This window comes from Dromiciops gliroides, chromosome 2 (assembly GCF_019393635.1).
Source record: "Dromiciops gliroides isolate mDroGli1 chromosome 2, mDroGli1.pri, whole genome shotgun sequence".
Taxonomy (NCBI): domain Eukaryota; kingdom Metazoa; phylum Chordata; class Mammalia; order Microbiotheria; family Microbiotheriidae; genus Dromiciops; species Dromiciops gliroides.
In genome coordinates this window covers 47,537,366-47,650,266 of record NC_057862.1, presented here as the reverse complement: position 1 = coordinate 47,650,266, position 112,901 = coordinate 47,537,366, and the positions used below count along the sequence as shown (strand labels likewise).

At 43.1% G+C, this 112,901-nt stretch overlaps 2 protein-coding genes across 5 annotated transcripts; one reads left to right on the top strand and one right to left on the bottom strand.

Annotated features, from left to right (window-relative positions):
- Window positions 1-11,689: 11,689 nt before the first annotated feature.
- PML (PML nuclear body scaffold) lies at window positions 11,690-67,440 on the bottom strand. Of its 3 annotated transcripts, none has more exons than XM_043981755.1 (11): window positions 67,296-67,440; window positions 66,948-67,068; window positions 65,439-65,679; window positions 61,941-62,416; window positions 40,166-40,746; window positions 39,560-39,642; window positions 38,066-38,143; window positions 36,854-37,118; window positions 21,792-21,841; window positions 19,536-19,692; window positions 11,690-15,676 (listed from the first exon to the last, which is right to left on the bottom strand). In XM_043981755.1, exons 2-11 carry the CDS (start codon window positions 66,968-66,970, stop codon window positions 14,898-14,900), a joined length of 2,733 nt encoding a protein of 910 aa, XP_043837690.1. In that variant the 5' UTR covers window positions 66,971-67,068; window positions 67,296-67,440; the 3' UTR covers window positions 11,690-14,897. The 3 variants fall into 3 exon arrangements, with proteins under 3 accessions (XP_043837690.1, XP_043837691.1, XP_043837692.1); XM_043981756.1 differs by having other exon boundaries at window positions 67,309-67,434; XM_043981757.1 differs by lacking the exon at window positions 11,690-15,676 and adding an exon at window positions 16,073-16,132.
- A 4,144-nt stretch (window positions 67,441-71,584) lies between these two features.
- Window positions 71,585-96,869, top strand: STOML1 (stomatin like 1). Of its 2 annotated transcripts, none has more exons than XM_043988511.1 (8): window positions 71,585-71,724; window positions 71,835-72,178; window positions 83,348-83,454; window positions 84,862-85,011; window positions 86,871-87,074; window positions 89,697-89,886; window positions 92,575-92,802; window positions 95,913-96,869. In XM_043988511.1, exons 2-8 carry the CDS (start codon window positions 72,034-72,036, stop codon window positions 96,104-96,106), a joined length of 1,218 nt encoding a protein of 405 aa, XP_043844446.1. In that variant the 5' UTR covers window positions 71,585-71,724; window positions 71,835-72,033; the 3' UTR covers window positions 96,107-96,869. The 2 variants fall into 2 exon arrangements, with proteins under 2 accessions (XP_043844446.1, XP_043844445.1); XM_043988510.1 differs by having other exon boundaries at window positions 71,630-71,732.
- Window positions 96,870-112,901: the final 16,032 nt, after the last annotated feature.

The following is a 112,901-nucleotide window of genomic DNA, read 5'->3' as shown; positions in this document are numbered from 1 at the left end:
AAAAAAAAGGTGACAATGTCCCATTCAATAGCAGACAATAATCATATCCACCAAAGAGATACAGTTTCTACCATTTCCTTGCACAATTTGTATCGATCCCTAAGTCCAGACTCCTTAAGGTTAAGCCTTTTGAAATTTTGGATGCTGATGACCTGGTTCTGAATTGCTCCTATAAACCCCTGTTTCCATAAACAAATCTGCATGACTCAAACACTTGTTGGATGTCTCTTTGTCAATATGCTGCTAGCTGAGTCCACAAGCCCGTCATCCACTGTGGGCCTTTCAGTTCCACTTTTGGATTGTAGTCGTGCTCTAAGTTTCACCTGGAGATGAAGGAAATCTCACGGTCTGTTTACTTTGTTAGCCCTTTCGACTACTCGATGAGGAGGTGGCTGCTTGTTCCAAAAGTATTTCTGTAGCTTTTTCTCCCGTTTATTTTGGGCTCCGATAATGGTTTTCAATTGTCGTTCTCCTTTTTTTTTTTTTTTTTTTTTTGATGAGAAAGTGCTAATCTTTCTGTAACTTCTAAGGGTAGGGGGAGAGGGGGTGTCTACTTTTCATTAATATGGTGTGGGTTTTCCTTAGGATACTTTCCAAGTCTGGGATGGTCCACTTTGTAGTTCTGAAAGTAACTTTCTCCTTGATACCTTTATGCTCATTGTGCCTTGGGAGGAGAAGGCCAAGGCATGTCACCTTCATCTATTGGCTCAATTTGGCATTCGGAGTCAGGCTCAAAGATGTACTTTTCTATTTTTCCTGGTTTATATCAAGAACTGTATTCTTTTTGAGTATAAATGATATTCTGTTATCGTTGGAGATCTATCCTATGAGCTCAAGGAGTTGCTTGTCTCTTCTCATGGAGTCCTGTGGCTTAATGTCATCCGTGTTGTGGCTGTTATTACTGTTAAATATTTAATAATGATCTCCTTATTTTTTATTTTATTATTATTATTATTTTTGGTGAGGCAATTGGGGTTAAGTGACTTGCCCAGGGTCACACAGCTAGTAAGTGTTAAGTGTCTGAGGCCAGATTTGAACTCAGGTCCTCCTGAATCCAGGGCCGGTGCTCTATCCACTGTACCACCTAGCTGCCCCTAATGATCTCCTTATGATAACAAGGTGGGTAGAGGATTGGCCTTGGAAGCAGCAGGGTCTGAGGTCAAGTCCTGTCTTTCATGCCTCTTAAGTGTGTGACTGCTACAAGTCCCTAAACTTAGTCTCACAGTATTCAAAGCAATCCTAAGTATTAACATGCATTGGTGAAGAGAGTTTCTGCATCAGGGAATTCTCCCACATGGATTCGATGTGGGACCTGACAAAAGCAGCGATGGAATGTTGTTGCTGGACCTTATAGTTCATTTGGTGCAAGTCATTCATTTTAGAAATGGAGAATTGGAAGTGGGCAGAGTTTGCCCAAACTGGCACAGCTCTTGAGGGGAATCTGACCCTTCTCCCTCTTCTAGCTTCTGGAAGGTTGGCGTTTTCTTTCTCCCACTCACTGCCCAACATCTCCCATAACCCAGTTCAAGAGAAATGTGCCCTCCCCTCCCCCTTCCCTAGTGATCTCATTGGTTGGGGGAAACTAGATGAGTCAGCCAGGCTAGATGTGGGGAGTTCAGGAAAGGCTTCTATTAGGGATCCTATAAATCAAGCCGTGCTCAGACTCAAGAGATAGAGAGGGAAAGGTAGCTGTAAAGCATCCCTCCCTTCCCCCTCCCCACACCGCCCACCACTCTTCCATGCTAGGGCATTATGTCTGCAGTGTCCTTGGCTGAGAAGTGGGGGGGTGCCAGTCCTAGACCACCATCTTCCAGCAATGTCGCCTAGTCTGGAGCCCTTTGCTTGGTCTAGGGGTCCCATCATCTGTGGTCTGTGGCTTTTCCCTGGTGCTACCACGGATCTTTCCTTTGCCCTGTTACCACCTTCTATGGGCCCCAGCTCCCAGACCCCCCAGTCTACCAGATGTTATCCGGTCCTTCCTGTCCAAGATTAGTGCTTAATCATTCCCATTAAGGTAGAAGGATGGCAGTGAGCTCCGACATCAGAGGCCAGGGCAGCCTTGCCCATGCCTCTTCTCTCCTGTGACTGGAAGGGCTTTCTCTTCTGCCTCCTTGGAAACTCATCCTCGATGCTTACAGAAACTCCAGCCTCTCAAATCCAGGCCTCAGACTCTCTTCTTTCCCCCATTCTAACATAGCTTGTCACTTTTATACAATTGCTTAGGGCATGACTCTAGTCTCTAACATGGTGGCTTTGATTGATCCAAGAAGATGTACAGACTTTGTTCACACCCACTTCTGAGTGGTGGAGTTAATAGAAAAGTGTTTTCACCTGGTGCCAAGCACCAGCATGGGATGGGTTGGTTTCAAGCCCATGTGCACACATGAATTATTTCATTTGGCTTCGCAGCAACCATATAAGTGGGTACAACCTATCATCCCTGTTTACGGCTGAGGAAACTGGGGCTCAGAGAGGTTAAGTAATCTGCCCCTGGCTACACAGCTAGCTAGTGTCAGAGGCATCTGCTCTACTCGTTTTTAGTTCTGACCCTGTTATTAACTTGTGTGTAATATGAGATAAGTGCCCTGGCTTCTTTGGGGCCTGGTTACCCTCATCAAGTGTTTGAGGATCCCATGCCTGTGGATGAGAAAAGACCTTGGGAAGTGTGAGGCATTTATATGAATGAATGCTGGGGTATCATTACCACCACCACCACCACCACCACCATCATCATCCTCATCCACAGGATCACAATTATGGGGCTAGAAGAGATATTGTGGACCGTCAACTCCAGCCCCTTTGTTTCATGTAAAAGGAAACTAAGGAACAGGGAGTTAAGTGACTTGCCCAGGATCACACAGCTAGTAAGTGTCAGGATTTGAAATAAAATCTCTCTGATTTGAAATCTAGAACTCTATCCACCGTGCCACCTAGCTTAAATCTTTCTTCTTCATATTCTTGTTTCCATACTAACTTGATTTATCCTAGGATGCTGGTGCCCTTCCCCAACAGTATCACCTAGATGTGTTTCCCTAATGCCTTCCTCAAAGTTCCCCAGGAGCCTCCCGAATTGGGAAAAGAAGAGGAAGAGCAGATGGGAAGGGTGAACTTGAGAGTGGCCCATATGTAAGGCAGCCTCATTACAATAGCCCTTTATCTGCAGAGCCAGCTGGGGGCTTGACGGATTTATTTGTTTCTCCCAGAGACAAGTCTGTCCTGCCTGTTTGTGCTTCTAGCTCCCCCAAATGACCTTCCTTTCCCTGCAGGCTTGGTAAGATGTAGTGCTGGGGGCAGGGGATGCTGCTAATCATTCTGGCCTTAATGATTTGGGAGCTGTGACACCCATACAAGATGAGAGATAAAGGGAAGGGAAGCCCCACTTGTGAAATTCCTAACCAACGGGATGAGAGACAAGGTCAGAGAATAAAAGAGACAGGGAGAAGGAGACAGAGAAATATACCTAGAGAAGGAGAAAGAGGAGGGGGACATACAGAGAAACAAAAATAGAGAAGCAAAGAGAGTGAGGGAGACAGAGAGAGATATGCAGGGATTGGAGGGAGGAGGAGAGAAGCATGGAAGGAAGGGAGGGAGGGAGGGAGGGAGGAAGGAAGGAAGGAAGGAAGGAAAGAAGCAAGAAAGGAGGGAAGGAAGGAAGAAATAAAGGAAGGAAGGAAAGAAAGAAGGAAGAAAGGAGGGAAGGAAGGAAGGAAAGAAGGAAGGAAAGGGTGTATATAAAGAAAGTGGAAAATAAAAAGTAGAAAGAACTCAGGATGAGTAATTAGGGGAGCTCTACTCTTAATTTGTTATATGACCTTGGGTAAATTGATCATCCTCTCTGGACCTTCGTTTTCTTTATTGTAAAATGGGGAGATTGGACTCAGGAGTTCTGAACCTGGGGTCCATGAACTATTTTAAAATTGATAAGTGTATTTGAGTATAATTGATTTAATTTGGGGTCCTTTATATTTTATTTAATGCATTTAGAAACACTCCTCTGGGAAAGGATCCCTAGGATTCACCAAACTGCCAAAGGTCCCTTTAATTGGGTCCCTTCCTCACTCTCCTCACTCTCCCAATTGGATTCTCTGGTGCACACATCCAGCCTTTTCAGCACACAAATGATAATGCACCCATCTCTCTCCAGAGAGAGGGAACCTATTCCCCTCCAATCCCCATGCCCTCCATTTCATCAGAGGCAGGTAGGTAACAAATTGGATAGAGTGCTGGGCCTAGAGTCAGGAAGACTTGAGTTCAAATGGGTTTTCAAATACTTACCAGCTATGTGACCCTGGGCAAGTCACTTGACCTCTGTGTATCTATTTCTTCATAAGTAAAGTGGGAATAACAAAAGCACCCACCTCACATGGTTGTGATGTGGGTAAAATTAGATAATATTTGTAAAGAACTCCACAAACTTTCAGGCATTATATAAATGCCATCATCATCATCGTTGTTACTGATCATTTTAATTATTCAGGTTTTTTTATTACATCAAGCCAGAATGTTCCTCTCTTCAATTTCCTCCCATTGCTCCCATTTCTGCTCTCTGGGGCCAAAAAGAATAATATATTTTATCCTTCTCCTTTGTGACTGTACTCAAAATATTATAAAATCTCAGTTGTGTTTCTCCTGTCTTCCCTTCCTCAGGTTAAATATATCCCATTATTTACATGGTTTTGAGTTTGAGACCTTCATTACCCCCTTAAATCACTTAATCTCACTAAGCCTCAGTTTCCCCACCTGTACAATGGGATAATAACAGCTCTCACCTCCCAGGGTTGTCATATAGTCAAATGAGATAACATACAGGAAGTGTTTTGCAAATTTATTTATTTATTTATTTGTTTGTTTGTTTATTTATTTTGCAGGGCAGTGAGGGTTAAGTGACTTGCCCAGGGTCACACGGCTAGTAAGTGTCAAGTGTCTGAGGCTGGATTTGAACTCAGGTCCTCCTGAATGTTGGTGCTTTATCTACTGCGCCACCTAGCTGCCCCCTCCTAATTGCATTTTAATCTGGATGCAGTGGCTGGGCCCTGAGTTTGATTCCTCTATTCCATATCTTATCTCCCCATCCACAAGAATAACACGAGAGAGACTTTGTCAAATGTTTTGCTGAAATGCAACAGTCCGCTGCTCATTGGAGCAATCCCACTACTGATCAACGCAGAAACTCTGACTAGCTCCGTTTTTGGTGTGGGCTCATTCCCCTCTTCTTAGGTGTCCTGGTGGTCCTCTGCTCACAGGGGCTCAGAATATTGGTGCCACACTTACTGCTGACATCTGAATGCAGCTTGGAACTCCCTAACTCGAACGATCCACCAACCTAAACCTCGACCGGTAGCAGCAAAGATTGCAGGTATACGCCATCACTCCTGGTCTGGCACGGCCTATTCTAGAAGAAGCCATTTAGTACAACTCCTTCTATCTATAGATGAGGAAACAGGCTTAAAGATGAAATAAATTGTTCAAGATCACAGGGTTAGTGGCACATGGGACCAGGACTTAAATCTAGGTCTTGGGACTCCCAATTCAATACTTTTGTTACATATCCATGACCCTTGTTCTGAGAATTATTCATTCTGCCTTCCCTGGGCGATGCCATAGACTTTGGACCTTTTTTTTTAACCTTTCCCCTTTTAAAACTAGACGCAACCCTCTCCTTGGCAAGGATGGAGATAACCTGATTCATCTGAGGTATCAGTGACTGACAACCACTCCATATATTTCTTCTGGAAAACATAACATAAGTTGCCTTATTCCAAAAGAATGAAGCTACTTGGGAGTGTTTCAGACCCTTTAATGGACAGACCATTAAGGCTGATGTGGGGCTCCACATTCTGCCAGTATTGCTGCCTTTTGCCTCTGTTTCTGAAAGTCTACTATTATAGCTTCATTCTGCTTCTGCTGCCTGAAATTCCACCATTAGCTCATGAAGGGAGTGGGTAGGATGGTTTAAATATATATATATATATATATATATATATATATACACACACACACATACACATACACATATATACACACATACACATATACATACACGTATACATATATACACATACACATATATGCACGTACACACATATATACACATAAATATATACATACATATATGTACATATATACATATACATACACACATCTCTCTATTGATAGATAGATAGATAGATAGATAGATAGATAGATAGATAGATAGATAGATAGATAGATAGATACATAGATAGATACATAGATACATAGATACATAGATACATAGATAGATAGAAAACACCATTGTGAAAGGGTGGAAGGAGCCCTGGGCTTGAAGTCAGAGGACAAGTCTGACACTTATAGCATGGGTCACCTTGGATGATGGGGCTCTTCACCTTTTTGGCCTCAGTTTCTACATCTGTGGCATGAGGGTATTAGATGATTTCTAAGGCCTCTTCCAGTTTTAAGCTTATGATTATATAAGCCTATGATCTACTTAGAGAGAGGTGGTGAGGTGATACAGTTGATAGAATGCTGTGCCCAGACACAGGAAGACCTGAGTTCAAATCCAGCTTACTAGCTAGGTGACCTTTGTCAAGTCACTTGACCTCTGTCTGTCTCAGTTTTCTCAACTGGAAAATGGGGAGAATAATAATACCTACCTCCAAGGGTTGTTTTTGTTGCTGTTCAGTCACATCTGATTCTTCATGACCCTATGTACCATGGCATCCAATACCATTCATGGGGTTTTCTTGGCAAAGTTACTGGAGTGGTTTGCCATTTCCTTCTTCAGTAGATTAAGGCAAATAGAAGTTAAGTGACTTGCCCAGGGTCACACAGCTAGTGTCAGAGATCAGATTTGAACTCAGGGCTTCCTGACTCCAGGCTCAACATTTTATATACTATAGCCACCAAGGTTGTTAGTGAGGACCAACTGAGATAATATTTGTAAAGTGCTTAGCACAGTACCTGGCACATAGTAAGTCCTACATAAATGCTTATTCTCTACTTCAACTCTCTCAAAGAACAGATTTGGAAACTGAGACCCAAACTTATAAAGCTAAAGATGATCATTAAGGGTAAGATAATTTAATTAGAACCCAAACCCAAGTCCCTTGCCCTGTGGTTCCTTCATCTGCTCAGAACAGCCTTTTCTTCCTGCATAACCATGACTCCTACCTAGGTGAGAACAGCGGTTGAATTAAGTGACATCTAAAGGACTCTGAAAGAAGAGGCTGTACCTTGCCTCTTATCAATGGCTTGAATGGAAACATAGATAGTACACTCATCAAATTGGCAAGTGATGCCAAGCTGAGAGGAATAGCTGTAGCACAATGGTTGATAGGATCTAAAAGGATCTTTTTTTTTTTTTTTTAGGCAATGGGGGTTAAGTGACTTGCCCAGGGTCACACAGCTAGTAAGTGTTAAGTGTCTGAAGCGGATTTGAACTCAGGTACTCCTGAATCCAAGGCCGGTGCTTTATCCACTGCGCCACCTAGCTGCCCCCTAGTTTCTTTTCTTTCTTTCTTTCTTTTTTTTTTTTTAAAGGATTTTGACAGGCTGAAACAGTGGGCTGAATCTAAGAAGATGAACTTCTCTATGGATAAATGTAGTCATTCATTTGCGTACAAGAAATTCAATCTTTTCTTGTAGCAGAAGTCTATGTGCTGCAGTGGGGTTTCATGAGTGATGTGCCTAGCACTGGAGGCTCTGATTGAGGAGAGGAAAAGGGGAAGGTGTGGAGGGACAGAGAATGAAAAGGAGCCTCTTCTATGAGCCCAGAGATACTCAGACACAAATTCTCAGAATCAAAATAAAAGTCATGGATTCCAACTCTCTCCCATAGACCAAGAACCTGAGGTCCAGAGAGGGGACATATTTTTTGTCTCAGGTCCCATGGCCAGTTAAAACAGATCCAAGATGCCCAACTTCCAGGCAGTCATTCTTTTAACTAAACTCACTGGGACCTCAGAAGCCCTCTAGTCCATCCCATTTGTGAACAGAATTCTCCTTTATAATATTCCCCAATAAGTGGTCGCCTCACCTTTACTTGACCTCCAGTGAAGGGGCAATCTTCCTTAACCACAATCTGAACCCAAACCATCTCTTCTGTCCATCCTCTTCAGCCCATTGGCTACACATGCAGACACTTGGGTGACCTCCCAATTCTTCCTCCCATCTTGGCTAATCCAGCCAGAATTCCTGAGACTGGACACCCCTGTGACATAAACTGATGGTGCAACAGAGACCTCTTGTGGTAGAATTTGGGAAAGCACCCTAGTCAGACTTGCTACATCTGTCTCTCCTTTTAAAATTTTTGAACTCCAAGGCAAGTGCACTACGGTCTGGTCACGTAGCTCACTTTGTCCCACCACTGAATTCATGGTAGCCTTTTTTGTCTCCCTATATTTTCTCAATCAACAGATACTAATTGTATAAGTGCTATCACATAGCAGAGATCCACAGGTGTTAGATGAATATGTGCATAAGCCCACATATATGGTTGTGTGTGTGTATACACAAATATAATACATATATACACAAACCTGTCATTTTATGGGTGTAGTGAATGTTCAGTGAAGAAACCCTTTTACTAAAACAGATTAGCAACTTTTCTTCAACATTTAAGGAGTAGTCGGTAGGGTGTGGGGGGGGGAAGAACAAGAAGTCCTTAAGTCAAGGTTCTTGCCCAAGGTAACATAGCAAGGCTTCTTGACTCCAGGATGCCGAGCTGCCTCTCCAAAGAGTTAGGTTACCTATAGGAATAAAAAGCCTTCTGGGGGTAGGGACTAAGGTTCAGGGATCAGGCTATATTTGGTACATTAAAGTAGAATTAAATTGAAAGATGTTGTCAGGGATTAGAGTTGTGATAAGACCTTAGTTTAGTATAGAGTTAAGGATCATTATGGGTAAGATTTTTATCTAGGAATAGATAGAATAGCTTTTGGATTGGGGGTTAGACAGGATTATTCTAGAACCAGCTTGGAAATGGCTAATTGTTAAGTTTTCAATGTGAGCATTTCTATCTTAGAAATTGGCAAACTCTTGGGGCAGCTAGGTGGTGCAGTGGATAGGGCACCCGCCCTGGAGTCAGGAGTACCTGAGTTCAAATCCGGACTCGGACACTTAACACTTACTAGCTGTGTGACCCTGGGCAAGTCACTTAACCCCAATTGCCTCACTAAAAAAAAAAAAGAAAGAAAGAAATCCGCAAACCCTAGCATATCAGGGCTTGATTTATTGTTTGATTGATTATCTTGATTTAAGGAAGGTGTGGCTAAACTGTCACTAATGAAGATTAAACTTAAAAGTATTAGGAGTTGGGAGGCAGCTAGGTGACACAGTGGATAAAGCACTGACCCTGGATTCAGGAGGACTTGAGTTTAAATCTGGTCTCAGACACTTGACACTTACTAGCTGTGACCTTGGGCAAGTCACTTAACCCTCATTGCCCTTCCCAAAACAACAACAAAAAAAGTATTAGGAGTAAATTACCCTAACTCCTCCTCCACACACACACCAAGAAATATGGTTGTTAAATATTTACCAGCATGCTTCTGGGTAGAGGGCTGTTAATTTAGGGGGTCACTTAGGGAGAAGTCCTGAGACTATATTATAGAGTTTAGTTATCCTCACTAAAGCACGAAGCACACATTCATTAATCTAATAAGCATACATTGAGTACCTCCTTCATGAGAAGTAAAATGATTGTGGAAATGTAAAGAAAAACTTGGTCTTTGCCATCAGGAGATTATAGATATGTACATAAAAAACTGTAATACAAGACTATATGTACTCAGTATATATGAGGTATAAAATCATTTAACAGTTGATGAAAGGCACAGATTACCTTTATCAGGAGTAGGGGATATTTGGGATCTGTGAGATGGTTAACCTATTGAACAATAAATTGAGGATAAAAAAAAAAACTTGGCAGGCTAAAGTGTTCTCTCTATTAAGATTGAATATTGGGGCACCTAGGTAGCACAGGAGATATAACAGTCAGGAGAGCCTGAGTTCAACTCTAACTTCAGACAATTACTAGCTCTGTGACCCTGGGGCAAGTCATCTAAGCTTGTTTGCCTCAGTTCCTTATTTGAAAAATGAGCTGGAGAAGGAAATGGTAGACCACTGCAGTATCTTTGCCAAGAAAACCTCAAATGAGGTTATGGAGAGTCGACTGAAATAACTCAACGAAAATTGTTGAGACCTTTGTATTCTTCCCTGGTCAGACCACATTTGTTTTATAACAATAATTGGTAATATATTTTAAGAAGGACATTGACAAGTTGGTGAATGGCCACAGAAAGGTGATGTGGACACTTAACACTCACTAGTTGTGTGACCCTGGGCAAGTCACTTAACCCCAATTGCCTCACTAAAAAAAAAAAAAAAAAGAATAACGGGGTGCCATGGTCAGACACACTTTAAGAAAATCTTGAAGTGGAGAGACCAACCAGCAGGCTATTGCAACAATGCACTTTTTTTTTGGTTGTTGCTGATGAGGGCACATACAAGATGGTAGGGGCAGCTAGGTGGCGCAGTGGATAAAGCACTGGCCCTGAAGTCAGGAGTACCTGAGTTCAAATCCGGCCTCAGACACTTGACACTTACTTGCTGTGTCACCCCGGGCAAGTCACTTAACTCTCATCACCCCTCCAAACAAACAAAACAAAACCATACTAAGGTTATAGGTGTGAGTGCAGAGAAAGGGAAAATTTTGAAGGTAGAATTGACATGATTTGACAACATATGGAATATGTGGGATGAGTAGGAATGAAGAGCTGAAGATAACACCAAGGTGGAAAGAATTTGGTTGACTTGAAAGATGGTGTTGCCCTTGACTGCAACAGGAAAAGTTGGGAAGGGAAGGTCTTGAGGGAAAGGCTTGTTTTTGTTTGGGTGAGGGCCGGGATTTTAGTCTGTAAGGCTATTTCTTAGCTTCCAAGTAAAGGGGAGGCTCTTCTCCTACAGAGATCCATATATCCAGGGTGGGATGAAGACACCAGATTCTTTGAAATTCAGACTTCAAGTTCTTCTTCCATTCCTAGGGACCCTGTTGCTATGGTCTCCCATTGAAACCAGAGAGTCAGCAGCCTCTGCATGGCTGCTGAGATTCAGACACACCTTAAGCAGGCTTTGAAATCAGATTCCTTACATGGGAAGAAGGGGCTTATTGGGGAAATCTCTGAACACCAAGCTGAGTGTCGACTTTATTTGGTAAGCAGTGGGCAGCCAATGAAGGTTTTTGAGTCAGGGAGTGTCATCAGAATACTGCTTTAGGAAAATGACTAGCTTGGAGAGGGAGACACTACCTCTGTGTTGCAGGCAATAGGAGAACAAAGGCTAGAAATTGGTGGTGGGAGAGGAATGAAAGGCGCTCCATGGAACCAGATAAATTGTGGAGATAGACCCTATAGGCATGCATCTGTCTGAATGTGGGAGACACAGGAAAGGGAGGGGTCAAAGATGATTCTGGGGGCAGCTAGATGATGCAGTGGATAAAGCACCGGCCCTGGATTCAGGAGGACCTAAGTTCAAATCTGGATTCAGACACTTAACATTTTTCTAGCTGTGTGACCCTGGGCAAGTCACTTAACCCCAATTACCTCACCAAAAAAAAAAAAAAAAAGATTCTGCAGGTTCCAACTGGACGATGGTTGATACCAGTTCATCTGACCAGGTTCTTTCTGGGAAAGGAACTACACACACTCACTACAAGGGTTAAATCATTTAATGGTGATAATAGAACAAAGATACACATATATTGGAGCCCTGGGGCCCTAAGATTCCCAACTTTGGGATATATATCAGGCTTAGCTGACTGGGAGGACATCACACTGAACAGGATAAAAGCTGGCGTTGAATGACCTAATTCCACTACTAATTAGAACTTCACTAGAGGAAGAAGCATCCACCAGTACAGATCACTGACAGTGGCAATTGGTCAGTTCCCAAAGGCCCCCCCCGCCCCCCCACCCTCACCTTAGGCTGCATATTCCCCCAGGCCTACCCCATATTAACATGAAATGATCTGTAGGCCAATGAGGAGGGACAGACTCCTCCTCTTGGATCTGGACAGCCAGATGAGTACATGCACAAATGAACAAATCTTACTATAATGAACAATAGGATACAAGAACAATACAGGCACCAGCCGCTGCTAAGCATCAGTGCAGAAAGAAAACATAGACCATCCATCATTCCAAAGGAGAATTCACTGACTACTTCTTAACAGTTAAAGTCTATTCTTGGCTTGGGTAGATGACTTGGATCTTCCAAGACAAGCCTTCGCACTTTGTGGTCACTCTGAGGACCAGGGCAGTGGTGATCCCACTTATCAGGAGGAGGAGCTAGTCTATAGCATGGGAAGAGATGAGGATGTATTAGAGAGGGGACATCTCTCACTTATCATTAACTGAGCAAAGTCAATGGTCCATGAGCTCAGCTTTTAGGATGCATGGATTTATCTTAAGATGTGAAGGCAGAGAGAAAACAGCAAACCACTCTTTTGGCAGAAATATTGTCACATAGTATTTGCAGATCTGAAAACACAAAGTCCCAAGGTGACAATGGAATTACTAAATGTTGAAGTCCACACTGAATTAGGTCACTGAGAGGGAAAGAGGGCTCTTTGTCTTTCCTACAGAGAATGCTATATAGGAACTATGAGTCAAGCCCCAAATTGTTGATAAATAGCTTCTGTTTGTGAGGCAAGTGCCCTCTACCTTACAAAACAGCTATCTTTGTTCAAAGGTGCTTGTCAATTGGTCAAAGCTGAAACCTCTCTGAATAATTTGGAACCTATTTTAAATGTGCCAAGGAGCTCACAATTAAAACTATCCCTGGCATCCCAGGGCAGGCTCTTAGCTCATCTCTCCTCAGATTCTCACAGCTGCTACATTAAGTCAGAGATGGTAGGGCATTACTTTTATGCCCATTTACTCATAGAAAAACTGAGGCCCAAAAAGGTGAGCTGACTTGCCCAGTAGGACACAGCAAATTAATTCTAGATGGAGGCCCTGCAATGTCCACTCCCCTATATAAGAATACCATAGCAAATCCTTCTGCAAAAGGAAGTATCTTTTTGTCCAGTGAGTTACCGCCATGTCTATTTTTCTTGGACATCAATCCAGATGTCCACCTGATTTTCTAAAACTGAGATCCACTGGTGTAGTGACAATTGGAAATTAAGAGGGAAGCCCCTTGGACCTCACCTCCCATTTTAAGATGTCCATGATCAGACATGGAACTGAATTTCTTGTATCTCTAACCCATGTGAAGTCACTTAACTGAAGACCAAGGTGGGAACATATGCTACTTCAATCAAAGCTTGTTTCCCTGCTGTGTGTGGGTGGGGCGTCCTCATGTCTGTGTCTTTTATTCTGCATGCTAAAATCACCTGTCACTGGGACAAGAAAGCCAAAGGGAACTGGGACAGTAAGTGTGGGCCAGTAGCTGGATGGCCTCTGACCTTCACCCTGCTGCCAAAGAGATGGATAATGGTCAGGACCTTCTATATTTCTGCAACTGGGAAGCCCCAAAACAAAGGATCCATTTTGGGGGCAGGGATCCCTTCAACAGAATGGTGACTGAAGAGAGCCAGAGGTATCTGAAGAGCTAAACAGAACTATAAAACCACCCAACATTAGGGAGGGGAGGAGACCTCAGAGGGCTCTAGTTCAATCCCCTCATTTGAGAGCTGAAAGAATTTTGGCCCCTAAAGTAGAGGTGATCTGCCTAAAGTCACTCAGGAAGTAGCGCTAGAGTAGGCATAAGTACCCAATAACAGGATTCTTGGACCCATGGATTTCCAACATACCACACTGCCTCCCACGGCAGCTAGATGAGTGTGGGAGGAATTGGGGGCAAGGGAAATGGGAATTCTGAGGAGGAAGCTGGGGGAATATTACAAAGACAGGGCAGAGAGTCATGAGTGAAGAGCAGGAGGACATCAATCACTCAGTAACTTGTCTGTGACTTAATCGAGTTAATTCCTATGTAAATATGGAAGAGAAAGAGAAAAAGAAGAGCCAGGCACCTAAGTAAATGAAGAGCAGAAGCAGCTGAGCCTGGGGGACTTCGGGGTGGGGAGGGGAGCCACAACCATGCACAGGCAGCAATTCCAGTATGAAAGGCACTTGGAGTTACACCCAGGCAGGTGGCATTCGGGTATGGAATGTCTCAGGCAGTTGTCCAGAGCTCAGCGGAGTGAACAGCATCTGCAGTGGAGAGGGACAGGAAGCGCCACCAGAGAGAGCTAAGCAAGGGTCTATGTGCCCTAAGGAGCTGAGGAGGCCTGTTAGATGAAATCTGAGCTAGTGCGGAGGGAGGGAGGACTTTCCAAGGGAGACTGCTGACCTGTCCTTCTGATAGATACTCTTGGCCTTTCTGATAGATAATCTGGAGCGTGGACCTGGGCCTATATGGCAAGATGGTCTCCTGGTTTATTTTATTATGCTGGGACCTGAGGAGGGGGTGAGCTGGGGCTGAGAAGGTGAAGTTACCCTTCCTCCACCTCCTCTCTCTCTCTCTCTCTCTCTCTCTCTCTCTCTCTCTCTCTCTCTCTCTCTCTCTCTCTCTCTCTCTCTCTCACACACACACACACACACACACACACACACACACACACTCATTCCCAGAGGTCCTTTCTAGTCTGGTCCTATAAAGAGACACCTTTCAGGTGTCTCTGCCCTGTCTGCCAAAGAACCCTCCTTGACTAGGGGTTAGGAATGGGAACAACATCCAAATTAAATTGCACAGAAGCCTTTAGACCAAGCAGATATAGGAAAGCCCAGTTAGAAAGGGATCTGGGGACTAGAACATCGGACAGTAGAGTGAGACAGAAATGTGGCCCATGGAGCCCGGAGGAGCCTCATGGCCCCCCAGATCCATCTCCCTCCCATCCCCCAGGCCCACAGCAGAGCTCACTCTGCATTCTTGGTCTGGGGAAAGGCTTTTCCCACAGAAGCCCGGCGGGGACCCGAAGCCTGCTTTCTCTCTGGCTTGGGATTAGCCAGCAGGCTCTCGAGGTAGTTCCTAAGCCCCAGCAGGGAAGGGGGAGATGGAGAGCTTTGAGAGGCCAAGTAGTGGCTGTATTTCTTGAGTCCCCGCTCAGGATTGTCATGGAAGGCCGCCTGCAGCTCTGTGAGGCTGACATTGCGCAGGGCGAGGATCCTGGCCTGGGCCAGGGTCAGGACGCTCACACGCACCAGGGGCTGCAGGGAAGCAAAGCAATCCAGGTTAGAGAAGGGGAGCACTTTGCGGTTGATGCTCTGGCCCGGGTAGATATGCAGGATCTTGCAGAGGTCCCGCATGGCCCGGACCGAGGCCAGGGAGCTGTTGTCGTTCATGTTTCTTGCTAGGTAGGTATTGACCAGATCCTTCAGCTTGTAGCTGCTGGCTCTCGGCACTCTGTCACGGATCAAGGGCAGGATGTCCACGAAGCCCGAGATGGTCTCATGGAACTCCCCCTTTTTGGAGGAAGTCTCGAGAGCCTTAAAGAAGACAGCAATATTGGGGGACCAGAGCTTGTAGCCAACCAGGACGGGGTGGGAGGAAGCGCGGAGGTAGCAGAGGAAATTCTGCAGGCCGTCTTCCATGGCGACACCCCGGGAAAAGAGGCTGAAAAGGGCCTCCTCTTGCTGGATGATGATGCGGAAATTGTTCTCGCCATTTACAGCCGCCAGCTGGCTGATCTTCTTAGCTAGGGATGAGAGAGAGAGAGAATAAGAGAGGGGGGAAGAGACAGAGGGGTGGGGGGAGAGAGAGACAGAGACAGAGAAGAGACAGAAAGGAGAGAGACAGAGATGGAGAGACAGAGATAGAGGGAAAAAGGAGAAGGGAGAGAGACAGAGGAATGTAGAAGAGACAGAAGAGAGAGAGACAGAAAAGAGAGGGACAGAGAGAGAGACAGGGAGAGAGAGAAATGAGAGGGGAGAAAGACAGAAAGAGAAGAGGAGAGAAAGAGGGGAGAAACAGAGAAACAGGGAGAGGAGAGAGAGACAGAGAGAAAGAGGAGAGAAAAGAGGGACAAAAAGAGAAACAGGAGAAAGGGGAAAGTGACAGAAAGAGACAGAGACACAGGGAGGGGGGAGAGAGAAGGGGAGAGAGGAGACAGAGGGAAAGAGAAAGGGTTAGAGAGAGAAAGAAAGAGAGAGTGCTAGAGAGAGTGAGAAAGAGAGAGACACAGAGAGACAGAGAGAGAGACAGAGAGAGAGAGACAGAGAGAGAGAGAGAGAGAGAGAGAGAGAGGATCGGAATGCACAGGACATGGAGAGGCAAGGGAAGAAGGAGTAAGAAAGATCAGTGTGAACAGTGTCAGAGACATTGAAATAGTCGCTTGAGTTCCTATTCATATTTCTGGTCTTCAATACACAGCTCTCTCTTGGAACCCATGTACGTGAAGCCAAAAGTGAGACCCTTGGGTCATCACTTCTCTCAATCAGTCAATTAACCACCCGGTATTTTTTCTTCTCTAAAATTTTTTAAAAACTAATTTTTTTTCTGTCATCTTTCCCATCCCAACTCTCTTTACACACTGAAAAGGAAGGAAGGAAGGAAGGGAGGGAGGGAGGAAAGGAGGAAGGAGGAAAAGAGGGAGGGAGAAAGGGAGGGAGGAAGGGAGAAGGAAAGGAGGGAGGGAGAGAGGAAGGGGAGAAGGGAGGAAGGGAGGAAGGAAGGTGGAAGGTACGGATGGGGGTGGGGTGAGGAAGATGGTCATGTTAGTATTTATTAAGCACCTACTGAGTGTTCCACCTATATGAGCCAGTCTTGGAGGCAGGAAGACCTGTGTTTGAGTCCTGACTCAGCCCCCCTGTCCATGTGATCCTGGGCGGTCACTTAACTGCTCAGTACTCTAAGCGGCCATCTCTATCAGTTATAGAAAAGGTGCTGCCCTGCGCTTGTAGAAGGACTCTGCTCATCAGGGAGTACCCTTGGCCTGCACAATCCTGTGTCCAGCCTCTCCACCAGTCCCTGCCCTATGTATGATGCCCCTGATACTTTCTCTGATGAAAGTCATTTGAGGAACACTTCAGGGGAAGCTGTGCCACCACCATGCCTGGCACTGACCGGGTGCTTAATAAATATTTGTTAATTGAAGGAAAGAAGCAATTATTAAGGGCCTCTCATGTGCTAAGCCTGTGGTTATTATCCCCATTTTACAGTTGAGGAAAGCAAGGAGAACACCCATTAAGTGACTTGCCTAGGGTCACAGAGCTAGGAAGTGACTGAGGCAGTCAGGACTTGAACTCAGGTCCCTGACTCCAGACCAAGTGCTCTATCTACTGTGTCACTAGCTGTCTCTAAGTGACTGCTTTCTCTCCCTGACACCCTCCTCCCAAGGTTTGGGGGAGCCCCATCTCCTCTGCAATATCCACTTTCCTTCAGTGATACATTACAGACGTGTCCCCCAGGGGTTTCTTCTGACCATCCTGGAGCCTGATAACAAACCTGATTTTGCTCCCACACTGAGTTCCCTGCTTGAGGAAATATTAGCAACAACAACAACAACAACAATGAAAAAAAATTATTATTTGACATTTTGACAGCGCTTGTAGCTTTGCAAAGCACTTGATGAATATTATCTCATTGGATCCTCACAACATCTGCTGGCCTGGTAGATGCTGGTCAGATGAGACAATGTTCGTAAAAAGTGTTTAGCACATGGTAGGTATCATATAAGTGCTCATTCCCTTCCAGACTCAGAGCCGGAGACCAGGGCACTTACTTTAGAGTTTAGAGCTTAGAAAGAATGTTAAATTTTCTCCTCTTCAGTTTATCGTCATTGACAGAAATCTGTCTTTATATACCCATCTTTCCCCACTCCCACGATAGCCCATGGACACTTTAGGACCATGATAGTCTTTTTTTTTCCCGTGAGGCAATGAGGGTTAAGTGACTTGCCCAGGGTCACACGGCTAGTGTCAAGTGTCTGAGGCTGGATTTGAACTCAGGTCCTCCTGAATCCAGGACCGGTGCTTTATCCACTGTACCACCCACCTGCCCCAGGACCATGAGAGTCTTAACAGAGACCCTTGGGCTAGAGCTGGACAGGGCCATGGAGGCCATGCAGAAAGTCACATAAAATAATCAGAGGCAGTATTTGAACCCAGGCCTTGTGACTCTTTGAGCCAACACTCTTCCCACTGTCCCATACTGCTTGTGTCACTGAGTTGCCCATTCATTCAAGAAGCATTTAACAAGGGCCTGCTTAAACAGCATAATAGATATTAAATCCCCCATCTCCACACCTTTGTACAGGCTGCCTGGTAGACCTCACCTCTTAGAATCCTGCTTCCCTTAAAGTTTGACTCAAGAGGCACTTCCTACATGAGGCTGTTCTGGGCTCTCCTTGCCCTGAACTTCCCCAAGTTATTGGGGTCTTTCTAAACTATTTTGTGTTTGTTTTGTGTTGACTAATTTATTTACAAGTTATTTTCCACAAGAGAATGTAAAGTCTTAGAGGGCAAGGGGCTGTTTTATTTTTGTTTCCATAACCGCAATTCATATGTAGCATCATGACTGCCTGGATCACAACTTGTTGAATAAATGCCCATTTCCAGGCCACACTAGCCATTCAGTCTCCCTTTGGATATAGTGACAAGACCAGCATGGCAGTCCAAGTTCTGGGCACCACAGTTGGCCTTAATGGGAAGGAGACCGAGTTCCACTTGGTTTCCATATTGCCCCTCCAAGGTAAGGCATTATGGTGTTCAGATAGTTCAGTCAGGATCCTGGACTAAGGCCACAGAAATGAACCTTCAGGATTATACTTGGAGAATTTGGGATGAGGAGGGACTGGCTGACCCTCGTTTGGGTTCTATTTTCAGGAAAAGGTGCATTGAGCTGAAGTTTGGGCAACTGGCTTTGCCTCATGGTATTAACAACCACATAGTTCGGGGCAGCTAAAGCACCGGCCCTGGATTCAGGAGGACCTGAGTGCAAATCCAGCCTCAGATACTTGACATTACTAGCTGTGTGACCCTGGGCAAGTCACTTAACTCTCATTGCCCTGCAAAGAAACAAAAACAAAACAAACCAAAAAAAAACCAACCACCTAGTTCAAACATCTACATTTTTTCATATAAGGAAAATGGGGTCTCAAGATGGGGGGTGGATTGCCCAGCAGGCCCTGATTTGCTCTGCCCAAACTGATGGCTAGATTGGGTCCTGAGATCTTTAGGTGACCCTTGGTCAGAGATGCTACCACCTGGGATACTTCCTACCTGTATGTCCTTGGGGGCAATTGCTTAAATCTCTAGGCCTCAGTTTCCAGATGGGGACTGATTGGGTCCCTCCCGGTGTCTTAAAATCCCCTTTGTCCTATGAAAATGTTGACTTGTGCAATTTTCCTCAGGGCAGAAGTCCTGACTCCAATACCCAAATTAGCTTTGGGACCCTTGGGCCAAAGGGAAGTACAAATGACCATCTTCCAGGCCTAGTTTTTGGTTGCCTTTCCACATTTAGTGGTGACATACAGATCCCCATTTGGACTATCCACATCTCCTGGGACCCTGCAGATGAGGCCAGAAGGGAGAAGGGGATATTGATGGGAAACTCACTTTTGCTGTCAACCTTGAGGTCAAAGAACACCAAAGCTCTTTCTTCTTGATTATGTTCTCTGAAGTTTTCGCCGGGATGGCTGGGGGGAGGCCTCGTGATGCCTGGAAACTCTGTAAGATCTTCTGAGTCACTGCTGTCCCCTACATCACTAGAGGACTGAAACACAGAAACTGCTGTGATGATGATAGCCCAGAAAGGGATGCGTGCCCCTCTTTTCATTGCAGAGCAATGTGGGAGGGTGGGGGGTTATGGGCATAGAGTGTCACATACCTGGTTTGCCTTAGTTTTAACTGTTTCTCTTTGTTAAAGGGAAAGCTAGCTGTGTGCTGGGGGACAAGGGAGGGGTATATCTGGAAATGCTGATTGTCACATAAAAACGAAAGGTATTAACAAAATGAATCCATCAACATCCTGAATAGAGCTAGAACAAGGTACGTGGATAGGAGGAGCACAAAGGGCAAGAAGGTTACTTGTCTTCCTTATGAAGAAGAAGCTTGAGATGACTAAGGTTCTCCTCTGATGCCTCACTGGGGCACCAAGGAAACCTTGGATTCTCTTGGGCTGTAAGTCAAAAGACTACAAGGTATGTCAGGTTCTACCATGCTGGGAGAGGCTGACCATCCACCCATGGAGGGCCAGACTAGTTAACTTATAGAGAGGTTGATCACCTGAAGATCGATTACCAAGGAGTGATTCCATCAAAAAAAACCCTTTTCTTCTTCTCAGTACTCACAAACCATGCATTGTATAAGCTCTTGTTTCTCACCCCTCCTGGTTGGTGCTCAAATAGAAAAACAGCTTGTTACAGCTTCTTCCCCACCCAGAATATCTGTGTCGACTCCATGTCTGTTCTCCCTGGTCATCATGCATCTAGCTTTCATCAAGCTACCTAGCTCTGCCCCTTCCCCTGAGCTACCAAGCCCTGATATTGTACAGGGAGAGCTATGAGTATCAGCTCACAAGGGTCAGTTCCACTCCTTTATCTATCTATCTATCTATCTATCTATCTATCTATCTATCTATAGATAACTATTTATTTATTTATAGATTTTTTTTTGGTGAGGCAATTGGGGTTAAGTGACTTGCCCAGGGTCACACAGCTAGTAAGTGTCAAGTGTCTGAGGCTGGATTTGAACTCAGGTACTCCTGACTCTGGGGCTGGTGATCTATCCACTGTGCCAACTAGCTGCCCTCCCCCTCCTTTATTTTTATTTTTTCAATTTGTAGAAATCTATTTTCCTTCCCTCCCACCTCTCCTCTCTCCACCCCTGCCACTAGAAAAAAAGAAAAACAAAAACAAAATTCTCATAACATATGCAATCAAACAACAACAACAAAAAAATTCCCAATTTGACCATGTCCAAAAAGTATCTTGATCTGCCCCCTGGGTCCATCACCTCTGTCAGGAGAAAGGGAGCAGCTTCATCATGGATCCTCTGGAATTGTGGGTGGTCACTGCGCTGAGTTTTTAAGTCTTTCAAAGTTGTTTGTCTTTACAAAGTTGTTGTTACTGTATAAACTGTTGTCCTGGTTCTGCTCACTTAATCCTGCATCAGTTCACAGAGTTCTTTCCAGGTTTCTATGAAACCGGCCTTTTCATCATTTTTCATAGCACAATACTGTCCCATCACATGCACACACCATGAATCATTCCACTGTTCCCCAATGGACGAGCAATCCCTTAGTTTTCCATTCTCCGCAACCATGGGACCTGGCTCTTTTAAACAGACACAAGACCTGGGACCCTATTCACAAATTCCCTATTGCATGATAGGTAGTTACTGCAGGCAGCCTCCAACTCACAAAAAACTCAGCTATAAAAAAAATAGCCATCCCCTCCCCATCCCATCTATGTCCCAGAGAGTTCCCAGCCAATATGGCCATGGAAACTCTTTTGAAAAAAACCTGGAACTTTGAGGAAATTAAAAGCGGAGGAAAGGATATACCCGGGGAAACAAGGAACAACTTATAAGACCTGCCCCTAGGGCTGGGTAGCAGGCTCACTGTCTTGACACCTGCCCCTTCAGTGCTAGGCATAAGCACAGATGTTCAAGGAATCTTCTCAGTTCAACAGGGCGATCCTGACCCTCTGAGTATGGGGGGCGGGGTCCAGACGTGTTAGTGGAGGTTGTGAGTTCATGGCTAATATAGGGCTGATGGAATGATTCCTGACTCTCCTCCAGAAAGAGTACGAAGGATCCCAAAATAAGTGGAAAAAGGAAGAATAAAAGGGCCCACTTAGCCAGTTTGCTCACCTCACTCTCTTCGGACTCGTCAGAGCTGCTGATTACCACAACTGGATCATCTGAAAAATGGAAAGGGGAGTCAGTAAGCCCTGGGGATATGCTATGAGAACACAGTGCGGGTGTTGAGGGTGCCCAGTGAGTGGGCATGGAACAACATAGTGCAATACTATTGTGCTGTAATGGCAACTATGAGGGATGCAAAGAATTATGGGAACTGAGGTAGGACAGAGCAAGCAGGACCGGAATAATTTCCACAATGGCCACAGCTATGTAAAGGAAAACAACACCAAAAGACTTTCAGGACTGTAATCAATGCAGTGACCAACTATGATTTCAGAAGCTTGGATGGTTAAAGCATTACATGCCTCTTGCCTCTAAGCCAAGAGGTGGTAGACAATTGGTTCAGAATGGGACATACATCTTCAGGTGCAGTCAATGTGTTGATCCATTTTGCTTGACTGTATTTATTTGCTATGAGGGAGGGCTTTATGGGGGGGGGTGAACCACATATAAGTAACAGTGATGTTTTTAAAAATTAGTAAAATTATATAAGGGATCAGATTTCTACAGAAAGTTTATGAAGTTTACAAAGCATTTTCCTCACAGCAGCTCTATGGGGTATATGGTGTATATATATACAGCTAGTAAGTGTCAAGTTTCTGAGACTGGATTTGAATTCAGGTCCTCTTGACTCCAGGGCCAACACTCTATCTACTATGCCACCTAGCTGACCAATCTTCATCAGCAGTCCTTATTTGATTGCCTAGTCCCATTTTTCTGTATATGGTTTGATAGGTATATTCCCATTCTTATTTTCTTTTTTTCCTTGGCATTATTTCATGGAATGTTTCCCCTTGACTCTGGGCACACTGTAATCTGTGGACCTTAGAAAAGTCTCTGGGATCTATGGATAAAGTAATAGATTAGTAGCTACCTTCACTATGGCCAGGATTGTGACACAGTGAGGTGATGGCCACCAAGATGGGCTAAGGCAGAGCCAGGACAGCAAGCCTTGCAATCCTCTGCTATCATCCGAAGAGCTGTGGTTCATTGACACTCTGCCTGGGCTCATCTCCTATGGAGGGAAAACTCCTGCCACCTCTTACCCAATCACAGTGAGATTGAATCCCTGGTTGCTTATGTGTAAACTGCTTCCTTATCTCCCAGCCCCAAACTCTCTCTCTCTCTCTCTCATCTCAATCCATTTCCATCCTACCCCTCCCATGTCCCACACTGGCTCTGTTTGTCCTTCCATGGTGCCCTATGGAATTCTTGTTACATAATTAATACATTTCCTTTTATTTGGGAATATCTTTGTCTACTTCCTCTTTCATCTTCTAGAACTCGCAGAAACCTGGCTTGTCTCAGAAGATATTGCCTTCCTCCTCCCCATCCTTTTCAGTGCTGGTTGCATCTTTTGTATGCTCCAGGACACTAGACCTCAAGGAAGAGTCGAAATACATCTTTCTCCTGATTGCCATTTGCAGATTTTTCTTCTGTTGCTATCATTCAGTTATTTCTCTTTCTTTGAGGTTCACTCTGCCCAAATACATCCCCCAAACCAGATTTTTCTCTGTTTTCAAGCAATTCTCCACCCCAACCCCGACCTAATATAAGATAATTCTAAGTTATGTGTTGATGTTCCACCAAAAACCTCCTCTACTCCCATGACCTACTCTTACACTCCTCCATCCCAGAAATACACTGGGGATATCACAATTTTGCTCTTACTTAATCATCCACAAGTGTTCCATTTCCATGACCAAGAATTCTGAAATTCCTTTATTTGACCATAATTCCTTATTATTTCATCTCTCCTCTAAAACTTATTCTTTGTTCTCACCATCAACTCTAGTTTTTTCCATCCCTTAGGATTGTCCCACACTATCACTTCTACTCTGGCTTCACTTCCTTCCCTTTGGAATTTTGACAATATAGTTGACCAGTTTGTCATTATACCATTCTCTCCTCTTGGATCCCTTACCCCCTCATCCTATCAGTATTTATGCCATATCAAATTCTAGCCCTCAATTACTCCTACCATTAGCCTCTTTTGTTTCTACTCATGTGGTATTAATACAGAGCTGGAGGAAGTCACAGAACTGTACAGAACAGGTCCACCACAAATGTATGTAACCTGATCTCAACTGGGCTCTCACTACAGAAAGGTAATAATCCTTTTACTCCTCTCTGATTGATTCTCTATTACACTCATCATGGCTGTTAGTGCAAACTTTCTCTTCTCTCTTCTATTCTCCTAACCACATCTTTCCCTCCCCTCATAGCCTCATTGTTTAACATGGAAAATAAAGGCCATTAGATGGGTTCTTCTTGATCCCTTCTCAAATGCCCTTGAAAACATCCTCCAGTCTGTACTTCAATCTCATTGCCAAGGACAACTCCCCTCTCCCTACATGGACAATGGATCAAATCCCTAACCTTCTCTGGTAGACTGCCCTTATAATCAAGGCCTTTCCCTCCCCATCACTTCTGTCCACAAACACACCAGGTTTCCCCGTACTTGAAGAAGAATAATTGAATTGGTAGGGACCAAATAAGACCCTACCAACCCCTCAATCTATCATGATATATTTCACTTCCCTTTCTTTCTCAGCCAAACTCACTGAAAAAAAGTTACAACTCTCATTGCTTCCATTCCCTCTTCTCTTATTATCTTCTCAACTCTTTGCAATCTGGTTTCTGCTCTTATCATTCAACTGAAACTTCTCTCTAAAGTTATCAGTAATCTCTTAACACCAGATGGTAGATGGTGGAAAGGCAACATCACATAGTGGATAGTGGATAGTTTACCAGAGTCAGGAGGGACTGAGTTCAAATATTCCCTTGTTCACTGGCCAAGTCACTTACCCTTTCCATTCCTGAGTTTCCTCAATGATAAAATGGGGGAATGGGTATTGGAATCAATAGCCTCTAAGGTTTCTTCTAGCTCAACGTCTATTCTACCTTTTATGGTCTATTCTCAGCTACTGTTCTTCTTGACCTCTCTGCAGCATTTTATGCTGTTGACTACCCTTTTCCTCCTACTTCTTGGACCATTCCTTTTGAGTCTGACTTTGTTGAATCATCATCTACATTGAGCCCCCTAACTATGGATGTTCCTCAAGACACTATCTTGGGTTTTCTTTCTCTGGGTAACCTCCTCAGCAACTATGGTTTTAACTACCATCTCTCTACAGATGTCTCCCAGATCTATATACCCAGTTCCAAATTCTTTCTACCTCTGTCTCTCTCTGTCTCTGTCTCTCTCTCTCTCTCTAGCTTCAGCCTGACCAATCATCAAGCATTTATTAAGCACCTAGGGATACAACAACATGAACAAAATACTCCCTGCCCTCAAGAAGCTTATATATGAAGTAGACAAAAATGAACTTATATAAGTATATACACATATAAAACAAAGCCAATGTAGTTTGGGCAGGGAAGTAGTGTAGTGAATAAAACACTGGTCCTGGAGTCAGTTGAGATCTGAGTTCAAATCTGAGGACCCAAGATATAAAATTCACTTAGTGATAGATTTCTTGATTCATGGATAGTGAAAAAAAAAAGCTTGCTATTTTACAAATCAGTTCTCTTTTACTCAAGAAGGCTCTTGCAAAACAGGTGTGTGAAAAAGGGTGCTTCTTTATCAGAAGCTCAGGGCAAACAACTCCATTTTAATATAAAGATGACCATAGAGTTATGGTTATTATGCTCATATAAGATTCATATTTGATAATGATTCAGTTACACGTCTAAGATTAACTGACACATGAATTTCCCTGGAACAACATCATAGTTTGGTTACATACAGGTTTTTGACCTGGGACTATGTTCTTACTCTAAGTCACACAGTTATTTCTCATCCTAATGATTATAGTTTATATAAGATTAGCAGGGCAATATAGAGCAAAACACTTGAGGCATAGATTGTTGATCTTTTTCCTTTCAATTCCCCTCTTCAATCAGTTTCTCAGCTTATTGAGAATTGGATTCATTACAGGCTAAGCATAGCATATAGTTCTATAGAGAGCAGACCTCTATCGGCGAGGCAAAACCAGAAAGGGCACAAAATTCCAGAATTACCAAAATTACAGAAAGTTTTCTTCTGGAGCAATGGATGGGTGACTTGCAGCTCAGATGGCTCTGGATGATCTCAGGGACAAAAAGGCAGGATATGCAGTAACATGAGGGTTAGGAGGAAAATAGGAGAGGACTTGGGTTGTCAGAAAAAGGGTCATTACCAGGATACATGTTGTCAGGGTCATTAGAAAAATAATGATTTGGCTCCTTGGATAATCACCCAAGTTAAATCCAGTTAAAGAATAACCTCAGGTGAGACAGTAGTAAAATTAAATTGGTCAAGAGAGAAAAATAGGGAAACTTATTGTTATGCTCAAAGGTATAGCAGATAATAGAATAATATCCAGATTAAATGTAGGTGTTCCAAATGGTACATTATGATAGTCATGTAGGAAAGGCTAACTGAAAAAAAAAAAAAAAACCACGGAAAAACCACCTAGATGTTTTAATGGTAACTGTAAGTGACTCAATTTGTTTCTTTCAGAAAAAAATCTAGGAGAAACATAAACATAAAATTTAGTAACGAATGACCAAAGTATTAAATAAACTTATAATAGCAAGACAATTCATGAACAGTTGCAGTATGGAACTAAGCCGGCAAAAGAAAATGTATTTCTCGGAGCCTATATAAAATGTAGAGGAAAAGAAGACAAATGAAGTGAGCATGCCCCTAAAAATAAACACAATACGGGGCAGCTAGGTGGCGCAGTGGATAGAGCACCGGCCCTGGAGTCAGAAGTACCTGAGTTCAAATCCGGCCTCAGACACTTAACACTTACTAGCTATGTGACCCTGGGCAAGTCACTTAACCCCAATTGCCTCACTAAAAAAAAAAAAATAATAAAAAAAAATAAACACAATAATCTCAAAAGAAGTGTAAAAGTATGAAGCTTAAATCATGAAAAGAAAAAAAGTTGAAAACAAGAGGAAAATGCACCAATAAAAAAAACAGTTCGGACAAATCTTTGTTGTGTTACTGGTAAGTTGCTTAACCTTTCCTAGTGTAAGAAACATGAGGCTGAGTTATTGCCACCAGTGTGTCGAGAATTTTGAAGCTACAGTGTAACTGTATTGGGTTTGGGGCTAAAATATATATCAAAGATAATAATACAGATAATTTAAAATATACTTTTAAAATATACTGCCATGTGGAATCTCTCTGATATATTGGAAAATGATGTTAGAGAGGTAATTTCTCTATTGAGTTATTAAAGTGACTAAATTGATGTCATTTGGCTAAAGTAAGTTTAGTGGCTTATGAAATAGGCTAGTAAAAGATAGGGAGATTGTTCAAGAAAAACTAACAGATATCCATTGGGTTATATTCTCCTCTAACCTAGCTTCCTAAAGGGGAAAGCATTTCAAAATGTATTTCAAATTGTGCTTTCAAATTATTTTCAAATTTCAAAAGGTAATGATTTAAAACTGTAATGTCCAAGTTTAAATATAATTCAGTTAATTTTATTTTCAAATTTATTCAATACATATAATTTCAAATTTCATTTAAATTTCTCAACAGGTGGTACAGCTCCACATCAAGTGATTTTTTTGGTGAGGCAATTGGGGTTAAGTGACTTGCCCAGGGTCACACAGCTAGTAAACGTGAAGTGTCTGAGGCCAGATTTGAACTCAAGTCCTCCTGACTCCAGGGCCGGTGCTCTATCTACTGTGCCACCTAGCTGCCCCAACACATCAAGTGATTTTTAATTCAAATTTCATTATTTCAAAAGGGTTTCAAATCTCAAAAGGTAAATTTTTAAAAGGTGGTATACATGTCATCTCAAGTTCATATTTCATTTGAATTTCAGATTTTAAGTTTATAAATTTCACAATACCATTCCAATCAATAAACTTAGTAGTGAAAAATTTTAGATCAATTTAGAATATGAAAAACTTAGATGGATGTAATTTCCCCCAATTTCCCCCTTGGCTTAGGTAAGTCTCTTTATAAAGGGTCCCAATCATAGTTTAAGAGCCTTGGGGGTTGATAATGGTGTGTGGTAGCAGGGCTTTAACACCAAGATAGGGATAAACCTGAGTTAAGATTGAGTCTGTGAAATGAATCCCTCATCTAAATCAGTGAAGGCAGTAGTGGGGGGCAAATCTGGGGACAATTCCTTGAAGATTATCTGGGCAACAAATATATACATTCTCTATATGAGGAAAAGGCCTCAATCCATTTAATTAGCTAGTCTACAAGAAAAAGGCAGTGTTTAAATGCCTGATTTGCACATGTCAACATAGTCAGTTTGGAGATGTTCAAATGGGGTGTAGGTCAAGGGATGCTCTCCAAAAGCAACTTTCCTAAAAACAGGCTGGTTATAAGAATGACATGTGTGACAGGAAGCACATCAACAATTGACTACAGAGGAGATACCTGGGGCCACCCATATTTGGTTGATTGCATCCACCGTTACCAAAATGCCCCTACTTTGTTTGCTGAAAGGCAAGTTTAATGGTAAAATCTCTTAGTGGCTTACCAGTTTCAGTGGTCCATGCCTGTCCCATCTGTAGCCCAGATACCTATTTTGCATTGTACTTTTTCTCAGGGGACTCAGCTTCCTCACAGTTGTCTTTATTTCCAGATGACAGCATTTTCTAATGTCTAACAAGAACCACAAACCTCATCCTCTAAGAGAGAACAACAGTTGCTACTACTCAAGGGCATGGTGGTACTCCCAGTCGACAGCAGTTAGATGGCAGGTAGCAGGTGTCAAGGACAGTGGGACAAAGGGATGGTCTGAGCTACTGAATGAGTTCTTTGGGCACTGAACCCTTCTGCTCCCAGGCAAAGAGGAAAAAGGCTCAGAGTCGGTGCCAAGAGGAGAGATCTTTTAAGCTGTCTCCAGATGTTCAGATAGCAGAGGCAGAGCTTAAGAACAGTCTTTAGTTAGAGAATTAATGGTTTCAAAATTTCACCAGAGGATGGAATAAACTGTCCACAATAACTTGTAGCTCCAAGTATGGAGCTGGTTGGCGTGGGGTTTTTTCTTTGTCTTCCTTCAGGCTGTAGTGAGTCCCCTTCCAGGTGAATGTGAATAGGTACTAGGCAGATTCACTGATTGGAAAACTGAAAAAGGTTGGGCAGAATTTAATAGTAGTAAAGCAATTTAGCTGCATAAGGAATGGTGGAGACAATGGTATCCAGATTAGATACCTAGGAATAGCATAGGAATTAATAGCACTGACAGTTTACATAGAGAGCAATAGAGAGGTTGTAGTCAAAGGCTGACTTAGATGTTTTAGAGTCCCTTTATCAATCATAGATGGGTCAAATGAACAGTTCTTTACTAATTTAACTTTGGGGTTCTTTTATATGGAAAATGGTAATAATAACTAATGGTGATGATTTTATACAAGGTTCATTAAAAGATAAAACAATACCACTTTTGAGAATATCCAAATTATAATTTCAGCAGTAACAGATGGTAACTGTTTCACACAAAGATAATTAATTCTGCCAATTTAACAACAATGAATTTTTTTAAATGCCCAAATTATAATTTTAAAGCTACCGTGGTTTAGATGGAGGAGGATCACCTTTCATCTCAAGCAACAGGCATGGCTGATCTTAAAAGCCTTATATTATTAGAAAAATTAGCCCAGATCAATTCAGATGGGAGCTGTTCAGTAGTGGTACAAGTAACAGTAGTTGTTACAAATACAGAGAGAATAAGGTGAACAGCTAATAGTATCTCTAATTACACACTACAAATCTCTTTCAGTGATGTTAAGTATTTATTATGAACAGCAACGAGTGATGTGTTATTGTTAAAAGATAAAAAGTTAGTCATTTAGGGGCAGTTAGGTGGCTCAGTGGATAGAGCACTGGCTCTGGATTAAGGAGGACCTGAGTTCAAATCTGGACTCAGAAACTTAACACTTACTAGTTGTGTGACCCTGGGCAAGTCACTTAACTCCAATTGCCTCACCAAAAAATAAAAGTTAGTTATTTAGAAACAGGAAGTCCAAACCATCCTCCCCTCACTAATACCTACATACTTCATTCTGAGGGGTACTATTCTGTGAAGAAAACCCAATCTGTCTTGGGCTGGTTCTGATCCACTTGTTTCTGCAATTTCTAGCATTGTGACCTTTTTTTCACACAGTAAAAATAATCTAAGTTTTTGTCTTTGTCTGCTTTGGATTCAAGTACAGTTGTTATTGCAAGAGTCTCGGGGTCCTGGTTACTCAATTTCTTTTCTTTCTTGTTCTTATCCCTTTCAAAAATGTGCAGAGCTTTGACTTTGAACTCACTATTTCTACACAGGGCAATTATTCATGATAAACTCTCTGATTTCTGAGGACACCTGATTTACAAAAGCTGCATTAATGATTCTGGTATCCTTAGGGTTAATAGGGTCAAGTCCTAAATGACATTTAGCTCCTTTACAGAGATGATCTTTGCAGAATTGGTTAGGGGGGCTCTTTCTTTTTCTTTTTTTCTTTCTTTCTTTTTTTTTTTTGGTGAGGCAGTTGGGGTTAAGTGACTTGCCCAGAGTCACACAGCTAGTAAGTGTCAAGGGTCTGAGGCCAGATTTGAACTGGGGTCCTCCTGAATCCAGGGCCGGTGCTCTATCCACTGCACCACCTAGCTGCCCCAGCTCTTTTTTTTCTTCCCTAATTTCTTGAAACTTGCTAAAATTCCCCGTGAGAGCCTCTTTTGATTGAACCAGTCTATCCTTTTCTGCAGGGAGGTTAGGGTATAGATTTCCTTTAAGTTTAGGGGTCTGGGCCAGATTGTATTCAGGGCGAGATGGTGGGCAATCCCCTCAGCTTGACTGTCTCACTCACTGTTTCCTGTCTTAGTTCTATGGTTTGGGGCTGTGGAGAACTAAATGTGGCTTGCTTATTTTCAATGTCTTGAGGAGAAAGTTCACCTACTACTTGAGAAGAAAAATTACAAACTGATTTTAATAAATCTATGGCTTGGGTAGCTAATCCAAGCAGTTTTCTAACATTTAAATGAAAGATAGGTTCAGTTTCCTTGGACATTCTGCAACCACAACAGACCAAAGAGTTAACTATTGTGATCACAAAGCACCAGAGAAGGTTAAAAAAAGAGAAGGGAGTAAACAATTATTTGAAAAGGTGTATAGCTTAAATAACTAACCTAAATGTTTCTAAGTAGAAAAAATTAACTATTTCTAATGTATTCATGGCTTAAACAACTAATCTAAAAAGCTTCTTTTCTTTTTCTTTCTTTTTTTTTTTTTTTGGCAGGGCAATGAGGGTTAAGTGACTTTGCCCAGAGTCACAAAGCTAGTGTCATGTGTCTGAGGTTGGATTTGAACTCAGGTCCTCCAAGGCCGGTTCTCTATCCACTGCACCACCTAGCTACCCCTAAAAAGTTTCTTAATGTACAAAGTGTGATCACGAAGAACTGAGAAGAAAGAGAAAATAGGTTCACCACCTATTCTTTTGCACCAGTTTACAGTTTGAATAGCTGGTTAAAGAATGAAACAACATAGAAACAAGAACTTTAATGAGACCAAAACATACAGACATGCTACAGATGATAAACAAGGACCCATGTCTTGTCAAATCCTATTATGAAATCTTCCTTGCCATTTACCGACTCCCTACAGACAGCAAAACTGTTTTGAGCACTGGCTAAACTTGACACACACAGAGTAATCAATGAGGGTAAATTCCAGTTTTAAAACCCTATCTAAATAATACCCCATTTAACTAAGCTGCTGTCTATCTAAACTGAGTTTGTTGCTATCTACAATAACTGCAGTGCCTCTGAGCAACATTACAATGTTTCGTACTCTGTGGGATCTCCATGTTTATGTCCCTTTCACTACATAGAATTGCAAGTGTTTTGTTTTTGTTTTTTGCAGGGCAATGAGGGTTAAGTGACTTGCCCAGGGTCACACAGCTAGTACCTGTCAAGTGTCTGAGGTCGCATTTGAACTCAGGTACTCCTGAATCCAGGGCCGGTGCTTTATCCATTGTGCCACCTAGCCGCCCCGCAAGTGTTTTTTAAACCACGACCTTACCAACTACTGCTGTGGTTTAGAGTCTGGCTTCTAAAGCTAATCTTGCTATGCCTCTCACCTATAACAAAGACAGTCCTAACTAAACCCCTATTCCTAAGCAGTTGGTATAGCCAGAGGTATGACCAGGCAGCTTAGAGTACCTTGTAAGTATGGGTCCTAGCAGCTTGTTTCTTGGGCTGCTTGTAGATGACCTCAGCGGTTTTCCCCACATGGACTAAAGCCAACTTCTCTCTATCTCTTTACACAAACAAGTCAGATCTCCTCAACAGGACTTACTCAGGAATCCTAATCTAAAGGTTCATCTAAAGTCTAAAAATCTGGTACCAGTCAAATAAAGCAGATAGAAAAACATGGAACAAAAAGTGAAACATTTGATTATTTTTCTTTTGGGGAAATTTCATTTCTAATCAATTTGATATCTTAGTTTCCTATCTTGAAGATTTTCTTTTCCCTTTTGAAAGCCAAAAGAAAAGGCATAGGTGCATTATAGTCAAATCTCCAATTACAAACTTAGTCTCAAATTATTTATTTATCATCTATCTTTTATCTCTACAGCCTCCAATGTGACCAGAATTGGAAATAGAGAGACAAAAGAGGCACTCATCTTCTATGAGGAATTTTTGGGAAATTTTATTTTTTACAGCCTTATTCTTTTTGGTTGATCAAGCCAAAAGGAAAGACATAAGTGAAACACCTGTTGGCTATGGGTTAGCACAAAACTCGAATAGCACAAAACAAACGCTTATAGAAGCAGGCCCTTTAAGGAACGATAGACATGTCCTATTCTTAATTTCTGATAAAAAGGGAATAACATTTGCCCAGTTTCTGGCATTGCAAAATCTTTGTCCACACACTTTTAACTTTTTCCTCAAGTGGAAACCAGAGGGAGATCGAGATGAAAAATTTAGCAAGAGGCTTGCCTGAGCCCAGAGAAAAAGGGATTAGCTAGGGAGAAGAGTCCAGGTCCAGGGACCCTTGGAGAAGGAACCAGGTCTGCAGTCCCCTGAGCATTCACCAGAGGGTCCAAGGGGCTAGAGTCCAATCCCTGGCTTCATCGATCCCTTCTTTGGGTACCAATCTGCTTTTAAAAAAAGAAAGAAACTGGGCAATGGAATCAACCTTTATTAAGAGATACAAAATTCAGAGTTATTTGTAGTTTTCTTGATTCATAGATGGGGAATATAAGAAAGCTTGTTGTACAAATCAGTTCTCTTATACTCAAATAGGCTCTTGAGAACAATAGGGCACTTCATCAGAAGTTCAGGGTAAAAAACTTCATTTTAATAGAAAGATTAATATATAAGTATGGTTATTATGCTCACATAAGGTCTACACTTGATCATGACTCATTTACACTTCTAAGGTTAACTAACACAGGAATTAACCTGGGTTGACATCACAGTTTTGTTTTTTTTTTTACCCAGTTTTTTTTTTTAACCCAGGACTATGTTCTTACTTTAAATCAGTTATTTCTTATCCTCATGATTATAGCTGATAAAAGGCAATATAGAGCAAAGCACTGGAAGCACGGACTATTGATCTTTTTCCTTCCATTTATCACATCCTCCTTTAAATTAGGGTCATTTTGGAGACATCTCTCTCCTCTACCAGATGGGAAGCTCCCTGGGGGTGAATCACCTGGTCTTCATCTTGGCACCCCACACCATTAAGAATACCTAAGAGGTTGGGTGTTCCGTAGGTATCTTCTGATTTTTTTTTTTTTTTTTAGGCAATGGGGGTTAAATGACTTGCCTAGAGTCACACAGCTAGTAAGTGTCAAGTGTCTGAGGCCGGATTTGAACTCAGGTACTCCTGAATCCAGGGCCGGTGCTTTAACCACTGCGCCATCTAGCTGCCCCCGGTATCTTCTGATTTTGAATCTTGATTGAGAATTATACTTTTCTTTGAAAGTCACGCCCAGGTGTTAAACTTCAAAGTCCCTCCCAGCATCTAACCAATAAAAGGCCTTCGGTTAACATTTAGTGACTGACTGCTGTTAAACTATTTGTCACTGTGGCAGGAATTATGGTGTACCATCATGGGGAAGAAAGAGAAAGAGGCTACAGGTAGTGTCTGGTACCTTGCAAAGGACATTTCTTTGGGATGCTCCCAGATTTCCCCAAATAGCCAAAGGGATTAGTTCCTGATGCATGAGGTTTGCCAAAGAATGAATTACCAATGGTTAGATTTTATATACAGTCTTCATGTTAGCAAAGCATTTGACATGTGATATCTCATTTGATCCTCACAGCAACCCTGTGAGTTAAGTGCTATTATTATCCCCATTTTACAGATGAGAAAACCAGGGAGGAAAGAGGTTTAAATGCATCATACAGTTTCACACAGACAGTAAGCATCTGCAGTAAGATTTAAGTTAAGGTCTTCCTGACTCCACATGAAGTCCTCCAGCTACTGCACTCCTTAAGGTGCCTGGAATATCTTGGGTCAAGCCAGACATAAAAAAAGACTTCCTAACAATCAGAGCTGTCCAAACATGGACTGGGTTACCTCTCGTGAGATGCCCCTCACTAGAGCCCGATTGAGGATGGGAGGAGCAGCGTGGCAGTGGTATTTCTGAGATTTGGTCTTGGGTCTTTTTTTCTTCATCTCCTCATGGAAGGAAGTGGGTTATTCACAGGTGCCTATGTCAGATCCAGCCTAGGGGCCTGGTAGGCAGCAGCAGCAGGGGTGGAGACCAATTATTATTGTAAAGAAAAGCCACCTCTGGCTCCCTCTTTCTTCCGTCCCTGCTCCCCTGGCTTGGTCTCATGTGACATCTGAGAATGTCGCCATGTTCAAAGAAGGCTTGTAGGTGCAAATAGCTGAACTACACACTAAGAGTACAATGGTTCTGCTGGCTGGCTCCCATTCAAGCTGCGCAGTATGGGGAGCCAGAGTATCCGAGCATCCTCTGGGTAGGCTAGAAAGCAAAGATCACCAGAAACATGGGATGAGGGAGGTGGAGAGTGGTGAGAGATGTGCTGCTTGGCAGTCTGGGATTTCTGTTAGTGGGGCTGCCATGATCCCAGCCAACCGAGTTTGAAGCCTTTGGGTTATTTGATTCCTTCCTATTCCTCATGTCCCCTGAATAATGGACCATGGAGTTGTAGCTTTTTTACTTCCACGGGTCTTTTCAGTGCCTTTTGCCCAATTTCATTCTTGCTTTTAGTTAAGGTTCTTACCTCATTAGGCTTATTGCGAAGAGTCTTTCCATGTTTTGGCCTGAAAGGCATGGCTGCCCAAGCTGAGTGAAAGGATGGGGGGATAGGAGAAGAAGTGGAGACAAATGATTTCTTTCTCGAAGTCTGGAGAGGTGGATCACCTCACTGTGAACTGAAGAGCCACGCTCTTCTTGGAGGCAAGGAAAACAGGGTGGAGAAGCACCCTGACTCAGAAGGGGTAGAACAGAGGTCCCCACACATGGCAGGGCTCTCTGAGGAAGACCAATATCCGGATGTGTCTCCCTCTGGCCCTAGAAGACCACCTGGTAGAGAGCTTAGGTAGGAGACCTACCATCCACAGGGTGTCGGTGTCTGTTGTCCTACAGATTCTTGGCCTAAGGGGACAGATCTGTCCGTGCTTCAATCCGAGGAGGGGGACTAGAGAGAAGGGAGGGGGACTAGAAAGACCATGAACCCCTGAGGCACAGTAGCAAAGGCTGAACATCTGGTGCTTATCAAAGACTTCCATTCTACTCCATTGAGGAGAACTCCCTTAGAAGATCCGCCAGAGATAATGTCTATTGCCTTGAGGAGTGGGACCAGGGGTCCTTTCATTTTTCATTTTTCTCTTTTGATTTTTTTTTTTGCGGGGCAATGAGGGTTAAGTGACTTGCCCACGGTCACACAGCTAGTGAGTGTCAAGTGTCTGAGGCCGGATTTGAACTCAGGTCCTCCTGAATCCAGGGCCAGTGCTTTATCCACTGTGCCACCTAGCTGCCCTGCCCCCCCATTTTTCTCTTTTGAGATTGGGTCTCCCTATCTCTCCCCGCCTAGGGATGAAGTGGCCACTCATGGGCCCAACCTGTACTGATGAGAATCAAAGTTTTCCTGGCTCATCTTTCCAATGTGGGTCAGTTCACTCTTCTTAGGCAGCTCCTGGGGACTGTGGTACTTAGTGTGTTGCTGAACCTGCGGACCTCCTGTGGATCAGACAAGTGATCCACCAGCCTTCCAAGCATCAGGACCTGCTCATGTGGAACTCCAGACCTGGCTCAGAGAGCTTCCCTGAGCTTTTCCACATTTTCCCTCTCAGAACCACAAGTCAGCCCATGCGCATGGAACAGCTGATGGTCTTCATTTTACGTCCATGAACTTTATCACCCAAGGAGCTGGGGAGCTCCTGATGGAAGACAGTGAGGTAGCCTAGCACCTGAGCAGACAACTGGGAGTGGGGAAAGAAGCACCAAACTTGGGGGTCAGGAAACCTGGGTTTCAGTTTGGATTCTGACACTTGTCAGCTGTGACACCTTGGGCTAACTACATAACCTTTCTTTGACCCAAGTTTTCTCAGCTGTAAAAATGCAATTAAATGTAAGTGTGAAGATGTAAGAATTAGTGATGGTGATGACAATAGCTAAGAGTTAGGTAGCAGGTTGAGGTGAGTGAAACACTTTCAATATTATCTCATTCTATGCTCACAACAACTCTGTGAGGTATATGTGCTATTACCACTGCCATTTTATAGATGAGGAGGGTTAGGGTTAGGGAAATTAAGGGACTTACTTAGGGTCACACAACTACTAAGAAAGTGAGCCAGGCAAGACTTGAACTCAGGTCTTCCTGACTCCCAAGTCCACCCCTGTGCCCACCAAGATGCCTAACTCATAGTGTAGGTGTGAGAGAAGCATTCGGTAAACCTCATTAATGTATTATTATTATTACTTGAAGATTGAGGTCCCAGGATTCAGAAGGGGCCCTTGGACATTGCAAGAGAGCCACATGATGCCTTCCTCCTCTTCCCTCCCTCCTGTCTCATCTTGCCTACCTGGTTCGTCCATGTGGATATCACCACTGGGCTCTGGGATGGGGCGCGTCTCGGGCCCCAGGGCTGGGTTCACTGGGTTGGGAGAGGCATCCATCTTGGCAGGTTGGTTCGCTCCTGAGGTGCCGGCCCTGGGTTGCTTGAAGACTTTATTCATCTTCTGTCTTCCATTTTCCCCATATTCTTTCTTTATCATCTTCCTTGAGGCTATTTTGTTGGCCTGGGCAGACTTTCTCTTCCTTGGTTGGATATTAGGACGTTGCTCCTGCTGGATGGGGCAAGAAGGGGCACAGAAAAACATATTCTAGTCAAATGCATGGGCCCAGAGAAGAGTGGGATGCAGTGAAGGGTGAAGGGGAAGGGAAGGAGGAGGTGATGGGAAGCCTGGACTGGGAGACCTTCCTCACTTTGTCTTCACTCTTCCTGGAATGGCTTTCTACTATTTTCTTTCCTTTCTTCAATCTAAATCTGCCCATTCTTCTATTCCCGGTTTCCTCCAGAAAGTCTTTCCTGACCATCCCACCCTTCGGTGGTCTCTCCCTCCTCTGAAGTCCTATAGCACTAGTAGGCACTGAATCCTCCCGCCTTGTCACCCTGTTCTCTGTTTTATATCTGTGTCAGCCTTATCCCTTGAGATTGGGCTCCGAGTTGCCCCCTGAGGTGGCTCCTGGGACTGTCCTCTCCTGTCTCGTCCTCTCTTCCCATCTGCTCATGTGCTGGGCACACTCCCTGCCTCCCTGTGCCAGCTCCTTCTATCCTCATTAGGGAGGGTTGCAAGAACTGGAGGGACTGGCTGTTCCTCCAGCCCAGTCCAAAGCCATGGGTTTATCCCCACCTTCCATGACTAAGCTTACATTACACCAAGCAGCTTCTGGTCTCAGGACGGAAATCGCCAACAGACATGCTGAAGACATTGTCAGCTTGGCCAAGCTCCCATTGGGCTGGGTGGGTTCCGGGTATAACTGGGGGCTCTTAAAAGGGGGATAGATGATTGGCTGGGTTAAAGTCACATTCTGATCTCCCTGTCCAGAAGGACCCAGGCCTTCCTCCTTCCCTTCCCATTGATTCAGGGCCCCAACTGGACCTTCCTATATTCCTTCAGCCCTAGTCCCACAACCAGGCTACTGCTCCCTTCCATGAACCACACAGTTCAGGGACCTGAGGGGCAAAGATTGAATATGGGGAGCAGGCTTTTGCAGTGGGGGAGATCCTTACAGCAGGATGTGCAGGAGGATTTACTGCTTCGGTCTTATTGTCTGCGGCATGTCCCTCTTTCTGCAACTTCTCATTTTGCTGCAAGATAGGAGGGAAAAAAGAGATGACAATAGGTATGAAAGGGTCTAGAGTATTCCTGGATCATAGCCTGGGCCCTGGATTCCTGTAGGGAGGAGACGATCTAATAAGGAGTGGATAGCCTTGGGAACCAGAAAAGAACATTTCCAGAGATGGTGCTTTCCTCAAACCCTGTGGTAGAAGCAGAGTACTAAATATTATCCCCATCTTACAGAGGAGAAAACCGAGTCTCTGGGAAAGGAAATGAATGGCTTGCCTCTAATCCCACAGCTGGTTGAGGGGCTGCAGTGGAATTTGTACTCAGGTCTTTTCTTATCCAATTTAACTCCTCTCTCCACTATGGGGCAGTACCTTGCTTCTACCTACTGGTCCAGTTCTCTTTGGGCAATGTTACAGAGGACCTCCCTCCCTTGTCGTCTAATCTCTGGTGCATGGTGCCATTTTGGATTTGGAGTCCAGGGGGGTGGTTCAAATCCAGGCTCTGCCACTGACTAGCCATAGTACCTCTCAAATTAAAAAATGTTCTATTAAAAAATAAACGGCTTTGGGGGGGGCAGCTAGATGGCACAGTGGATAGAACACCAGCCCTGGATTCAGAAGGACCTGAGTTCAAATGTGGCCTCAGACACTTGACATTTACTAGCTGTGTGACCCTGGGCAAGTCACTTAACCCCTATTGCCTCACAAAAAAAACAAAAAACAAAAAAATAAATGGCTTGGGGAAGCTAGGTGGCACAGTAGATAGAGCACCGGCCCTGGATTCGGGAGGACCTAAGTTCAAATTCAGCTTCAGGCACTTGACACTTACTGTGTAACCCTGGGCAAGTTACTTAACCCTCATTGCCCTGCAAATAAATAAATAAATAAATAAACTAACTAACTAACTAACTGAATGAATGAATAAATGAATAAATAGATAGAAAGATAAATGAAAGAATAAATGAATGAATGAATGAATGAATGAATGAATGAATGAATGAATGAATGAATGAATGAATAATGGCTTACAGAAGAAACGAGAAGGAAACTGAGATATGTAAGCTTTATTTTCATTTCCGTCTCCCTTCTGCTACAGAATGTGGCTGATCTTGTGTTCAGTTTTCCCTCCCTAGGAGGCAAATATTTTGGAAAAAATGTGTTTGGGTTTCATTTTATTGTTTGTTTATTTTGTGAGGCAATGAGGGTTAAGTGACTTGCCCAGGGTCACATAGCTAGTAAGTGTCAAATGTCTGAGTCCGCATTTGAACTCAGGTCCTCCTGAATCCAGGGCCAGTGCTTTATCCACTGTGCCACCTAGCTGTCCCCTGGGTTTCATTTTAAACAAGAGAACATTCTCATTTTTAAGACTGGTGGTTGCCATTCTTTGCACGCCTCCCAACGACTCCCGCTCCCCCCGGATCTTAAAGACCATCTCACCGAATCACTGTCTGCGGTGATGGTGGTGGGCTCCATGGGTTCTTCCTTCTTCTCCTCTTTCTCAAGGTTAGCTGCTTCAGAAGCTGTGGAATAAGGGACCCCTGCTCAAGCTTATACAGAGATCAAGAGCTCCCGAGGGGGCCCTTAAACATCCCACAAGCCAGGTCAGCCTGGAACCCTGTCCTGCTACCAAATTGCCTAGGGCTCCCAGAAGAAGGTGTTCTTACTGAGAAGGCTGGGGGGGGGAGGGGCTTAATTGAGAATTTTAACAGTCCCTCTAGGAGGGACAGTGTCATCTGGCAGAAAGTGCTAGAGGTCTTGCAGATGAAGAGCCGGGTTTCAATTCAGATTCTGACATTGATGAATGGGGCAGATCTCACTGTCATTTGTTTTTCTTGTAAGAATCCAAAATCTGCCTCCCTGGAAGTTCCATTCACTGCTCCTTGTTCTGCCTTCTAGGGCCAAGCAGAACAGAGCTAACCCCTCCACCACAAATGCCTCCCTCTCCTTCCCATCTTCTTTTTTTTTCCAATCTAAACACCTCTGGCTCTTTGCTCCCAGACTGCCTCCTTACTATTTATCTGGGATGCTCCACATCATCTTTACCTTTCTCCTTGGTGACTCGTGCAAACAGAGCCTGGAGTTTGGCCTTGCATTCTTCGAACTCCTCAATCTTGACCACAGCCTGCATGTTGAGAGGCTTCTCCTTGCTGAGGTGCTCCAGAGCTTCCCGGATGAAGGTGTGCATCTCCAAAACCTCCTGATCCGAGGCGTAGAGCTGCAGCTTTTCCACCAAGAGCTCTCCATTCTGGATGCGCTGAAGGGTGCTGTTCAGGTGCTGAAGCTCCCCGCCCATCTGCTCGTAGTTCTGCTGGTACTGAACCTCCACGCTCTCCAGGAGTTCCTTCTCCTTGGCCTGGATCTGCTCCACCATGACTTGGACCTGGGAACGGATCAGATCCTCCGTCTCCTTCTTCACCTGTTCCAGGTGGCTGACGGCTGCCTGGATCTTACCGTGGGCTTCGTTGAAGATCTGCTCTTGTGTCTTCAGGTCTCCAGTGACCTTGGCCAACTCTTCTTGCCGCTCTTGGATCTCGGTGCTGATGGCACAGTACTGGTCCTTGTGGTTGCTGTCCAAGAGAGCACAGGTGCAGCAGATGGGTTTGGCACACCCTCGGCAGTAGATGCTATGGAAATAAACAAAAAATAAACCACACACACATCAGGGTGACGTACTCAAGTCTGAGAGCCTTAGACTTGCAACTGGAAGGACAAGGGTTTGGGTCCCTCTTCTTCCACTAGTTGTATGACCTTTAATAAGTCATCGTATCACAGGTCACCTGGTCCAACCTCTAAATGGACGCATAAATCTTATCCATGGCATCTCCAGAAAGTGGTTATTCTGTTTCTGTTGGAAGACCTACTGTAGTAGGTAGGGAACTTGTTACTAACTAAAGCAGCTCATTCCACTCTTAGGGATTTCTTCTTGCCTAAATAGAGGTAGAATATCTGCCCCATCTGGTATCTGAAGCTGGTTTTCCTTTGTTTGTTTTGGGCAGAATCTCATTAAGATAATGGACCTAGGGGCAGCTAGGTGGCGCAGTGGATAGAGCACCAGCCCTGGAGTCAGGAGTACCTGAGTTCAAATCTGACCTCAGACACTTAACACTTACTAGCTGTGTGACCCTGGGCAAGTCACTTAACTCCAACTGCCTCATTAAAAAAAAAAAAAAAAGATAATGGACCTAAAGTGCTTTACAATGTCCAAGCCCTCCAGAAATGTAAACTGGTTGCTTTTGAGGCCCAGTGGTTCAACATGAACATGGGAGTTGTCAGGATCTGTGCTTGGTCCTGTGCTGTTTGACTTTTTTTTTTTAATCAATTACTTGGATAGAGGCGTGGGTAAAAATGGCTGGAGAAAAAAATATAAAAAATAAACGACACTTTAAAAAAATTTTTTTAAATGGCTGGAGGAAGTAAAAAAGCGAGGTAGTGAGCATGGGAGAGAAAGAGACAGATCCCTGGTCTGAGAAGTGGATTAAAGGTTGCCACAGATCATGTGCTTCCCTCAAAAGAGGGGGAAATGACTGGCCCACAGTCATACAGTGAACTACTTAGAAATGGGATCAGAACCCAGGTCTGACTTGTTGTTTAGTAGTCATGAAACTGTATACAAGTTCTCTGAAAATTGGTAACCCATGTGAAGAAATATAAAACTATGTAACAGCAATTATGTCAATCAGGCCAGTTGTGTTTTACAATAGTATGTGAAACCTCCCCTTCAAAATATAGCTCCCTCAAAAAGTCAGGTTGCTGAGATATGCTTAGTCATTCACTCTGGGGAAAGGGGATATTGACCTAGTTCATGTCATATATCTCCATTTTAAAAAAGCAAAGGGGAAACACAAGGAGAGGAGAGAGGCTTCAGTATGCCTGTGAATGGAGCCTGCTCTCATTTCGGGGTGGGGAAAGAATGAAGGAGGGTGGCGCTCCATAGAAAGAAATTTTCTTGTAATTGGAACTGTACACAAGTGCTATGGGAAGAAGTGGATTCCCTGTCCCTGGATAACCAGGGGCACATGGGGGCAACTGAGGGGATTCCAGCTCTGATGCCAGCCTACAGATCACCTGAGGTGTTCCCCAGCTCTGAGAGGGAGTCTGATTGAGAGAGCAGGCTGGCTTGAGAACAGAGAATCAAGATAGCTGAATTCAAAATATAATTTTCAATAATTTAGTTAGGAGCAAAGTAATGTTAAGAATGGTATTGAAATATTGGAATTTTGACTGCTTAAAACTGTTATGCCTTAAGGGTAGGCACAGAATGGACAGGTCAGAATGGGTTGCTATCTGCATCATGGGAGAAAACTCCGCAAACAAGGAGACAGACTTGAGGGTATAAAGGAAAAGAACCAGTGAGAGAATAGGCTAAGGTGGAGACAGCCAAAGTGAAATTATTAGAGTTAGGAACAGATAGGTTGTGTGAATTTTCATATTCAGAAAGTTTTGGGGTCTTCTGTGCTATGTCATTTGTTTTGTCTATTTTTGCTTGATGAGAAAATATAGTCTGTTTTAGTCTGCCAGTCTATCCATATATTGATTGATCTACTCATCTTTCACTCTACCTTTTTACTGATGAATCTCCCTCTCTCTTCCTTTATCTATCCATCTATCATCCATCAACCTACTTATTTTTCAAATATCTGTGATCTATCTGTCTGTCTACCTACCTATTGATTTTTCTATCCCCCTACCCATCAATCTATCTAGCTATCTATGGATTGATCTACCTACTTATATATATTCCCATAGATCTATCTATCTACCTACCTATCTAATTACCTATCATCTATCTAGATATCTTCATACTTATCTGTCTACTTATCTATCTTCCTATCTACTTCTCCATCTTTTACCTATCAGCTAACATCTATATTCTTTGTTTCTTATTATTGTTTAGTTTTTTTCAGTCATGTCCGGTTCTTTGTGACCCCATATGGAGTTTTCTTGACAAAGATACTGGAGTGGTTTGCCATTTCCTTCTCCAGCTCATTTTACAGATGAGGAAATTGAGGCAAACAGTGTTAGGTGACTTGCCCAGGGTCACACAGCTAATAAGTAAGTGTCTGAGGCCAGATTTGAACTCAGGAGCTCTATACACTGCATCACTTAGCTGCTCCATCTATTATCTAATTGTCCACCTATTAATTTACCAATTTATCTATTATTCACCTATCTACTTACTTATTTATCATCTACCTATTAGCTATCTATTATCTACCTACCTTATCTATTCACTTCTCTATAATTTATTAGGTACTTACCATCTATTTATCTATCTATAATCTACTCATCTATCATCATCTATCTACCTACTTCTCTATCATTTACCTATCACCTACCAATTATCCATCCACCTACCTACTTATCTATCACTTACCTATCAGCTAGCATATATTATCTATCATGATTCTATTTAGCTATCTATAATCTATTTATTGACCTATATACATCTACTGATCTATCTATCCATAAATCTATCACCTACCTACTTATGTACCTGTTGATTGATTTACTCATATCTATCTCTATCTACCTGTCTTCCTATCTATTATCTACTGATTGACCAAACCATATATATATATATATATATATATATATATATATATGATCCATGTATTTATCTATCATCTACCTATCAGCTATCACCTATTATCTAGCTATCTTTCTATCATCTATCACCCTATTTATCTATTTACCTATCATCTATTCATCTATAATCTCTTTATCTACTCTATCATCCATCTACCTATATATGAACCTACTTATTACTCATGTATTTATCTAATCTATCTATTGATCAATTAACCCATCTATTACTCTACTTATCTCTTTCTCCCTGTGTATCTAAGTATCTATCTGTCTATCTATCATTTACCAAATCCTTTTTATATGCTTTGTTAGGTGTAGAGAGGACCCTGATTTCTTAGAAGTGAAATGCAAACTCTGTCAGGTTCTACTATGTGGGAAAAGTTTTGAGTATGGTACCAGAGACAGACCAATCTGCTTTGTAGAGACCAGTACAGGGTGGGTGCTTAGTAACAAATTCTCTAGCTATGGTGAGCCATGAACCAAGAAAGGAACAAAGGATCCTCAGCCTTGTGTGGCTGCCATGGTGAGTGGCAGTGGTAGAAAAAGGAATAGAGGATGCTAAGGGTCAAGAAGTCTTCAGACTGTCTAGAAATACTTGCCTAGTGACCAAAGAGGGAACACACTACCTCTAGAAGAGCTCAATCATATTCACCTTAGCAATCTTGTTATAAATGAAAAAAAGAAGATCAAAGGAAGATACTATTAAATGCAAGGAAGCTCATGAAGGTTCTGCTTGGAGAGGCCAATCAAGGAATTGGTGAAATCGGTTCTATCGTGTATCCAAAGACAATAAGAAATAGCATTTCACAGGATATCTGGTCATCTCCTACTGGAGAGTGTCTGTTATGCATTTGCAAGAAGACCTCAATGAAGATTATAAACCAACATCTACTCCAGACTATGGAGAGATGGAGAAGTTCTATAGAGAATTCATTAAGACTGTATAAATTAAATCAATATATAGCAGACAACTCGGCCACTTGAATGCAAAGAAAGTCAAAAGGGAGGACAGTGGAAAAAATATACAAGAGAAGAAGCTTTCAGAGTAAGAATCAAGAGTGGTCAAAAAATTAGAGACCAGACTGACAACACTTTTTGTAATTTTTTTATAAACAAGCTTGGTCCCTTTAAAAAATAATAATAATAATAATAAACAAGCTTGGTCCCAAAGATGAGATATGAGGAACCACAGGCCACTTCTTTGCAGAGGTGGGGGAAATCTATGCATGTGGAACATTGCATATGCCATATTTTTTCAATGTATCCAGTAGGCTGTACATATTTACCTCCTCTTCCTATTTGTTTTTTAAGATTATTTGTTACAAGAGATAACTCCCTGGAGGGGAAAAGAATAAAATGCAGGGGGAAATGTAAACTCTGGAAAATTAAAAAAAACAATAAAAATTATTTAAAATAAAAATAATTTATTGATATCTTTTGCATTTATCTCACTTACATTTCCCCATTCATTCTTCCTGCCAGTCTCCTTCAGAGAGCTATCCCTTATAACAAAGATTATTTTTTATATGGGGCAAAACCCTGATTAGTTCAAACCAATCAACATCTATAAAAAGTCTGACATTGTATGCCATGTTCCACACCTGCAGTCCTTTACTTCATCGGAGAGGAAAAGTCCCTTCTCATACCACTTCTTTGGGACCCAGCTGGGTCATTATGGTGTCAAATCATTCAGTTCCTATTGAATTATTGTTGTTCTTTTCATTTATATTGTTGGAGTCATTGTATCTACTGTTTTCCTAGTTCAAATTATTTCACTTTGCATTTGTTTGTATGTCTTTCCATGTTTCTCTGTATGTATCATATTCACCACTTCTTAAAAGCACAGAAATACTCTACTGCATTCACTTATCACAATTTTTTTAGCCATTCCCTAACCTGTGGGCATGTACTATGTTTCCTGCTCTTTGTCATGACAAAAATTGGGTCTTTGGAAACCTTTCTTTTATCACTGATCTCCCTGGGCCATATTTTCTAACAATGGAATTTCTAAGTCAAAGGAAAGGGATACTTTGGTCACTTCAGAAGGGTTTCCAGAATTGGTTTATCATGAATATTTTCTTCTATTTTTATTTTATTTATTATTTTTTTTTGTGGTGAGGCAATTGGGGTTAAATGACTTGCCAAGGGTCACACAGCTAGTAAGTGTTAAGTGTCTGAGGCTGGATTTGAATTCAGGTCCACTCCAGAGCTGGTGCTCTATCCACTGCACCACCTAGCTCCCTATGAATATTTTCTTCTAGAAGAGAGTTGGGAAACTGCATGGTGTTAGATGTGCCAAGCATCAAATAACATCATAAAAATGAAAATAATTATATTTTAGCTGCCAAAAATGATTAATTACTGATGAGTTGTTTCTGTGTCAGCTACCTATGGACAGCTAGATCAATGACATGTTAAAACAAAGATAAAAATCAATATCACATTAAACAAAAGAATAAAAATGAGCAGATTTGGCATTCAATAGAGGTGCTTCCAACTTGAGCTTGCTTGTTAAGCAAGTTTGTTAAGTCTGATAAGTTGGGACGTGGCTAAAAAGAGCCACTTTCACCATCAGAGGTTCTTAACAAGGGGTCCTTGAACTTTCTAATAAATATTTGTATAACTATATTTCAATATAATTGGTTTCCTTTGAAAAATTAGAAAATGCAACTAAAGAAAACAAAGATGGAAAGAACAGTTGCAATAAAGCAGGAAAGACAACAGACATCCATGCTGTAGGCAACACAATGTGGGGGCACATAATGACAAATCTGCAAAATATTTGGAAGAGGGGAGGATATCAAAGGCTTGAACAATATCACAAACCCTGATGTTACACAGAAGAAGGTGACCAAAAAGAACATAAATATGCCTGATTTTTCATGTCTACATAATTCATATGAGAATAATATACACACATATTGAGGACATCCTTGATGAAGGTATAAGAAGGGAATAGGTAGAGTTTGAAAAGAATATTCTACAGAAGATCACATTTTGACAATTACAAAATTTATGGAGAGATGTCATAAATACAAGTTAGAGAATTCAAGAGAATATTACTTATTGACTATCAAAAAAAACTTGCTTTGAAAGAGCAAAATGCTACCTTAAAATCCTTCTTTCCTCCAATGAGATTAAGGAATACATAGGTCAAAATTTATGTTTATATTATTTATAAACGTATATTATGTTATTTATTTATCAATATGATTGATTATAATATCTGATATAAATGTAATGCAAGCATAATTGATTCTATTAACAATATTATTCATTGATTGTTTAAATATAAATAAATTTATATTATTCCTTGATAGATGTAACCACAGGGATAATTTTATTTGATGACATTAGCATAAAGTAAGGCATGAGATATGGAGGTATGCTCATCCAAAGGTCCAGAGGATAACCTAATCGGAATGCAAAAGGAAGAAGGAATGGTGATATCTTCCAAATGCTCCTTTTCACAGATGGCATTGAGCAGATTAAGTTCAGTCCCAGAACTCTGTGAAACCTTTTAAATGAGATCCGTAGTCACTCAAAAGAGTTCATCCTAACCAAGGACACTGGAAAAATCAGGTGAATGAAGAATGCCTATTGTCCATACTATGGCATCTAGTTGGATGGACAACCTGAAGAATTGGTCCCTCGGTACATATATGTTGCACATATTTAAGATGCATATAATTCATAGAAAAGGAACTGAGCAACACAAACGATGAGCAGGGTGATGAAGGTGGACTGGGCTGACTTTGGGGAACTGCTTTTAATGACCCAAAGTTTCTCCCAGAAACAAAGGCCCAACTTTTCAACGACAATAATCTTCCAGCCACATGGTATATATCACTGGAGATATGTCTTACTGGCTGGTCACATGGCATACACAAGGAATAATCAATGTACAACAGGCATACTCCATGGGTAGCCATGAAAGGTCAAAAGAACTAAAGGAAGACCACAAGCATGGTGAGTGGATGGATGCCCTTGAAAGAATTTATGGAAGGACAAGGACAAGAGAGTTGTATGTAATATGGGTGGGCTGCAATCTGCCTCTGTGGAAGGGGAACCCACATTGATGAGATCATAGATCAACAAATATGGATATCTCCCTATACCTTGTAGTTTCCTAGTATTAAAAATGTCCTCCCTAGTGCCTAGTGTCATAAGCACTCAACAAATGTTTGTCGAATTTAACTGAATGAACTAAACAGCTACATCCTCACGTTGTGTAGTAGAAAGAACAACATATTTCCTTTGAGAAGATGTTGTTTTGCATCCCAGCTCTTAGACATGGGGGCAAGTTGTTACCCCCTCCCAGTGCCCATTTCCTTATCTCTAAAAATCAAGACAAAATCACTAGCAGGTTTTGCTGTGAGGATCAAAAGAGACACCAGATGTAAAGTGCTTAAGCCCTTGCATGAACAGTTAGAGAAGAAAGGGGGAGGAAGTGGGGGAACATTTAGACAGATCACAACAATGGGAAGATGGATCTGACTCAGATTCTATTATAGCATGGCACACTAGTAATAGAGAAGCAAGGGCAGGTAACTGAGATGAAGCCATCGTTCTATAAGGACAGCATCAGGAAGGCCAGAATTCAAAATGAGCCAGAGTTGGTGCTAAATGCCCAGAAAACAAAGAGAGCTCTTAAAGGATGACTATGGGGGGAAAGAGGAGGAAGAAGGAAGAGATCAGAATCTTGTGCAGGATGCAGGGAATGAGGCAAAGCAAGGTCAGACCACCCAGATCCTGCTTTGCTTGTTTTCTCTATCATATCTTCAAATTGAGGAAGATACAATAAAACAGGGTTGGCAGGGAAATGAGACCAAAACAAGATAATAACCATGTTCTGATCCTTCCTGACTCTCTATGGCTGCTCAGGTCACTTCATCTCTCTCTGCCTAATTTTCCTCAAGTGTAAAATGAGAGCTTGAGTTAGATAGTCTCTGATTTCTCAGATCAAAGATTTTCCTGATTTCTATGGGTCACGTTCTTTGGAATAGTGAAAAACATAATGGATTTGGAGTCAAAGAACCTGAGTTCAAATTCTGACTCTGCTATTTATGACCTACGTGACTTTGGAAAATCATTTGAAGGTGGTGCATATACCCTCTAGTGCCTTATACACAGTAGGCCCTTAATAAATGTTTGTTGAATTTAATTGAATGAACCAAACAGTTTTGCCTTCATGTTGTGTAGTAGAAAGAACACCAGTTTTGCTTTAAGATCTTGTTTTAACTCCAAGGTACCACTTCACACCTATCAGAGTGGCTAATATGACAAAAAAAGGAAAATGATAAATTTTGGAGAAAATGTGGGAAAATTGTAACACTAATATATTGTTGGTGGAGTTGTGAACTGGTCCAACCATTCCTGAGAGCAATTCGGAACTGTGCCCAAAGGGCTAGAAAATTGTGCATAACCTTTGACCCAACAATACCATTACTAGGTCTATATCCCAAAGAGATCAGAAAAAAGGGAAAAGAAGCCACACGTACAAAAGTATTTGTAGCTGCTCTTTTTGTGGTGTCAAAGAATTAGGAATTGAGGGGATGCTCATCAATTGGGGAATGGATGAACAAGTTGTGGTACATGAATGAGATGGAATACTTATATCCTATAAGAAATGATGAACAGGCAGATTTCAGAAAAAAGAACTATGGAGTCTGAATGCAGAGCAAAGTATATTATTTTCTCTTTTTTGTTGTTATTTTTTCTTTCTTGTGTTTTTTCCCCTTTTGTTCTGATTCTTCTTTTACAACATAACTGATGTGGAAATATGTATAGCATTATTGCATATCTGATTGCTTGCCATCTTGGGGAGGGAAAGAAGGAAGGGAGAAAAACTTGGAACTCAAAATCTTACAAAAATGAATGTTGAAAACAATCCTTACATGTAGTTGGGAAATAAAATAGTACCAAGAAAAAAAAATCTTGTTTTGCATCCTGACTCTCAGACATTGAGGCAAGTCATTTACTCCCATCCCAGTCTCCATTTCCTCATCTCTAAAAATCAAGATAAAAACACTTGATGGGTTTATTGTGAGGATTGAAAGAGAAATTGGACAAAAAGCATACATACTTATATACACAAATATAGATACAGACATGTATATACACATGCATATAACATTATATTATTATATCATTAGTAATGGATAATATACCCAAGTGCTAATATATACCATATTATAATATATAATAACCATCTAATATATACCAATATGTATATTAGTAGCAGAATATGTCTTCCTTCCAAGGACTGGGGTGTGTGTATACATATACACATACATATACACATATGTGTATGTATGGTCCCAATAACACACCATGCCTTCCTTCCTAGGATCAGATCATTTAACTACATAGAAGCAAACATCCCCATTTTACAGATGAAGCAGCTGAGGTTCAGGGAAATAAAGTAACTTGTCCACTGTCACAAGGATAAGAAGGATTAGAGGCAGACCTAGAACCCAGCTCCTTCTTGACTCCATGTCCAGTACTCTACCACTACTCCACACTGCCTCTTTTTTTTTTTTTTTTTTTTGGTGAGGCAATTGGGGTTAAGTGACTTGCCCAGGGTCACACAGCTAGTAAGTATCAAGGGTCTGAGGTCGGATTTGAACTCAGGTCCTCCTGAATCTAGGGCCGGTGTTCTATCCACTGCACCACCTAGCTGCCCCGAGTCACACTACCTCTTAATTGTCTTTTGATACTTCCAAAGTGTCAGGGTATCATCTGTGTTACTACTTCTCAGTCTAATATAGCTAAGGAGCCCTCCACACCTTCTCCAGTTGTGGCAGGAAAAAAAACCCAAACTTGTCACTGCTTTGTTCCACCCTCCAGCAATGGAGACCTCAGAGAGGCTCCTCTGCTGCTTGACTTATCGGTCCATAGGCGGAGGTGGCTCAGTGGGAGATTGGACTCAAAGGTTTCTCAGCTTGGACTCCACCAGTTGTTTCCTAAACTATCAAATCTCTTGGGCAAGGGGATAATCGAACTAGATGCTCTCCACGGTCCCTTCCATCTCTAAATTCTATGATTCTGTGGTAAAAGACCATTTAGTGCTATCAGTGAATTTAAGTCAACAGACGCAAGTCATCTCAAAGGTAAAATTTTCCAGGCTACTGTTTCTGATATTTAAATGAACAAATAAACTAATGAATGTGTGTATACATTCACACGCATACATATTGTGGGGGAGAGACAGAGACAGAGAAAACAAAACTGGAGATGGGCAGTTGCCATCCTTATTATCTGGAAGGGGAAGAAGATGGAGCTTTCAAACTATAGCCTGATGAGTCTGATATTAACTCATAGAAGGATTCTAAAATGTTATTAACAAGATGATGGTTTGTGGACACTGTGAAAGAAAGTCCCAAGAACTAACATGGGTTTATTTGGCATAGGAGCAGAAGTTCTGCATTTACAACTAGAGGAAAAGGGTTCAAATTCCCCCTCTCTAATTAACCTGTGTGACTTTGGACAAGTGATTTGGGGTGACTTGGTAGTACAGTGGATAGAGTCTTTGACTTAGAACCAGGAAAACCTGAGATTAAATCCAGGCTCAGACATTTATTAGCTGTGTAACCCCAGGCAAGTCACTTAACCTTTGCCTACTTCAGTTTCCTCATCTATAAAATGAGAAAAATGAGCATCTATCTCCTGAAGTTGTAAGGTACAAATGAGATGATGTTTGTGAAGTGCTTTATAAACTGTAAAGTGGCATATAAATGATAATAATATTGTTTAGCATTCTTGTATTATTAATATTATTATTATTATTTATTCCACCTCTCTGTGCCTCAGTTTCCTGAGGGGTATTGGATTAGATAATCTCTAAGGCTGTTTTTAGTCCTATATTTATGAAACTCAGTTCATTTATATGTATATGTGTATATGCACATATACACACATATGTGTGCATATACATGCACATGTGTGTATGTATACATACATATAAATATGTGTGTACAGATACAGATACAGATACAGATAATATACACATACACATATATTTTGGCCAAGATCATTTGAATGGCAGATCAGAGAAACACAATGGAAATAAGACATTGAGATGCCAGCAAGACACTTGACAAACTCTTCCATGATATTCCATCTTGGGGATGTGATGGAGGAAGCTGTGCATGGGATAATAATATAGCTAAAACAGATCCAGAGCTATTTGCATGATCAGCCCTAATGACTGGCAATTAATGTGTTGTTAAGGGAGTTCTGTAGCGAAGGGCCTAGAGGTTTGTCTTTGTCTTTATTCCATCGAACATTTTTTTGTCAGGCAACTAGGCAGAGTGGTGGACAGATCTCACCCCAGACCTTTGCTAACTGTGATCCCAGGCAAGTTAGTTAACCTCCGCCTGTCTCATTTTCCTCATCTGTGAGATGAAGAAAATCATAGCTCCTACCTCCTAGAGTTGTCATGAGAGCAAATGATATATTTGTAAAGCACTCAACACAATGCCTGGCATATAGCAGGTTTTTAATAAATGCTTATTTCCTTCTTTCTGAAAGATCACAAGAATATTGTTCTATAGATAGAAGGAATCTTCATGGCCATTCATTTCAATTCTCCCATTTTACCTCTGAGAATGAGAAATCAAGTGATTTGCACAAAGGCACACAGGTAGTTATGGTGAAAAGGTGGCATTTCAGCCTAGGTTCCTCCAGAGACTCTCCAGAGTCAGAGTACTTTCTGTAGTTATCATGGAGGTGTGATTATCAGATCTGGGAATGACATAAGGAACAGCTAAGATGTCAGAGAACAGAAATGGTATCTAAAAACAACCTTGAGAGGGTACAACACAGGATGGTAGGTTAGATGAAGAGATTTAATAGGAGTAAATGTAAGAATCTACACTTGGGTTCAAATAATCAATGGTAAAAATACAAGGTTGTGGAGACAGACCAAGAATTCAGGCAAAAGGGACCTGGGCACCTTAGTGGACCGCAAACTATGTCATAGGGCAGCTACGAGGTTCAGTGAATAGAGTGCTGGCCTCAATTAAGGAAAATCTAAATTCAAATCTGGCCTCAGACACTTACTACTGTGCGACCCTGGACAAGTCACAACCATTTGCCTTAGTTTCCTCAACTGAGGAAGAATGTATTCCTCAACAGTAATAAATTGTGAAGATCAAATGAGATGATGTTTGTAAAATTCTTAGCAGAGTATCTGGCACAAAGTCAGCACTATGTAAATATTTATTATCATTATCATTAGGGCATCCAGGGAAACGAATTCCACAAGTTACATTTATAAAAACACAGCACCAAAAAAAAAGGTAATCCCAGAATCTCAACATCAGAAGGGACACAAGAGGCTATACCTGTACATCCAACATGGCCCACTAAACTCTGTTCTATTCAAACCACAGGTGGGCTACTCTGAAAACCATCTCTTCAGAACAACACCAAGAAGAGAAGGCTGAGCAAGACGACTAAGGGACTGGAGACCCTATCCAAAAATCTGCTGAGAGAATTAGGGATACTTAGTCTGGGAAAGTGAAGGCTTGAGGGAGGACAGCATGTGGAAGCTGTGAATACTGGACTTGAAGTAAAAAAATGTGGATTTGAACACAGACCCTCCTCCTTTCTTCCTTGGGTTGTGACCTTGGGCAAATCATTGCACTTCTTGGGGCCCACGTTTTTTTTTTTTTTATAAAGTAATAGGCTTGTCTGTCCTATGTCTACCTTAGAGAATGGATCTTTAGGGTCCATTCCAACCATACATCTTTTAAGCCTAGAATAGCTATTCTATCCCATATACCTATCCCATTTTATGGATGTGGATATCTGAAGGCTGGCATTCTGAGAAAATGTTGAACCTGTTTTACTCCAGAAGATGGAAAGAAACACAATAGGTGGATAGGATTTTGGCTCAATAGAAAGTCAGTCATTCAAGAAGCACCTATTAAACGCTTACTGTATGCCAAGCATTATGCTAAGCATTGAAGATATAATGAAAGATTAAAAGGATCCCTGCCCTCAAGGAACATATATTCTAGTGGGGAAGAGAAAGGGCAAATAACAAAGATGTATGTGTGTGTATATGATATATACAGACAAAATGAAAAAGAAGGTATTAGCCACTCCAGTTGAAAGGGAGGTGGGGTGGGCAGAAGGGGCTCCTGTAGAAGTAGAAGGTGGGCTTTGAACTGTGTCTTGAAGGAAGTCAGCAATACTAAGAGGCAAAGTATTGATGCCTGATGGGGGACACCCAATGTGGAAGCACAGAAAGGGAAGAGAGAATTTGGGGAGCCATGGGTATCTGGATCAGTTTGTGGAAGGAGACCAGGGTAGAAGAAGATTGGAAAGGTAGGAAGAGACCAGATTATACCTGTAAATGGCAAATGAGGATTTTATATCTGATCCTGAAAGCAAGAGGGAGCCACTGCAGGTCACTGAGCAAGGAACTGGCATTGTCAAATCTTGTGATTTAGAACAAAAGTAATGTTAGCAGTTGAGTGGGAGATGGATTAGAGTGGGGGGGAGACTTAAGGCTGGGAGACCAGTTGGAAGACTAATCATCCAGGTAAGAGGTGATGAGGGTCTAGACTAGGGTTATGACTGAGTGTGCAAAGAGGAGATATACAAGAGATATTATGCTTACTAGCTGTGTGACCCTGGGCAAGTCACTTAACCCTCACTGTCTCACAGAAAATGAGATATTATGAAGGTAGGAATGATAAGATTTGGCAATGGATTAGATATGTGGGACATTGAGAGTAAGTAATCAAGATGACCCTGAGGTCAACAAAACCTAAGCAACTGAAATGAGGGTTGTGGACTTGATAATAACAGGGAAGTTCAGAAGTGAGGGTTTGGGGGGAAGGTAATGAGTTATGTTTTGTATACATTGAGTTTGAGATGCCTATGGGACATCTAGTCCAAGAGCCAGATAGAAATGCATGACTAGGGGCAGCTAGGTGGAGCAGTGGATAAAGCACCAGCCCTAGATTCAGGAGAAGCTGAGTTCAAATCCAGCCTCAGATACTTGACACTTATTATCTGTGTGACCCTGGGCAAGTTGTTTAACCTTCATTGCCCCACAAAAAAAAAAAAAACAAAAAAAACAGCCCACAACCCAACACACCCAACAACAGAAATGCATGACTGCAGCTCAGCAAAAGGATTAGGGCTGGAAATAATGAAAACTTAACCAATGGAATTTCAAGAGATCATTAGGTGAGATAGTATCCATCAAAAAGAGAAGGCCTAGCATGGAGCCTTGGAGGACACTCACCTTTAGTGGGCATTACAGTGATGGAGGACCAGCAAAGGACTCTAAGAAGGGGTCAGATAGGCAGGAGAAGGACCAGGGGAGATTCATAACATGGGATTCTGGAGAGGAGAGATTGTCTAGGAGGAGGAGGTGACCAATAGTGCCAAATGTTGCAAAGAGGTCAAGAAGGATGAGGATAAGAATCTCCTAAGAATGGAGCTACCCAACAGGACAACAGAGGCAGAGTTTCCTTTTACTGGATGATGTTAATGAGGGCCCAGGTCACCATTTGGCTGGGATACTATAGAGGGGAGGGGTTCCTGATTAAAGGAACAGTGCCATGCAAATTACTTGGGACTAGCAATTTTTTTGGATATGGTTTCATTTGTGATAAAGATGGTCAGGGGTGTAGGCTTCTACAGACTCTGGAATGACTAAATAGCTGAGTCAGATGAGACCAGAATGAGTTGTTTCCCTGCCTTTAGTTAGTTCTCTATCAGGGGAAAGCTGGATTTTATGAATACACACGATGGGGTTCATTACTCTCTTTTGTTATGCTTTTAATTCTGGGGTTTTTAAGAATGGGTATTAGAGATGAAGAAACTGACTAAGAGAAAAGTTACATATCACCATTAAGTCAGACAACAAGTATTTAATAAGTACCTACTCCATACCAGGCACTATGCTAAGTGCTTCGGATACAAAGAAAGGTAAAAGATAATGCCTGCCCTCAAGAAGCTCACAGTCTACTGAGGTTTTCCTGACTCCAAGTCATATCCACTAACATCGGGTTTTCTCACCTTTTTTGTGTGTTCTGGACCCCTTTGGCAATCTGGTGAAGACCTCTTCTCAAAATAATACTTTTAGATACATAAAATAAAATACATTGGATTACAAAAGAAACTAATGATATAAAAATAAAGCTATGAAAATTTAAAAAAACCAAGTCTACCCATTCTAGGTTAAAATTCTCTGCTGAAGGAGGCTAAGCATAACCAGATCTCAAACTATATTACAATAAAAAATATCATCAAAATGTTTTGGTGCTGGTTACAAAACAGAAAAGCATATTTAAATTTAACAGTTGACAAAAGCACACTGTGTAAAAAAGGATTAGAAAAGTATAACCTAGGGGCAGCTAGGTGGCGCAGTGGATAAAGCACCGGCCCTGGATTCAGGAGGACCTGAGTTTAAATCTAGCCTCAGACACTTGACACTTACTAGCTGTGTGACCCTGGGCAAGTCACTTAATCCTCATTTCCCTGCAAAAAACTCCCAAAAAACAAAAACAACCCCCCCAATATTATGACATAGAAGAAAATTAATATACTAGCCTAATATTTAACAAAGTAAACTTGTTCCATGTGGCGCCTGAACACAGAATGAGTACAAGTTCTAAGAGGTAAATTTAGGTTTTATTTTAAGGGGAAAACAAACTTCCTAATAATTATAACTGTCTCAAAATAGAATGGGCCTCCTTGAAGTAGGTCTCCATTCTATCAAGCAATTCATGGAGCTTTTGACCACTTGTCACTGATGTCACAGTAGGGATTACTTTTGTTAAGGGGTGGTCCCTGGGGTCCCTTTCAACTCTTAAATCCTATGATTCTGTGAGGTGCAAACACAAATTAGTGGGGGAAAGCCCCTCTATTTAAAAGAACTGCTATAAATACTTGAACTCTGCCATAAAGTAGGTTAAGACAGAATCTTAAAATACGTATCAACATCAATTCCAAGTAGAGTGACCTAAGTGTAAAAAGTCATACCATTAAAGAATTAGAGATCAGAAGGAGGTGCTTTTGGAATTTGTGGTTATGAGGGGAATTCATAGCCAATGAATAATAAAGACTACCAAAGACTGAATAAATAATTTCCATTATATAAAATGAAGTAGCTTGCACATGAACAAAATAAATGCAATTAAAACAAAAGAAACCACCTAGTAGGGGAAAATCTCTTCATTGAGTTGTTTTCATAAAAGTATGCTATTAAAACCATATAAAGAATTGGTGCAAATGTATACCTATATGAACAAGAGGTATTTCACAAAAGATAAATTGTATATGAATTTATGACATATATGAACAGTTTTCAGATGAAGAAAGACGAGCTTTTAGCCACCAATGGGAAAAAATGCCCCCAAACACTTTTGTCAGGGAAATGTAAAGCCCCTCTGAGGTTTCATCTCATTAACATAGTAAACATTATATGGAAAAATTCAATGCTGGGGGGGCTGTGGGAAGTCAGGCACCCTAACACATTGATGAATAAGCTGTGAGTTGGTTCCAACTGTTCTAGAAAATTATTTGGAATTATGTGGGTAAAATTACTAAACTCTGTATACCCTTTGATATATCCTTTGACCTATTGAGTCTATTACCATATATACAATATAGAGACTGAGAGAAAGGAAAGCTCCAGGCACATCAAACTATTTAGAGCAGTACTTTTTTTGGTAACAGTAAAGAACTGGGAACAAAATGAGTGCCATCAACTGGAGGATGGCTTCACAAATTGTGGTATAGGAATGTAATAGAATATCATTGTGCTGCATGAAATAACAAACATCCATAACTCAGAAACACAGGTAGACGTGTTACAGGAGGCAAAAAGAAAACAGAAGACAAGAGGAACATGTACCAAGGATGATTTTCATCAATGATATTGATGAAAAAACAGCAAAAGGCTTCTGAATTCAGATCAAATGCAATGACCAATCTTGTAGAAGAGGACTGATGATGAAGGGGTAGAGAGGTGATGGCTGAACTACAGGTGCTGAGTGTTACACATACCATTAGACGTGGCTATTTGTATCACTTAACTGTTGTTTGTTACATGAGAGGGTTCTATGAAAGATCCTTGAGGGCAGAGAGTATCATACTCTCATATTTGTTTGCCTAGTGTTTTGTGTAGTAGATGGCATACAGCAAGTTTTAATAACTGTTTTTTCATTCATTCATTTGTTCATTCATTCATTCATGGAGGGGATGTTCCTGGGAGGTGACATAAAGACCAAAAAACATCAACAGAACAATTAAAAAGATGAAAGTAGTTATGGTATATAGGCATTTATGTGTAACATATGTATATGTGTATATAAACACACATATAGATACAAATGTGCACACATATACAAGATATATGAGTTATATGTGTCTGTGTACATGTGTACACACATATATACATATACACACATATGATAAATATATAATACAATAAATATAATAAAATATACAATAATAAATATAAATACAGATAAACTTCTGTGTCACCAACAAGCTTTTGGCCTTTTTTATTTCTCAAGGCTATATATGCTAACATTGTTTTCACCATCCTCCCTCATCCCTACTTTGGCACTGCAGTCACCAACCACTAAAGGATAAGTTGATTTAGCTCAAAGGGACTTATCTAGGTCTCTCTGGGATTTCTCTACATCTTCATCCTGGGCAAGAGAGGTTGGCACATGAGCTCTAACTATCTTTCTGGTCTTCTTTTTTATTCTCACCTTTTTTTATTCTTCCTGAAACCTTTGGAGATATTATAAAATCAGCTCCTTCATCTGCCTCTCCAGGGAGAATCTGAGAACCATGCTCCTGTTGTCTCCCATTGGGAGGTCCTTGAGAGTAGGGGCTGTCTTTTGCCTTGCTTTGTATCCCCAGTGCTTAGCATAGTGCCTGGCACATAGTAGGTGCTTAATAAATACTAATTAACTGGTTCCCATTTAGTTGGAGTTTCCTTACATTCCTGGTTTCATTTTTGGTGAAAATGTCAAGATTGATATGAACCAGGTCATCCAGGAGTAGGTCTATTGGACAAGGACCTCACATTGATGGGATACCAGTTAGTGTTTCAAGTTGGCCTAAATAGTATATAATTTTGGCACCCTTTGTCCTCTTCTCCACTCCTTTGCCATTATAACTCAAGAAGTATAAAGACTGAGGGTTATTTGGTCGTTTTCTCTATTTTAGGAGTTGCAATGGCCAACTTGTGATGAACCTCTAGTTGGTCTTGTTCCTGGAAAATATATCCAGTGTGTCAATGGAATGCTCCCAGTGGGGTGGAATCTGCCCAGGCTGGAGCTCTGTTGGGAATAACCACCCAGAATCCCACGGTCTACCCCAGACCACAGAGAGACATCAGGAGGATGACTTTGGTATAGGGTAAACTTTACTATGCAACAAAAATCAGAAGTTACTATGATTATTTCCCTCTTCCCACCCGCACCATGGGGCAAATCTATTTAAATAGGAGTACTCCAGGGGCAGCTAGATGGCGCAGTGGTAAAGCACCGGCCCTGGATTCAGGAGTACCTGAGTTCAAATCCAGCCTCAGACACTTAACACTTACTAGCTGTGTGACCCTGGGCAAGTCACTTAACCCCAATTGCCTCACTAAAAAAATTAAAAATAAATAAATAAATAAATAGGAGTACTCCTGGGGACTCAGAGGATGATACCCATAGTGGGAGAATTTATGGCACAAAGATGACCAATTATGGGAAGCTAACTCTATACCCTTCACATCCTAACATGCCCCTAACCTCAAAAAGCTCATGTTCTAATGGATGAGACAACAGATGCATGGTTCTCAGGGTCTCTCTGGAGAGGCAGATGAAGGAGTTGGTTTTGTATGACCAAGGGTTTCAGGAAAAAAACCCACAATTCCTATCATGGTAAGAACAAAAAAACAACCAAAATGAGTGTTGGAGCTCATACACCAACATCTTTTGCCTGGGATGAAGATACATGTAGTGGGCTACTGCACAAACTCTGAGGTCCTTGCTCTACTCCATGTTTCCCAGGTGTGACCTTAGATAAGTCTCTCAAGTGGACAAGCATTTATTAAATCCCTCCTGTGTTCCTAGTACAGTGCTAAGTTTTGGGGATACAGAGAAAGGCAAAACCCAGCTCGGTCTCATAAATAAAGTCACATATCTTGAGAGAGATGAGAACCTAGGGGCCCCCTAGTCTAACCTCATTCACTTTGGAAACTGAGACCCAGAGAATTTAAGTAATTAATCCAAGGTCACCCAGGTAGAAAGTTCTCAAAGCTGGCATTTAAACCGAAATCAAGCATGCTGTCTCCTTACTCTGCCTGGGGTCTAAGAGAAATTACCAAGAAAGGAAAATACGCAAATTAGAAGCACATACCCTCTCCTGGAAAGTACAGACGAGATCAGCTCTCAAGAGACACCCAAAGCAAGCAGCATATGACCAGGTGTATGGTCCATCCTTGCTGCACAAACCACAGATTCAGTTACAATCAACAAGTCCTGAATTTTTACTGTCAGGGGGCATGTGTGACTTTGGTGTGTGTCCAAAAAAGAGAAGTAACAGACTTTTATTTTTACAGTATCATAGAATGTTTTAGTCAAATAATGAAAACTATGGTTTTTATTTTTAAAATAACAATGACCACACCCTTCTACCCACCTTCACCCCTGCCCAAGCATTATAAAAGCACATGACACTATTCAAATGGAAGGGATTTTTAGAAATTCACAAAGTAATCTCTCTTGGGGCAGCTAGGTGGCGCAGTGGATAAAGCACTGGCCCTGGATTCAGGAGTACCTGAATTCAAATCCGGCCTCAGACACTTAACACTTACTAGCTGTGTGACCCTGGGCAAGTCACTTAACCCCAATTGCCTCACTAAAAAAATCAAAAAACAAAAAAACAAAACAAAGTAATCTCTCTTGACCCTCCACTGCCTCCTATTAAACGAAGGGGTTGGACCAGGTGAAGTCTACCCAGTTTGTTCTGGGGTGTCTTATACTATGGAGTCTAATTGTAATTGTGGGAGAAGTAGGAGGTTTGATCTTAGCTCAGAAGCTGGAAAGGACCTAGGGGCAAGGAGCAGAGGAGGGACTTCAGGATTGGCCTAGTATAACTGGCTCATTTTACGTATGCCTGGGGAAATGGGAGGCCCAGAGAGGTCAAGTGACCTATTGGAGGTCACACAAGAGTCCCACAAAGTGGAGCAGAAACCTTAGAGAACCCCCTTTGCCATCCCCTCTTTTTACAGATGGGGAAACTGAGGATCAGAGGAGCTATGAGATCTACCCAAATGGCAGAGCTGGGCTTCAGACCTAGATCCTTCTATCCCCATGTCCAGGCTTTCTATAATACCAGTTGTCTCGCACTAGAGCTGGGAGACTAAACAAACAAGATGACATGGGGGAGGAACCATAAGAACAATGATTGACAGTAAGGACTTCAGAGTACACCTAGTCCAGTCTCCTCATTTGAGGCTCTACATCGCTGAGTCTACAAGTTGGGATTCTTGCCCTCAAGGTATAAGTTAATTTAGTCTTGTCTCACAGATTCAAATAATAATCACTGTGATTGGGTAGGCAGAGAGAAATTATTTGTCCCCCATTTTGAGGGTACTCTTCTGTTGGGGTCTCAGATGGCCTTCCAAGGTCATCCAGACCTCTAATAAATCTATCTGTCTCTCTCTCTCTCTCTGTTTCTCTTCTAACTTTAATCCAATACTCATTTTCACTTTCAATTTCTCTCTTCTTCCCCTTCTCCCGTTGAAAAGGTAAGAAAAATTAAAAAAAAAAACCATTACAAATATGTATAGACATGCAAAGCAAATTTTCTCATTAGCCACGTTCCAAGAAAAAGAAAGCAAGCAAAAGAAAGACATAGAAGACAATATGTTTCAACAGGCCCTCTGAGTCCATCAGTTCTTTTTCTGGAGGTGAATAGTATGTTTCATTTCAATCTGTCTTAATCTCTTGGGGCTCAGTTTTCTCATGTGTAAAATTAATAAGTGATACCAGGCAAACACTGAGGTCCCTGTTTTACTTCTTTTAATCCAAGTGTGCCCTCCAACAAGTTTCTTAATCTCCCTGGGCCTGAGTTTCCTCACATGTAAAATGAGGGGCTTGGAGTAGATGACTTCTGAGCTCATCTCTAAAATCCAGCTCTGTCTGTGTGGTTGTGGCTTGACCTCTCCTATGCCCTAGCATTCTCGGGAGCTTACCTGGTAAGGGATGGAGTCCGATGAGTAGGGTTGGGGCAGAAGAGGTTGTTGGATTTGCGGGTGCCATCCAGGAACTCCTTGGCAGATTCTTTTCTCAGATCTTCTACGGCCCTTGCCTCGTGCTTCACAAACCACTGGTGAGCCTCAAAACACCTGGTACAAATGAGCTGCTCACACTCGAAACACCAGAAATCGGCAGGCTCCCTGCATCGGTTACAAGAGGCTTCTTCCCCACCCTGGACGATGTTTTGGTAGACAGAAATTCGACGCTGCAGGCTCTCGAAGAAGAGGTTGTCCATGGAACGTTGGTCGGTCTCTCGGCTATGGGAGTCCAGGCAGACAGGGCATTTCCCGGCTGACTCTTGGGTCTCCAAACACTTAGAGCAGATGGTGTGTAAGCAGGATAGGAGCTTAGGACATTTAGATTCTGATTTACAGTTGTGACACAGCAGGAAACAAAACTCCTCCTCTATGGCCTGGAAAGGGAGAACATCGAGGAGTCACAAGAGGCAGCAGAGGTCATCCGTTCCTCAAGTCCCAGGGTCACATGCTCAACCTAGACAGGGAGCTCACAAGGATCATAGGGACGAATACTAGGAAGAACTGTCAAGGCCATATAGTCTGACACCACCCCCACCCCCACCCCCACCACTGCAGAGAAAAGGAAATGGAGGACCAAGAGGAAAAATAATTTGTCCAAGGTCAGAGGTAGGACCTGAACCCAGGCCATCTCACTCAGAGCCATAGCTCTTTACCACTTCTCAGTTTCCATTTTCAGTGCCCGTGAGAGAGCAACAGAGGGACTCCCGGAGGAAAGAGCTGAATTTGGAGCCAGAGCACCCAGGTTCACATTGCAATTCTCTCACTCCTTGTGTAGCCTGACCCACCTCGGCCTGTTTCCTCCTTCATGAAAGCAGGAGATTGCATGAGATGATCTCTAAAGTCCCTGCCAGAGCTATAATGAGGTACTGTTTGGTACACAGTACCTGGTCCACAGGAGGCAATTCATAGATGCTTATTCCTTTCCCTTCCCCCCTTTACCCCTAACTCTATGATGCTGGGATCAATGATTATCACTCATCTAAATTTTTCCTACTCTACAATTTATGCTTGTTTCCTTTTATTTTAGAGATGGAGAACAACTAGGCAGAATGTTCTAGATATTAACTCTATATCATCTTCTTTCTTTTTCTTAACTCTATACAGTCTTGAAGAGAATTCATGGGTTGCCTTCTCATGTTCTAGCAAGAAAAATTGTAAAGAACTAGGAGTCTAGTCTGGGTTCTTGTCTTCCTTGCAGACAGCTCAAACCAGCTTAGTGAGCCAATTGGTAAATTTTCAGTGTAAACATTATGCTGTAGAAAGCAGGAAATATTGATTTGTTATTTAATTTTTTTAGATTAAGAAAATCAGGAAATGCTACAAATCTAGGCTTGATTTATTGTCTGGTTGATTGTTTAGACTTAAGAAAATGATGGAGAAAATGTTAATAATGCAGATTAATCTTAAAAGTGTCATGTGTGTACATTTGTATTTGTGTGTGTGTGTGTGTGTGTGTGTGTGTGTGTGTGTGTGTAGCCTCTAGTTAAACATTTACCAATACATTGCTGTCCCTCTGACACTTACTAATTCTGTGACCTAGAACAAGTCATTTAACTTCCCTCAAACTCAAGTTTCTCAAGTAGAAAAATCAGTGGGTTGATTCAGATGATTTGCCTTAAGTCCCTTTCAGGTCTATCAGTATCTGAGATTCTCTTTTGAGTAGCTCAAGTTTCTCTTGAAACGTGTCCACATTGTTAATGCTACAGTGAGTGTAGGGGTGGGGGGATGTTCAGAGGTTAGTTTAATCGCCAAATCTAATAGCCTTTTTTTATCTTCATTCTTCTTGACCTCAGGAGATCATTTGATTCAGTTGATCATGTTTTCTCCCTTAATTCCCTATACTCCCTCTCTCATCCCTTCCCTAAACTTTCCTTTCTCTGTGTCTCCTCCTGCCCTTTCTCTCTCCTGTTTGTTTGTTTTTCTTCTCCCTTTCCCTTTCCCCCTCCTCTCCTCCTCCCTCCCCTTCTCTCTCTCTCTCTCTCTCTCTCTCTCTGTCTCCTCTTTCTCTCTCTCTCTCTCTCTCTCTCTCTCTCTCTCTCTCTCTCTCTCTCTAGCTCTCTCTGTCTCCTCTCTCTCTCTCTCTCTCTCTCTCTCTCTCTCTCTCTAGCTCTCTCTCTCTCTCTCTAGCTCTCTCTCTCTCTCTCTCTCTCTCTCTCTCTCTCTCTCTCTCTCTCTCTAGCTCTCTCTGTCTCCTCTTTCTCTCTCTCTCTCTGTCTCTCTCTCTCTCCCCATGGTTCTGTCTCCTCTTTTCTCCTCCCCTACTTCTCTGACCATTTCTTCTCAGCCTCCTTTGCTAGATCATTAGATTCATGAATCCTGAACCTAACTATGGATGCTTCCCCCCCCTCCCCCAGGCTCTGTCCTGGCCCTTTTTCTTTCTTTACACTCTCTCTTCTTCCTACATATCCAATTATCACATTTATTCAGATGTTTCATTTATACAGCCAGCTCCAGTCTCTCTCCTGAGGTAAAGTCACATCCAGACATTTCCAAGTCTTGTAGGCATCTCCAAGGCAATGTGTCTAAAACAGAACACATTCTCTCTCTTCCCCAAATCCCTCCCTCTCTGGGGAGAGATTTTGTGCCTGGAGTACATTTCATCCTTCCAGGCTTGCAACTTTGGTGTCATCTACACCCTCGCTCACTCACCCACCATGAACAGATAATTCACCAGCTCCTGCCCTTTCTACTTCCCAGAAGCTCTCTCCATTCACACAACCACCACCATACTGGCTCAGGCCTCATCACCTCTAACCAGGGACACTGCCGTAGCATTCTACTTGATCTGCATGCTTCTAGGGTCTCCCTTCTCAAACCCATATTCCTCCCCACCCCCAACTCAAGAAAACAAACAAAACCCCAAAACAACCCTCTGGTAGGTTCCTATTATCTCCAGGATAAAATATGTCTCTGTTTAGCTTATTGTCCTTGTAGTCAGTTCAAATCCCGGGACAATTACTAGCTGAATGACCTAGGGCAAGACACTTAATTCTGTCTGCCTTAGTTGCCTTACCTGCAAAATGGGAATGCTGATAATAGCCTCTATCTCCTAGGGTGGTTGTGAGGCTCAGCTGAGATATCTGTAAAGCACTTAGCACAGTGCTTGGCACATAGTAGATACTATAATGATGCGGATTATTTTCATTCTTATTAAATGAAATAATATTTGTAAAGTCCTTCGCACAGGGCCGGCACATAGCAATTGCTCAATGAATGCTAGCTATTATTATTATTATTATTGCTATGAAATGCAACGGTATTTGTAAAGTGCTTGACACACCGCCTAGCACACGGTAGGTTCTTGCTTCATCAATGCACATATCTTCCCTTCTTTCCTCCCCGGTCCCAGCCCTCCAGGTGAGTTCCCTGGCCCCAGGTTCCTGTCCCTGGCCTCACCTCCATGGCGCTGGAGCTGGCGCTTGAGCTGGCTTCGGTACCGCCGCTGGTGCTAGCTTCGGGCTGGCTGGGAGGCACCGGGTCAGTGGGGAAGGACCACGTGGAAGTCGTAGCCTCCGGCACTAGGACAGGAGGAGAAGGGGACGAAGGCGGAAGAGGGTCCTCTGCCAGGTTGTGCACGGAGGGGGCGGACTCCGTTGTCACGGAAAGTGCCCCAGGGTTTCGATTCTCTGCGGGTGACCTGGAAGGAGGGGGGCGGAGACGGTCAGAGGGAGGCAGGACGGGATGCGCATTGGGGGAGCCCGGCATCTGGGAGGAGCACCTCGCGAGACCGCCTACTCAGGAGGCTGGTCCCTTAGAGCATCGCAGGGAAGAAGAAGGGGGGCAGGGAGAGAGAAGGGAGGGAGGAGGGGAGCAGAGAAAGAGGAGGGAACGGAGGGGTTAGGGAGGGAGAGAAGAGGAGGAAAGAGAGATGGGAGGGGGAAGGAGTGAAGAGGAGGAAAGGGAAGCGGGAGGAGGGAGGGGGAGAGGGAGATAAAGAGGAGGAAAGGGATATGGGGGGAAAGGGAAAGGAAAGGAAAAGGAGGAAGATGAAGAGGAAAGGGGGAAGATGGGGAAGAGGAAAAGGAAAGGAAAAGGAGCAGGAGTGAGATAAAGAGAAGGAAGGGGAGATGGGAGAAGAGGGAAAGGGAAGGAAAGGAGGAGGGAGATAAAAAAGAGGAAGGGGAAAGAAAGGAAATGCAAAAGGAGGAAGAGAAGATAAAAGAGGAGGATGGAGATAAGGGGAGAAGAGGAGGAATATAAAAGAGAAGGGGAAAGAGGAGAGGAAGAGGAAGGAGAGAGAAGATGATGAGAATAAAAAGGACGGGGAGGAAGAGAAAGAGGGAAAAGAAGAAAGGAGATAAAGAGGAGGAGGAAAAAGAGGAAAGGGAGAGAAAGAGAAAGAGGGAAACGGAAGGAAGGAGATAAGGGGAAGAGGAATAGGAAGAGAAGGAGGGAGGAGAAGGAGGAGGAAGATGAAGAGGAAGGCGAAAAGGAGGAGTAGAGGGGAGGAATGGGCTTGGCCCAGGAGATACTGCAGGGGCCCCTGCACTAGGTAGGCTCCAGGGAGGGGGCCTGGCCAATCTCGGCTCCTAGGGATGGATTCAGCTCGCACTCCAGCCAGCCAAAAATGACCAAGGGAAGAGACAGGTGCTGACGCCGATGCTGATGCTGAGGCTGATGGAGAAGCCCCGTGGGTCGGGGCTGCCGGAGGGAGAGAGGGAAGGAAGGCGCGGAGATACGTGGCCAAAATGGGTACCGAGAGCAGGCGACAGATGCTGTTGTCAAGCAGCGGAGCCCCCCCAGGGTGTCAGACCTGCAGAACAGGCAGAGACGCGGCGTCTGCGAGATGCGCCTGCCTTCTCTGTCTAAGCCGCGGGGCTAAGCCGAGGGGTGGGGTGGGGGGGCTTGGCAATTGGGGGAGGCAGGGGATGGGATGGGGGGATGGGAAGCAAAGGGCAGCCTCACCCCGACTCCTCGTTCTGGGACATCTGGCCTCCTCGGGCTGGACCGACCTGGGAGGAAGGCAGTGCAGGATGCAGTTCCCGATGACAGCGACCTCCCGAGCCCTTCCTCTGCACCTAGAGTACTGTTCCGGGGAGGGAAGGAAAAAAAAAAAAAGCTTCTGGTGGTGACAGATCCCTGCCCGCCTGGAGCTCCCAGTCTAGCTGGGGAGCTGAGACAGACAGGGAGAGGGGCTAGAGAGCAGGATTTATGGTCCTGCTTAAATTGCGGTCTTTTCATCTATCCACCTCCCTCCTCTATCCCTCCTCCCTTCCTCCCTTTCCCTCTTTCCCCCTCCCCTTCTGCACATACTCAATTTTACCACCTCTGTACTTGTGCTCATTGAACGAGGCCTTCTCCCCCTCCTCAACCTTCAAGATGGAGCCTCCTCTGACCACCAGAGCCAACGCTGATCTCTGAATCACAGTATGTGGGAGACGGAAGGGACTCCCGCCCCGCCCCCACTCCCCCCCCCAACTCACACAGAGAGAATCACAAGAGCTGGAAGGATAGTCCAGACCCCTTGATTTACAAAAGAGGAACTGGATGTTTAAGCAAGGTTCTGTGCCTTGAGGAAGGTCACACAGCAAGTTAATGATAGACTTTGGAGTCAGACACTGGTCTGCTGATTCCAGTATCCAAGCCCAAAGTAATATGGTACAATGGAAAGGACACTGAATTTGGAGGCAGACACTGGTCTGCTGATTCCAGTATCCAAGCCCAAAGCAATATGGTACAATGGAAAGGACACTGAATTTGGAGGCAGAGGGTTCACATCCCATTTCTGTTGCTTACTCTCTGGGTGACCTTGGAAAAGTCATTTAATTTCTCTGAGTTACTTCAGTTTTCTCAGTTCCCAGAAAGGGAGGTTGGTCCCTTAGGTCACTTCTGGCTCCAAATGTCTATGGAGGATTTGCTACCTCCTGCTGCGTATGGATGGAATCTATGGCATAGTAGTCCATCTGTAGTTTTCCAATCATGTTATTTCTTGATTCCCCAACCAGACTGTGAGATCCCAGAGGTCAAGGACTGGTCTATGCTTTCATTTACTGAACTCCTACCATGGGCTAGATGCTATGCTAGGGCATTTATGGGATATAAAAATAATCCCTGCCCTTAAGGAATATAAAAGAGGAAGAATGAGCTCTTTATCACTTACAAAAGGCTTCATATTTCTTATTCTTTCAATTAAATTTTTGTTGGCTAGCTGCTTTTAAATGCCAAGGGTTCATATTGGACTTCCAATAAGCAGATAAAAAGAAAGAGTACTAGTGTGAGGCAGGTTGGTGGTCTAGAATCCCTTCCTGAAAGTTCATAGGAGTCCAGGGACTGGAGGATGCTGAGGTCTGGAGAGGTCTCACAGGCAGGAAAGAACAAAAGATGGAGGGTAGGACATGCAGATGGCTGGGTAGATTTGGAAGACCTAATTTTCTTTAGGGAGAATAAGACACTTCATTTTCTTGTCAGCATCCCTTTTAAATGTTTTGGGAATGAAAATGAAATATGTCATGTGGAGAAGGGCAAATAAAGAGGGGATGGGAAAGAGAAGAGTACCCCAATGTGCTCCCCACTCACAACCAGCACCATGGCCAAGGAGAGTGAATTCTTATCAACATGCACAGAGGATTCAGATCTCGGAACTGTAAGGAACCCTGGTAAGGGAGAAAGGAAAGTGAATGAAAATGAGCTGGCCTGGAGATGGAAAGCCCTGAGTTCAAGTCTTTTTTATACTATTTTTTCTCAATTACATGTAAAGATAGTTTTCGACATTAATTTTTGTAAGATTTTGAGTTCCAAATTTTTCTCCTTCCCTCCCTTCCTCTCCCCTCCCGAACCAGCAAGCAATCTGATATAGGTTATATATTACAATCATGTTAAAAGTATTTCCACATTAATCATGTTGTGAGTGAAGAATCAGAACAAAAAGGGAAAACCACAAGAAAGAAGAAAAACAATAACAACAATACCAAAAATGAAAATAGCATGCCTCAACCTGCATTCAGACTCAGTTCTTTTTCTGGATGTGGAGAACATTTTCCATCATGAGTCTTTTGGCATTGTCTTGGATCATTGTATTGCTGAGAAGAGGTAAGTCTATCACAGTTGATCATCATACAATGTTGTTATTACTGTGTCCAATGGTCTCTTGTTCTGTTCATTTCACTCAGCATCAATTCATGTAAGTCTTTCCAGGTTTTTCTGAAATCTGCCTGCGCATCATTTCTTAAGCACAATAATATTTCATTACATTCATATACCACAATTTGTTTAGCCATCCCCCAATTGATAGGCATCCCCTCAGTGTCCAATTCTTTGCCACCAAAAAAAAAAAAAAAAGAGCAGCTATAAATATTTTTGTACATGTGGGTCCTTTTCCCTTTTTTATGATCTCTTTGGGATACAGACCTAGTAGTGGTATTTCTGGGTCAAAGGGTATGTACAGTTTTATAGCCTTTTGGGCATGGTTCCAAATTGCTGAATACAAGTTTTAACAAACACTAGATGTTTGTCCCTGGGAAGAACCTATCAGCACCCAGATCATCCCAAGAATGTAAGGGAGTTGACATCCAAATCAGTAGAGAAGGTAAACCTTTAATGATGAAATCATAGGTCTAAACCCACCCCCACACCCCTCCAAAAAAAAAAAAAAGGTATATTGGTTCCTTTTGTTTTTTAAGTCATAGTCATTTTCTAATCTGGTCTTCCCTCCCTCACTCCTTCTCCACACCCATCACTGATCCCTCTTTGTAAAGAAAAACAGTTAAGGAAAACTAACCAATAAAGTAACATCCTCTGGATGCAATGTTCTGCCCTTGTCCAGCCCGACCTGTCCAGTGAGAGGAGGCCAGTTTGTTTCATCATCCCCATGAACCGATTGGTTCTTTCATTTAAATTAAGTTGGGTGGCTTTCGGGTATTGTTTTCCTTTACATTGTTATTATTATTAGTGTAGATGTTCCAGTTCTATTTTCTTTGCTCTGCTCAGTTCAGGTAAGTCTTCCTAGATTCCTTTGAATTGGAATATTGGAATAGGGACTGGATATAGGGACTCGTAGGGAATACTGACTTAGGGAACTCCCAGATGTGGAAGCTCCTTCTTTAATTGCAGGTCAGCACCTTCTTTGCAAAGTGTTCACCTGGGGGTTGATGAATTTATTTACTTTTTAAAAATTGTATTTATCAAATATTTATATAACTAGTTTCCTTTGTCATCCTCTGTATTTTATTTGATGCACTTACAAAACATAATTCCTAAAAAGGGGCCATGAGCTTCAACATATGGGTCTATGACCCCCCCCCCCCAAAAAAAAATCAGATTCCTGGTTTTTAGGTTGCTTGGGAGCACAGAGAGGTTAAGTAATTCACCGAGGATCACACAGCCAATTGTGTGTCAGAAGCAGGGCTTGAACCTGAGTGTTTTTGGCTTGGAAACCAGTTTTTTATTATGCCATACTACCTTGTCCTTGTAATATATATTATATTATGTTATGTTATATTGTTATGTTATCAGACCATGCCATACACCACATATCACATTACATCATACCACAGCATATATTATCAAATCATATCATGTTGTGTGATATCATATCATATCATATCATATCATATCATATCATATCATATCATATCAATCTCACACAGTTCCCTGCCTTATTCCTTACACTTGGTGAATTTTTAAAGTTTCATTTTTTGTCCAATGAATAGCTCCTACACTTAATTTGATTACATATCTAATATGTAATTAATATATATACTATTGTATAAGATTCTGTATATATGAATTTTAAAATTGAATTTTGCTACAATGAATAACTCCTGCACGTTATTTGATATTATTCACATGGTTATGTTTAATACATGTGGTTATGGTTAAAATTCATTATATACATGGATTTTTAAAATGCATTTTTTGGGTCTAATGAATAACAACTATGTTTTATTTGATTTTATAGGTATATAATATATAATAATATGCCAATTATGTATGAAATACATTATACATATGACTTTTTAAAATTGCATTTTGGTACAATAAATAACACTATTTGATTTTGTACATATGTAATAAGCATACTATTATAAGAATTTTTAACTTTTTGGTCCAATTAACAACTCCTACATGTTATTTGATTTTATACATATTTTTAAATATATATATTATTACATGGATAAAATTCATCCTACATGGATTTTAAAAGTTGCACTTTGTCCAATTAATAATTCATGCACTTTATTTGATTTTCTCATGACATAACAGGACATGACATGATATGACATAACATAATAGATACTACATGGGTGCATTATAGCCTCCATATGGGGGTATTGGAGCTGTGCATTTTTAAAGGTTTCCATTATGATCTCATATTTTCTCTTTAAGACATGACCAACCCTGGGAGTAGTGTCTCCCTTTCCTCGGCCCCCACCCCGCATCTCCCCTTGCCCCACGGCTGGGAGCCTGGGATCTCTGCCGAGCTGGGGCATCACCCTAAGCACCTCCGCCGTGGGGGAGGGAGCAGGCACGCCCCCAGATTGCAGCCGGCTCACCCAGCCAGGTCCTCCCGGGCTAGAGGGAGCACGCCTGCAGCCAAGGCAAGGCTGGGCTGTGGAAACAGCTTCTTGTGGCTCCTCCTCTTCCCCTGTCCCCAGCTGAGGCTCCTGGATGACGTCACCTACCAGGAAGCCGCCGGCCCGGGGTGGGGAGGGAGGCCGGTGCCCATGGGTAGGGCTTCACCCAGGTGCAAAGGTTGGAAAACAGGAGAAGGGGGAGGCACCCAGGGCGTGGGTGGTCCCCCGGGCGGCGGGCGCGGGAGGGACCCCAGCTTCCTTTTTCTGCTTCTTTCTCTAGGTAGGGGCCCCTGGCCCCTGTCCAGGGAGCTGAGACCCCTCTGGACCATCGCCGGGCTGATGTCGGGCGCGTGACTGTTGGCATCTCCCGCTTGCTCCCTGCCCATTGCCTAGCAACAGTGAGCGGTGCAGAGGCTGCCTGAGGCAGGTGGGTCGTGCCATCGGAGAGGACCGGGAGCAGCCTCCCCACGCCAGGCATCATGTTTAGCAGGTCCGGCTACCGGGCCCTGCCCCTGGGCGACTTTGACCGCTTCCAGCAATCCAGCCTGGGCATCTACGGCTCCAAGCAGGGCTTCTTCCCCACCATTCTGGGGCGAGAGCGGCTAAGCCTGGGGCAGGACGTGGGTGAGTGATGGGGGAGGGCAGGGGAGCGTGTCCTCATTTGCACCCATGTCAGCTCTCCTCGAAGGGATGAGGGGGCAGGGGTGGTTACTGTCCTCTCTTCAACCCACGGCGAGTCAGACGGGGCTTTCGGGTCAGGGGGTCAACCCCTGCCCCTAAAGGAGACCTGGGACGCTGGGGCCAGCCTGACCACTAAGCACAGGGATGGGGAAACTTTGAGTGGGGAAAACCGAGTTTCCAACCCAGCTTTGGAGTTTACTGGCTTCTGGGAGAGTCACCTAGTCTTCCCCAGCCTCACAGATGAACCCTGGGGACCCTTTCCTGGGTATTCTCCAGAGAGGGCTTAGAACCAGCATGTCTCAAGAGGAGGAGGCCCTATGAGGAATCACTGATGCAAAACTGGAAAGAACTTGAGGTTGTCCAGCCCAGTGCTCCCATTTTATTATACCTGAGGAGACTGAGGGCTGAGAAGGGTGTGTAGGTAGTCACCCAAGGTGGGATTTGAACCCGGTTCTTCTGGCTCCAAAACTAGACTGTGTACTGGTGAAACTTGCTATTCGCAACACTCAGTAGGCTCTTCCCCATTTCTGAAGGTTCTCCTCTCAGTCCTTGCCTCCCTCTCTGGAATCTTTACTTCCCCTCACAGCTTAGCTAAAGCACCAACTCATTCAGGAAAGGGTTCTCCTCACATCCTAAGATTATTTCCTATTTACTTATCTGTTTGTACAGTCTTTCTCCCCAGTAATCTCCTTGAGAGCAGGGAATGTTTTTTGCTTTGTTTTTGTTTTGTTTTTTGTTTTTTTTGTTGTTGTATCCTCAGCATTTAACATAGTGCTTGGCACCCAACAGATGATCTACAAATGCTTGTTAAGTTAATTTGAATTAAAGTTAGATCTGGCAGGGTGTGTTGTACAGTGGAAAGAATGAAGTCAGAAGATCTCCAATTGGGAAGGCGTGAGCTCATGTCTGGTCTCAGGCACTTACTAGCTGTGTGACCTTGGGCAAGTCACTTTAAAAAAAAATCTGTTTGCCTTAGTTTCCTCAACTGCAAAATGGGGATAATAATGGCACCTACCTCCCAAGGTTGTTGTGGGGATCAAAGGAGATTGTACCTAGTAGGTGCTACATATAAATGCTAGCTGTTATTATTGCCATTGTTGTTGTTGCTCTTATCTATATGGAAATTCCCCCCACCCCCACCCCATGACCTCAAATTGCTTAACTTCACCCTATCTCAGTTTCCTCAACTGAAAAATGAGGGGAGGTTCCCACAGATAACCTTGAAGGTCCTGTCTAGGGCAGCCCATTTTTCTGTGAAATGTGGGGCTCTGCAGAGCTAGTGATGGGTCCTAGAAAGCCTTGGGAAGACTATATTTATTTTTAGCTCCTCTTATAACTGGTGGGAACAGTGTCGCTACCTCTAATAATATCAATCCCTCCCCACATCGGTCCAGCTCATTTTGTGCTCTCCCAAGGACTTTATTATATATTATCTGATTTCATGCTTACCATATCTGCAGGGCAGGAATTATCATTGTTGTTTTACAAATTAGAAGACTCAGTCTCTTAAAGTAAACTAAACAGAGTTACAGACAAGCTCAGGGGATTTGTAAAAGGAGAAAAGTTAAAACTTAGAAATGGCATGAGAGCATGATTCCCATTTCCCAGATGAAGACACTGAGCTTATGAGTCAGCAATAAAAACCTAAACCTGTTCAGCAATGCTATATTTGCTGGGCTTCCCTGCCCTTTGCCGGAGCAGACTTAATAAGTCCAATGTTACTGGACTCATTTCCTAAAATGTGGCTCATCTTAAAATAGCTCCCCAACTTTCAATGGCTCCCTGTTCCCTTCAGGATAAAATCTAAATTCCTTATATTGGCATTTGGTCTAGATCTTCCCTATTTAGTATTATAGAATTAGAGGATCGGGGGAACTCCATGGCAACAAATCTATAAAAGGGGTCCTCACTATCCGACAGGTATTCATGGAGCATCTGCCTCTTTGGGGCCAAGCGGAGCAAATCTAACCCTTCCTTCATAGGGTGGGTCTTCTCTTTTCCAAAGTATACGCATCCAGCCCCTCATATATGATAGGGCATCAGGGCCCTTTCACCAACATAGATGCCCTCCTGGGCATTTTCTAACTTATCAGTGTCCTTCTTAAACCAAGTCACCCAGAACTGAACACAGAACTGCAGATGAGGTCCAGCAAGAGTACTGTTGGACTAAAATCATGGCTCTCTTGATGCAATCCAAGATTTCATTCTCCTTTGTGGCTGCTACTGATTCATTCAGAACCACCTCTGTCTAGCCATGCCTGCCACCATCTTCTACTTGTGAGCTTGAGTTCTGGCCCCCTGAGTGCAAGACTTTATATTTTTCTTTACTGAATTTCATCTTGTTAGATCCATCCTAATGTTCTAGCCTGTCAAGATGCTTTTGGGTTCTGACTCTGATATTCATTGCATGATCTCTTTCTTATCCTTATGTCATCTGCAAATATGATGAGTATAACTTCATGAAAGGCATTATTGACAAAGGTTAAGCCACATAGGGCCGAGCACAGATCTCTATGCCACTCAACTAGAGTTTTCCAGCTGTGTTGGCTGTGATCTTTGAATAAGACTATCCAATGAGTTCTGTAGCGATTGAAATTGAGGTAAACTGAGGCACAAAGTTCTGAGCACGTTCAGTTTATTGGTAAGGCTAGCAGTTACCAGTAAAAGGGAGTCTTTAGTTCCTCAGTAAGACAAAAAGACCCCAAATGGGGCAGACAGATCATTTTTTAGACAAAATGAAGAACATCCCCAAACTGGAAGGCAGCATCATAGATGGGGAACACAATACGATTGGTTACAAAGCCTGTGACCTCATAGATGGAGGAGACAATATGATTGGTTACAAAGTCTGACGTATCACAGACATGGAGGATGATATGATTGGCTGGAAATCAGCAATATTGGGCTAGCAACTATCCCTAGGAAATCCTGATCAATATAGTCTACCTGCTAGAATAATTAATGGCATATAGATAACAGATTTCCTTTAATTGGTCAAGGACAGCTAGTGGTACAGAGATAACTGGTTTCTTTTAATTAAAGTGATTTATAGGGAAACTGAACTTTTAAACTTAACTCAGAAACAAAGCCATGTGACTTACGCAGTTATACAAAATGTATGCTATGGTACAGAATAGAATCAATTACAGAAATGAAGATAATATAAATTTCATTTTTTCAGTTCTGAATACATCTGATTGTATTATCATCTAATCTCTATCTCTGTCTTTTCCACAGAAATAATGAGGTACTTTATCAAAAAGTATTCTAAGGTTTAGGCAAACTCTGTCATCTACTAGTTTAGTCATTTAAATGAAATAATTTAATAGTGTTTCTCTCATCTTCTAGTTTAATCATTCAAGGGAGTCTGCCATGACTTGTTCTTGAAGCCATGCTGGATATTTGTAATCACTGCTTCTTCAGCCCTCATGTTAATTTTTCTTTCTAGACATTTTTCCAGGAATCGAAATGAAGCTCCTTGGCATATAATTTCAGACTCTTCTCTTTCCTTCTTTGAAAACTGGAACATTTGCCCTTCTCCAATGACATAACACTTCTCCAGTTTCTTGATCTCTTTCATCTTTCCCTGGCAGTGACTCAGCACTCACTTCTGCCTGGTCTTTCAGCACTTGAGGATGCAGTTCACCTGGGCCAGGTGATTTAAATGCATCAAGGGTACTTAAGCACTTTCTGACCATCTCCTTAATCATTTTGGGTATCAATGCCCCCATAATCATTTTGGTTCTTCCATTTTCCTTTGTCAAGAAAACAAATAAAATAAGATTTGAACAGCTCTGTCTTTTTTCTGTTGTAAGTTCTCATATAATTCAGCCCAGCCAAAGACTCTGTCTCTTCTTTGATCCTTCCCTTTCTCTCAATATAGCTAAGACATGTCCTTTTTTGTGGTCCTTAGCTTCTGTGGACAGCATCAGCTCATTCTGAGCTTTCACATTACTGGCACCATTTTACAAGACTGCCATGATCATATTCACTCTCTTTTAGCTGAGAATGAACTACCATTACTTTGTTCTCATCTTCTGTGCATTTCTTTTAAAAATCTAAGTTGGTTGTTGACTTGCCTCTTTACAACCACAATGGTCCCTATAGACAAATCCTATTTTTTCTCTTTGGTGAAATTGTTTCTTTTTCCATCTTCAGAATTTAATTCTCCAGACTATCCCCCCTAAGCAGGCTCCCCCCAAAGCATTTTACCCTATGGAATCTTTCCTTTTAACCATTTGAAATCTGTTTTCCCCAAATCTAGGTGATAGGTCAACCTACATGCTGATTTCTTCTCTTTTATCACTCTAGAATGAAATAATCATTTTCTTCTAGGCTTGCCATCATTTCCACCCCAGCAACCAGTTCTTTCCTCCTAGTGAGAATTCTTGTTGACTCCTTCACCTGTCAAAAGACGAAATTGTCAGCAGAGTCGAGTCAAGACCTCATTATCAGTTTCTCTGCTTTGGTCAGAGAGAGCTCCAGCCAAGTCTGCAAGAACAAATTCTCCTGTACTGCACTGATCTGTTTTCAGAATTCATCTAGCTACTTTTTTCTCTTCAGGTGGTTTGTAGGATTCTCCAATGACAAAATGACTTTTTCTCTCTCTCTCTCCTTTCACCCATATCCAAATATTCTCCATTATTCTTCCCTTCTCTGGTTATTGAATCTCCTCCCATGAATAAGCTTTGTTAATAACCAGTGCTCCCTCTTTTTCCACTTTTACAAATCTACACTATTTCCTCTGGGCCATGGACCAGTCATGGGTTTTTCATCCTTCCAATTCTTAGTCATTCTGATGGGGTAAAATTTGCCTCCTTTCATTAAGACCTCTACTTCTTTTTGTTATTGCCTAAACTGTGCGCATTTGCATATAGACATTTGAAGTCTTGTGTTTGACAACTTTTTTTTAATATTTTTGTCTCCCATGAATTTCTGGGTGTCGTATATGTGATTTTTCTTTCTTCTCTGTGGCTACTCTCTAAAGTAGGGGATTGACCTAAGCAGTCTTTTCCACCCTTCTTCAACACGCCCCTCCATCCTTTTTAGTTTAAAATGCTTTTGATTAATTTTGCAAGCTGCCTGAAAAATTCATTTTCACCTGCCTTTGTTAGGTATACTCCTATCTCTGGTGAGGAATCTGTCATCCTTATATTTTAAACCATTGCCTAGATATTCGAACTCCTTTCTCAGATACCAATTTCTTAGTCATCTGTTTATCTTTCAAATTATTTTTTTTTCTTTTCTGCATCCCTTTTTGTAAATGGACAAAGTGAAGAAAAAACAATCTATGCCCCATGGTGTTCAGTTTCTTGCCCAAGACTTCACAGTTTTGGGGATCGACTTTGAGGTTCCTTCTGAATGTGTCCTTTGTGCCCACAGAAATCACCAGAAGTGAGCAGTTGTCATCTCTTTTTTATAAGTTTCAGGAGGTCCTCTGTTACATGCCCCAGGAAGACAAGGGATCTCTCTATTATTGTTATTGCTTTGACCAAATATCGGCCTTAGTACCCCTGAGCTAAGAATGACCATCTCCTCCTCCTCCTCTCCTCCCCCTCATTCCTCCTCTGTGGCTTTCCTCCATCCTTTTCTGGAGTGTCAGCTGTTTTTTCCTCCTTGGCACATTGAACTCTCTCTTCTTCAAGAAGACCCTCAAACCTGATTTTTAAGCCTTAATTGTATAGCTTCCCCCTCCTTTCTCTTCAATCATCCTGACAAGAGCCTGTTCTTCTCACTTCCATCTTCAAATTCCTTTGCTCTTTCTCTCCCCTCATTGAAAGCTTTATTTCCATTTCCTTAAGAAAGGAGTCATTCTCGCTTACTATTGGAGAGGCATAGGCCACCTTCCATGACCCTCCTATGCAGTCTATGTTCCAACCACCTCCTCTTCCTTCCTTCCTTCCTTTCTTTCTTTCTTTCTTTCTTTCTTTCTTTCTTTCTTTCTTTCTTTCTTTCTTTCTTTCTTTCTTTCTTTCTTTCTTTCTTTCTTTCTTTCTTTCTTTCTTTCTCTCTTTCTCTCTTTCTCTCTTTCTTTCTCTCTTTCTCTCTTTCTCTCTTTCTCTCTCTCTCTCTCTCTCTCTCTCTCTCTCTCTCTCTCTCTCTCTCTCTCTTCCTTCCTTCCTTCCTTCCTTCCTTCCTTCCTTCCTTCCTTCCTTCCTTCCTTCCTTCCTTTCTTTCTTTCTTTCTTTCTTTCTTTCTTTCTTTCTTTCTTTCTTTCTTTCTTTCTTTCTTTCTTTCTGGTGTTTTCTTTTGTTGTTTTCTTTTGCATTGCAATAAGGGTTAAGTGACTTGCCAGGGTCACACAGCTACTAAGTGTCAAGTGTCTGAAGCTGGATTTCAACTCAGGCCTGCTTGAATCCAGGGCCACTGCTTTATCCACTGCACCACCCAGCTGCCCCCCCACCTCCCTTTTCTTACTGTCTGTCCCCTAAGCATTTCAGAATCATTCCTGTATCCAGATTCCTTCCCTGAATGTCTTTCCCTCTCCTCTCTGCCAAACCACATCCTCCCCATACTCTTAAGGCCCCACTTAAGTCCCGGCTCCCCCAGGAAACCTGCATTGGTCTCCCCAGCCAGAAACAATTTCTCTTTAAGAATTCTGGTAGCCCTTAATACCAGTATACTTTCACATGCTTCTTAGCATATCTGGCCTTGTGTTATTTATCTTTTCATAGGTAGGATGCCTGTCTCCTCTCTCAGTTCCAGGTGGAATTGAATTGTGAACTGCCTGAAATTCCCAGAGGAATGAGTAAATATATATTTAAGCTTCATTAAGTAAACACGCCTTAATAAACACATAATCCAGTAAGAGAAAAAGGATAACGAGGCAAAGGGGGGCAGGGAGAGGTGGGAGGGGAGCTGTTTAGCCAACAGGCATTAAACTGTCTTCCTGGGCTTCTGGCTCATAGTAGCCTCTTGCCTTCCCCACCCCACTGGATACAGGGTTAGCCCTCTATATGAGCTGAGCAGGCAAGTGATTTAAAGGACACTAGGAAGGTTCTTCTGCATAAATCAGCTCCTCAACCTGCATGTGATGGTACTTGGCATTCTAGCCTAAGACTTTCATTAATATCATGTCCTTGGGAAGCAGAGGAATTTGACTCTGTCCTGTAGGCAGAGGAAAAATGTTGATGGTTCATGGGGTAAGGGTTGTGAGGTGGGGTGGGGGGAGAGAAGGGAAAGGGGAGAGGGGACAGGAGTCATGGGATGTGGTAAGAAATACAGTGGTCCATCCACTGAGTGGAACTGTGGTGGCTGGGTTGGCTGGAATGACTGAGGAAACAAAGTTTTGAGTTCTTGAGCATATCGATTTATTGATAGGATGCCAATTGTACAACAGATAGGGACTAGGGCCCTTCAGCTAGGCACTGGATCCTGAATATGGGGGGAGACAGATTTATTTTTTTCATGAAATGAAAACATTTAACAGGATATAAACCAAGACACCAAGATTAGGTAATCTGATTTCTAATTGGAGGAAATAATTAGGAACTTTCCAAGTTGAGAGGGGGAGAGCAAATAGGCTCAGTTTCCTGAAATAAGAAAAAATAGATGTTCCAATCATATTCAATCAAAGGAACGATGGGCTATTGCAGTATTTACTCTGGAACAGTATAGCAAGATGAAGAAGGGGAAAACACCACCAAAATCACAAAAAGAGAAAATATTTTTAATGCCTTGCTATGTTCTTTGAATATATACTTTTCCTTGAAGTTTCTACCTGAAGTTCTTTTGTTCCAAAGATATGCATTTTTCTTTTCTTTTTTAACTTTTAAATGTGGTTTAAAAAAAAAAAAGAACAAGGAAACAGGAAGCAATTGACCAGTATGAGATCAGTTTTCAGATAAGACATACATACGGGTTGCTTGGCATGTATAATTGTGAGAGAACTTTATTGCATTGTTTGAATCTAGCCCTTCATGGCTGAGAAGCTAGACCATCACCTGTTGTTTAGAGACCAGATTTGTTTTGTGCTTAACTCAGGACCGAGGCTATGCTGGCCAGAAACCCAGTCAGATCTGAAGATTGATACAAGGAATTTCCCAAGGACCTGGAAGAATATTGTAACTGGGCTCTAGGGAAAGATCTCCTCTCTGGTAGTAGGCAGGGGACACACTCTTAGGCCAGATGTGAGGATATGGGCCCACATCATCGTGTTCCCTGAAATTCGACTTTTACTAATTCATTCCTTCCAGGGATTTCCCTAGAGCTGACACTGGACCATGTTGCTCCTCTATTCAATATAAAATATAAAATCCTCTCTTTGGTGGTGTTTAAAGCCTTTTACAACCTGGCCCCATCCTGCCTTCCAAGCCTAATTACCCATGACTCCCAAACCACACACTCTGCAGTCCAACCAAATTGGTCTTTGTGGGGTTCTTCACCCATGGGTCTCCATCTCTGGACTTATGCACCGGCTGTGGATGTGAAAGTTTGATAAGTAGATGCCTTTATTTCTTTTCTTGGAGGGTGAAGCAGGCTTTTCAATTAATTAGGATCCTGTGAGGTGCTCAGCTTTAGGGTCTAAATGAAGTCATGGAGCTGTTTCTTTATTCTTAATTCTTAATTTTCCTAAACCTGGCCAGCTCTCTTCCTGCGGAAATGGTCAGTTTTGTTTTCTGGTTAATCAGACGTAAATCTGAAAATAAAACTCAGTCAGTCATTTGAAATTTCGCTAGATTTAGGTTTCAAGATTACTAAATCCAACGATTTCAGGTACAGTAGTCTCTCTCTTTTTTTTAAAAAGAATAGTTTTTGGGGCACCTAGATGGTGCAGTGGATAGAGTACCAGCCCTGGAGTCAGGAGGACCTGAGTTCAAATCCGGCCTCAGACACTTAACACTTACTAGCTGTGTGACCCTGGGCAAGTCACTTAACCCCCATTGCCTCACTAAAAAAAAAGAATAGTTTTTGTAGAAGGCTTTAGAATCTCTACTGATCTAAGAACCATTTTTTATAATAAACATTTTTATTTAAAGTTTTGAGTTACAAATTTTATCCTTCCTTCCCTCCTTCCCCTCACCATTCCCTGAGGTGGTAAATAATCAGATATAGGTTACACAAGGGGCAATTATGTAAATCTTTACCACATTAGTCAATTTGCACAAGAAAACTTGAATAAAAGAAAAAAATGAAAGAAAGTTCAGTCTGTGTTCAATCAACATCAGTTCTTTCTTTGGAGGTGGATGGTATGTTTCATTGATAGTCCTTTGGGATTATCTTGGATCATTGTATTGTTGAGAATAGTTAAGTCATTCACAGTTCTTCGTTGAACAAAATTGTTGTCACTGTGCACAACATTCTCTTGGTTCTGCTCGCTTCACTATACATCAGTTCATACAAGCCTTTCCAGGTCTTTCTGAAGTCATCCTGCTTGTCATTTCCATTGTTTTGTTTTGTTTTTTGGCGGGGCAATGAGGGTTAAGTGACTTGCCCAAGGTCACATAGCTAGTAAGTGTCAAATGTCTGAGGTCGGATTTGAACTCAGGTCCTCCTGAATCCAGGGCCAGTGCTTTATCTACTTCACCACCTAGCTGCCCCCCCCCTTGTCATTTCCTAAAGCACAATAATATTCCATCACCCTCATATACTACAACTTGGAAGCATTTTTGGTTAGGGATCTTGTCGCAGCTCATAGAATATTGAACCAAATCATAAGGCTGTCCTGCTTCATGTTCTAGTTATGTGGTCAGTGTAGTGAATGGGGTGGATGCTTATTCACTCTCTTGCCCTGAGAATTTGAGCAATCCTTCAGCTGCCTCAGTCATGTCTGACAGTGTATTGGCTAAAAAAAATGAGTAACATTCTTTATAGTAATATATATATATTTTAAAGGATTAAAACTTTCTATCATATGAGCTCTCTGTCACAAAAAAATAAGGTGATAAGCTGGAGTGTGAGTCACTTTTTATATAGTCAGGAACAATAGTCTGTAACAAAAATAACAAGTAATAGCAACTAATATTTATATAGTACTTTAAGGTCTTTGAAGCACCTTGGATGTATATCTCCAACAATCCTGTGAAGTAGTAGCCAATTATTATCCCCATTTAACAGAGGAAGAAACTGAGGCTATTAAATAATTTGTAAAGAGGCACACAGCTAATAAGTGTCTGAGGTAGGATTTGAACACATGTCTTCCTGGCTCCTAGTCTAGGACTGTCCACTAATGCCACATAGCCGCCTCGCTTATTCTCAAAGTAAGCCAGGCCTGGGTGAAAAATAAAGGGAGAACCAGCCATGAACAGGGAAAGGAAGATACTGAGATTGGATGGGAGACATTCCACCAAATCTCATAAAATTCCCAAGGGCCAGTGCCAAGTTCAGTTGGAAGCCTGAATGCCAGAGCTGAGAAAAGCCTTAGAGATCTTCTAGTTCAACCCCCTCACTTTACAGATGAGGGAACTGAGGCACAGAGGGAGGTGCCTCATCTAACAGCTGATACAATTCCATGCAGTCAGCATTCTAAGGGGCAGAGGTGAGGAGGGGGCGCATTTTAGTCACGGGAGACAACTTGTACAGAAAGTGTCCCTAGGGAGAAATAGAATGCTGAGTTAGCAAACAGGCCAGTTGGCTGGATGAGAATGGGCCCGGGCATGAAAAGACTCATGTGAAATAAGTCTGGAAAGGAGGGCTGGAGTCAGTCCGAAGGGGTTTGCAATGGGAAGCCACATTTGTTTTGTTTGTTTTTTTTTATCTTGAGGAAATAGGGAGCCACCGAACCTTCTTGAGCAGGGGAGTGACAATTGTTTTGGCAGCTGTGTAGGGAAAGGCTGGAGTGGAAACTAGAAACTGGGAGGCCATTGCAATAGTTCAAACGAGAATTGATGAAGGCTTGAATTAGGGTAGAATGAGAGGAGTCAAGGTTCACTCTGAAGGTCTCAAGCCTGTGTGTGATAGTGTTATTAATATTGGATCGTTCAACTAGCATTTATTAAGCACCTCCTGTGTGAACCATCCCTGCCCTTAAGGAACTTGAAGAAATAAGGAAGAGAGTGGGCAGCTCCCAGGCCAGGGTCCTTTTCCTGATGAGGCTTCCATAGCAACCCCTTGTTAGTCCGCTCTGTGAGCTGATGCCTGCTCAGCCTCTGTCTCTGTCTTCTCTTCAAACAGACTCTCCCCAGAGCTGGCCCTCATACATCTGCCATGGCATCATCAGTTTCCTGGTGTTCCTGCTGCTCATTATCACATTCCCCATTTCTGGATGGTTTGCCTTGAAGGTAAGACTGACAAGGTCCAAGGATCATCCCCTGCCTTTTCTGCCCAACACCTCTAACCCAGACCCATGGGCTATAATAATAAGATAATTGTAATTGGCATCAGGAGACCTGAATTCCACCTCTGCTGCTGAACATCTGGATGACCTTGAATGAATCTTTTTGTTTTTTTGTTTTTTGGGGGGTTTTTTGGAGGGGCAATGAGGGTTAAGTGACTTGCCCAGGGTCACACAGCTAGTAACTGTCAAGTGTCTGAGGCTGGATTTGAACTCAGGTCCTCCTGAATCCAACGCCAGTGCTTTATCCACTGCGCCACCTAGCTGCTCCCTGAATGACTCTTTTAACCCTGAAGGCTCCCAGGTTCTTCATCTGTAAAATGAAGGGATTGGACTAGATAGTCTTTGAGGGTCCCACTCAGCTCTTCATTTGTGATCTCTTCATTTTACCTTTCTAAATAATAACTTCACTGAGCCTTTGATTTGGTTCCAAAATAGGGGCAATACCTCACAAATACGTGGAAACCGCTTTTTACCCCTTCAAGTGTCATATAAAGGAGGGGTTTTTATTATTATACTTGAATACTTAAACAGTGGAGAGCTGAAAAGTCTGGCTGGATAGAGCTATGGGGAGCTTGGACTTTATCACCAAATCCAAAAATACTTGGATTGCATAAAGCCCTTTGAAATTCCTGCCAGGCCAATTTAGGAAAAATAATTCGATCATCTGCTCCGTCCAGCAGATGAGGTGTGTAGAATCCATGCCCACCAAGAGGAAACAGTGGGAAATGGAAATGGGTTTTTGAAGGATTTGGATAGAATGATTCGTGGCAGAACCTTTGATGAAGATGGAGAGATGCTTGGAGAATGACCAGCCTTTCCCACAAAACAACCCTAGAGAATCCTGGACTGAATGGACCAAGGAAGGGGATTCTGTGCAGTGGACTGTGCTTAGGGGAAGCTGGGCTCTAGTCTGGACCCTGTCACCCCTCAGATGCTCTGTGGCGCGGGGCGAGTCATGACCTCTGTGGGCCTCACTTCCTTCTCAGAGACACAGATGTTTCTTTCCTGGCTTCCGGAGTAGGAAGGGGGTAAAATACTTTGCCTTCCTCCTATGTAGACATAACAGAAGGAGGAAGGGAAATTTTAAACTAGCTAATCTTTCCCTCTCGTTTTCAACATGAGTTAAGCACAAAACAAATCTGGTCTCTAAACAACAGGTGGTGGTCTAGCTTCTCAGCCATGAAGGGCTAGATTCAAATCAGGACTCAGATGGGAGTGAGGGGGTCAGGAATAAGAGATGCCTAGTAACCCAGGGAAGTTGGCAGAAGTTGGTGGCAGGCCTGCATGGCAGAGGGGCATCTTGGGCCCTCTGCTCACAGGGTCTAACCCTCCTTTTTGCTCCAATCTGCAGATTGTCCCTACCTATGAGCGGATGGTTGTGTTTCGTTTGGGGCGGATCCGGGCCCCCCAGGGGCCGGGCATGGTCCTGCTGCTTCCTTTTATCGACTCTTGGCAGAGGGTGGATCTGAGGACAAGAGCATTCAATGTCCCTCCCTGTAAGGTAAGGAGCATCACCTCTGTCCCCTACGCCTGGCCTTGTGGCGTGGGGATGGGCAGAAGGGTTCACCTACTCATGGCGTTTCTTTTGTTGGAAGTTCGTCCTGGCTCCCAGACATCCTTTCCTGTTGCAATAAGCATATCCTACAGGCCCAGCCGTGCATTATGGAAGACGCAGAAAGAAAAGGAGTGGTCTCTGCCCTTGGGGAGATCATAGGCTTGGTGGGGGAGTGGGTGATGATAGAAAAGGCTTGACACACTTAGAGAAATGAGAGGATAATGACAAAGTATGGGGAAGAGGGGCATGGTTTAGGCCAATAACATAACAGGAATTGTCAGTCCTCTGGCTGGGGCCTAGTAGGATAGGTTGGGTTGGAACCCAGAGACAAAGCAGACCCACAGGAGAGGGATGGAGTCGGGGTGGGGGGGGCAAGCGGAAGGATCCAGCTGGTGATTTAGGATGCTTCTATTAAGTAGATAATTAGGGGAACTTAGGGAAGTGGTGAGAAAAGGCAGCTTCCGACACCAGCCTGATTTTCCACCGTTCTGATTTTCCACCGTTCTGTCTTGTCTCAGTTTTTTGCTTTTGCCCTGGCTTCCTAGAGATACTGGGGAACTGCCCCCTCAAGATGTCTCTTCTGCCATCACTGGGCCTAAGCAGCTCCCTTTCTGTTTCTTAGCTTACCTGGAAATGGAGAGTGTTTTTTTGCTCCCCCTCCAAAAGGAATTTATTAATATTTAAGGATAAGAAAGTAGAGTCAAAGCAATATTCAGGGGACAGAATTGGTGAGTTACGTACTCCAGGAGCTGTAGCCTATGAGGCTCTTTGAGTCCTAGAAGCTGGCCCAGCTTCGGGGTTAACGAACCCTTCTCCCATCTACCCCGTTTGCTGTTGACCTTGGTATTGGATTTGGTTTTAGCATCATAACTCAAAAAAAGATGCCCATCACAAGTAAAGCCAGCTCCTGGGCCAGCAAGGACAGAGGGTGTTGAGGCCACGAAGCAACAACATGGCAGGAGAGTTTACTCTGGGGGTGAGGAGAGAAAAATAGGTGAGGAATGACTGGAAGTGGGACTTCTTTAAATCTCATAGACAACAGCTGGTCTACCTGCTTCTGTCTTTTCCTCAAATTCTTTTCCTGGAACAACCAGTTGTGGGGTCCCCAGCATAACTTCTGTGATGGGTGGGCTTCAGAGTCCCCTGAGAAAGGTCCTTCTGGTCAGTGAAATGTAGGGGAGATCTCGTGTGTGTGTGTGTGTGTGTGTGTGTGTGTGTGTGTGTGTGTGTGTGTGTGTGTGAGAGAGAGAGAGAGAGAGAGAGAGAGAGAGAGAGAATTTAACTGTCTCCGTGTCAGTGAGTCTTTGTATATCCCTAGGCTCTTAGTAGGATCATAAACCCCACAGAAGAGAGTCCAGAGTCCAGCTCATCCAAATCCCTTATTTTATAGAGTAGGAAATGATGCCCATGGAATGTAAGTGACTTGTCCAAGGTCACACAGGTTGTATTCCTCAGAGTGGATTTGCACCTAGGTCCTCCATCTCTAGGGTCAATGCTTTTCCATTGTACCAAATGATAAATGTGCACTGACTGATGAATGAACCAAGTGTGTCTATGATTGAGTGTGTGAATGTCGCTGTGTCTTATGTACCAGTGATCCGCATTTCACCTTGGGTCTTCCAAAGTGGGCCTGGTAGGGTGTTGGTCTGTCATCCTAGGGAGTGTCTGGGAATATCAAGGAAAGGAGGTGACCAGAATGAATCCGACTGTTGCCAGAACCTATGGAAGGTCACTGCCCATTTCCCCTCAAACTGGTCCAGGCCCCGGACCTCTGAGCCATCTCTGACCCACCTCCTCCCTTCCAGCTGACCTCCAAGGATGGTGCGCTGGTCTCTGTGGGGGCTGATGTCCAGTTCCGCATCTGGGACCCTGTGTTATCAGTGATGATGGTGAAGGATTTGAACTCGGCCACCCGCATGACGACCCATAACGCTATGACGAAGACCCTGTTGAAGAAGCAGCTGCGTGAGATCCAGATGGAAAAGCTGAAGATCGGGGATCAGCTCCTAGTAAGCATCCCTTGTTCTGTCCTCCTGCCATTACCTGGGCTCGTTGGGTGGGAGAGGGTGGCAGAGAGAGGATGTCTTCTCACAAGGCAAATAGAAGGAAAACAAGAGTCGGGAGGCCTGGCTCTGTCACTGTGGGATCTTCAGCAAACTAATGTACATGCGTGCTCAATAGCCTTGGTTTCTTCATGTGTCAAATGGGTATAATAAACTCTAGCCAGTTCACCAAGACACTTGGGAAGACATGATGAGATAGACGAGTAATCGGACTAAGTCCAGGCTCTACTTCAGGTGGGAAGGGATCAGAATCCCAGGCTTAGAAGTGACAAACAGTGGGGCATTTCGTCTCTGATAATCCCTGTTCTCCCAGCCTCTTGGCTTCAAGCAAGATTGTACCCGCTACATGAATGCTGGTTGACTTGACTTGCTGACTTTCCCCCTCAAGCCTCAGTCCCATGGAAATGATGATGTAAGGGGTGCTTTTGGGTATGTTTTGGGAGGATCCTAAGCTCATGATTTCAGGATATTCCTGTGCCCTCTGAAAGCGAGTCCCTAAATGTAGACTATTGAAATGATCAGAGACAGATAGACAAAGAGAGGAGAAGAGGGGGAGACAGATAAATAGTGAGAGGGAGACAATAGCAAGACAAACAGACAGACAATAGCAAGTAGGTACTGTGCTCGCCCCACCCATCCCATTTAGTTGAGCGGGCTACAGTTCAATAAAAGAAGCGTTTCTTAAGCAGGTGTTTTCTCTATATTTGTATTCCCAGCACCTAACACAATGCCTGGCACATAGCAGTACCTTATTGTTTGGCTGATTTGTGCACAATACATTGTGCTGGCACTTTTTTGGGGGCGGCGGGGAATGTCTAAAGACAAAAAGAATAGTCCCTGCCCTCAAAGGACTTATATTCGCTGAGGGGAATACAGCTTCTACACAGATAAGTCTATGTTATGAGAAAAGACTGAACAAGGGCACCCCAGGCACAATGGGAAGGGAAGGAGGGACCAAAGTCATGCTTTTGGTGGTCACAAAACAGGAGCCATTTTCTTCCATTGAGGATGATGTAAAGGGAAATTTCCCTGACTTGGAACTGCACAGGAGGGAGGTTTGAGGCGTTGCCTCTGCACCATGAATTAAGTCCTGAAGCAGGCTCCTGGGGGAGCAGGGAGACTGTGGCTGGCCAAGCCCTCAGACCGAGCTGCGTCTGGTCCCTCCCCTTTGGGAGTAGCGTGCAACAGACATTAGTGATCCTTAGATTGGACAGTGCAGTCCCGGGGAGGTCAGAGTGAGCATCCCCTGCCACAGTTGTGGGTCTAGGTCTCCGTGGATCAAGGCAGGGTCAGGGAGCCAGGGATGCCATTGGGTCCCATCCTCATCTGCCCTTAGGTGGGAGTTAGTGCATTACCCCAGGAATTCCTTCCATGGTATTTGGAAACCTAGGGGCCATTCCAAGGAGTCAGCATCAGGGGCAGTCGGGACCTCTGAACAGGGCCTGTTCTTGTCTGTCCGTCCATGCGGGGACCCAGAGCGTGACTCCAGTCTTCTCAGGTCACAAAAGGAAAGGGCCTATAATCTAACTGGGCCACTGGCCTCTGCTACCTAGCATGTGGTCCATAGCAGTCAGGCCACATTTCTTGTTACCATAAGGGGAAATACTGACTCAGGAAAGGAGGCTGTGCCCCAGATTTCCAGAGGAAATCATTTCCTGGCCCTGAGAATCTCAGGTTGTACCACTCCTTTGGATGACTATCCCTTTAAGAAAGGGGACAGGGTGGATGAAAGGTGGGACAGCGACACCCCGGATTTCTGGCAGGAGGAGCCAGGATTCTGGCACTAGGTTTAACATCATCTGTCACATCTGTATGATAATTTTTTATCCCGTTATCTCACTTAAACCTCACACATATTCCTATGAGGTAAATGGGGAGGGGGGTGTGGGATTATTGTTCCTATTTTACAAATGAGTAGGAGTGAGGGGAGGGGCTTGTCAGTAACAAGGTCAGGGAAAGAACCAGATCTCTTGATTCCCAGCCTGAGGCTTTTTTCCCATCATACTGATTCCCAGATTTTGGGAAGAATCACGTTTTCCTAATACAACTAACCTGAGTTATTCTGGTCAAAATAAAATGAATCTGGGCAGCTAGGTGGCGCAGTGGATAAAGCACCCGCCCTGAATTCAGGAGTACCTGAGTTCAAATCCAGCCTCAGACACTTAACACTTACTAGCTGTGTGACCCTGGGCAAGTCACTTAACCCCAATTGCCTCACCAAAAAAAAAAAAAAAAAAAAAGTAAAATAAAATGAATCTGTACCCAACAGCACTTTTGAAGGAGCCGAATGGGTTCGAGGGACCCTTCTCAAGGGATGGAATGAGACCTGGGTGTCCGAGTCCTTCTGAGGCTGGAGATCGCTGTGTGAATTATTCCCTCCTAGAAAACTGAGCAAACCCACAGCTGTCCTCCGGGTGATGGGTAGGGCAGACTTCATGCCTGGGGACAATACTCGGTGCATGATTATCCTTGGACCTCCCCTAGCCCAGGTGATACCAACCTCTGTCCTCCTTTCTTCTTCCCTCCCTCCTGTCCTCTCTACCCCTCATAACCTGCCCCCCCCCCCAGCTGGAGATCAATGACATGACCAAGCTGTGGGGTCTGGAAGTGGACCGAGTGGAGCTGACCGTGGAGGCTGTGCTGCAGGCTCCCCAGGATGCCCCCGCCCTGCCCGGCCTGGACAGCGCCATCCAACAGCTGGCGCTCCATTTCTTTGGCGCCGGCAGTGGTGGAAATGCACCTGTAGCGGCTGAGACAGGTAGCTGGGCAAAGGCGAAGAGGTGTTACAATTTACTCCATCCATAAACATTTCAGGGCCTGTGATGTACAAAGTTCTGGGGACGTGAATATGAAAAATGAACGTATGGGCTGTGGGGAGGGGTATCACTAAATAAGAAAAGGGTAAGGTAAAAATGTGGCAGGGCAAAGAACTCCGGGCAGAGCGTTCATAGGTCAGCCGCCAGAGGAGCGGTCATTTTCAGCCAGCGGTCCAGGAGAGATCAACGGATCAATCATTGACCAGTAAGTGTCTATTTGGGCTAGGCTCTGGGAATAAAAGAACCAAGAGTAAAACAACACTTACTCTCAAGGAGCTTCCCTTCCAATGACAGGTACACATGGAAATAATATAGACATGAATCTAAAGAGAATAAAGGTATGCCAGGGAGCTAATTAAATACGACATTGTTTGGTATCAGGAAGGGAAAAAAGACTTCTGGCAGAAGCCTGTACCTTGGAGGAAAAGAGAGATACTGAGTCAGCATTTTAGACACAGGCTTTGGCCAACACAAAGACCCAGTGATGGGGCAGGGAGAGGCCCCGCGGGGCTAGATCGGGGAAGGTGGGAGGGGGAGGGATAGCCAATGAGGAAGGAAAGCCGGGGCCAGCGCGTGCAGGGAGGGCTGTCACAGCAATGAGAGGGATTTCTGTTTTATTTGAGAGGCAATTGGAAGCCACTGGAGTCTATTGAGTGGGGAGTCACGTGGTCAGATCAGCACTTAAGGGAAATTACTTTAGTAGCTGTGGGGGGATGGGCTGGAGAGGTGAAAATCTTTAAGCAAAGAGATGTAGGAGGAGGCAGTTGCAATAATGTAGTGAGAGGTGATGAGGGTCTGAAGTGAGGTGGTAACTGAGTGGAGAAAGGCTAGATAGATGGGAGAGATAGGGTGAGTTAGAAAGGGCGAGATTCAGCCACTAATTGGCTATGGGGGAGAGGGAGAGGGAGAGGGAGACGCTTAAGGGCAATGCCAGACTTGTGAACCTCGGAGCCGGGAGGGATGTCAAGTTTCTTCAATAGAAATAAGAAAGTTTGGAAGATGAGAGTTTGGGCCAGAGGGGGAAAGAGGATGATTTCTGTTTTAGGCATCTTGAGTTTTAGATGTCTCCGGGTCATCCAGTTTGAAATGACCTGTAGGTACTTAGTGAGGTCGGGATGAAGCTTGGGGGGACTTGGGTTAAGGCCAGGAAAAACTTCAAGGGAGAGAAGGGTTTCAGCAGGTAGAGGGAATATGTCCTAGGCACAGGACATGCGCACAGGTGGGAGAGGATGGGAAGAGTGTGAGGAGCAGCTGATGGTCTGGCTTACTAGGATGGAGAGTGAAAAGAACAACATTAATGTGAAGAAAGTGAGGATGGGGCATTTGAGGGAATGAGACAGGATGGGGAAGAACTGGAGGACCCTTAAGCAAAGCAGTTGTGTCCTGGAGCAGTTACATTCTGACCAGTCACGTTTTGGGGTTTTTTTTTTTTGTGTGTGGCTGGAGCTCCACTGGTGACCTCAGATACAGGAAAGGTTGGCTTCATCCTGTGAAATCCCAGAGGAGAGAAATAGGACCAGTGGGCAAGGGAGGGAGATTTCAGCTCAGTGGAGGAGAGCTTTTCAACAACTAGATAATGGAACATGCCTTGGGAGGTGGTCTGCTCCCCATCTCTGCAAGGGTCTGGTTGTCCCTCAATCAGGGAGGGTCTGGCAGGGTTTGCTGCACTGGGAGGAAGCTTGGGCTCTTCAGACTCTAAGATTCTATGAATTTTCAAACTTTCAAGGATCTTGTCACTGAAGGCATGCTCTATCTCCTTCCTCTTCCTCCTCCCTTCCCCCAAATTTTCATCTGTGGTCCTTGGGGCTCTTTGCAGAGAGTTTGATTTCTTAAACTGTCTCATTTGTCAATAACTTTCTCCTACTTATCTCATACCTTGGGCAATTTCCAGTGGCTCTTGATCCCTGAAAGATCTCTCCCCAAAGAGGGGCTGGCAGAAAATGTCATTAGAGGGAACTAAGGCAGAATGCTGGGCTGATCTGCCAGGAAATAAAGGGGCTGGGGAAGACAGTCTGAGAGAGGGCCAGCAGATCTCCCAGAATGGAAAAATCAGTTCAAAGGACAAATCAGAGGGAAGAGGATAGGTGGCCTTTATTTTAGAGTCATCATTCTGATGGGGGAGATGTGATGGGATCCATCTTGGGAATGTCTTATCAGATTGGGGAGATTAATAAGGAATAAGGACTCAATGGGGGATTTCACTGATCTAGGGAACTCTACTGATGAAGGTTGGCCCCTTCTCTGCCACTTCTAGCCTTGTCATGGCTTAGGGCTCTGAGAGGGAAGGAGACTGGGCCAAGGTCACACAATCAGTAAATGGTAGAGTCTAGAATTGAACCCTCTTCTTCATTACTCAGAGGTTCCCTCCTCTATTATTACACCAGGTTGTTTGGGGAGGAATATAAAGTCTAAAACAATATAACCATAGCTAGCATTTATATAGCGCCTTAAGTTTTGCAAAGTACTTGAGCTGTGTTATCTCACTGGACCCTCGGTACAACTTGGGCTTACCTGGTTTCTAAGGTCCCTTCTAGTGGGGAGGCTTTGCAGTTCTGGGTTGGGTCATCATTCGGTCGACACAATCGTCTGTTCACTCTTCTCTCCCATTATCCGGCTTCTCTGCTCATCAGACACCATGGAGATGGTGAATGAAGTAGAAGGGTCCCCCCCATCTGCCAACAACCCAAGCAGCACCAGCAATGGCAACACCAAGAAGAGGCTAACGGTGGAGGAGCTGCTGGGGGCTGTGGAGCTGTTTCTGTCCGAGGCCTTGGTCAGTCAAGTCCAGGCCTGCTACCAGTTTAACATCCTCCTGCCCAACGGCACCCACAGCACCTACTTCATTGATCTCACCACAGGTAGAGACGTCCTTCTGGATTGCTCTCTTGGCCCACGGGGCCAAGGCTCCCTTTGTTTGTGGGAATCTTGATGTTCCAGTTTTGGGATTATCTGCTCTACAATTTGTCTATTTCAGAGATGGTTTTGGAGACTGGTTCTTTGCCACTTTTTCCCTTCCACTACCCCAGGAGGTGCTGGGCCCTGCCAGGATAGGTGGGAAGGGAAATTCAGTTTGATGGAATAAGCATCTATTGAGAGCCTCCTCTGTAACAGACACTGTACTTACTGGGTGTTAGGGAGATAGCTATGTGGGAGTCTCTGACTCTGTGGTTGCAAGGTCAAATAGGAAGGAATCAAGGATTATCCACTGTTTGGGATTATCTGCATCTCCCTGGATAATGAAAGTTGGCTGCATTTAAAATTAAATGAGAGAATATATGTAAAGTGCTTGACAAATCTTCAAGCACTATATACCAAATATTGTTGTTGTTAGTTGTTTTAGCAGTTTCTCGCTCTCCATTACTCCATTTAGGGTTTTCTTGGCAAAGATACTGGAGAGATTTGCTGTTTTCTTTCCTAGCTCATTTTACAGAGGAGGAAACTGAGGCAAACAGGGTTAAGTAACTTGCCCAGGGTCGGTCACACAGCTAGTAAGAGTCTGAGACTGGATTTGAACTCAGTTCTTCCCGACCCCAGGCCTGGTGCTCTATATGCTGCACCACTTAGCTACTGCACATTAAATATTAGCTATTGTTATTTATTAATTTGCTACCAAAATATTTATAAAATTCAGTGGGTAAGTATGTCCCCAAAGGAAGTCTCCAGAGTTGTATGGTGATGGGTCAGAACGCTTTTGGATTCAACCTAAGGCCTCAGAAACTTCGGCAAAGCAATGCCAATAATAATAATAATAATAATAATAGTAATAGTAATAATAACCCAAAGAACGTTAAATATAAAGAGAAAATAGCAGAATGACAGCTTGTCCCAAGGCTATTTCTATCTAAACTCTAGTGAATAATGTCTAATTTCTATAGCACACAGCTGGTGGTGCACCAAGTCTGAAAATAGGAATACTGGAGTTGATCTTATTTCAGACACTTATTAGCTATGTGACCCTGGGTAAATCACTTCACTGCTGCCTGCCTCAGTTTCCTCCTCAAATGAGATAATATCTGTACAGTGCTTAGCAGGATGCCTGGAATGAGCTTGATAGAGGCCTATCCTCCTCCTCCCTCTTTCCACACGTAGGTTCACCAAACACTTTATGCCGTACATTGCCTCACCTGATCTCCCTGCAAACTCTTGAGGTACAAAGTCTCACTTATCTTTGGAGAAAGGATGAGATGGGGAGAAGCATAAGGAAGATGAGATCTTTTATAAAGGGAAGGGGCGTCTCAGTATTAATGATCGGACAGTCCTGGGTTCATAGATTTATCGATGATAGAGAATCCAGAGGGCGCCTGCTCCAACCTCCTTATTATAGATGAAGAATAATAGGTCTAAACATGGCAATTGACAGGTAATGAGAGAGTTAGAATTTGAACTCAGAACCTCTGGCTCCAGTTCTCTGTCCGCCCCATGGATATATGTTGTTGCTATAGGCTGAAATGGTACCTTGGGGAAAGCACAGGCTTTAGGGCTAGAAAGACCTGGGTACAAATCTGGCCTCTTATCCAACATCTGTGTGTAACCTTGGTCTGGAGGCGTCACATCTACAAAGTTTCCTCCTTGGTAAAATGAGGGGGTTGGGCTAGGTGGTCTTGGCAGTTCCACGTCCTTCCAGCTCCCAATCTATCGGTTGCCATGATCCCCAGGAGCTCTTAGACACAGACACCCCCATTTCTGATAGAATTTAAGGGACTTGCCGAAAGTCACCCAGCAGGGGGCATAGCTTGAATTTGAACTCAGGTCCTCTCACTCCAAACCCTCCTTTGAGTGCTTAGCACACAGTGCCTGGCACATATTAGGTGCTTAATAAATGTTCTTGAGTTTCCATTGAACCACAGTACCCATTTCAAGAAGAGCAAAACAACAACAGCAACTAGTACTTTACCATTTACAAAGCCCTTTCAGATGAGATAATATTTGTAAAAGTGTTTAGCACAAAAAAAAACCCCAACAAATTAAAACAAATAAACAAACAAAAAAAGTGTTTAGCACGTGGCAGGCAATTAATCAATGCTTATTCCCTTCCATCCCCACTCCCTCCTCCATTTTCTTACCACAACTATGTGAGGTAGAAAAATGGAAAGAGATTTCAGGGTAAAATCTGGACCATACAGTGAGTGGATTAGCTGCAGAGCCAAGAGATACATTGGTAGCCTGGCCATTAAAAACATTTATTTTTAACATTCATTTACATTTTCTTTTTAATTTCAAATTCTCTCCCTCCCTCCTGCTCCATTCCCACCCATTGAGAAGGCAAGCAATCTGATATTAATTATACATGTGATGTCATGCAAAACATTTTCATGTTAACTGTGTTATAAATATATATATATATAACAAGATACCTAAAGAAAGTAAAAAATTATGTATTTCAGTCTGTACTCAGAATTCATCAATTCTCTCTCTGGAGATGAATAGTATCATTTTTCTTGGTTCTTTTCTAATTGTCTTGGATCATTGTCTTAATCAGAGTAGCCAAGTTTTTCCACAGCTTATTATCATGCAGTGTTGCTGTTACTGTGTACAATGATCCCCTGGTTCTGCTTACTTCACTCTGCATCAGTTCATATCAGTCTTCCCAAGTTTTTTCTGAAGCCATCCTGCTTATCATTTCTTACAGCACAATAATATTCTATTACAGTCATATACCACGAATTGTTCAGCCATTCCCCAATTGAAGGGCATCCCCTCAATTTCCAATTCTTTGCCACTATAAAAAGAATTGCTATAAATACTTTTGTACACATAGGTCCTTTTCCCTTTCCTTTGATCTCTTTGGATATTGCTGGGTCAAAGGATCTGCCCAGTTTGATCTCCCTTTGGGCAGAGTTCTGAATTGTCCTCCAGCATGGCTAGACTAACCTGACCATTTGAAACCTTCCTAGCCAGGAGACACATTGGTAGCCTGGCCTTTGGAAGTCTTCCTACCCACACCAGCTGTTTCTCTCTTGTCCTCCAGGGAGTGGGAAGATTGGGCATGGTGTGTCGGAGTGCAATCCAGACGTGGTTTTGGAAATGACTGAGGCTGACCTGCTAGCCCTATTCTCTGGGCAACTGAGGCCCTTTGAAGCTTACATGAGCGGGCGGCTGAAAGTGAAGGGCGATTTGAACATGGCCATGAAGATGGAGTTGCTCTTGAGGGCCATGAAATAGCAGAAGAGCAGCAAAGCCTGTCTCGGTCCTGGCCTTGAGTCCCCAGCCCCTCAAGGTGCTTATTGGCAACCAACGGCGAAGCGGCTTCTTTGGCCCATAAAGTAGTGCTGGGAAAAGTTGACGACTCCCTTTCCCTGCCTGGTCTTCCTCACCCAGTTTGTTCTTTTGACAAGTCTTTCCTGAGACCCAACCCTGTACCAGGGGACACCAGGGAAGAGACAGGAGAAGACCTATGCTCTCGAGGGACCCCTGCTCTGTCTGTGGAGACAAGACCCACACCTATGCAACCACTGGAGAGCATCACCAAGCAATCTAAAACCCGGTGTTGGAGTACACCGAGTGTGCTCTTGCTGTAGTAGGAGGCCAGGAGAAAGGCAATGATTACCAAGGACTGGGCTAGTCGGGGAAAGCTTCGGCTGGCCTTTAGAGAGGGAGGAGGAGGAGGAGGAGAAGGGAGCACTGCCATCCCAGCCCAGAAAGACAGGCCTCCTACAAGCCGATGGAATCCAGAATAGAGACCAGAAGACTAGGGATGGAGGCAGGGACTCTCTGGCCCTGGGCATCGCCTCAGAATGGGGAGGAGAAGGGGCTGGCCCCTTCCCCTGGCAGGCCTCTTGGGCTTGTGGATGCTGTGTCTCTCTTCCCTGTCCTGCATGTGATATCGAGGATGACGGGAGGTGGGGAGGTGGGGCATGTTTACTGGTCTGACTTTTGACTGAATTGTTTTTGTTTGTGTTTTAAATTAAAAAACTAAAAAACCTGATTTGTGTGTTTAAGATAGAAGGAGGGGGACAGGTCCTTGGGAGGAAACTGGCCTGCCAGTTAGAAATCAGCTGTTTGTAAATAGGGTGTGAGTCCATGGGCTGAGCTTTGGGTTCTCCTGCCATTGTTTTTACTCTGGAAGTGACTGGGGTAGGTGGAGTGGATGAGGTCCCGACTCTAGGCTCTCTTTCCCCTGGGCCTGCTCTGCTCCTGTCTTCCTCAAGGTCCAAGTCCCAAAGGAGAAATAGTAAAGTAGAGGCCAGGACCAGTATCCCTGGAATCCCAGCATTATTAAGAAACTTACCAACTATCTTCTGATACAGAAACCTCTCTAGCCTAGATCTCAAAGGTTCTTAGGGATCTGCTTGGGCCACCTCCCCTTATTACAGATGGGGAAACTGAGACTCAGAGAAGAGGAGTGACTTGCCCAAAGTGGCCTCACTAGTTAGAGGCATAGCCAATGCTAAATACTCCTAACCCAGTGACTTCCAGGAAAGTATAAATTCAACTCCATGCCCCAAATCTGGCAAAAGGGTGAATAGGGGGCAGGGTGTGGGACCAGGAGGACCTTGGTTTAGAGGAAAAGAGAACAATGAGATGGGTGATGACATCGCAGAAGAGTCTCAGCTGCTGAGATATAGGAAAGGGTGGCTGGAGAAGCAGAGATGATGATAAGAAACCAAAACCACTTTTGTTAGTTGTAGGGTTTGGAAGGAAATCTAGGGCTATTTTGAAGGTTAGCCTGCCCAGCCTTATAAGGAAAAATCAAGCTCCCTCTCCTCTGATTACCTACCAGAAGTGGCACAGTAACTTCATTAAGGTGTGTTCCCCCAAGAAACTTTGGTTTTTATCTTTTAAGGTGAATACTCCCTCAGTGCTCAGTCATAAAGGACATAATTTTTGTTCATCAAACAAAAGAAATTTTAATACATTTTTTGTTTTATTTTTATTTTATTTAAAAAATAAAACCACATAATACCACTTTTGGGGGGTGATGTTAGAGTGTGCCTGAGCAGTCTTAGCACACTCAAACTGGTCATGTGGGCCTTTGGATCTTCCAATCATGGGGGAATCAGGGAGCACCCGGTTAAAGTTTGGGGTGGGGACTTGATCTTTGGGGCTGGGACAAGGAGAGCAGGAAGGAGAACTAAGTAGCATTGACAGTCGTAGGTATTTGACCAGATTGTCCAGGATTTTATCATGAAAGCCGGAAAAGGGGGCCTTCTGCTGATTTGCCTGTCATGTTATGGCTATACATACTTATTTTTATATGCTTAACTTTTATGGCTAGATAAACTTTTTCAAAAGTGTTCATTTGGGCAGATGAAAGTGTTCACATGGTAGATGAAAAGCTGGAGTAGTCAAGGAGACTTGGTTCCAAGTCTTGCCTGTAAGTACTAACTGGGTGACCTGAAGCAGGTCACTAACTTGGTGGTGCCCCAGGACGTTCTCTGTCTTATAGATGGGTTTACGGTTTGCATCACTAGAACGAGTTTACACACTGGGAGTTCCCTACATGGATGAAATAGATCTGAACTCCCTCTCCTCTCCCACTATTAAGAAAAAATTAAAATGCTAAACTTAGATTAGACAGGTGGGTCTTTAAATTATTTTTTAAATTGAGAACTTGAATAAAAATTAGGCAATTAGAAAGTACTGTGATCTGGCCTTGAGAGGCAAAATGAAGTGAGTTTGAATTCTGCGTCAGACATTTACTAGTTGTGTGACCCTAGACAAATCGTTCAACCTCTCAGAGTCTCAGTTTTCTCATCTATAAAATCAAGTGTTATTTGGTTTTAAATGCCACATTTTAGGAAGGATATTGATGTTATAAGGTATCCAGAGGAGGACAGCCAGGATAATAAAGGTCTTGATAGCATGCTGTATGGGTATCAGTTAAAATAACTGGTAATGTTAAGCCTGAAGAAGAGGAGTTCTTCATATGCAATCCACATGTGAGGCATGGGGGAGCCATCTTGGTAAAGCACTGTACTCCAGCACTGTGCATCAACCTTAAGAACCTAAATCCCACTCAGATGCCTAACTGTTCAATTCATGTCAGCTCTGCAGGGTTTTATTTTGAACTAGGTTCAATCTTTTTTTTTTTTTTTTGTGAGGCGATTGGGGTTAAGTGACTTGCCCAGGGTCATACAGCTAGTAAGTGTTAAGTGTCTGAGGCTGGATTTGAACTCAGGTCCTCCTGAATCCAGGGCCGGTGCTCTATCCACTGTGCCACCTAGCTGCCCCGAACTAGATTCAATCTTAACATCACATACTTTTTGGGGCAACTAGGTGGTGCAGTGGATAAGGCACCGGCCCTGGATTCAGGAGGACCTGAGTTCAGGTCCAGCCTCAGACACTTGACACTGGCTGTGTGACCCTGGACAAGTCACTTAACCCCAACTGCCTCACCAAAAAACAGAACAAAAAACATCACATACTTTCAAAGTTGAAGGCCTCCCTGATGGGTCCATTAGCCTAATATGCCTCTTGCAGAAACTAAACCTCAACCAGACTTATCAGAGTTCACACACCAGTGGAACACCCATACCTAGGTTCAGTTCTCTGCCTTCCAGACAAGAACAATGTCCACACCCAAAGGAGTCTCAGCCTTTCCTTAACTCCTGCAATTCAGATCAAGATGCTGCCTACCTCTTGGCAAGAAGGCCCAAAAGGTATTGTTCTGATGTCTGCTATGATAGAGAGTCCATCTGTAAACCATTCAAAATCTCAAACACAGATGTGTAAGAAGACTTTTGGTTGACTGTGATGGTGGCATGGCATTGGCCACCAGGTCTGGTTGTGTGGAGTGTATGCTGCAGCTATGGACTTCATGAGCTTCCCTGCAGTATTCTGGCTATTCTTGCCCACCTCTCCTCCGTCCCTGAGTGGTGCCAATACTGGTTTTCATCCCAGGTAATGGTCGCTGAAATGTATATTGTCCTTTGTTGCCAAGTCATGTGAGATGAGTTCTGTGGGTGTCCGTTGCCTCATTTTGTAGTTTGAGGCTCAGATAGGCTCAAGACCTAGCCCATGGTCACACATCCAAGTATCAGAGTTGGACCTTGAGCTCATCTTCCTCACTTCAAATCTAGTACTTTCTGGACTATGCCACACAGCCTCTCAATGGGATGCCATCATGTTTTTTGTACACTTTACTCAAGATGACTCATTTCCTCTCCTGTTCTAGATGTTCTACTATGGTCAAGCCTTTTCATTTGTTCTTAAGGGAATTTTCCAGATTCATATTCTCTCCATTCACACTCTTTCTAATCTGGGTCCTTAGGAGATCTCATTTGTGGAGCTGCTCTGTTTCCACAATCCATATCATTCTTTCTTTCCTTTTTTTTTCTTTTTTTTTTTGTGAGGCAATTGGGGTTAAGTGACTTGCCCAGGGTCACACAGCTTGTAAGTGTCAAGTGTCTGAGGCTGGATTTGAACTCAGGTCCTCCTGACTCCAAGGCTGGTGCTCTATCCACTGTGCTACCTAGCTACCCCCATATCATTCTTTCTGGCAAAGATTTGATTTTTCTTTGTCGATCACCTCCAGCCCAGTGGTTAGGCAATCTATCACCTAAATCCTTGACTGGTATCTCTGGTATGCCATCTTCTACCACCTTCATATGACACCAGGGGACTCTTCCTCTTCATCTACCACTCAGCTACTTTCCTGGGCTTCATGATTTCCAGAATCTCATCATTCTGCAAGATGAAACCAGTCCTAAAACTCTCACCTCAGCGGGCAGCTAGGTGGCGCAGTGGATAAAGCACCAGCCCTGGATTCAGGAGGACCTGAGTTCAAATGCAGCCTCATGTTAAGGGCTAAAATTCTAGCTATTCTGTCTAAAATATCTAATGAGTAGTCGCCAATAAATTATAAGCTTTAGCAAGAATTAGGCTTTTTAGCATTTATTAAGGAGAATAAGAATTTGGTAAAGAGAGAAGAAAAGGCCTAGATTCCTATCTTTTAAAGGGAGAGCGCATTTCTAGCTCCCTTCTCCACCAGTGTTCCCAGGAAAAGAGAGAGAGGCAGAGTGCCCGGCTCCCCCTTCCTCCTCCCATCAGCAAACGTCACTTCCTGACACCAAAGAAAAGATGCATGGTCCTGCCCTCAAAGACCTTCCTTCATGGCGGAGCTTTTCTGCAGTAAGTCTCCAGCAGGTGGCGTCATTCCAATCATTACACTCAGACACTTAACACTTACTGGCTGTGTGACCCTGGGCAAGTCACTTAACCTCAATTACCTCACCCCCCCCAAAAAATAAATAAAACTCTCACCTCAGATTAGTTACTATGGGACTTCATCAAGTCCCATTCTGGCTAACCTCCCCCACCCTCACCACACCTCTCTTAATGTGTTGTCCCCCCTCCCCTATAAATTGCGAGGTCTTTGAAGGCAAAGACTTTCTTTTGCTCTTCTTTGCATCTCCAGCGGTTAGCACAATGATTGGCATAAATGTTTGGTGACTTTTCATTGACTCAGCCACACTGCTACCCCACTGGAGAATTTTAAAATAATAGTTCAAATTACTTATCACACAGAACATGACATTTTGCATGCAACTTTCATTGCCCTGCAAAACAAAACAACAAAACAAAACAAACAAACAAACAAAAAAAGAATACAGCACTTGAAATATACTTGATTCAGAGTTGATGGATTAGCAGGGTTCCCTACCCAAGGGGAGGACATGAGAACCAGCACACAATGGGCATGCCCTGGTGTTAAGAGGCCTTCCTAAGTTCTAGGTGTTCCCAAAAAGGTCTAGAGGAACGGAGAAGCATTTTAGGGGAAAGCTAGGGCCCTTTTGATTGTGCTATTTCCCAAGAAACCTTTGCTCTTAGCCCAATCCAACTTCTGGTTTAAGTTCACTTGAATTTTGATTTGTATCTTACCCCTCCCTACCCAGAAAAGATGTTCTTCCTCAGTCCTCAGGGCTTCCTTAAACACAGAATCTTAGGACTTCTCTCTCTTTGCAGCATTGACAATAATCATCCAGCTCAACTATTTACCACCCTCCATCTTTGATTTTGTTGCCCCTGTCTTTCTGTCTTTCACAACCTGCTACCAGTCATCCTGCCTTCTCAGTGTCATACAACAGTTTTATATAGGCTTAAGTCTGTTGATATAGATTGTTTCAATTTCAATTCAACTCAATTCAAAAAACATTACCCATATGCTGGGGATTCAGGGAGATACCAGGTTTTAGATATTGAGTCTTCATCCTGATGGAGCTCATCATTTTTCATATTCTTGGTAATCTTGGACCATATTTTCCTCCATGTCAGTGCATGTCATTTAAAAAAAAATTTCTGCTTTTTCCATGTCATTGTTTATGTTTATTTGCACACGTGCTGATGTTATGCCTTTATTGTTACTATATAGCCCTATTAGCTGTGTTTTATGAACTGTTACTGTTTCCTATTAGCTATGCATTATTTCCTATTAGCAAGGCAATTTTGTTTTTTATGCACATATATGTCCCATGCTTATGTATACCTATGATATGTCCTTTGTGTAATTTGGACATCTGCTTAGTCAGTGGAGTAGTAGCCTGTTAAGCGACATTTTGCATTGTAACATTATTGCATGTTCTATTAAAATGGATTACAAATAGCGTGATTGTCTGTGACATTGTGATAACCACCTTGGATGGATTGACTGTTGATAGTCATAATGATGCTTATGATATCTATTTACAGATATTCAGTTGTGCCTCATGGATTTTGTAGGGTCTGTAAAATTTTCAGTGGAGAGTGGAGGAATGCATTCTATATCTATGGGAACCAGAGGGGTCCTGAGGGCTGTCACAGGGGAAATCGAGTCCAAGACATTGAAAAGCAGGACTGCCTAAGTATGGTCTTAGAACATAGATTAAGTCACATGAGAGGTAAAGAGCCAGGGTGAGATTGTATGTGGTCCATAATGAGGACCCTCCCCCTTCTTCTCATGCATTTCACCTTTGGGAAGAAATGCTAGCCTAACCTTTACATATACCTGGGAGGAGAGGGGGGTAGGGGAGGAGAGGAGAAGGGGAAGGGGGAAGGAGGAGGGAGGGAGGGAGAGAGAGAGAGAGAGAGAGAGAGAGAGAGAGAGAGAGAGAGAGAGAGAGAGAGAGAGAGAGAGAACGAACGAGAACAACGGTGGTGTGATAGGACAGGCAGCCATTATTGACCCTTTGCTGTCTGTAGTTTCTGTCATAGCTAAAGCCAAGATAGGACAGAGGCAGAGATGGAGTGGGCTGTATTGGTCTCTTAGCCTCTGTGAATCCTTTGGAAGAACTATTCCAGCCCTCCCCCTCCTCCTTCACCCTGCTTTCCATGACTGCTTGAATATCGAACTTTGCTGGGTTCTAGACACAAAATCTTAATCTTTCCCAAGATCTACCTAACCTTTAGGAAAGGATTTGGGGTTGTTAATCTAATCTAATGGCTTCTTAGCTTTATACTTCCTGTTCTCCCAACATACTAAGCCCAAATTGTCTGAACCAGTATTATGCTGGACCCTACCCACTGCAAACTTGCATTTGTAAAACTGACCAGACTCATTTATCTGGGGAGTGGAACCCGGAGGACAATGGGGGAAAGTGTTTCATCACACAGAAGAACCCAAGCAGGGAGGGGAGGTGACTTCCAGGCCAATCTCACTAATTTGGAATTTGAATTAGTGACAAGCCTGAAAAAAAAATACATCTCATGCATTTGAAAAATAACCTTCAAGTACATAGAGTTATTCTGACTAACTGGAACAAAGTATTGCCAAGTTGGGAGTGAAGCCCCCACCCCACCCAGAGGCAGCCCTAATGAATACATAAGAAGCATTTGTGATTTCTCTGTATAGGAATACTTCATATGAACAAGTATTCAAAAAACAATTTGTTCTCTTGCTTTGGCCTGACATTCCTCTGGTGGTTGTGTTTACATTATTATTTCTCTGGAAGGCCATTTTCCTGGCAAACACCTCAGCTTGAGAGGGCTCTGCTTTCATAGAATGGGCATTGGGAAGGCTGCAGCCCAGACTGTGTTCCCTGGGGCTCCCGAGGGTCTTAGCTGGCCTCTGCTGGGTTAATGAGGTCTTACAGAAGTGCAGTGATCTTTCTAAATGGGAATTCTGGCAGGAATGCATCTGGAGTTGGGAGGGTCTGAGGAGTAGGACCTAGAGACCTGGGTTAGACCTGGTTTCTTTCTGGGCTGAGTTGAGGTTCACTTTTGTTTCTCATTACACACCCCCTTCCCTCTCCCACTCTCACTGTGCTCCACCTCCTCCCCAAGCCAATCCAAACACCAGTGACCCCCCTCCAATATCTCCTCCTCCTTTCCCACTCCCTGCCATCCATCTCACCCTCCCTCCCAGTTGAACTCCAAAGACCACAGAATCACAGCATCTCAGAACAGAAATGTCTTTTCAGAGGCCGTCCAGTGCACCCCATCCCCAGATGGGGAGTCCCTCTACCCTATCCTGAAAAGTAAGGATTTAGCTCATGCTTGAAGGGATTTACTCATGGGTCAGCTCTTGTTAGTACATTCTGTCCTCTATCAATTCTATATATTCTTGCAGCTTCCACCCCCTGTATCTCGTTTTACCTTCCAGGGCCAAGAAGAACCAGGTTCCTTCCTCTTAGACGTGATGGCTCTTTACAATACTCCCATTTCTCCCCTAAGATCTCTCTAGAAGAAACATCCATCTTTCAACAGATTCTCATAGGGAGGGTCTTTAGTTTGCCCTGTTCTGAAAGTGTTCCAGATTCTCAATGTTTTTCCTAAAATGTTGTGCCCTGAACTGATCAGGATTTCCCGTTCATTCTAGATCTGGGAAGAAGGCCTGGTAAGGGTAATAGCTCTGGGTACACCCAGAGACCAGGGCTGTTGAAATGTATTGTATGGATTACATATGGATTTGGGGTTGGATAAAGAGAATTTTGACATTGAGTGCTGATTCTCTGGGGTGTACTGTAAATATTTAATAACCAGCTAGTAGATAGAGTGCTAGCCCTGGAGTCAGGAGAACCTAGTTTCAAATCAGACCTCAGACACTTACTAACTTTGTGACCCTGAGCAAGTAATTTAACCCTCCTTGTCTCAGTTTGCTCATCTGTAAAATGATCTGGAGGAGAAAATGACAAACTGCTCCAGTATCTTTGCTAAGAAAACCCCAAATGGGATCACAAAGAGTCAGACGTGACTGAAAAATAACTGAACAACAACTCACACAACCTACTATTAAGTTTAATCTCCATTATTAACATTTTCCCCATCACTTTCTCAAGTCTGAACAACTCAACAAATCAACCCCGAATCTGTAGCATTTGCTGATTTCTGAGGTGTAAATGCTCACACTGAAGAATTTAACAATCAGCTCTCCAATCCAAGCTGGCTACCCTGCTGGTACTCACCCCCCCCCCTTGAAACATTTACCTGAATGTAGAGAAGTAAGATATAGGAAGGTGGAGTGAGAGGTGGGGAAGGGAGGGATGTGGAAGTTCCTAAATAGTCCGGAATCCAGTGAAGAGGGCCCTCAGAATAGACACTCTTAGTCACTTAACAAGCATTTATCAAGTGCCTACCAAGTGCCTCACACTGCGCTAAGCACCAAGGATACAAAGAAAGACAAAAGACAGTCCTTCCTTTCAAAGAGCTCACAGTCTATTGGAAGAGACAACATGCAAACAAATTGATACAAACAAACAAGATTTCGCAGGATAAACTGGAAGTCATAAGCAGAATGAAGGCACCAGCATTAAGAAGGATTGGGAAAGACTTCTTGTAGAAGGTGGAATTTCATATGGGATTTGAAGGAAGCCAAGAGGCAGAGGTGATGAGGGGAGCATTCCAGGTGTGGGGGATGACCAGTGAAAATGCCCAGAGGCTGGAGATAGGGCACCTTGTGAGCAAGAGGAAGGAGTCACTGGAACGGACTCCTCCACATTGAAAGGGAGCACGGATCCTACTTTGTTGTAACTATCCCTTGCCTCTATCACAGTCTATCTTTCATTATACTTATTTGTGTTCATATTGTATCCACCCTCCATTAATATGTAAATTCCTTGGAGACAAGAACTGTGCTATTTTTCAATGTTGAAACATTTTGCCGAATTGTCTTAAATTGAGTTCTCAGTCATTTGCCCATACTGATGAGTTTTCTTTGTAGAAAGGGATAACATCTTAAATATATCTGAAAAATCTGATACCCCAGATATATGGGGAATTAACACAAATATGTAAGACAAAAGTGTGGTTCCCCAATAGGTAAGTGGCTAAGAGATAAGAGCAAGTGATTTTATTTTCTTTCTCTATTTTTTCCTCAATTACATGTTAATTTTTTAAACAGTTTAAAAAAAAATTGAGTTCCAAATTCTCTCCCTCGCTTTCTCCCTCCTTGAGAGGAGAAGCAATTTGATATCGATTATACATGTGAAATCATGCAAACATATTTCCATTTTAGTCATGTTGGAAAAGAAAACACAGACCAAAAAAAAACCCCAAGAAAAATAAGTTTAAAAAATTATGCTTCTATCTGCATTCCATCTCTATCAGATTTTTCTCTGGATGTGGAGAGCATTTTTCATCATGAGTCCTTTGGAATTGTCTTGAGTCATTGTATTGCTGAGAATAGCTAAGTAACTCACAGCTGATTATCATACAATATTGCTGTTACTATAGACAATGTTCTATTTTACTTTGCATCAGTTCATACAAGTCTTTTCAGGTTTTTCTGAGAGCTTATTGCTCATCCTTTCTCATAGCACAATAGTATTTCCATCACAATCATATACCACAACTTGTTCAGCCATTCCCCATTTGATGGGCATCACCTTGATTTCCATTTCTTTGCTACCACAAAAAGAGGAACAAGTAATTTTCAAAAGAACTCTAAGGTCTTTTCAAGATCTAAACACTACAACTCTGTAAAAATTCATCACAACTCTGAGCTATGCCTAGGTTCAGACTAATATTTTGGTCATTACTTAATTTAAAAGCTTGGCTCAAGCCCCTAGCAATATATCTCTCTGCCAGACAATACCAAATAACAAATCAATTAAAAGCAAAACACATTTAATTAAAACAAGAGAGCAAAGTAAATGATATGGAATTGAGTCAGGAAATACAAGTTTTCTGGACCTATTAACAAATAGCTGTTATCCCCTATGCCTTTAGGAAAGTAGTCATCCATTTCCCATTTAATTTCTTTATGTCCTCAACACAGCAGAAGGATATAATCAGTATTCACTCATGGCACAGTGTTGAGACTTAGAAACTGAAGACTGCCTGCTCACATCCCCTTCAATCTCAGTGTACAAGCTAGTGAGGGCACTAACTCTTCAGTGCCTGACCCTCTTGTTGCGCTACTCCTGCCATGATCAGCAAGGGCCAGATGGGAAGCTGAAGTTGAGGACACATGTCCAGGTCTGAGCCATTATCTTCCTTTCCATAAAATTACCACTTCTCATCTCTTGGGTCCTTGCCTTGGCCCATTTCTCCTCTGCTGGTTCTCACCATCACAGATGAACTCAAATCCTAGCAGCCATTGGCAAGCTTTGTGATTAGCTGAAAAAGAAGCATAGCTAGCAGAGAGGTCCAATGAGCTCATTTTAAAATGCCTGTGCAGGTGAAATTCAAATCATTTATGAGAAGAAGGTGTGTTCTTAGAAGAGGGAATGGATGATGTAGGAAAGCCTAGTGCTCCATGTCTAGAGAAAGTGAGTCAAACTAAACCTAGGAAAATACAGATAAGGCAGTGATGGATACATTGGGAAGAACACTAAGTTTGGAGTCACAGGGTTTTAGTATTTTCATTGCCACTTCTATGTGACCCCATGAAAGTTGTATCACCTTGCTGAACCTTGGTTTCCTTGTTTATCAAATGAGGGGGTTGGATTAGATGACCTTCAATAACCTTTCCCACTAAGACTTTACAAATAGGATCTCAATGATCCTCATGATGACCCTTCAAGGTAGGTGCTACTTATTATTCCACTTTTACAGATTAGGAAACCGAGGCAGGAAGAGATTAAGTGACTTGCCTAGAGTCCCCCAATTAGTAAGTGTCCAAAGAAAAGATTTAAAGATGGGTCTTCGTGAGTCCAGATCCATCACCATGATATTAGGGGGACTTGACCTCCCTAGGAAGCCAATATAGTTCAGCAAGGCCTAAAGCGTAGAGCCTAGGCTAGATCCTGCATGGCTCTTGTGTGACTTTACCATTTAAAAGCTTTTTGCCTTATTTTGATGTATCTGATTCCCCCCACCCTTTCTCCCCTTGGGTATTAGATCTCCTCACTCTTTGTTTCGCTTACAACAATTCTGGGTGGGCAGGTGACCAGTTCATAGATTTTGAGAAAATATATTAGATGTCATCTAATCCAATTTTCTCATTCTATATATGGGGAAACTGAGGCTTAGAGAGGTCAAACATTTTGCCCAAGGTCACACACAAGGTAATAAGGGGTAGAAAGCCCAGCATTTCCCCTTAGTTACTCAGTAAGGCTTTAAAACCCAGTTCTTATATTGGTTGAATTATAGGAAGGAAGTTTGCTGGTACCCACCTAGGTAGTAATGGAGAAGGGGTGGAGTTCCAGACAGCACAAGGTTAGCCAAATGGCAGAAGATGAGAAATTGGGAAATCCTCTGATTTCATAGTTCACTGGGAGAAATCCATTCTTGGCCTTGCACAGGTGTGTTTATTCCTTTCTCACCTTCTCCTCCATCCCAGACCTCCATGCCAAGTCTTATTCTGGAAAACCTTTATTTGATGAACTCTTATCCAGAGAAGAAGGAGAAGAGTAAATTCCCCCTCCCAAGGGTAATTGTGACGTTGTATAGGTGACTGGAAAAGATGTTGTGGACCCCAAAGGGAAGATATTTCAGAATGTTAGGCATTGTACAAAGCTAAAGGAGTATATATAATACTTTGGAGCAAGGTGACCTATCCCCCAAAACCTTATATTGCCTCATGTAAGAGCTTACTTTGCCTGGCTTAGAGATAGTAATAGTAATAGTAATAGTAATAGTAATAGTAATAGTAATAGTAATAGTAATAGTAATAGTAATAGTAATAGTAATAGTAATAGTAATAGTAATAGTAATAGTAATAGTAATAGTAATGATGATAAGTGGTGGTGATGATAATGGTAATAGCGATGATGACGGGGAGGAGAAAGAAGAAGATTGATGATGATGATAAACTCAGTGGAGGCAAGAAGATCTGGGTTCAAGCCCTGTCCACGGCACTTCCTAACTGTAACTGGACAAGACACTTAGTGGGGCTCCCTGGGCCTCACTTTCCTACTGGACCATGGAAATAATGCTTCCTGTAGTACCAACTTCATAGGGTTGTTGTGAAGCTAAACTGAAACGAGAAAGGGCCTTTCAAACTTTGAAATGCAACCTAGATGTCAGTTTTTGTTACTCAGTTGCTAGGAATGACCCCTTTCCCTTTAGGGACCTGAATGTCCCAACTGTGTCCTTAACAACTGGAGAATACCTGATTGAGGTGTCCCTGAATCCACAGGGCTAGAAAAAGTTTTCCAAGCTTTCTCTCACTCATGCAGCCTGATGGAAACTTGCTTCTACTCTTCTGGCAGCTCAAACCCTTGAGTGCACACCTGTATGCCTCCTCTCATACAAATTGTCTCACATCTCCCACTTGAAAGGTCAGCTTCTCCTTGTTTCTTTTTTGTTTGTTTTGGTGGGGCAATGAGGTGACTTGCCCAGAGTCACACAGGTAGTAAGTGGCAAGTGTCTGAGGCCGGATTTGAACTCAGGTATTCCTGACTCCAGGGCTGGTGCTCTATCCACTATGCCACCTAGCTGCCCCCAGTCTTCTCCTTGTTTCATCCAATTTGTATGCAACATAGTATAATGATAAGAGCCTTGCACTAGGAGGCAGGAGATTAATTCTGGCTCTTGGACAATTTTCTTCCCTCTATGGACCTCTGCTTCTTTCTCTGTAAAATGAGAGACTTTGGGGGAATATGGGTGTAGAATGGTACATACAGTGTCAGTCACCACACCTTTTACTAATGATTTTTGCTTAATTGTTTTTATTTGTTACAAGGGAGGACTCATTTGGTGGTGGTCTCAGATATTCTCTGGGGATGCTAGTTATATAAAAACAAAAGGCATCCATAAAACTTATTTGAAAAAAAAATGAGAGTGTTGAATAAGATGATTGCTGGTTTCTTCAAACTCAAAATTCTTTGATACTATTTTCTCAGGTTCCTTCCAGCCCTAACATTATCCTTTCTGGCTCTCCCTTTTCCCTCTCCCCTGTCATTCCTCATCTTTAACTCTCTTGCTTCTCTTCCTGGTCCTAGGAGCTCCTGAGGCAGCAAAAGAGTCAAAGATGGTTGGTTCAAAAACCCACACGGGGATCATGATTGGTGCATAAAATGACTTTAAGGTGAGTTTGGGGAGCTAAGAATGAGGAGTCCCCCTGCTCCCAGACACCTCTTCAATCTCTTATTCTGCTTTGTAAAGCAGTCTCAGAAGTGGATGCATGTATGATAAATTCCAATGCCTTGTACCAGGATCTCTCAGCAGAGTCTGTTCTGCCCAGGAAGTGCTGGGGCTGCAGCTGCTTGCTGTTACCCCGTGTCCCCTGAAAGAGTTAAGTCCAGGTGGAATGTGCTGACTGACAGGCTGGCTTGGGGACCACATTCCAAGCATACTGTCACCCAGGCCCACCCTGGGCTTGCCTGCCGTGACCTGTGTTTCTCAGGCTCTGCTGCTTAAGACTGGGATTCTTTGTAAGGAGGATTAAGTTCACTCTCAGCAGGAGCTGCTCCCTGGGCCCTGGCTCCAGACACCATTCCCAGCTTCTTATCAGAGAAGTTTCACTAAATGGAGATATAGCAGGTAGCTAACAAAGGCATGAAGTACGGTGGGCTCCTATCGAGGATGTCATGGATGGTTTTGTGCCCCATCTCAGAAATTTTCATTGCTGTTGATTCCTGAGCCTTCGCAGGATTGGGGAATATGATAATCTTTACTGGACACTTCAATCCACCAAAGTTGGATTATTTGATCCACATGGACTCTGATATTGACCAAAATTCATCTATAACTTAGGAAATGTTCTTTAAGAATTGACATGCCTGGAGAGTTCAGCACCAAGGTGTGGTGATGAGCTACACCACAATGACAGCAAGCCAGCCAGCCTAAGGGCCCTGGGCCAAGACTCGGGGGCCTTTATTAGTGTGTCAGGTCTGCATTTTGCTCCAGACCCTTCAAGCCCTTTCCTAGCCATCATAGCTAAGCCTGTTGTATTTTCATATCTTCTGCCTCGACTAGAACATTGTAGGTCCTTAGTCAACTTGGGGGCTAAGACACAAGGTGCCCATGTGTCCTATCCTTCTCACCTGGGAAAATTGGTACCCTGGAAAATGGATTGAACCTTTGAAAAAAGAAAAAGGATGGAAAGATAAAAATGACAATTGGTGTGTGGCCAGTCAACTTTTTGCCTTTCAGACACTTCTGAAATGAGACTTGAATAGTGAATTACATGAGGGAATAAGATAGTCCAAGTGGAAAAACGAGAAATGTATAGGGACCTGAGGAAGGAGAGGAAGGCATCATGAGAGACAAGTGATCAGGGACCAGAGCAGCTAACACGGTGAGGAAGCAATAGTGATGAATGAGGAAGACTCATTCTACATCGAGCCAGAACTGTCAGCACCTAGACTGCTCACAAGACTCAATAAGCTGCTACTATCTGTTCCTCTCTGTAGAGGTGAAATGTGGACGTGGTTCAACTCTCAGCTCCTGAACTATATTTCTTTAAAATCTTGAGCTCTGACTTTGCTTTGGACAAAATGGGTTTAGGGTTGCAGGGTCTAGGGGGGCTTAGGGACTGGGTCTACAGTGAGTACTTAATATACTCATGGAATTCTTTTCTGCTAGTATGATTAAAGAACTCTACTCACTAACTTATGCTTTCGTGGGAATTTTCCATTGAAATGCAGCAGGGACTGGACAAGGGGCAGTTTTCCTAATGGGTGGGGACACCAAAAGCTAGGAGTCTGATGGGAGACATTTACTTGTAGCCTAATGATATGAGTGTAGAGGGAGAGAAGTAGCCAGTTCTCTAAGAGACAGAAAGACCTATGTTAACCCAGAACACATAATTCCTGGGGGTGAGGGTTGCTTTGAGAGCAACCTTATTACTGAACAGGATCAGGCAACTGGTTAACAGTGCCCCATATTGGGAAAATACAATTTATTGAGTTGAATTATTTCTTTCCCTTGTCTCTAATACAAATGTTGCTGCCTGGTTTACAACCCTAACCAGAGACCCTTTGCTTGAAGAAGAGAACTGGATTGAAGCAGTGGCATATTTCGGTTTTGCCCCTGAACTGGAATCATTACTCTTCCCTCCCAAGCACATAGATTGATCCTGTGAGAACTTATTCCCAACATTGTGTAGTAGAAAGAGTACTTGGTTTGGAGTCAGAGGCCTGAATTTAAATCCTGATTCTACTATTTGCTGTGTGAATCTGGCTAAGTAACTTATGATCTCTCCCTACTCCCAGCTACCTCTTCAGTTTCTTGCTGTGCTCTGTGAAGCTTCTGAGGTGGATGAATATCTCAGTTTCCTCACTTGTAAAACGAGGGGGTTGGGTCAAATCATAGATAAATGGCTACTTCAGATACTGATACTCCTTTAGTTTTCTATAACATTTTAAGGTTCACAAAATCCTTTCCTCACAATAACCCTGCCAGGCGGGTAATACAAGTGTTAGTTTCCTTGTTTTATAGATGGGGAAACTGAGACTCACAGAGTTTAGGCAACTTAGCCAGAGTCACCCAGCTAATAAGCAGTGGAGGCGGGACTTTGTTCCCACAATGAGGGTTATGTTTCAAGAAGAATCTGGACATCTCAGTATGAAGTATTCCTTGCTCCTTGGTATGGATATCCAGACAATGCCAGTGTTTAGAATCTACTCTGGGGTCCAAGCTGGGATTGTCCTAGATAGCTGTCATTAATGATCCTGATATGTAGGGAGAGGGGAGGAGGGCTACCCTTCCTGAGTCTTTC

Excerpts from the sequence above, each read along its gene's own strand:
- STOML1 (XM_043988511.1), top strand. The coding sequence starts at position 72,034 with ATGTTTAGCAGGTCCGGCTACCGGGCCCTGCCCCTGGGCGACTTTGAC. Across the intron at positions 72,179-83,347 it reads AAGCCTGGGGCAGGACGTGG|ACTCTCCCCAGAGCTGGCCC; the intron begins GTGAGTGATGGG and ends CTCTTCAAACAG. Across the intron at positions 83,455-84,861 it reads CTGGATGGTTTGCCTTGAAG|ATTGTCCCTACCTATGAGCG; the intron begins GTAAGACTGACA and ends TCCAATCTGCAG.
- PML (XM_043981755.1), bottom strand. The coding sequence starts at position 66,970 with ATGTCCCAGAACGAGGAGTCGGG. Across the intron at positions 39,643-40,165 it reads ACGAGTCACCAAGGAGAAAG|CTTCTGAAGCAGCTAACCTT; the intron begins GTAAAGATGATG and ends CTTATTCCACAG. Across the intron at positions 19,693-21,791 it reads ACGAGTCCGAAGAGAGTGAG|TCCTCTAGTGATGTAGGGGA; the intron begins GTGAGCAAACTG and ends TCTGTGTTTCAG.